Below are 144,179 nucleotides of genomic sequence, written 5' to 3'. Positions count from 1 at the left end.
CCCATGGTACTATTGCTCCAGCTTACATCCAAGCTAATTTTATAAGGCCAATATTAACCTGACATCAAGTGAAAGACAGATGTGAAAATAAAAACATTAGCCATCGGGGCCGGAGAGATAGCATGGAGGTAAGGCATTTGCCTTTCAATAAGAAGGTCATTGGTTCAAATCCCAGTGTCCCATATGGCCCCCAGTGCCTGTGAGGGGCTATTTCTGAGCAGATAGCCAGGAGTAACCCCTGAGCACTACCGGGTGTAGCCCAAAAACTAAAAACCAAAAAAAAAAAATATTAGCCATCATAACTGATGAACATAGATGCAAAAATCCTCAACAAAATACTATAAAGCAAATTCATATTCACTAAAAGGATCCTATACCATGACTAAGTAGAATTTATTACCAGGGACCAAATCAACCAATGTGATATACCTTGTTTAGTGAAGGTTAAAGATGTGGAAATATATAGGAGTTTGGACTCATATATGTACTTGATTCTAGCTCTATTCCAGGCACTACATGCTACCTGAGCATTTGTAGGTAACTCTGGAGGCACCCCAACAACTGCCAGGTATAGAATTGGTGACCCCGGGGCCGGGAAGGTGGCGCTAGAGGTAAGGTGTCTGCCTTGCAAGCGCTAGCGTAGGACGGACCGCTAGGACGGACCGCGGTACGATCCCCCGGCGTCCCATATGGTCCCCCCAAGCCAGGGGCGATTTCTGAGTGCATAGCCAGGAATAACCCCTGAGCGTCAAACGGGTATGGCCCAAAAACCAAAAACCAAAAAAAAAAAAAAAAAAAGAATTGGTGACCCCAACTACTACTGGGTTATCTCAATAGATACCCTAATGATCTCTAGCATTTCAAAGTCAAAGACCTTACATTGAGATACTGCCTAGTGGCTAGTGGCTGAGAATTGCTGTGAGTAGTATCCAGGACCACTGAGCACTGCTTGAGGGGCTCCTCTCCAAAACAAAACAAAACAAAAACAAAAACAGAAAAGAGAGATAAGTAAAGCCATTTGATTATATCATATGAAGAAAAACTAATTTAAAAAATCCAACCCATTTTCATGGCCTAAAAATATCTCCAGGGGCTAGAGAGATAGCACCAGGGTTAAGGCACTTGCATACATCAGACCCTGGTTCAATACCCTGCACTCCATATAGTTCCCCGAGCATCACCAGAGTCATGCTTGAGCACAGAACCTGCAGTATCCCCTGAGAACTATTGTATATATATATATATATATATATATATATACTACTGTATATATATATATATATATATATACCCCCTGAGCTGAGCTGAAGAATACAACAGAGGAGCTTAACATTAAACAAAAAGAAGTGACTGATACAAGTGGGAGTGTTTGGCAATAGAAAACACCAATAGAACAGCAAATAGAAAAATAAACTGGAACGATGAAAAATTGTAAGATAACAATGAGATTACATCCTGAAGAACAACGTTAGAGGCCAGAGTCATAGACTTTACCTTGCACAAAATATAGTCCCTGAACCCTGCTAGGAATGATCTCTGGGCACAGAGTTGATTAAACTCTGCTCACCACTAGATATGGCCCTAAAAGAGGAGGAGGAGCAAGAAGGAAGAGGAGGAAGAGGTGGAGGAAGAGGAGGAAGAGAAAGAAGAGGAGGGGTAGGAGCAATAGTATAGCAGGTAGGGCATTTGCTGACCTGGGTTTAATCCTGAGTGCAGAGTGAAGAATTATCCCATGTACAGCCAGGAGTGGCCCCAAATAAACAAATAAATAAATGAAGGAAAGGCAGAGGAGGAGAAAGAGACAATGATAATGATGTGAGAAGAAGAAATAATAAAAACTCACCATTTTAGTTGTTTCAGAAGAAAAAAAAAATGAAGGCAAAAGTGCTTCAAGAAATAGGGCCCAGAGAAATAGCACAAGCAGCATTTGCCTTGCAAGCAGCCAATCCAGGACCTAAGGTGGTTGGTTCAAATCCCGGTGTCCCATATGGTCCCCCGTGCCTGCCAGGAGCTATTTCTGAGCAGACAGCCAGGAGTAACCCCTGAGCACGTTGGGTATGGCCCAAAAACCAAAAAAAAGAAAAGAAAAGAAAAGAAAAGAAAAAAAAAGGAACTAGTAGCCAAGAACTTGAGTAGATTGTAAAAGAAATCAAACATCTAAAAACAAAAATCTCAAAAAGACCTAAACAATAACAACAACAAGAACAACAATAAAACCCCAGAAATTCTCCAAGACATTCTAATAAAGTACTAAATATGGAAATAAGAACAGTATACTATAAACTTCTAAGAAAAAATAAATTGTATATAAGGGAACTACTATAAGGTTACCTACAAACTTTTCAGCATAAACCATGAAGAAGAAAATGGCACAAGATACTCAATCTTTAAAAAAGAGATTTTTTTGGAGGGGCCACAACCGGTGACGCTCAGGGGTTACTCCTGGCTATGTGCTCAGAAGTCGCTCCTGGCTTGGGAGACCATATGGGACGCCAGGGGATGGAACCGTGATCCGTCCTAGGCTAGCGCAGGCAAGGCAGACACCTTACTTCTAGCGCCACCGCGCCGGCCCCTAAAAAAGAGATCTTTAACCAAGACTATGTTACCCTACCAGATTATAATTTAATGTCCAAGAACAGATAACAATTAAAGTTATTTCGGATAACTTTAGTATAGCTAGATAGTATAGCTGGCAGGGCACTTACCATGCATGCAACTGGACCTGGGTTTGATTTCTGGCACACTATACAGTCCCCCAAGCCCCTTCAGGAGTGATCTCTGAGCTCAGAATCAGAAGTATGACCTGAACACAGCCAAGGATAGCTTAAAAACAGAACAAAAATGGGCCAGAGAGATAGTATGGAGGTAAGGCGTTTGCCTTTCATGCAGAAGGGCAGCGGTTCGAATCCTGGCATCCCATATGATCCCCTGTGCCTGCCAGGAGCGATTTCTGAGCATAGAGCCAGGAGTAACACCTGAGCGTTGCTGGGTGTGACCCAAAAAACAAAACAAAACAAAACAAAAGATCAAAAATATTAAAGTAATTCTTGTTATCAATAAAATATTGCAAGAAATATTCATTTAAAGGGAGGGATTGGAAAGAATGCCAGGTAGGGCATTTGCCCTACACATGCTGGACTCAGGTTCAATCGCAGTGTCCCATGTGATTCCCCAGGCACAGCTTGGAGAAATTCCTGAGTGCAGAGCCAGGAGAAATTTCTGAGTATTGCCAGGTGTGCCCTCCAAACAAACAAACAAACAAACAAGAAATATTAAGGTGATATATAAAATGGAAAACAATGTAATTAGAAAGATACCAAAATTGGGCTGGAGAGATAGCATGGAGGTAAGGCGTTTACCTTGCATGCAGAAGATTGGTGGTTTGAATCCTGGCATCCCATATGGTCCCCTGAGCCTGCCAGGAGCAATTTCTGAGCGTAGAGCCAGGAGTAACCCCTGAGCACTGCTGGGTGTGACCCAAAAAATTAGAAAGAAAAATAGATATCAAAATTATATAATGCAAGCAGTGGAGAGAGGAGAAAAAAATTTGTTCACTAAAATGAATGTAAGATCAATCAATATTCAGTCAATCATAAGTATAGACCTTTACATTTACACTTCAGGATAGACTTAAAACAAATCTAGAAAATATAAGTAAAATAAATTGGAAAAAGGAAGTCAAACATCACACAAAAATATTAAAGTACTTAGAAAGAAACTAGTAAAATGGCAATTACTCCATAATTAAGTGATTACCTTAAACACTATTGGTCTGAACTCACCAATTTAAAAGGCATAGAGTAACAGAATGGATCAAAAACCAGTCTACCTCTTTGCTGTCTCAAGAAAAATTGGCTTCTGAGATAAATATAGGTACAGAAGAAAAAAGTTATGATCTTACAAAAATGGCATATTTTATTTTATTTATTTATTTTGGTTGTTTTTTTTTTGGGGGGGGAGCAACCGGTGGTGCTCGGGGGTCACTCCTGGCTCTGCACTCAGAAATCAGTCCTGAAGCTCAAAGAAAGCATAGATCGAGTTGAATGGAATACAAATAAGAATTAGGAGAATATAAAGATAGAGATCAGAAAGCTTCATACTGAAATAACAGGTTGAAAAACTTGATAGATGAAATGAAAACCTCAATGGAAAGCCTCTTCAATGGAGTAACAGCAGCTAAGGACGGGCCAGTGAGCCGGAGGATGAGATGCAGAACAACTCCATACAGAAGAAGAGATTGGAAAAGAACCTTAAAGTAAATGATCAGACAATGGATATACTACTCAAAGAATGTGAACGGATGAAAACAGAAGTCTTTGATAAACTCAGCAGAAACAACATAGGATTCATTGGAGTCCCAGAGACCCAGGAAGAGAATGATAATAATAAGAGTTGGAGCAAGAGGGGCCGGAGAGATAGCATGGAGGTAAGGTGTTTGCCTTGCATGCAGAAGGACAGTGGTTTGAATCCCGGCATTCCATATGGTCCTCAGAGCCTGTCAGGAGTGATTTCTGAGTTTAGATCCAGGAGTAACCCCTGAGCGTTACGAGGCATGACCCAAAAACAAAGAGTTGAAGGAAGAATGAGAAGGGGAAGAAGAGTAAGAAGAAAAGGGAAGTAGAAGAGTAAGAAGAAAAAGAAGAGGAGGAAGAAGAAGAAGAGGAAGAAGAAAAGGAGGAAGAGGAAAAACAGAAGAAGAGTAAAAAGAAGAAACAAGAGAAGAAAAAGATGAGAAAAGAGGAAGAAAAGAAGGGGAAGAGGAAGAAGATAAAGGGAATAAGAGGAAGAAGAAAAAGAAGAGAAGAAGGAAGAGGAAGAAGAGAAAGAGGAAGAAAAAGAAGACAAGAAAAGAAGGAGGAGGAGGAGGAGGAAAGGAGGCTAGGAATGTGGTTCAATTTGTATAGCAGATGACTTATAGATGTCAACTGCCTAAATGTGATCCCAGGTGATCTTGTGTTCACGCTCTAATATTCTCACAACTTGTATGAATTCATGTATATCTGTATGTATAAAAATAAAGTAACTGTAAAAAGTTTTAAAAAATCCATACACAAACAATAAAAGAAAGAAATTATGTGTATATAGTTCCCTTAGGGTCAGTTTTGATCACAGAGCCAGCAATACACATGAGCACCTTCCAATTATAATCAGCAATAAGGATGATCATTATGCAATAATTAAAGACATTCCAACAAGAAGACATTACCATTATGAATATAATAATACATGTAACAAATGAAGACACACCAAAGCATATTAAGCAACTATTAATAAAAAGAAAGAAGAATATAGAGAGTAATGCAATAATAGGAGGTAATTTTTAACACCCATTAACAATTATTAACATATTAACTGATCTGGAGCCGGAGCAATTTCACGGCAGTAAGGCATTTTTGCCTTGCATGCAGCTAACCCAGGATAGACCTGGGTTTGATTCCTGGCATCCCATAAGGTCCCCAGAGCCTGCTAGGAGTTTTTTTGAATGCATACCCAGGAGTAACCCCTGAGTACTGCCGGTTGTGGCTCAAAAACCAAACAAAACAATTTAATTGATCAGAAGAAATAAAGAAACAATAATAGCCTTACATGGTGAACTCTAGAAAAAATAGGCTGATAGAGATTTATAGAACATTTCACTCAAAATTAGTAAAATTTAAATGCTTCTAATTGCAGAGAATGTTTCAAAGATAGACCATATGCTTGGATGAAAAATAAATATTAGTAAACTTAAGATGGACATTAAATCAAGGGCTTTTTTGTTATGATAAGAATGCTATAAAATTATAGATCCTCTCTTGAGCTGGAGGCTAGCTCTAGCTGGCATGGGGTTTGGGGAGACCCCATGTGGAAGGCCTTCTCTCTAACTTGGGTGCGCTGGGAGCCTTGATAGGCCTCCAGCCTTCCCCTCTTCTGCCTCCGGCCTCCAGGCCTTCTGGGGTGGCAGCCCAAGAGGCCAGAAATGGTGGGTCCTTACTTGGGGTGTCCTGAGTTTTGCTCAGTTGCACTAAGTTTGTCACTGGCAATTTCTGACCAGTCTACATATGGAAAACCGCGCGGGGGCGCACTGCATGTATTAAGAGTATTCCTTATCCTTATGTTAAGTTTTGCATAAAATGGACACATATTTCTTTCGAATATTTTGTATTTTTTCTCTGACAGCTATAAGTCTTACTAAATATTCCCTTATACAGTGATGATTCTAACCACTTTTTATCTTCTCTTTATGAGCTATTCAACAAGGAATTTTGGTGAAAGAGTCCCCCAGTTTAATGCTTATGATTGAACCATGTCATGGGGATTGTTGGACTTGTTCTTACGGCCCCCATATGCGCCAATAATGCCACTTGGCATTGCTCCTTTTTTGCATAGGCACATTAAAATGGGAAAATACTATACATACAAATAAGATCCTATCTAATAGAGATTGGAACACACAAATCTTGTAGTGCAAAGGGACCTTACACCCTGAACATTGACATAACGACCTGGCACAGGCCTCAGAAGAAAGGGCATTTTCCATTCACCCCTGAACCAGGGAAGCCATCACGAAACATCCAGGTTTGTCTATAACATCACCTGGAAGCAATCCTCTACCACGGAAGACCCTACCACTGCTCAGACATCGACCTGCTCAAGAGACTTCCCTTAACACTGAGAAGACTTAACAACAACAACAGCGACCTGCTTACAGGAAAGAGCTTCCTGCATTACCCTTTAATTGTGAGGTGAAACGAGAGGACGCTCTATGCCCTGACTTCAATGTAGGATATGCAGATTCCAGGATCTTTAATACAGAAACATGATACTAACAACAGAGACTGTGTGAAAAATAAAAGTGTGATGGCACTACAGACAATATCTTGGGTTGGACGATCTAGTTTGCCTGGAGCCTAGAGTTGGTCTTATGCCAGGAAACTTCAGGGGTAGGGTCTCTTTGTATTTAGGCCAAGGTTATTCCTTTCCATGCCCCTCATATTTTGGTGGGCCTATGCAAACAACAATTGCCACTCTAACACCGTTTTTACTGAGCTCCTTTGACTCTAATCCTTAAAAAAAACACTTAAAATTTGAGGTTAACTTAAGCTAATATGCATGTACATGGAAATGTAAAAAATACTAAGCCTCTAATGTTTATGGAGTTATGTAAGTTTTATGGCTTTAGATTGCCTTGTGTGCTGTTAAGAAATATTATGATGTGTTACAATCTGGGGACTTGAGGGACAAAGTAATTGTACATGAATTCTGTTTTATTTATCTTAATGTTCTTTGGCTGAAAGTTCAAAGTTAAGATATCAGCAAGGGGACTTCTTCTGAGAATTATGTTATGGGTGATTGTCCTTTCACTGTAACTTTACCTTGTCCTCTTTCTTTGCATCTTTGTTCTCATAATTAAAAATTAAAAAAAGAATGCTATAAAATTATAGACCAACCATTTCAAATATTTTTTAAAAAATACAGTTGGGGAAATCTCAAATATGTGAAAACTAAACATCTTGCATTTTAGCAAATATTGAGTTGATGAGGAAATTAAAGTAGAAATTAATACCTGAAAAGTCAGGTGTTCCAAAGGTGAAGAAATAGCACAGGGGTTAAGGCATTTACTCTGCATGTGGCTGATCTCAGTTCAGACCCCATCATTAGTACCACATGGTCCAAGTACTGCTAAGAGGGGGCCCTTGGAGTACAGAACCATGAGTTCCCTCCCCAGAATGGGTATGTCCTGATCCCCAAAGACAGAAATACCTGGAAAGGGCCAGCTACTTTATACGTGCACTAAGTTCAAATTCCCAGCGACCGACATATGCCTAGAAGAGAATATCACACACACAGACACACACACACACACAAAAATTCTCGAAAAGAAAAGAAAAGAAAATAGGCAAACCAGAATCAATACAGTGAAAGGACCAGAGTAGAGTAGGTAGGGCACTTACCTTGAACATGGTCAACTGGGGTTCAAGCCCTGGCATTCCACATGGTTTCCTGAGCCTGCCAGGAGTAATTTCTGAGTGCAGAGCCTGCAGTAATAATATCTGAGCACTGCCAGGTTTGGCCCCAAAACAAAACAAAAACAGTGGAAAGATCATACATCACAACCAGAAGGGTTTTATTTTAGGGATGCAAGACTTGTTCGACATATGCAAATCCATTTACATAAGTACACTATTTAATGAAAGACAAAAATCATATAATAGTATTGATAAATGATGAAACATGCATCAATATTCAACATCAATATAGAAAACTTTTAATAAAATACGAATAGAAAGAAGTCCTTCAGTATAAAAAGTCTTATGAAGAAACCCAGATAGAGCTAGAGAGATTGCTCAACAGACTGAGAGCATGCTGTGAATGCAGGAGGCCCAGGTTTGATCTCTGATACCACATGGACACCCAATCACAGAGCCAGTAGTAGCTCCTGAGCAACCTGGATATGGTCTCAAACTGAAAGAAAATGAATATGCATAACTTTCCCCAACTTCCAGCTGTACTATAAAAATGTGGTTATTAAGACAACATGGATATTGGAATAAAGTCAGATCCTCAGTTCAATGGAATAGATCTGAATATCATGAGACTGACCCTCAGATATATGATCAGTTAATCTTTGAAAAAGGGACAAGAAGGGCCGAAGAGATAGCATGGAGATAGGATGGTGGTTCAAATCTCAGCATCCCATAGGGTCCCCTGAGCCTGCCAGGAGCAATTTCTGAGTGTAGAGCCAGGAGTAACCCCTGAGCTGCTGGTGTAACCCAAAAACCAAAAACCAAAAAAAAAAAAAAAAAAAAAAAAAAAAAAAAAGAAAAGAAAAAGGGGCAAGAAATACTAAGTGAAGCAAGGAAAGTGTTCTTCAATACTCTTTAACAAGTGGTGTTGGGAAAAACTGGTCAACAACACACAAAAAAGTGAACTCAGACTTAATGCTGTGCACAAAAGTAAAATCAAAATGGATTAAAGACCTTGATATCGGGGCCTGAGAGATAGCACAGCGGTGTTTGCCTTGCAAGCAGCCGATGCAGGACCTAAGATAATTGGTTCAAATCCTGGCATCCCATATGGTCACCCGTGCCTGCCAGGAGCTATTTCTGAGCAGATAGCCAGGAGTCACCCCTGAGCACTGCCGAGTGTGCTCCCCCCAAAAAAGACCTTGATATCAGACCTAAAACCATAGCTTACACAAGGAAAATGTAGGCAGAACACTCCATGACATTGAAGCTAAAGGCATCTTCAAGAATGAAACACTACTGACAAGCGAGTGGAAGCAAAGATAAACAAATGAACTACATTAAACAAAGAAGCTTCTGCACCTCAAAGGAAATGGTGACTAGGATACAAAGACTATACACTGAATGCAAGAAACCATTCACCCAATACCCATCTGATAAAGGGTTAATAACTTAGATATATACATTGGTAGAGCTTAACAAGAAAGAATAACTAACCCCATTCAGAAATGAGAAGAAGAGATGAGCAGACATTTCCTCAAAGAAGAAATACAAAAGCCCAAAAGGCACATTAAAAAAAATGCTGGAGGGATGAGGCTACAATGGCCTACCAATTTCACTCCTAGGAATATACCCTAGAAGCACAAAAGCACAGTGCAGAAAAACCCTCTGCATTCCTTTGTTCATTATAGCACTAGTCACATAGCCAGAATATGGAAATATGGAAACAGCCCAAGTGCCTAACAACGGATAACTAGATTAAAAAAACTATGGTACATATACACAATTGAATACTAAGCAGCTGTTAGGAAAAATGAAATCATGAAATTGCTTCTACATGGATGGATATGGAGATTATTATGATGAGTGAAATAAGTCAGAGGGAGAGGGGTAGACAGAATGATTGCACTCATTGGTGGAATATAAAAAAAACGATAGTATGGTAATAATATTCGAGACAATATTGGCAAGGACCAGAAGGACTAATCCATGGAAGGAAACTTGCCACAAAGAATGGGGGAGTGCAATTTGGGCAGAGAAGGGACCATTATGACAATGATAATTGGAAATGATCACTCTGCCAAGAACTAAGTACTGAAAGGAGATAAAGTGATATACATGATACCCCTTCATTAACACAATTACAACACATTGTCTAAAAAGGAAAAAATAAAGAAAGAGAAAGAAGGAAAATGTCTGCCACAGAGGTAGGCAGTGGGAGAGGGCAGGAGGGAAACTGAAGAAACGGTGTGATATGTGAACTGGTGAAGGGTGTTGTACACTATATGATTGAAAGTCAATCATGAACAATTTTGTAACTGTGGGGAAAACAAACCTCTATTATGAACACCCTTGTAAACCACTGTATTTAAATACATTTAAAAATGAAAAGAGAAGAAGAGGGGAGGGAAGAACGAGGAGGGGAAGGGAGAAACTGGAGAAACAAAGAGGGGAGGGGAAAGGAGGGAAAAAAAGAGAAGAAAAATCGAGGAAAGAAAGAAAGAAAGAATGAGAGAGAGGAAGAAAGAAAAAGGAGAAAGAGAAAAAGAGGAAACCACAGGTAATCTCATACTGAATAGTGAAAAACAAAGAACTTTTTTCACAATCATTATCAAACAAGGTACTCACTTATATCACTTCTGTTTAAAATAGTAATAAATTCTTAGAGCAATTAGACAATAACAAAAGACATTCATACAAGAAAAATTGAAGCTATCATTATTTCTATATGCTACACTTGTATTGCATATTCTCAAGACTATGATAAAGCTCTTTAGAAATGAACACACCAAGTGACTTCTTTTGTGCACATTTCGAGCAAATGTGACATTTCCTTTGTACAAAAACAATAAGAATACATTAAAAAATAATCTTAACTTTGTTCTCGAAAGAGATGTAAACCAAGCCATGAAAAATTATGGGTACACTGAACCTGCAGCTGAAAGCTGGCAATCTCAGAGAGGCAGGCTAAGTTCTTGCCCTACTGAAGCCATGCCAGCTGCACACATCACCCACAATCACTACGTTCCCAATGACCCTTCTTTACCACTCCTTAATAGCTTTCAGAAGAGACACAAATCTGACTGAAACTCTAAGTATTTGGGCTGACATCATCAGGACAATCATCAGGATTGAGTGCCCTCTCCCCACACCCACCTTTCATACTTCTGGAAGACCTGGCAGCTAATAATATGTCTCACATCAGCAACAGGGCTTGAAATTCCTAAAGTGTGAGGCTGCATTTGCTCACCAGGTGACAACCCCATTTTTATTTAATACACAAACACAATTTAAATGCCAATGTATATATGAAACCACCTAATGTTCAGAAAAAATAAAGTAACATAATGGTCAACTAGGAACAAGACTGGACTAAACCTTTGAACAATGACTTAATGACCTCATTGAAGACACAATAATTTTTATAAATTTACTGCTATACTTCTTTTTCTCTCCATCTCTCTTCCTTCTTTTCTTTCTTTCTTTCTTTCTCTCTCTCTTTCTTTCTTTCTTTCTTTCTTTCTTTCTTTCTTTCTCTCTCTCTCTCTTTCTTTCTTTCTTTCTTTCTTCTTTTTCCTTCCTTCCTTCCTTCCTTCCTTTCTGTCTTTCTTTCTTTCTTTCTTTCTTTCTTTCTTTCTCTTTCTTTCTTTCTTCTTTCTTTTTTTCTTTCTTTCTTTCTTTTTCTTCTTTCTTACTTTCTTTCTGTCGTTCGTTCTTTCTCTTCTTTCTTTCTTTTTCTTTCTTTCTTTCTTCTTTCTTTTTCTCTTTCTTCTTTCTTTCTTTTGTTCTTTCGTTCTTTCTTTCTTACTTTCTTTCTTTCTTTCTTTCTTTCTTTCTTTCTTTCTTTCTTTTCTTTCTTTCTTTCTTTTCTTTTCTTTAATTATTCGCTCCTACTTAGCTGAAAACAAATGTGTTATGACCAACTATGTTAACTATGTGACACATGCTCCTTAAATAAGGTAAATTAAAATCAAAAATAAATTTCATTTGGACTAGAGTGATAGTACAGTGGGTAGGGTGCTTGCCTTGCACTAAAGTAACCTGGGTTCAACACCCCCAGCAGCTCATATAGTCTCTAAGCACTTTTAGAAGAAATTCTTGAGTGCAGAGCCAGGAGAAACCTCTGAGCGTCACCAGCTGTGGCCCCAAAACTAAATTTATAATTTTGTCCAGAAGAATGAGATATTTATAGATATGAGGCCTGGAAAATGATTTAGTGGCTTAAAGCACTACACAATCACTGACAGCCCTGCTGCTAGGATCACCAGTGAGGAAGAGCCCAGTCTAAGACCCAATGACATAGGAAGCACTTGGGGCCAAGAGTGAGGTCCTGAGTCTAATCCCTAGTGTCTTGTATGTACCAAAGCAAACCAACCACACATGGCATGTGGTCCCTACTCAGGGATAAAATGCTTAAATACTTAGAGATAATTGGTTTTGTAGAGATAATTTTTTTTATTTTTTTGTTTGTTTGTTTGTTTTTGAATCACATCTGGTAAAGCTCAGTTGTTATTCCTGGCTCTACACTCAGGAATCACTACTGACAGGCACACACCCCTGACCAATGAGATATCTCCCCACCTCCAGGTAATATGACTTTTTATGTAAAACATCTAAAGATTATTTTATGTAAAACATACCTATTAGAATAACCTCAGCAAAGTTGTATCTTAATATAAAATCAGCTGCATTTCATTCTCTAGCAATGGTTTTCTTAGAAAAAGATGTTAAGAAGGGGCCGGAGAGATAGCATGGAGGTAAGGCATTTGCCTTTCATGCAGGAGGTCATCGGTTCGAATCCCGGCGCCCCATATGGTCCCCCGTGCCTGCCAGGAGCAATTTCTGAGCCTGGAGCCAGGAATAACCCCTGAGCACTGCCGGGTGTGACCCAAAAACCACAAAAAAAAAAAAAAAAAAGATGTTAAGAAAACAATCTCACTCACAGTATCATCAAAAATAATAAAAGACCCAGGACTACACAGTCTATTTAGTAAAACTTGTATGCTATATTCCCTATCAAAATACAAATGGCATTTAAATAGAAATAGAATAAATTATAGGGGATATATCTCACTTGAGGGGCACTTGCTCTGTGTATATGAGAATTTCTCACACAGGAGGATAATAAATATAAATATATAAAAAAAAGTCATGTGGAACCACAAAAAACCCAACAGCCAAAGAAATTTTGAGCAAGAAAAACAGAGCTAGTGGTATCATATGCCCTGATTTAATAATATATCACAAAGCAATAAAAACCCAAAGTATATGACTCTATCTTAGAAATAAACACTTAAGCCAAGGAAGCTTAATAATAAGTCCAGATACCAACACACATATACGGCAACAGCTCTTCAAGGGCAATGTCAAGAATTAACAATGAGAAGAGAAGCCACAGCTGCACAGAACCTGGTAGGACCAGTGTCAGGACCAAGGTCACTGGAGCCTTCTCAGATGGGACAGGCTGAGTCCCTGCCCTGCTGGAGGAAACAGCATTCCACCCACCCACACCAACCTCAACTCACATTTAAATGACACAGTCCCATGACCAATCTCAGAGAGAAGTTTAAGTCACACAGAACTTGATAGGTTAAAGATTCCATGCTGTTGAATCATCCTAATAACACAGCTGTGGAGTGCTTTGGACATGCCCAAAGTTCACAGAAATGACAACCTGGTAGAAATACAGAAAACTCATGGGAAAGTTGTGTGGAAGACTACTTGGCTCAGTAAGAAAAAAATAATAGCACTGAAGGAAGGATCAACTACCACCTAACACCAGAAAATTCTTGGACAATAACTTTAGTAACACTATTACGAGATAACATGGTTAGCTGGCAATACAAAATAAATTATTTTGTGTCTGCTAAGGGGGCAGGCTGGGAGTCGGTGGTTCACTTGGGACATTGATGGCGGGAAGGTCACTGGTGGTGGGACTGGTGTTGGAATATTGAATACTGGAAATGACTGTGTTATGAACCACTTTGTAAACCATGGTGTTTACATGAAATTTCAACCAGGAAACAAAATGTTTTGAACAGCAACTGAAAAAAATACACAACTGCAAGGTTTCTTCGCCGTTATCTTGGCTGGGTATTTGTGAATCCAAGAACAGTCCCCAGAATGAGAAATTACTTCCCATCCCCTTGTCCCCTTTTGGGGGAAGATCTTGGTAATATTTATCCGCAGCAAGTAATAATCCACACAGACAAGAACGATAGGGTTTAAAAGATCGGGCAAGGAGAGCCAGAGAATCCTCCTGCAGCCAGCAGCTTTTCACAGAAGGACCCCTCACTCCTGTCCCTCAAGCTATTTATTGCCAACTCCACAGCGCCCCACCTGGAAGGGTTAGGTGGGGCAAAAGTCACAGAACAATCCTAAGGAAACACTTTTATATACAATTCCAAGAATCATCTTATGGAAACTTTTTCATATGCTACACACAACGAGGGCCTAGGACAGAGGAATTTGTGCAGTGTTTTACGGTGTCTACCTTGCAAACATATGGTCATGTGTTCAGATTCCTTATGTCACCACCACATACACTGATAGTGAGCCTGAAAGCTTTGCTTCCTACAACCTTAACACCACAAGCAGTTCTAGGCATTTTTGAGCCAGGTGTGTTAGCATCCCAAAAACAGTGTAACTCTCAGCAAGTACTGCAACTAAAACATTGTGTGACATGTCCAGAAAATGCACTCCTGGACAGATGATGTAAACTTGCAGCAAGCCCTGGGAGCATCACAACCACCATAACTCATGTGCCTCAACCCAAGTGATGATCTGTGTATAAGGAATGCAAACTATGGTAAGTAACATGGCCAATACCATGGGCAGTAAATCTGGTGTACAATCTCTGGTGAGGATCACAGTTAAAAAGATGTGAGAAAGCCCAACTAATCAAAAGAACAAGGAAGTGAAGGGGGAAGGAGATATATTTTTTTAAAAGAATACAAAATGGGGGGGGGGCAGAGCAGTGGTGCAGTGATAGGGTGTTTGCCTTGCATGCTGCTGACCTAGGATGGACATGGTTTGATCCCCCAGCGTCCCCAGATGGTCCCCCCAAGCCAGGAGCAATTTCTGAGTGCATATCCAGGAGTAACCCTTAACCCTTGAGAGTCACCGAGTGTGGCCTAAAAACAAAACAAAAAAAAAAAAAAAAGAGGAAAATATAGTCTCACCAATAGGTGGTCTTGAAATAATTGAATATCCACATGCAAAAGACCCTTAATTCACACCATCTGTAAAAATTAAGTAAAATGAACTAAAGACATAAATGCTTTGTACATACATGACCCTAGTTTGATTCCCAGCAACACATATGTTTAAGAGTTGATCCCTGAACACAGCCATGGTAAGCCCTGAACACCACTGGTATGGCTCAGGATTAAAAATAAAAAGCAAATGTAAAGACTTCAAAAGATAAAATAGACAATGGGATTGCATCAAACAAACAAGCATACAAAACAAAACAAAGCACCTCCTCACAGAAACAGAAAAGGAAATAATTAATAAAATGAAAAGGCAACCTAAAGAATAGCTGAATATTTATAGAACTTACTATTCAAAATAGATAAGGCACTCTTAGCTCTCAACCAGGTGGGGTGAAATGCACCTAAAGAGATGTTTCCCAAAAGAAAAACATGCAAAAGTCCAACAGGTAGATGAAGTGGTATTTAGTAAACTCCCTGGAGACATACAGATCAAACTTACAATGATGTATCGCCTCACATCTGGTAGAACTGTTAACATTCAAGAAAAGGAAAAGATAACACGTGTTGGCAAGAGTAAAGAGAAAAAGGAACCTCTGTACAATGTTGATAGAAATGTAAATTGGTACAGCCACGATGGAGAACAGTATGGAGGTGCCTCAAATAATTAAATGTAGAATGATTTTGATCCAGAAATTCTTCTTTTGGGCATATATTCAAAGGAATTGAAGCCAGGAGCTCTAAGAGATATTTGGCCTTTCCTGTTCACTGCAGCATTATTCACAATAATTAACACATGGAAACAACCTAAATGACATTGATAGATGAATAAAGAAAAATGGGTGTGTATACATGAACACCTTAGGTGTATTTCATTTTATTTTATTTTTTTGGTTTTGGGGTCACATCTGGGAGGGCTCATGGTTTGCTCCTGTCTTTATGCTCAGAAATCTTAGGTGGTTTTAAAAAAGCATCGTAAGAAAATACTGGACCTGGGGCCGGAGAGATAGCGTGGAGGTAAGGCATTTGCCTTACATGCAGAAGAATGGTGGTTCGAATCCTAGCATCCCATATGGTCTCCTGTGCCTGCCAGGGGCGATTTCTGAGCATAGAGCCAGGAATAACCCCTGAGCACTGCCGGGTGTGACCCAAAAACCAAAGACTAGTGGACCGAAACAATAGCACAACCAGTAAGAATTTTGCCTAGCAATGCAGCTGTCCTGGATTCAATCTTCGGTAACCCATATGGTCCCCCAACCCATATGGTCCCCCAAGAATCACCAAGAATGACCCCTGAACAATGCCATGTATGTTCCCAAACGAAAACAAAAAAAAAAATACTATGAACAATAGTACTTCGGTCAAAGTGGATAACATAGGTGAAGTGAACAAGTTATTAGTAACAGAGAAGTTACCAAAATTCACACACTCCACTACTAGAAAAACCAGAAGCCCCACCCACAACCACCATCTTCCTGGCAAAAAAAAATAAAATAAAATTTGGGGGGCATTGGTGGTGGGAATGTTGCACTGATAAGGGGGGTGTTCTTTTTATGATTGAAACCCAACTACAATCATGTTTGTAATCAAGATGTTTAAATAAAGATATCATTAAAAGAAAACCATAAAAAATAACAGCTTGACTCTTTCACCAAGGTCCAAAAGAAAATAATGGCTGCCAATATTTTCTAGGTAGTACAGTCTGGGCTGATATTTCTGATATTTCTCAAATGGGGCAGGGAGGACGATTCCTCTTTCTGCATGAAATCACAATAGTCCAGTAACAGAAATGGCCCAGCTTCAATATTTAATATTATCAAAACTTCTAAGCCACCAAATTTGTTTTAGATCTATCAATCCTGGACCATATGGATGCATACAGCTACATGACAACTCAATATTTGGGATGAGGGAATGTTTGGGCCACACCTGGCAGCACTCAGGGGTTAATCTTGGCACTGCTCAGAAATTGCTCCTGGCAAGCTTGGGGGACCATATGGGATGCTGGGGATCAAACCTGAGTCATTTCCAGGTTGGCTGTGTGCAAGGTAAATGTCTTACCTGCTGTACTATTGCTCTGGTCTCTCAATATTTCATAGTAGTGTCAGCCATTGCAGAAAATTTGATGGGAAAGTTACATAGAAATCTATTAAGCTCAGTGAATCAAAAGAGTTACAAAGGAGGCTCAACCATAGCACCAACCATAGCCCAATAATCCTTAGACACTAACTTTAGTAACACCATGGATATAAGAATTATTTTAAATTGACCCTTGTTGATTTAATTTTGATAATTCCATTTGCCTTTGTGTTGTAACAAACAATATGAAGTAAATGTATGCCTTCAAGGAGGCAGACTATGTGGGTGGGAAATGGGAGACACTGGTTAAAAGGATACACTAGTGGTGGGATTGGTGTTTGAACACTTAATAGCTACCATTGCAATATTATGAACATTGGTAAATAACAATGTCATAATTAAAATTTTAATTATAATAATGAAAAATACAATAATGAGAAAAGTATAGTACTATCACAAGTATACACATATATACTAAATATATACTAAATATTCACATATGAAAAGGGATCTTAGTTTAAAATAGATAAAAGACCTAAATTCAATAAAATTTTCACAAATTTCAGAACAAGCAAAGATTGTTGTTTGGCAAGATCAGAAAGACATTAGCCATAAAATACTAAGTTTTACTTTCGCAAAATTAAATTCTTTGCTCAGTAAGTGAGTAAGATAGGGACTGGAGAGATAGTACAGTGGGTAGGATATTTGTCAGGTATATGCTCTACTGAGGTTTGATCTCTAGAACCACATACAGTCTCCTGACCACTGTTAAGAGTGATCCCTGAGTGCAGAGACAGGAGAAAGCCCTCAACACGAACAGAAATGACCCCCCCCCCAAAAAAAAAGTTGGACTTTTTTTTTTTATCTCTCCCGGGACTGGCGAGATAGCACAGCAGTAGGGTGTTTGCCTTGCATGCAGCCAATCCTGGACGGATGGTGGTTTGAATTCCGGCATCCCATATGGTCCCCCTATCCTTCCAGGAGTAATTACTTAGTCAGAATCAGGAGTAACACCTGAGTGCTGCCAGTGTGACCCCCTCCCCAAAAATCTGAATTCAATGTTTTGTTGCCTACAAGAAACACATCTAAATAGTCAGAACAAACATAGACTCAAAATCAAATGTTGGAGGACAATCATTTAAGCAATCAACTTCATAAAAAGGCTGGCGTGCCCATACTAATATCAGATGACACAGACTTTAAACTTAAAAAAAAAAAAGTTGTAGCTAGAGCAATAGCATAACGGTGGGGCATTTGGCCCAACCCCAGACAGACTCCGGTTCAATTCCTGGAATCCCGTCTGGTCCTCCGAGCCAGCCAGGAGTGACTTCTGAGCACAGAGCCAGGAGTAACCCCTGAGTACCACTGGGTGTGACCCAAAAACCAAAACAAAAAAAAAGTTAAAAGGAACAGAGATGGACATTTCTTAGTAATCAAGGAATATGTACATCAGGAAGAAATCACACTCCTGAACGCATATACACCCAATGAGGGACCAGCAAAATATTTAAAACAATTGCTGACAAAATTGAAGGAATACATCAATAGCAACACAATAAGAATGGGAAACTTCAACAACACCTTTCCACCTCTTGATAGGTCTACCAGGCTAAAATCTAACAAGAATATACTAGCTCTGAAAAAAAAAAAAAAAAAAAAAAAAAAGAATATACTAGCTCTGAAAGGAGAAATGGAAGAGAGTGGCTTAGTAGATATATATAGGGCTCTCCATCCCCAGAGACACATTCTTCTCCAATATACATGTGTCATTCTCCAAGATAGACCACATACTGGGACTGGCGCGGTGGCGCTAGAGGTAAGGTGTCTGCCTTGCCAGCGCTAGCCTAGGATGGACCGTGGTTCAATCCCCCAGCTTCCCATATAGTCCCCCAAGCCAGGAGGACTTCTGAGCGCATAGCCAGGAGTAACCCCTGAACATCACTGGGTGTGGTCCCAAAACAAAACAAAACAAAAATAGATAGACCACATGTTGACTCATAAAACATACCTCCATAAAATCAAGTAAAAAAAAAGTAAATTAGTAGTTTTGCAATTATAAAACAACCATTTCAATCGTATATGGGGCCGGATATGTAGAACATTGGGTTAGGCACTTGCCTTGCACGCAGTCAACCTCAGTTTAATACATGATATCACATGTGGTCTTTTGGGACATCTTCAGAATTGATTTCTGAACACAGAACCTGAAGTAAGCCCTGAGCACACCCAGGTGTGACCAAAACAAAACAAAACAAAAAATGTATTGTAAACTATAAGATCTTAATTAAAAATTAATTTTAAAGCGTAAAGAGAAATTTAACAAGAGGTAGGTGGGGATCGTTGCATATAGGAGAAGGCATAAAAAATAAACCAGTCACAAAACAACTAAAAGCTGTGATTAAAATCCAGTTTCTCAACAAGAAATCAATGTGGCCTACAAAAAAAAATAGGATTAATATATAAAATAACGAAATGCTGCCCCAAGAACATCAGGTGAGTTTTCGATTTTTTTTGTTTTTTTTTTTTTTTGTTTGTTTGTTTGTTTTGGGGCCACACCCGGCGGCGCTCAGGGGTTACTCCTGGCTGTCTGCTCAGAAATAGCTCCTGGCAGGCACAGGGACCATATGGGACACCGGGATTCGAACCAACCACCTTTGGTCCTGGATCGGCTGCTTGCAAGGCAAACACCGCTATACTATCTCTCTGGGCCCTGAGTTTTCGATTTTAAGAATGAAACAAGACGAAAGGCTATTCCAGCGCCAAGTTTATTTCCCCTTGAGGAAAGATTCAGAATGAGGAGCATTAGTCCTGGGAACCAGGTGCAGCTTCTCATGCCCCTGAAGGGTGAGAAGTGACCTGAAGGCACCTCACCAGACTTCTAAAATAACACCTAGGCCAACCGCCTCAACAAGGGCTCAGGTCAGGCCATCTACCTTTAATTCATCTTGCAAGAAGTTTGATCAGGATTCAAAGTGTCCTCAGATTCCCTGAGACAAAAGGAATGTTCATCTTTCAATGTCACTCTCTTTCCACAGATCCACAGAGGAAGTCATTTTTGGGGTTAGAAAAAAAATATACACGTGAAGCTCCAGAATTTCTTTCCTTTCACTTGAGATTCGTTTTCTTCAATTAGAATAAAGTAAAATTAAATCCCCACTAAAAAAATAGACATATGGCATGATCCCATTTTTATGAAAGTATTTCTATCTCTCCTCTCTGTAAAAATGCATAGGAATATGTCAAGGATGTTGTACCAGAAATGCTAATTATGTTATATTTGAATGAAGACACTGAGGTAATACTTTCATTTTCTTCTTGTTCTCCACCATGCTTAAGCTGTTGATAAGGAGCAGATATTGTTTACACAGAAATTATTTAAAAAAAAACTGACAAGTTGGGGAGCCCTTGGGGTTTCAAGCTTCTAAATTTTGCTTGTTTTCTCCTGTTCCTCCCACTTGCGTGCATCTCCTCCTGGTCCCCTTATTCATGCTTCTCCAGACTGAGATCACTTCACCTTTAGCTCAAACAGCCTCCACTGGACCCTGGAAGCAGGTTTTGAGTCTCCCTTTCCTTTTTTCCATAGGTTGGGGGCCAGAGTGATAGTACAGCTGGTAGGACTCTTGCCTTGTATATGGCAGACCCAGGTTGATTCCTATATCCCCTATGGTTCCCTGAACACCTTTAGGAGTGATTCTTGGGCTCTGTGTTGGCCACCCCCCAAATTTCCCATAGAAAATGTGAGACCCCTCGGTAACCCTCTTTTTCCGTTTCCTTTCCCATCAAACACACACACACACACACACACCACACACACACACACACAAACACAAGAAGGGGCCAGTCTGGCTGTAGTGGAATAGAGAGTTCTGGCAGGTTCTGACAGGATGCAGAATTGACTTTCCATGACATCTCCCCACCGCCATTTTTTCTCTTTAATTTCTCTTTGGATTGCAATATCCTGTTTTACTCTCTGAGGTCTGATAGGGCTCACTCACTGCTGCCTCATGCCAAGATGGGGAAGTGGGGAACAGTGAGCACCCAAGCCACCCTCCATTCTACCAAAAAAGATGACCACCAGAGACAGAGGTGGGGACAGGACAAGGGAAACTGTCTGAACAAAGCAGGGGACAGGACAAGGGAACAAAAGCCACAGGAGAAAACAAATGTGCCCAGGGCAAGATCTGCCATGTAAATTGAGCTGGTGACTGTGGTCAAGAAGAAAAAAGTCCTTGGGACTGGAAACAATAGCACAGTGGTAGGGCATTTGCCTTGCATGTGGCCGACCCAGGATGGATCCAGTTAGATCCCCAGAATCCCATATGGTCTTCTGAGCTTGCTAGGAGCAATTTCTGAGTGCAGAGATAGGAGTGACCCCTGAGCTCCACTGGTGTGGCCCCAAAACCAGGAGAAAAAAAATGAAGAGAAAGTCTACCTAATGGGCTGAGAATGACCCCCTCAAGGTTTAACATTCTCATTCTCCAGAAAAAATGGCCTCTCACTTCAAGAGTTTCTGTCCCACAAGGCAAGTGAATCCCATAGAGACACAGAACCCCCACCCACCCGCCTCCTTCCTAGCCAGAGGCTTGGGTCTTCATGGGATATAGATTTGGAATAAAGAAGAAACAGAGATCTAAGCCTGGGCCACTGGGGACTTGGAGGAGAAGGAGGGAATCTGCAGGGCAGCTGGAGGGGCTTAGTCTTAGTGAGATTATTGAGGGCTGAGGATCGAAGGCCAAGAAGATCTCTGCCCGCACCCTGTGGAAGAGGGGCCAGCAGTTCCTTCAGCTCCTTCCACTCTTCACCTGACTTCCAGCCCGCATCCTTTCCCTCTGTGGATGTCAGGAAGAGAAAGAGCCTTTTTGCTGATAGCCTTTGTACCTTTTTAGCTGTGAGCTACGGTAATTACTATCCTGGAAACTTCCTTGTAATCATGATCATTGTCTTTATTGTTGCTGTTACTATTATTACATTTTATGGAAAAAGACCCTGAGCCAGAAAAGGAGCATTTCTGGTACAAGAAGGGGGTGAGAGTCCCACCTCGGCCTGTGCAGAGGGTGGGAGGCTGCTGCCAGCTGTACCCTGGGTCCAGTTTGGAGGAGGATCCCAAAAAGATGACACTGGAAGCAGAATCTTCCACACTTGTGGGAGGCAGCATCTGGGGGCCTCCACCGGGGACACCCAAATCTAGAACATTCTAGAAAAGACCCATCAGGAGAAATGGAACATTTAGCAAATAGAAATAAGGTGTCTGGATAAATCTGAATGCCAGATAAATATGTTTAGTGTGTGTTTCCAATATTACTTGAGATATATATATATACATATATGTAAATTAAAATTTGCTTTACATGATATTTTTGTCTTTATGTTTAATAAAATAATTAAACTTAATGTTTAATCAACGCTTAATGTTTTGGGCATTCTGTCTTATTTAGCAGCGTTCAAACTCTAATATTGATAGGAGAGAAAGCCATCCTGAAATTTTTGTTATTCACTTTTCTGTTTTTAGGTTTTATTGTTTTGTTTTGGTTTTGGTTGGTTGGTGTTTTTATATTTATTTGGGGGGGGGGATGCTCAGTACTCAGGAAGTACTCCTCGCAGTGCTCAGGGGTAGGGAAGACCATATAAAATACCAGGAATTGAACCTAGGTCAGTTGCAAAAAAGGCAAGTGCCTTATCCACTGTACTGGTCCCCTCTGGTTATATTGTTAACCTCAATTTCCACATCCTCACCAACTTGTAGGGGGCAAATTATTCCATTTTGTCTTATTTCTTTCTTTCTTTTTTTCTTTCTTTCTTTTTTTTTATTTAAAAATCACAGATGTGGGGCCAAAGTGATAGCGCAGCAGTAGGGCATTTGCCTGGCATGCGGCTGATCCAGGACAGACTTCGATTCGATCTCGGCCATCTCATGGTCCCCCAAGCCAGGAGCACTTTCTGAGTGCAGAGCCAGGAGTAACCCCTGAGCATCACAGGGTGTGGTCAACCCCGCCCCCCAAATCACAGATGTTTGGGCTGGAGAATAGTACAGCGGGTAGGGTGGTGCTTTCCTCACATAAGGCTGACCTGGGCTCCTCGTCACCACATGTGGTCCCCCAAGCCTGGCCAGGAGTGATCCCTGAGCTCAGAACCAGGAATAAACCCTGAGCATAGGAACACCTAGGTTGTTCCTGGCCTGTCTCCTCTCTTATTCCAGGACCTTGTCTCTGAATCTCACCATATGGAGGCTCCTCCTGGGCTGTTAGGGTTCTGCCTCTTTGAGGCACTGGTGCCCACTGTCATGCAGGCCACAGGAGGGCAGAGGTGGCTGGCCCAGCCCAGGGGCCGGCTCAGAGCCTCAGCGCCCTCTGCTGGGGAGCCCCTGACAGCAAGTGAACCGGCTGCTTAGGAAAACAAGACTTCAGGACTAAAACTATTACTTACAGACATTGGGGAAAGGACCCGTATGTCCCACTCCCCACTAGGCTGACAGCAGGTGTCCCTCCCACCTGCCCCAGGTCTATCCTCTCTGCTCTGTTCTCCTCTCCTTTCCCTCCATACAGCACATGTGGCCTGGCTCTCCATTCCCTAAGTGCCATGCAGGCTACAATTCTTGGAGTCACAGTAAGTTGTCCCTCTGGCCTATTACTCACCCCATCACCAGGTACCTTTCCCCTACCTATGTCCATATAAATGTCAGCCCTATTCCCCCCCCCCCCCGTCTCCTCTCCCCCTACCCAGCTAAGGAGAGTGGCTTTATTCATTTTCTGTAGCCATCTGTTCTTACCACTGGGCACAGAGATAATAACGCCAGGCAAAATCTACAGCTACAGGTGGAAATGAAGAGTGAGAGACTGACAGGCAAAGAGGATCCCTGGGCCATAAGCAAAGGGCAAAGAATAATTTTTTTTTTTTTACTAAAGACACTTTATTTACAGAAAATACAAAATAAACCACAGGACAGACTACTCTGCAGGGGGAAGGTGACCCCATAGTTCCCCCCTCCCCAACCCAGAATAACATATAAAAAATTAAAAAGGTCCTAGGAGGAGGGAGGGGCAGGGTTGGAAGCTCTGTTCTGATTAGGAAGGGGTCTGCAGTCCTCAGCCACCCGCGCCTCATTCCAGGACAGCTCACCCTGGCTTGGCGGGGACCCGGCTTCAAGGACAGCTGGTGGCCTCGGCAGAGGCTCAGTGACAAGGATTCTTGACTTATGACTGAAGAGTTGGAGAAGGATGAGGGGAGTGGGAGGTCACAGGGTTGGCATTATTGCAGTGCTCCAGCCCTCCTCCTCCTCCGAGCCTCGATGCTCGCTGGCACAGGGTTCAGGGAGCAGCTGTGCAGTAAGTTGGGGCGTCCTCACAGCGACGACGTTGTTGAGTCCACCACCTCACGGCCGTTGCAGACTGTGGGGACAAACTGAGAGCCTGAACCTGCAGAAAGGACACTAAGAGTTGGTGCTGATCTCTATAGAGAGGGCAGCAGAGAAGAGCAGACGCTCACCCCCAAACCCAACCTTTGGCTACCCAGACTCATCTATAAGCTGTGGGGAGTGGGGTGGGGCAAGGACTTGTCTCCATCTGAGCAGTGATGCGAGGCGCTGGGCAGGGAAGGGCATGGGTGAGCAGGGGAATTTAGGGAGACTCTGACCTTGGGCTTGGCTGGAGCTGGCCCTGGTGCCGGCACTGCCAAAGCGGCTGGTGGGTGCACGGTGGGTCACCACGTTCTTCTGTGGCTGGAAAAGGATGATGTGCAGCTTGGGAGCGAAGAGGCAGCCGAGCACCACCGAGCCACTGAGGCTGACGGACACGCACATGGTGGTGGTCTGCACCTGGGGGTAGAGGGGTGTATGAGCCTAGCCCAAAGACCCCCCCTCTGTCTGGAGTATGGGGTAGGAAGTGAGCAGGGAGGACCAATGAGCTCCAGAGGGTTTCTAGGAAGATCACTCACAGTCCCTCCGTCAGCTCCAGTGACAAATTCCCTGGGAGACCAAGGCTTCTGGCTGCGGTGAACATGAAACCTGTATATAACTACATACATATACAGACACATGTGGAGCTCTGTATGACAGAGTGCAAGAGCATGTATGGGTGGGAAGACCTGTGTTCCAGAAGTGCCTGGGTATATATGTGTGTGTGCGCCCTGTGCTGGCATGCAAGCATCTGGAGCTTGTGCTCCCCATTCCAGCTTTCCACTGCACCCCATCTACTTTTCGTCCTGATGATGGTGGGGCGATGTGTCTGTCCTGGGCTAGTCCTTGGAGTCCTATGATTGATAGGCAGATGCAAATGATATGTAAATGAGGGCTGAATCAGAGCAGCTCTCTGGCTTCCATGCCTCATGCAGGTGGCCCAGGGTGCAGGAATAGCCCAGCCCAGCAGCCCCTAGCCCCCCTTACTTCTGGGGGAAACAACAGCCTCTCAGAGGGCTCCTATTTCCTTGGTCCTTTCATTGTCGGAATTTCATCAGACCCTGTGCTGTACTCCCAAATGAAATGCCCTTTGGTAAGGTATCGATTCTCTGACTTTATTTCTGGATCTGACACCAGAGGAAAGGTTGGTTTATTGGGATTTAAGCAATAGGATCCTTGCATTCATTCAGGGCTCGAAGCTGCCCCTGGGAAGGAACCTCCCTGATGATGTCAGCGGCACACAGAACCCGGGGATGCTGAGGAGACAACCCCACTGATGTGCTAGTTCAAACTTGGCCCAGAAGCCACCAGGGTAGCTTTCCCCTTCATCAGCCCTCCCCCAGAACCTGCTCTCCCTCTTGGCATCTGCTTCCCTCTGGCTTCCTGGTTTCTGCTCTCAAGCCCAGAGTTGCTTGGTTCCAGGACTCTAAGCCACAATGTCCAGTTCACAGAAGCATCTGGAGCTTGTGCTCCCCATTCCAGCTTTCCACTGCACCCCACCTACTTTTCGTCCTGATCAGCCTCCATATTGACTGTCCTACTTCCATCCACACCTCTCTATCCATACTTGCTGTCCAGGGACTCCTCTTCCAGGAATCCTCCCAGATTCCCTGTACAGACACACACCACCACACACATGTCCTCTCTCCTGGGTTCTCTCTTGGCTCTTGAATCATTCAGATGGCGGCATCTTTTTTTTTTTTCAGTTTGGCTCTACCATCAGTGCTCTGGTCACCCATTAACCCAGAGGTTTCTGAAGAGCAGAAACCTGTGGGCCTCTGAACAATAATAGAATTAATACAGCAGGTAGGGTGGTTGCCTTGCATGCAGCCAACCTGAGTTTGATCCTCGGCATCCCATATGGTTCCTTGAGTACCACTGGAAGTGTTCCCTGAATGCAGAGCCAGGAGTTACGAAGACCTGAGTCTCACCAGGTATAGCATAAAAAACAAGCAGATAAAAAAGAGACGAGACCAGGTCCACAATCACACGTGGCACAGATAGAACCAATCTTTATGGGAGTCTGTTCCTGTCTCCCCTCTCCTCATGTGTTCTAAAATCTCAAATTTTGGTAGCATCTCTATCTCCATGGCTATTTCCCAGGGGCCAATCAGCTCTCCTCCTACCCCAGGGGTTCTGGCCCAAGTGAGTGGCTTGTTTGTTTGTTTTTGTTTTGGGGACACACCCGGTGACGCTCAGGGGTTACTCCAGGCTCTGGGGTCAGAAATCGCTCCTGGCTCGAGGGACCATATGGGATGCTGGAGGATCAAACTGTGGTCCATCCTAGGTCAGCCGTGTGCAAGGCAAATGCCCTACCATTGTGCCACCACTCTGGCCCCATCAAGTGGGTGGCTTTTAACCTGTTGGAGCCTCAAAGTTCTGGCTTTGAGAGAAACAGGAAACTAACAGAAGCTCCCACATTCTTGTCCTCTGGATCTCTCCCAGGGAGCTCACCCGGTAATCACTGGACGTGACATAGAAGATGGGCAGGAAAGCCAGCCAGATGATACAGGTCGTGTACATGGTGAAGCCGATGAACTTGGCCTCGTTGAAGTTCTCGGGACACTTGCGGGTCTTGAAGGCATAGAGCGTGCACAGGGCGATGAGGAGCACGTTGTAGGCCAGCGAGCCCAGCATGCTGGCATCCCGATGGTTGCAGCGCAAGGTCACCACCTCCCGTCGCTCGGGGGCCGTCTCCTTGCCCGTGCCTGGGGCCTCCACCACCAGCCAGGCGGTGACAATGAGCAGTTGGCCCGAGATGAGTGCCAGGCAGATGGCCACCTGGGAGGCAGGACTGATAAAGCGAGGCCGCTGGGCTCCCTCCCGGGCCCCGCCGAAGATACGGGCGATGCGGTTGGTCTTGGTGAGGAGGGCTGAGTAGCAGACGGAGAAAGCGGTGCCCAAGCCCAGACGCCGTAAGGTGCACACCACTGTGGAAGGCTTGGCAATGAAGATGAAGGTCATGCAATAGCAGAGAAAGACGCCACCCAGCAAGATATAGCAGAGCTCTCGGCCCGAGGCCTTGACCACAGGAGTGGCATTGTGCCGGACGAACACGCCCAGCACAAAGAGGGTGGCCAGGGCGCCGAGGCAGGCAATGGTGACAGGTCCCACGGCCCAGGCATCGCCCCAGCGGATATATTCCTGGGGCAGCTCAAAGCAGCCGGTCAGGCTGGCATTGGGCCAGTAGCCCAGCCCACAGTCAGCACAGGTGAACTCGTCCAGCCGATACTCGTAGGGCTGGCAGGGCATACAAAGCCAGCAGCAGACTTCTCCCGGCTGCACGCTCTTCACCTCGTTCTGCAAGCAGGGCTCGCTGCAGCGAGAGGCAGGCAGTGGGCCGGCGGAGGGAGAGGCCCAAGGGATGAGGCTGGTGTCCAGGGTGAGGCCTTCTGCCCAGTAGCCCACCTTCTGGTAGCGGTAGCGCCCGTTGCCCGCCCGCAGGTAAGTGAAGATGTTGTAGCGACCGATGCCATCACCAAAGCTGTCGAAGCGAACCTCACTGTGGGTATCAGCTGGGCGGAAGGGGGCTAGGGGACAGAAGGGAAGGAAGAGAGGGGCTGTATTGTGCATCATCCTGATGGGCCTCAAACCTCTCCGGAATGTGGAACCCAATTTGAGAACTATTGTCACACATCCTGTCCTTCCCATCCTCACCCCGACTCCCAAGTCCATTGACTCCCATTCATTTTTCTAAATGGGTGATTCCCAAAATTCCCAATGATAACCCCCCAATAGACCTTAAGGCCTTGGCCATGTTCACAGTGTTAAAGCCCATACTGACTTCCAATCACCAAGCCCCAAGCCCCAGGCCCCAACCTGGGGCTCAGACACACCACAGCCCTCTTAACTTGGAGAGTCTTAACTTGTGCCCAGTCTTGTTTTGTTTTGTTTTGATTTTTAGGTCACACCCGGCAGCGCTCAGGTATTATTTCTGGCTCTGCACTCAGAAATTGCTCCTGGCAGGCATGGGGAACCATATGGGATGCCGGGATTCGAACACCATTCGTACTGGATCAGCTGCATGTAAGCCCTACCACTGTGCTAGCTCTCCAGCCCTGTGCCCAGTCTTTTTTTTTTTTTTTTTTGGTTTTTGGTTTTTGGGCCACACCCGGCTGTGCTCAGGGGTTACTCCTGGCTGTCTGCTCAAAAATAGCTCCTGGCAGGTACGGGGGACCATATGGGACACCGGGATTCGAACCAACCACCTTTGGTCCATGCTTGCAAGGCAAACGCCGCTGTGCTATCTCTCCGGGCCCACCTGTGCCCAGTCTTAACTTGGAGACATCATACATCAAACTCAGCCTCGATTCAGATTGATCCCTTTTTTTTTTGTTTGTTTTTGGGTCACACCCGGTGGTGCTCAGGGGTTACTCCTGGCTGTCTGCTCAGAAATAGCTCCTGGAAGGCACGGGGGACCATATGGGACACCAGGATTCGAACCAACTACCTTTGGTCCTGGATCGGCTGCTTGCAAGGCAAACACCGCTGTGCTATCTCTCCGGGCCCAGATTGATCCCATTTAATCCCACCCCTGGAAATCCCCAGGCCCAGACCTACAAGTCTTAACTAACCAATTGCCAGCTGATTCTACCTCAGTGATCCTTTGCTGGCAGACCACAAATCACTTCTATACCCAGACCCCTACCATGCTCTTCAATCCCAAGTCCCCAGCCTGGGTCAAGAAGAAGAACCAATGTGCTCTTGAGTCCCTAGGAGAAAGCAAGTTCCCAGCAAGTACATGATGTGCTTTGACCTCTGTGGTATTGGTCCAGCTCCCTACTGTCTATCTGTCCTCTTAGTCTCAAAACTCCACTTGAAGGGTCGGAGCAGTGGCACAGTGTAAGGCATCTGCCTTGTGCATGCTAGCCTAGGACAGACCTCAGTTCAATCCCCTGGTGTCCCATATGGTCCTCCAAGCCAGGGGCGATTTCTGAGTGCATAGCCAGGAATAACCCTTGAGTGTCACCGAGTGTGGCCCCAAAACAAAACAAAACAAAAACTCCACTTGAGCCCTACCATAAAAACCACCCAGCCCGAGGAGGCTGAAATGTGTTGCTATAAAGCAAACCCAGCCAGACTGCAGCTCTGACCCTACTCTAATTCTCCTAAGAACATCACCATGATGTTAATCTCACTGGACTCCTCCCTGTTTAGACCGTGGGCCAGTGATTTGAGCTTAGCCAGCCAGGTCCTCTCTCCCTTTCTCACGACTCCTCCTGAAGCTCAGTGTTGATTCTCAGGCTTCATTTTTCTTGATGCGGGGACTTTTTCTTATAAGTTCCTTTAAAAAACTTTGGGAGCGGGAACTGGGAGGTATGCCCAGTGGTTAGAGCACATACCTAGCATGTACTTGATCCAGGTTTGAATCCCTGAACCACATGGTTCCCTGAGCATTGCCAAAGGCAGACCTGGAGGGTCCCCCTCTAAGAAAGTCAGTGTGTGATCCTGGAGGTCCCCAGCACAGAGCACAAAGCCCAGGGCCCTGGAAACAAGCCCAGCAGGACCTGATCAGCTTCTCATCTTTGAATCCTTGCAGTTAACCGCTAACCCAGTTGGCTGAGAATTGCTGGGAGGGAGCCCCATCTTCTGAGCTCCATTTGGAGGTGCCCTAATAAATCAAATCACTGGGGTTAGAGAGGCTGTGACTACCTTGAATGGATGATCAAGGTTAGGAGTAGAAATTTCCCTACAGGGCCAGAGTGATAATGCAGTGGTAGGGCATTTGCCTTGCGCACAGTTGATCCAGGACGGACTGTGGTTCGACCCCCCATGTCCCATATGGTCCTCCAAGCCAGGAGTGATTTCTGAGTACATATCCAGAAGTAACCCCTTAGTGTCACCGGGTGTGACCCAAAAACAAACAAACAAACGAAAAAGAAATTTCTCTACAGAAGAGAATGTCATTCTGAAGCTTCCCACCCCTTATTTTCATACTCGCCAATCTTTTGCCACCTAGGAAGTGGGTTTGAGTCTCCTGGTTCATACACTTATAAGATAAAGTGGCAGGAGATAGAGGGGCGGGACCAACCAAGAGCCTGAGTCCCTCAAAGTGATGGATCTGATCAGAGATATATCCCAAAGGGTCTTGGGAAGTATAACCTCAGCCCAGGCTCAGCTTGGCATCCTCTCTGCCTCAGTATCCCTGCAAAAGTTCTGCCTTGGGTTCCCTAGGGATTCCCTGACTTGTTGGGGGCTATCCTGCACTTAACCAAATAATAGAGGCTGAGACTCTACCCCGTCACACAGACAAGGCCTGTAGCCTGGTGGACACTAGCCAGCCCCATTACCATCAAACTTGACGTTGAGGATGAAGTCCTTGTAGAGGCGACGCCCATTAACAGGCCTCATGGCATCACAGAGGCGGCTGGTGTTGGGGCAGAGGGCTCGGTGCATGTTGTGCAGTGCATGGGCCATGGCATACACGGCGTTGACCACGAACATGATCTTGGATTCCTGCTCAAAGGGCACGGCCCGCAGCGAGTGAGTGGCACAGTCACGCTGCCGAAAGCTGCAGCGGAACCTCTGCTCCCAGAACTCAGGGAACCAAGGGTTCCGGCTGTTGTTCCATGGGTCCAGGTTTTGGAAGTAGGAGGCAAAATCATCGATGGGGTAGGAGGCCAACTCGATGGTTATGGCACCCTCGGCAGCCCTCTCGCTGCCGGCTACCACACTCTCCAGGGCCCCCCAGCCATCGCTGGCCACCCAGATGAAGCTGGCATTGAGGCGCTGGGTGGCCGCCAGGAGCTCACGGGCATCCTCAGAGCGTGTGAACAGGACAGCGACGCGGGCACTCGGCTTCTGCAGCAGGGCTCGCACCACACCCTCGAAGGCTGCCCGGCTCATGGCACGGCCCACCTTCTCCGAGGTTGCCACGCAGATGTTGCGAGCACGGGCTTCTAGCTCAAAGGCTTCGATGCCCGTTTCACCATAGTCACCCTCGGATGCCACGGTGGACACGTAGGTCCAGTTGAAGAAGCGGAGAATCTCTGCCATGGCCTTGGCCTGGAAGAAGTCAGGGGGCACTGTCCGGGCAAAGTAGTCATAGCGGGATTTGTCACTCAGCTTGGCACTGGTGGAGGCATAGCTGATTTGTGGGATCTGAAAGAGCCGCAGGAGGTTGGCGACCTGGGTGATGGATGGGGAGCAAGATAGCAAAGAACAGAGAAGAAGAGAAAAAAAAAAAGAACAGAGAAGAGATCGAAGGTTAGATATGATACGTGTTCACCTCTCCCTGCCCCCGCAACCAGCTATAAGGTTCTTGGGGTCTTGTTCAGAAGGTCACTTTGAGGAGGCCACTTGTTCATAAGGTCGCCTCTCTCCTGTCTACTATCTTAATGTGTCTTTCACCTAGGGACTGGGTGTTTTCTACTTTCAGGGGTAGGAAGAGAGAAGCCAACGTCAATATGGGGTGGCCAGTTGGCCCCTTGAAGATGCATGGCAGTAGCTAAAATAGAGAACCGAGGGCAGGACAGAGTTCTACGGCCAAGAAAGATTGACTCATGGCTAGACAAGGCAGAAAGAGGCACTAGAGGCACCTGGAATGCTCTGGACTTTCATGCTCTCCACCTTTTGAAGTCAGTAACTCTTCCTGAATCAAGGCTGAAGGATGATGAACAAAGAAGAAAAAGACTCCCCCATAAAGAGACCCTGTGAGCTGCAGTGAGTCTCCACTTCATGTCTGGGCCTGAGTGAGATGGGCCTTCTGTGCCCCACGCTCATGCTGGCGGCTGGCACCGACCCTCAGGGACCTGGGATCTGCTTCCAAGTAGGGGACTAACCAAGGAACTAGGGGTTCAGTAAGTAGGTCAGAACAGGGCCTGGCCTGGGCTCACTGGAGGGAGCTCAATCCTGTATTTGTAGGTGAGACATTGCTTATGATGACAGCAATGCCTACTCCCAGACTTCTGACCTCTGTCTCCTGGAATAGGGGAACAGAGCTTCTCTCGTCGGCTTATTGGTTTCTGTTCAGATAAAAATGATAGTGCAGGGTGGAAGAGTTCTGCTTCAATTTGTGGTATTAGATGGTTTCTCTGAGCACTATGGATGCAACCCTGAGCTCCAAAAGATATGGCCCTGGTGGTCCCTAATACTTTAGGGTTGAGGTGTAGCACATCTTCAGATGGTTGTTCTGAACAGTTGGTCTTGTTGGCTGAGAACTGCCAGGAGTGACCCCCAACCCCCTGAAAAATGCTCAGGAGTGTCCCTCCTTGCAGTGATAATGCATGCAAAGCAACAGTCGCTGGCATATGGAAGATGACAGAGATTTAGGCAGAAGAGAAGGGGCAGGAACGAGGAGGAATCATTAACAGGCAGGTGCAGCTAAGAATGAGAGCTAGGCGTTGTTTTGACTCAAACATAGAGAAAGCAGACATGGCGAAGTGTGGGCTGCAGGGCCTGGGAGGCAGACGGCAGAGGGGAGAGGAATGTATGGGCCCTGAAGAGAATTTGTGGGGATGGAGCTGCTAGGACTCAGAGGATCTTGAAGACTTAAACAGGTGGGAGGCTGCCCAACCATTCCTGTGCCAGGAGGGTTATGGGGATGGGCACAGCCACACCTGTTCAAGTTGCTCTTGGCACCTCCCAAGTAGCACTGTAACTCATTGCCTACAGGAGAGAGATGAGGAGCCTCCCCTGACCCAGCCTCCCCTGCCTGAGGTTAGCAGTCCTCCAGGGTTCAGCATCCTGCTTGCTCTTTTCCAAACTGAGCAAGCCTTCCAGTTTAGGGAGCCTGGTCACACCAGATTCCAAAGGAAGCTGGGGAGCTAGAGTGATGGTACAGTGGATACGATACTTGTCCTGATGTGACCAACCTGGTTTTAATACCCAATGGCCCTATATGATCCCCCGTACCTGCCAGGAATGCCAGGAGTGATCTTTGAGCTCAGAGCTAGGAGTGTAGTAAGCCCTGAGCTTGAGGTATGGCCAAAAAACAAAGGCAAAAACATGAGCCAGAGAGATAGTACAGTGGTAGGGTGTTTGCCTTGCAAGTAGCCGATCCAGGACTGACAGTGTCCCATATGGTCCCCCATGCCTGCCTGGAGTGATTTCTGAGAGCAGAGTCAGAAGTAGCCCCTGAGCGCTGCTAGGTGTCACCCAAAAACTAAATAAATAAATAACTCCCCAAAAAACTATAAAAAAAAAGACTAAAGGAAGATGCTGGAGTGATAGCACTATGGTAAGGCATTTGCCTTGCACGCAGCCAACCAGGGACAGGCCCAGGTTTGATTCCTGGCATCCCATATGATCCCCAAGCCTGCCAGAAGTGGGTGTAGAGCCAGGAGTAACTCCTGAGAACTGCTGGGTGTGCCCCCCCCCAAATAAAACAAATAAACAAACAAACAAAAAAAAAAACTAAAGAAAACTAAGAGTATACACCACTTCCAAAGCTCTTCCAGCAGCCCCTACTTTGATCTGAGTTTTAATCTCATTTTCTAACTGACTATACAGGGCACTAAGAGAGCGTGGGATCACTCCTACCTGGTCAAGAACAACCAGAGCACCCCCTGGGCCAGTATCTTCCCTGTACAAGAGTGTAAGAAGGGAGGACCTTCTTACCTTAGCTTCCCCCTTCAAATCCTGAATCCTCTGAACTCAGGATAGCCTCCTGCACCCCTTGGATAACAGACCTTCTGATGCCTGTTTTTCTTACCCCTGACTCCTCTGGGAAACTTTTTTTCTTTATTGTTATTTTTCTTTTGTTTTGTTTGGGGGCCACACCTGGTGATGCTCAGGGGTTACTCCTGACGCTGCACTCAGGAATTACTCCTGGTAGTGCTCTGGGGACCATATGGAATGCTGGGGACTGCATAAAAGCAAATACTCAACCTACTTTCCAATATCTCCAGTGCCTCATCTGGGCCATTTTTGGGAAATTATCGGGGGGGGGGACTCAGGCTCTTGGCTGAGAACTCAAGTTTCCCCTTTTCAAGTCACCTGAGTCAATTTCTTCATCTATAAGATGGATTCATAATAGGATTATGCTCTTATGACATTCCAGGTTCCCAATACATACTTGTATGTATTACCTTACATTTAATATTTAATCATCATGAAAGCTCTAAGAGTGACAAGCATTTCAGTCCCATTTCAGGAAGCACAAAAGGGCTCAAATCATAGCGAGTTCGTAAACCCAGAGTCAGACCATATGGGATGTCAGTAATGACTCAATGACCCAAGACACCTGACTATTACGATTCTTGGTATTTTCTGTGGTGTTGTGTGTGTGTGTGTGTGTGTGTGTGTGTGTGTGTGCGCGCGTGTGTGTGTGTGTGTGTGTGTTGAAAGAGGAATATTTTCCTCTACAGTCTCTGAAAGCAACCCCTATTACGTGACAGAGGCCCTTCCTTAGTCTTCTATAAAAAGCTATTCAACAGAAGCTTATAGACTTTTCCATTATGGTACCCCAACTCCTGCCTCTCTCCCTGGTCCCCACCTCCATCCCCACTTCCCATTCAGTACCTGGATGGAGACGTCGCTGTAGGAGCCGCCGATGACTCCGGTGATGGCAGTAGGTGCGTCGCCATGGGTGGCATAAGACCCATCTGGGCAGATGTGGCGGGAGCCATCAGCGCCCCGACTGAGTGATGCGCGAACGAAGTCGAGCGCCTGCTCCAGCGCGTATGTGTCTTTGGAGCAGCTGTCTAGGATGTGAGCTCCCAGGCGCACCCCCGGCAACAGGCGTGGGTCACGGTTGATGCGATCCAGTGCAAAGAGCATGGCCTCCAGGCGCTGGATGCCTCGGTGCTCGTTGACGGGACCACATTCCTCCGTGGGACTGCCTTTCTGGTGTACTGGGAACAGCCCCCCCAGCACTAGGTCCCCCTCCAAGGTCAGCACCTTCTTGGTGGGTCCCTCAGCCACAGTGCCCCACAGCAGCAGCAGCACCAGGAGCCCCAGCAGCGATGCCATGGCCCCAAAGAGGGGGAATGGATGGTCCAGTACACCCGGGACGCCAGAGAGTTAGGGGAGAGGCAGCCAGGGCAGAGAGAAAAGAGGAACCAGGAAAGGATAGGCAGAAAGAGAAACGAGAAAGTATGCAGTTCCTGCAGAGAAGCAGACAGACAGACAAGACAGACAGAGAGAAGTGGGTGGTGAGAGAAGCTTCCCTCAACCTATGTCTCCCTAAACCAGAATTCCTAAACCAGGAGTCACAAAGAAATGGCAGCTACTTAGGCTAAGAAGCTCCTGGAATCCCCCATGATCCCTCTCACTGCCCTGGCCCTTTCTGGGTCTGGAGAGGCACCCTCAATTTTCCTTTTATTTCCCCCTCAGTTTCTCCTAATGAATACCGAGAGACTGAAAACAATAGACAAGAAACCAAATCAGTCCCATTTCCAGAATCAGAGAGACAGAACTTGCCTTGTAGCAGACAATCCCCATAAAATTCCTGGCAACACCTATGTCCCAAGTCCCACCAGAATTGATCCCTAAGCAAACAGCTAGAGGAAAGCCTTCAGTACCTCCAGATGTGGCCCCCAAACCAAAACCAAAACAACCCTTTCCTACTAGACAAGACCCCAGACAAATCCTCCAGGGCCCCATGGTCAATCCCTTTGCAGCAGAGGGAGATCACAGACACCTATTTTGTGAGCCAGACATGAGCTGGGAGATTCCAGGAAAGGGCCATTGCTACTCACCCACAGGGAACAGAGAAGGGAGAATCTCTAAAGGGAAGTCTCCACCCCAGGGGAGTGCGGCTGAGCACTCAAGGATGCCAGCCTCTGATTCTTAAAAAGCTATCCTGAGGTGGGGAGGGCTATCCCTGTCATCTTCTGACTGAGACTTTAGGCTCTTAGAGCTAACAGGCTAAAAGAGGCTGGCTCCAGCAAGGGACACTAGTGTGACCACAAGTCCTGGATTGACAGGGAAGGGTAGACTTGAGTGCATGTGTGTGACAGGGAAGGAGGGCAGATCCTCCGGACAAAATTCCAAAACAGAGGCTCAAGACATAATGCCTGTGATAAGGCATTTGCCTTGTCAGTAGCTGATCTGAGTTCAATCCCCAGAATCATGTAGGATGACTCCAAGCTCTGTGAGGAGTAAAACCTGAGCACAGTAAGGAGTAAATCCTGAACACCATTGGGTGTGGCCTCAAATCAAACCAAACCAAACCAAACCAAGAAAAATCTCAATTCAAGACTCAGGAATAGACTTTGGGAATGTGGAAATCAGTGTAAGACTTTCCCTGTTTTCTCCAGTTCTGAACCAAGCAGAGAATTAATTCTGCATCTTCCGTCTGCCCTTCCTCACCCTCAGGTTTCTTCTGTCCTATCTCTGCCCCCCCAGACTCCTTTTATCTTTTATTTTGCACCCCATCATTTGTGCCCCACCTGCCCTTTCCGACACCAGCTCCAACGAGGAGAGGGAAACAGGCTAACGAAGATCAGCGACCTGTTACGGTGACCTGTGTCCTGGCCCACTCTAGGTCCTCAGAGTTAATCTCACATGGGAGTCAGGACAGTGGTCTGAGATCCTTTGGGTCTCCAGAAAGGCGCAGCACAACCAGGTAAACAGTAGACAGAGGAAACCCTGAAGAAGGGGGAAAAAAAGAAGAAAGAGATGGGTACAGAAACCCAAATGGGGCTCAAGACCACCAGCCTTCCACCAGCACCTCTTGGGACCCATTTTTCATGTGGGACAGAACTCCTGGGGGAAACAAAACCCAAGAGGGTCCAGTTCAGAGCCCTGGGCCATAAATTCTGGCAGGGAACAATCCAGTCTAAGAGGCTAAGACAAAGACAGAGGCACAGACAGAAGGACGGACCGAAGGACGCAGAAAGAACAGGGGAGCACTAGGTTGGGCGTACATTCCCGGAGAGCCTAGGACTGTGGTCCTGCTTCCCCGGGGCTCCCAGAAGAGCGCTGCCCGGACGGACGGAGGGACAGACAGACGGACATCCTGGTTGTCCCAGCCCCGGGAAGCCCCAGCATTGGAGGATGCTCAGGACTCAGGAGAGATGTCGGCGGCAGCCCGGGTACCACCTGCTTTTCTACCTACCTGGCGCGGGATGGAGGGAAGCGGAGGAGCTGGGCGCTGGGTTCCAGCTCCCGCTCGCCGGCTCCGCGGCTCTGCGCGCCCGGTTCGCCCGCGCCGCCGCTTCCCAACGCGTTGCGGCCCGCCCCGCCCCCGGCCCCTCCCCGGCTCCCGCAAGCGGCCCGGCCTCGCCCCCTCGGCCTCCCCGGAGCGCCTCCGGCCGGGGACCCGCGGCTCGGTGCTCGGAGCTGTCCGCCGCGTGGTGCTGAAACCTCCAGCTGGGTCCTGTCCCGCCTGCTCCGAGCACCTAGTCCCAGAGAGGGGGGCCAGCCACGCACAACGGGCTGGGGCAGACACAGAGCTGGGAAGGTCGCAGGGTCCTGGGAGAGGAGCCCAGGAGGTGCAATGGGTCCCCCCCAATCTGCGAAGGCATTAAGTGATGCCTCCAGGGTTGCGGGTGCCAGTGGACAGGTAAGGGTAAAGGGTTTGGTGGGATAAGACTGGTGGGGCGCTGAGCCCTGACTGCTGCTGCTGCTGCTGCTGTTGCTGCTGCTGGAAGTCTGTCCCCTGGCCATCCATCTGTTGTCCCCACCCAGACAGACTGCAGTTCACTTCGCATTCCAGACCTGGGGTGTGGAAGTCTGTATCTTTAGCCCTGCCTGAGAGCGTAGGGGCCTGAGTCACTAGGAGGAAAAGATTAGGTGGAAGGGCAGAAGAAAATGGGTCCTCTTCTTCCTCTGGTGACCTTTAAAATTATCACTCACACACACACACAATCCCGATCTACTCACCACCATGACTTACTCACACACACACACACACACACACACACACACACACACACACACACACACACACACACTCACTCATACACACCATCTATCCAAAAGGTGGTATGGATAGCAGGCGCTAACCTGAGGTGGAGGGTGGGAAGGCAGGTACCAGGGTCAGCACTGAGGGACAGGCTGGTCTGGAAAGGGGTTGGGAGGAAGGGGAGGTGAAGAGGCTCCTGACACTGGCTGCTGCATAGGAGGGAGCAGGAGTTGGAGCCTGAGCAAAGGGAGGACAGCTCTGAGAACATGCTCTTGACTGTTTCCTCCTGCAGCAAGCTAGAGGATATCCCTGGGTCGGGATGCTGGGAGAGCTTGTAGCACCGGTTTATGAAGGATTTGAGGGGGGTCTGCACTCCAGACCTAAGATTCAAGTCCGTGCTATACACATGTGCTAAGAAAAAGGCACTTTATTTCTTGGGGGGGGGGGAACTTGGCTATGCACAAGGATAACTCAGGAAACACTCTTCGATGGGATTCATGAACCTCCTCTGTCTGTCTGTATCTCTCTCTCATACACACACCACTATTTCTCTTCTTCTACAGGTGTCAGCAGAGGCAAGGGTACTTCAGACAAGCTAATGAACACATGCCAAGCCACAGGCCTCCCTGGCACACACACCTACACGTGTGTATGAGCAGCTGGAGATGGGCTTGGGAGGACAGGCTTTCTCTCCAGACACAGAAACCCGATGCCCCACTGCTCTGGGAAGCACAGCTGTGAAACAAACACATCAAACCCAAACAAACACGAACTCCGTCAGTGACAGGAGGCGAGGTGGCAGCAGGATGCGGGTTCAGAGCTGTCAGACAAGGCTGGAGGGACAGAAATGCTGTCTTCCTGTCTCTGAGTCTTCCACTCTTGCTCTCGCTCTCCCTGACTATAGCTCAGAGACTGCTTGTGGGAAGGTGGGGGCTGGGACCCAGGGACAAGGGGCTTTAGAGAGCAGTAGGGTGCTGAGGTGAGAAGTGGGATCCCAGTCACAATACAGCGACCTCCTAAACACAGGCTTTTTTTTTTTCCTTCACTTTTTTTTGAGGGGTCCCTTACCCAGTGATGCTCATGGGTTACTTCTGGTTGGCTCATGGGGCCATAGGTATGCCAGGAATTGAACCCGGGTCAGCAGCATACAAGGCTACTATCATAGGTATTACACACTATGATAACAGGAGGGCTGTTCCATGGCCCACAACCACTGGGCTGTTCAGTTTGTTTGTTTGTTTTTTTGATGCTCAGGGGTTACTCCTAGCTAAGCACTCAGAAATCGCCCCTGGCTTGGGGGGACCATATGGGGCGCCAGAGGATAGAACTGCGGTCCTTCCTTGGCTAGCGCTTGCAAGGCAGACACCTTACCTCTAGTGCCACCTCACTGCCCCCTGTTCAGTTCTACTATAGCACATGAACATTCTGCTCCTCAGCCATCACTCCCCCACTACTGCATGCAGACCTGGAGTCACAGCCAGAGCTGTGCATGCAAACATGGTCTCAGACATAGCAATGTATGTAAATAACTATACAACTACATATAACTCTAACAGTTTTGCATGTGGGCACATACTAGTTGTACACATAAACACAGAACCACATATGTCATGAACAGCTGCACACACATATCTGTAGTGAGACATACAGCTACACAGACCTATATAGATCTATTTGTGGACGCAAAAACACATGGCATATGAACATACAACCAGAGAAACACACACAATTTTAAAAAGAGCTATATACGGATCATTCTCTCGTAACAGCACACCCTGCTAGCCAGACTCACTTACCTGTAATACAACACAGACACACAAAGCACAGTCCCAATCGGTGACATTCATATCCTGAGGCCACTAGCTTCTTCCTCCCTGTCCTACCACCACCCACGACTCCATAGGCGAACCTGAGGCCCATGTGTAGACGGGCACCATGCTGAGGCAAGCAGGGCTGTCCTTACCTGCTGGGCAGACACCAGTGTGAGCACAAGCACAGCAGAGTCACAGACACAAAGGCCTCCCTTGGGAGCCCACAAAGGCAGGCTGGGAGCTCCCACTCCTGAATCCCAGAGGGGCCCCATGCTCAGCTCAGCTCAGCTCACAGCCTTTTGTCCTGCTGTGCCCACTCCCCACCAGCCTAAAGGCTGGTGCAATGAAGGGACAGATCAATTGGGGCCACAAAGCAGGGAGGAGAGGGCCTCCCATCTCTCTTTCTCTCTTCCTAGCATCCATGACTAGATGTCTTCCTTTCCTCAGCCTGGAGGTACTTGTGCCCCTCCGAACCTATATGCAGAGTGCCCCCCATGGCAGAACGAACACACACAGGAAAAATCCAGGTGAAACAAGAAAATCATTTGCTTTATTCTGGTTTCTGGAAGCTCCAATGTGAATCTGAAAAAGATGTAACAGGGTGGCAGCCTCGGGGGCTGAGTGCGGAAGACAGTTTCTGGCTCCTCTGACCCAGGGATCCAAGAGGGCAGTGAGGAGAAGGCTTAGCTAGAGGTCCAGGACAGCGGAAGTCACGACCCCCTGGAAGACCCTGCCCGATAGGGACCAGGGAGGTGGAGGAGGAAGACGGTTGGAGAGTCAGCTTAGTTCCACAGCAACGGCACCACAGAAAGGAGCGGGCCAAGGGTTACTCCTCACCCTTCTCAGGGGTGCTGGGCTCCCGGGACCACTTGACGGCTCCCTGGGGCTCAGCCTCAGGGTTCAGTCTTGGGTCCCCCAGAGGTCCCTCGCCCTCCAGGTCCAGCTCCTCGAAAGATGAGCCACTTGAGCCAGACTCGCTGTAGCTGTGCTCACTGCGGGTGTCACCATCGTCCCAGCCGCGGCCGCTCACCCCAGGGGACAGCGTAGCTGCCGAGGTCTCCCGGCTGCCAGGACCCACCTCCAGGCTCACAGAACTCGTGTCACTCATGGTGTCAGCTCCTGGGCCAGAAGAAAACAGGTTAGCCAGGGCCTCTGCACCCCCTTCTCCTCTGGGGCTAGGACAGAGGCTGCCTGCCAGCCTGCCATGTCAGCTCATGAATAATGAAACCGACCCTAGCTCAGGAGGCCCATTCCAGCTGCCCTCTGCCCTCTGCCCTGACTGGGCCGCAATGACAGGGCAGAGAAGAAGAGACCCAGGAGACGAGAGGGCAGCCTACCCATGCTCCTCTCCGTGATCTGAATTAGCCTCCGCCATCCCCCCCACTCCCACAAAGCCTTCTGTCTCCAACCCCCTGCCCCCCACTTCCCTCCAACAGTCCATTAAGGACCACTCAGCCAGAGGTAAGGAGCTGAGGGCAGAACAAAGAGACCCAACCATGTCCCCTCCTCCACCCCCTACTTTGCCTGGAGAGGCTTGTCCGAGACCAGCCAATCTCACCCAGAGGCAGATGACAGGACTAGAGCCAAGAGGCCTCCCCATTCCTCCCTTACAGGACTCCTTTGCCTCTGGTCCCTGTTGAACTCCAATGTGAGAGAGAGCTGGTGCACAAGTAGGATGGGGAAGTTCTAAGATGTGTCCAGCTAGGTGCACACAACGTGGGTGCTGGGATAGCAGTTTGAGGCTTTCTGCCCTCTTCCTGGGTCACTCCAGAAGACCTGTAGTCACCTTACCCACTCCCGAACCACTGAAAGCTTTTAAGTCACAGCCAAGGGACCACAGGAGCACACGTTGGTGAATGGGGCTGAGGGTCCAGATTGCTCCCAGTCTGCTCCTCCTACCCCCAAGATATCCTCTGCACTGCAGCCCCTTTACCCTCCCTGTTTGGGAACAATTCCTTAATTCATCCCTGCACATCAGAGGAACTGACAGCTGCTGGGGGCAAGGCAGTGCTCCGGCAGCAGAGGGAAGGAATCTGGGGTACAGGAAGGCTAGTACTCCTTCCCAATGTGAGATGGAGGGAGGTAACAGCCAAACCTCATGGAAGGGAAAGGTGGGCTATCAGCCATAGTGATTGTGCTGTGTCAAGCTGGGGTCTGTTTGGCATTTGGACCAGGTCTGGAACTTTCATTAGGCCTCAGTTTAGGACTATGAAAGGGGTGATGTAGCAGGTTTTGTTCCCTCAATCTCCTCCGTCCCAGTAACATGCTACCATGGCAGGAGATGAGCTTTGGAAGTACCAGACTGCTGGCCCAAGGCTCCCTTTCCTGGCTCAGGTCCTAGTCCTGGTTCTGAGGGTGAAGACATTCAGGGATGAACCTGGGAGTAGGGGAATGCGGAGAGACAGTATTTCAAATAAGGTGCTTTCCTTGCACGTGGCAGACCTGGTCTTGATCCCCAGCATCCCATATTAGCCTGCAAGGAGTGATCCCAGAGCGCAGAGCCAGGAGAAATCCCTGAGCATTGCTGGGTGTGGCCCCAAAACAAAACCAAAAGAATGAGCCCAGGCTGCACCCTATCATGTGACAAGGGCCATGTGTCATGGGTCAAGGGCCAGACTCTGGTCCCTCATTGCTTCTTTCCCTCAATGATCAGTGCTCCAGGGGCTCCAGGCATGAAAGGAGCAAAGGCAGGCAACAGTTCTTCCCAAGCCCCATTAAACTGTCACCTTCTCCTGCCTACCCATATGTGGCTCTCTTGGTACCCTGCCTGCCTGCCTGCCTGCTAGCTGCCTCCTCTGTCCCAGCAAGGAGGAAGGCACCAGTGTGTCCCTCAGGTCAGGCCCAGCATGCTGGAATGAGAACAGTCCCTGGAGACATATGGAGACTGCTGGCAAGAGGGTCTGAGGCGGGGCCGGAGAGATAGCATGGAGGTAAGGCATTTGCCTTTCATGCAGGAGTTCATCAGTTCGAATCCCGGTGCCCCATATGGTCCCCCGTGCCTGCCAGGAGCAATTTCTGAGCCTGGAGCCAGGAATAACCCCTGAGCACTGCCGGGTGTGATCCAAAAAACTAAAAAAAAAAAAAAAAAAAAAAAAAGAGGGTCTGAGGCAGGGAAGTGGCATCCCACAAGCCTCCAAGTCTTCCTGCACAGGAGAAAGTTCCAGAGTTCTGTGTTCTAGAGCAGAAGCCAGACAAGTACCCAAACCCCTAGGGGTTGCTGAGCCAGGGGATGAAGCTGCCACCTTCACCCCAATCCCAGTCCCTCCCTTCTCCACTGCCCACAGCCAGCAAAGGAGATCAAATATTCATCGCCTTTCTGGAGCTAAATAATACATCAATGTAATAACAGGCACCAGGCAGCTAATCACCCCCTTTCACCTCTCAGCCCAAGCTGGGGCCCAGCAGGGAGGCGGGCAGGGCCAGGCCAAACTTGGGGTGGCCAGGCACCCACCATTCGCTGCTGCACAAGGGCATGCACCTGGCAGACAGACAACCAGAGCCCGCCCCAGAGTCAGGGCAACCCTGCGAAGGGCGGACAGACCCCGCGGCCCCCCACAGCAGGGGAAGGGCGGGCAGCCTGGTAGGGAGGACAGGCCAAGGAGCTGGGGGCGTGGGAGCGAAGGCTGCAGCCAGCTGTGGCGGGTGTTGAACAGTCCTTCACCACCCCCGGCAGGCAGTGCTTGGAGGAAAGCTGGGTGGGAGGGTGGATGGGCAAAGAAGGGGGGCACAGGCTGTGGAGAGGTCACAAGAGGTCAGCGCACTGTCCAGGGAGCTGCCTGCTGACTGTAGGCCACACAAGTGCACCCACAGCAGGAACAGTGACAACTGACGGCCAGGCACGAGCAAGCGGGTGGGAACGGTGCCCCATGGAGGTAATTAAGTGGCAGATGAAGTTAACAGTGTTGGACATGGCCCCCAGGGAATAGAAGCTGCCTCCTCTCCTCGCATGCCCCCCCCACGTCCCTCTAGGGTGACCTTGGCTGTAAAGACTGAATAGAGCGACTCTACTAAGGAGATATGCGACAGCCATCCCACTTCCCAGAGCTTCGGTCACAAAACACACCATCAGGGCCTATATTATCAGGAGTGATAATATAGCATTAGGGTCTTGCCTTGCACATGGCCAACCCGGGTTCCTCTATGGCATCCTCTATGGATCCCTGAGCAGAGAGCCAGGAATGATCTCTGAGCACCAACAGGTGTGGCCCAAACCCCCCAAAACAGAAAACAAAATCCCACAAAAACAAAACAAAACAAAACAAAACTGGGGGCCTCAGCAAGCACAGATCCTTAGACCCACTTGAATGTTTTCAGCAGCCCACCTTGGCCCAAGGACAGCTTTGGGACACTTGAGGTGCTGGCAGGGCTAACCTTAGGATCTGTAGACTGAGTCTGAGAAGTTAGGCACTCCTCTCCTGGCCCAGGCACTCTAGGCTCTCTGGGGAACCTTTGGCAGGAAGGGTCTCAGATGGAGGTGGGGGGGTGGAAGGGGATATGAGAACACGTCTTCCTCTCCTTACCTTTTTACCTTTCAAATCTAATGCCAACCTTATGCCAACCACCAAATGTGGCCTTTCCTGAATGGCCTTAGCCCCCTCCCTCAAGCATCCAGCTATCTGGGATCTGGTTTTCCAAGGCTACTCATGCTACATCGGAAGGAAATCCAGACAGGGTCTCTAGATCTGTTGCCGGGAGTAATGTGTAGAATTCACATCTAGGTGACATGTGCCTGTGACAGGGAACTCTATGTGTGGGGGTCCTGGGGTAAGTGGCTCTCCTTCCTCCACCAAATACAACTCAGGCACCTCTAGAGCCAACCCCACAAGGGAGGCACCTCCTCCACCATGATCTTGCACATACAAGACAAGGGTTGAAGCAGGGCCCTGCCCGCAACTCCTACCCTCATACCTGTGCCATCCACCTGGGCATCACTGGCCTCCACGGGCCCCCGGTTTTTCCGCTCCATTTCCTTCACCTCAGGCACATAGAAGTCCCCCTGTCGTGCCAGAGGACACATGAAGTAGATCTGGTCTTGCTGATAGATCTCCAGCCGAGGATGGGCACACAGTTTCCGATCCTATTTAGAGAGTGATAAAATGCAGGGGCTGGAGCAACAGTACAGCCAGTACTTGCATGTGGCTGACCCAAGTTCAATCCATGGTATCCCAGATGGCCCACTGAATTCATCAGGAGTAATATCCAAGTGCAGAGCCAGGAGCAACCCCTGAGCATTGCTGGTGTGCCTGAAAAACTAAAGACCCCACTGAGGCTTCAAGTTGCTTGTCCCTGAGTGAACCCTACAACAGTCTATTTCTTATTTCCTCCATTGTGGTTGGCTCTGCCTCCTGGTCTAATCTGCTCCAGGTTCCCAGCCCCTGCCAAGTTGGGCATACAGTACTCTAAAAGCATGCCTGCCTCCCATTCTTCCCCCATACACATACACATACATTTCAGAGACCAATGACTGAAGACACAGGGGAAGATCCCAGGACCCCAGCACTGTTGATCTCATGTGTCTGGGTGTTCCAAAAAGCTCTAGTCTCACTAAGTCGTGAAATAAACGTGGTATGCCAGACCAGCCATGACTAGGGCTCTACCAACTACAGTCTGCATGACTCATGCGAAGTCAAGCTAAGGTCTGACCTGCCAGATTCCCCATTCCTGGATCTTCTGACCCATCAACCTGTATGATACTGTTCAGAAAGGCCACTATCCCTGGCTTAAACTTTAGCCTTCAGGTTCTGCCCTGGTAAAGCACATTAATAACAAAACCTAGACAGAGGACCCAGATGGTTAAACCTTGTCCGGGTCCTCTGCTGCTTTAAGGCAGTACCAACTTCCCAAAGCTAGGCATGCGGTTGGTTTCCTCCCCTTCACCCACTGCGACCCAGGGTTCCAGCTAACAGAGAGGAAGCAGACCCTGAGCAGAACAGCAAAGTAGGTCTTGTACCACCAGACACAACTCCCGGCAGACTGAATCAGCGACTTATAGGACCCCCCACCCCAGTCTTCTTAGCCTGAACACAGAACGGGGGCACAGCCAGCTACCCTGAGGCTTCATGGAACAATCAGAACCGGGGTCAAAAGCATCTCAATGTGGAACCCAGGCCCCTTCCCTGTGATGTGGCGCAATTACCCACTAAAGATGACTGCGAGGCCCCTGCCCTGTCACTGCTCACCCGCCAACCTTCACAACACGGCTATTTATAGCCTCCGCCTGGCTCTCACCACGGGCTCTGAAATGAGCCTTCCACTTAGCTGTAATGAGAGACTTAGCGCCTAGTGGGGAAAAGCCACTCCAGGACTCCGCTTGTCTGCCTGCCTGGCCAACCCTGGGGTTGAGGAACCCCTCCAATTAAAGTGAATGAAGAAGGGTAAGAACACTTTTCCCTGGGGGGAAAAGAGGGTAAGGATGACCCTGAGAAGTTAGCAGAGACAGAGTGCATCTGGGATCTGGGAGCTGGGGGTTAGGGGAGTAGGGGGGAGGCGGGAGGACCAGGCCCAAGATCTAGCTTTAGCTCAGCTTCTAATTCCATGGCATGAGTCAGGGCTCCAGGCAGAGACTTTCAACCGAAGCCTCTGTGTGCACAAGAGCAGAGTGGGCCTTCTTAGCCTCGACACCCCCAGAGTCTGCAATGGGAAGTCATTATTTTTAATAGTTTGAGTCCAATCTTTTTGCCACCTGGGTGCTTTGCTGGGCCATGGCATGAGTTCATGTCCCCGTTTCCCCCCATCTCTGGCCCTCCGGAGGCTGAAGATGACAACACTAGGAATCAGGAATCACTGGCTCTAGGCCCCTTCACAGGCAGCAATTGTATCTGCCACACCTGAGCCTCGCTTGGTGGCCAGACCATCCTCCCTCTCTGCCTGGGACCACTGCCTAACAAGTGGTTCAGGTCTGCGTAGGCTGATTTCAGGCGCCCACCCAGGTGGGAAGAGTCTGAGCTGAGGAGAGCAAGTGTGACGTGTTCCAGGGAACCGAGGCAGCACACTACTACGGAGGACGCAGGGTGGTGGTACTGCTGCTGCTTCTTTCTCAGCAGAGTGAGTGGTGGGTGAGCTGTGTCAGTACTGGTAACAGCTCATGGACTTCTCTATTTAGAGGGAGTCCTAAATTCCCATCTTGTTTGCTCTGGAGTGGGCTGGGGAGGACAGTTTGAAGTGTATCTGAGGGGTTGAACTCCTGAAGTCAGTGCCTACTGGCAGCATTAGCTGACTTCTTCCAGTTAGATGGGGACTATGATTCTCTCTGCCTTGGAGTCTGTGTGGGAGTGTCTCTGGCTTCTGACCTTACCAGATGGCCAATGGCTTCAGTGGTCAGAGCAGATGCCCCCATCCCAGTGATTTTCTTTAAACCTCTGACCATCTGAGCTGTGGGAGTGGGTGGGCTCCCGGTCCATTCAGGCTGCATTCCTGAGCTGTACCTGCCCAGTGTGCCATTGACTGAGTGCCCTTGGCAGTCTGTTCTCCAAGGACTCCCTGGGGGTGGCTGAAGAGGAGGCAGCTGGCCTTGCCTTCCCCCAATGATTTTCAATATTTACCAGCTCACTGGCATGTGCTGGTGCCACCATCCCTGCTGTGCCATGAGGGCCTGAGAGATGAGCCCCCAGTTACCCTCTGGTCCCTTGGAGGCTACAACTGACTGGGGAGCGAAATAGACATGTCTGTCCTGCCTGTTTAACTTCAACATTTCCCTTCCAGTCCCTATCAGCCTCATTGTTTTTCAATGGGCAAAGAACGAAGAAGGGGCTCCCAGGAGAGGCAGCAGGAGCAATTGGAAGCCCCTTCCCTTGTGAGGGCCTGGGTGGCAAGTTTGTTTCTTTGCCTCTTTCCTACCCTTCTCTGCCCAGTCTGGATTTTGATAGGACCCAGCAGGTGTTAAAATGATTTGGGGCTGAGCCATTTTAATTAGCTCCATACCTCCCTCCACCAGGGCCCCCAGGTGTCAGGGTAGGACAGGGCTGAAGTTGGGTAGAGGTTGCCACTCCAGGGGGCGGGGGACAGGCTTGGGCAGCTGGCGCTCCCTGTGCGGGATGCCGTGAGGAGAGAGGATTGGGCAGGGCAGGGAAGGCGGTGTAGCCAGGACACAGTTTTCTCTCCCTCCTCTGACTCCCTTGTTCCTCTGTTCTCCCTGATGGCTTTGAGATGAAGGCAATGGCAAGGATGGAGGAAGCAGTTTCCATGGTAACGGGCTGTCCACAGCCAGGCAACTTCAGAGCTGGGCTCTCCGGAGAAGGCAGATGCGCAGAGCAGCCGCAGAGCTCCCTCCCGCCTGCCAATGAGGGGGCTGCAGAGCAGGTGGCACAGGGTGGCTGCCTGGTGCTGCCCACCCTAGTGCCCTGCCTACAGGGCAGAGGGAGGGTGGAGAGAGCATGCTGCAACTGCCCACCCATTACTGCCACCTGAGGGTGAGGGGTCTTGAATGTTAGCCAGAGTTGGGGTAGGACCAGTCTGCCCCTGGAATTTCTGAGGTGGAATGACAGGTAGCTGATGGACTCTCACAGGTTTCCCTGTGAGAACGGGTCCCTTTGTGTGCCTAGAATACAGGGATGCTAGTGAAGACCATTCCTGGACTGGGCTAGGACTTCTTGCCACCCCGTGGCCTCAGGTTCCCCAAAGGACAAGGCCACAATGCAGTCAAAGCTGGGTCCCACATTTCCCCCAGGAGTTCTAGGCCCAGAGAGGGATGAAATCAATTCCCGTGCCACCCATAACAGCCCTCTACCTGCTGGGGTAACCCTCTGCTCCCTTTAGTGGCCCAGTTCTACTCATCTCTCCATAACAGGCTGGACAGCCCGGCAGCCACCCAGTCAGCAAACAGCTGTTGCATCCCACCCGAGGTGGCAGCATCTTCTCACTGGGTGAAGTGAGGCATGCTTATTTTTAATTACACAGATACAACATGCACCCGCCTGCACACAGCAGTGGGGGCTCAGGCCCTGGAGGCCCCTCAGGCAGCCGGTCGGCATGGTATGTGCTAAGTGATGGGGGAAACACAGCAGGGGCTATGGCTGGGAGATGGCATGTTGTTATTATTCTGCCAAAGAACTTCCGTCAACTTCCCTCTCCCCAGCTCACTTTCACCCTCGCTGGGCTTCCCAACACCCTCTGGCCCAGAACCTGAATCTGTGTGTGGGGCGGGAGGTGACAGTGGGAGACAACTCTGGGGGCCTTATAAGTGCCAGCAAGGGTGGGTCCCCCACTTAAGAGCAGGAGAACCAAGATTCTGAAAATTACAAAGGAGCCAAGAAGTAAGATGGGGCTGTCAGGGAGAGGCGAAAAGGGGCACAGAGTATTGCACACTCGAGCCAGCACCTTGGTCTGATTTCTGACAAACCGGAGGCTTCTCTCTGGGTTCCAGAGACTTGGTCCAGGGGTTAAGGTGCATGTCTTAACACATGGGAGATCTCAGTTCAATTCGAATTCAGCATGTTCTCCTAGACACTGCTAGGTAATCCCTGGGACTTAGGACCAGAGCAACAGCACATCCTTAGCCCCAGCATTAAATCCCCAGCATAGTCGGTTAAGAATCCCTGGGAGAGGCCCACTGGACCTTTAAGTAGCACCTAGGAAACCCCCCAAAAGAAAGAGACAGAAAAAGGTGATCTCAAAAAAAAAAATTAAGAACTGAAAAATATACAAATACTACTATTCAGGGCCAGAGCAGTCTCACAAGCAGTAGGGTGTCTGCCGTGCACGCACTAACCTAGGACAGACCGTGGTTTGATCCCCCAGCGTCCCATATGGTCCCCCAAGCCAGGAACAATTTCTGAGTGAATAGCCAGGAGTAACCCCTGAGTTTACCGGGTGTGCCCCCCGCCAAAAAAAAGAATACTGCTATTCAAAAACATTTGTATACTTGAAAAATATTAAATAAAAAAAAACTCAACTCCAAAACAATAGAGAAACTACTACTGCCAGTTAGATCAGAAATTAACAAAAGCACGAACCATTCCGTGCACCAGCCAGCTAGTGAGGAAAGAAATGAAAGCAAGATGAGGCTCTTTTTGGGTTGGGCCTAGCCCAGTGCTGGTGTGGGTGGCCCACCTGGAAGGCAGAGGGGCTAAGCCTGGGAGGGAGCATGGGGAAGACTGCGGAAAGGGGAAGTGTGAGAGAGTAGAGCAGGGAGGCGGGTGCTTTGCCTGGCACCCTAGCCTGCAGTGCCTGCTGCTGTCGCTGCCTGAAGACTTTTCATTTTCACCTCGGAGCCGGCGGCTTGCCACACAATTTACACCTCTGCTCATATTCCTGCACACCTAGGGCCTGGCTTCCTGGGAGGGCCATACAGGGAGGCCAGGGCAGTGGCCAAGACCAGGATGGACCTGGCATGGAGGGCCAGTGAGGGCGATTCCCTCCAGGAGCCACAGGCCATCAAATGCCCTGGTAGTGGGTGGTCATGGAAGCTCTGGCCTTATAGCTTTGCTCAGTCTTTTCTTTCCACAGGGCCCAGATGGCAGGACTAGAGGCTCAGGAGACTTGGGGGGGGGGAGACGACATCCCTGGGGAGCTCAGGGGCTTAGACCTCAGATCCCCCCACCCACGCTCCATACCTTCCCCAAATCCAGTCACTCTTTGCAGCAGTCAAGGACTTTGAGTCACATCCGGCTCGAAAGCTGATGAAAATATTGCTGATTGATTATCCAGCAGCAGGAAGACTGCTCAGTGCAGATGGAGCCACAAAGCCAAGCACCTGGGAGTCAGAGGAATTAAGATGTGCCAGAAAGGGAGGACAGGAAGGTAAGTGGGGGCAGAGAAGTGAGGAGGGGGAAGCAGGGACGGAGGGCTAAGAGGAGACCTCAAATTTCTCATCTCCTCTTCAGGGAGTGCCTGACTTTTTCGCTCACCCTGAGGGAAGGGTTTCCCAGTAGGTGGTGAAGCTCCAGCATCCTGTCTCGGGCACAGCCAGCCTTTCCTCTGGTAAGGACTTGGCTACGGGGCAGCTGTTTTCTTCTGAAGGACAAGCCCCCGCCTCACAATCTTTCTCTTCCACATTCCCAGAACCCCAAGGTTTCTGCAGAAGAGCAACAGAATTCTTCCTTGGCAAGTTCCATCTGCCTAGGGGAGAGGCTCCCTCTGGATTGGTGACGGCCCAGCCTCACAGCACTATCCAGACAGGCCTCAGCCCCCAGGGTCCTGCAGGGCTGCCAAGCTACCACATCCAAGCTGGTATTTTGAGAGTGGCGACTCCCACGCCCGCCCCAGCAAAGGCTGGCTTTGTGCTTCAGTCCTGGGGTAGCAGAGTGGGGAAGGGTTGAAGCCGGAGACACAGAGGAGTAGTACGTTCCAGGGCTGAGGCCAGCAGAGGGAGAAGTGTGCCTGTTCTAGTGTGTTGTCCCCTTACCTTAGATGGGAAGCCAAGGCCCTGGCCTGGAGGTGTCTCCTCTTAGTTTGGCGGTATTTGGCAGGGGAGAGTCCATGCTAATCTCAGCTAACTTCTGCCACCTTCATTCAGAGTTGGCCTGGAGCCTCCTGATATTCCACCCCATTGTCATCTGCTCCAATCCTATTCCAAAGCTGAGCCAGAAAGCTGTGCCTCACCCTCTCACACACTATTAGTGGATCCCTGAAATCTACAAGAAACAGTCTCATTTTGGGGTTCATACGTTTGCGTCCCCACACACCCTAGCTACAATGTCTATCCAAGCCATGCCCAAGTCAGTGCTTCTGTCTGATGTGCCTTGCCACCTAGGGAACATTACCCATGCTTCCAGAGCCCTAAAGCTCCCCTCACACAAAGACCCATGGTGCCTTTCCCAGTCAATCTATTCCTCTCCTCCTTCCCTCAAACTTCAACATGGAAATGGGGGAAGAGAGGTGGGGAAGAATTTTAAAACTTTTCTCTCAGCTCCAGGTCCTGACACCACTGAGAATGCCCTCCTCCAGTTGGCAGGTGGCAAGCTGACAGGGAATCTGGCACTGGAACCCCAAGTGAGGGAAGCCTGGGAATGGAGCTGCTGCTTCCAACTCCTGGTGAGTGAGAACAAGTTTCAATAAGGCACTTATGGCAGCAGCTGCTTTCTAAAGCCAGCCCTAAGGGGTAGCTACCCAAATGGGTAGCCAGGCTCTTCCTACCAGTCTCTCAGATCAAGGCCTCAGCCTCCAAGACTGAAAATGGCCGGACAGTATTGGACCACAGTGCTTACACACACACCCCAAGTGGACCCCAAATTCATGACAAGTCCATAGCTTCCCAGACCCAATCCCACTCATGGGTTGGGCAGAGTGGCAGTTATTAGCCCATGGGACCCAGTCTGGATTCAGTCACAACCTCATCCCTTGAACTTGAGTAACCTTCCTCTGCTGGCCTCAGGCTCCCAGTCTGAAAAGAATGGGGATACTGGCTTTGACTAAGACCCTTGACTTCTTCCTAGCTGGTTACCCCTTACCTTGAACAGTAAATAGTGAACCACCAGGGGTCACTCTGGAGCATAAAGTCAAATCAGCCTCTGAGCACTCCTGGGCTCAGCCCAAACCCACCCTTCTCTCCAGTCCTCACCCCTAAATAGATCTAAAACCATCTACATTCCCTCCAGCAAAGTTGATAGGCATGAAGACTCAAAAGTACTCCAAATTTCACACATTGAATTTTCATTCTCAATGACACAGCTTGTTGTGTAGTTAGTTCTAACTCCAGGGTTGAACCAAGTCACACACCCCGGCCCCCCCCCCCCCCATTTCACTCTAAATTACCTAGGAGGTATAAGGCAAAGCAACAAAATATCCACAGACAGTCCTCAAGTCCTGCTCATCTTCTGGAAACTGACTCCCAGGCCACACAGCTCAGTAGCCTGACTCATTCCGGCAGGTTCCCTGTTGCTGAGAACCCAGCAGGTGGATACCTGTGCCACTGCCCCACATCACCCACCACTCAAAAGTTTAGTCCCCACCACCCTAGGAGGATCTCTACCCTGAGTCTGCCAGGGTCTCCACCACATCCAGCTTCTAGTCAATCATGCTCCTCAGAAACACTCAGGGACCACTCCTGGAAAACCTGTCTGCTTAAAGCCCTGGGGCTTCCCACTCTACTCACACAGCAACACTCCAGGTCCAAAGTACACAGCACAAAAATGTGGCTGACCCAGGCTGAAATGTGGGAATGACCAGCTACTGAGTGCTACCTCGTAGCAGTGAAGTTTTCAAACTAGGTAAGCCTCAGACATCCTCCTCCAATGAATTCACCTGGTTTGGAAAAGCCAGAAGCAGAGCTATTCCAGTAGAAGCAGTCAAGGGTACAGTCCCCACCCTGGCTGCCAGCACCTGCCAGGTTGGAGGCACCTCAAAATAGTTCAAGGCTCCTGCCCCAGCGCAGTCTGGAATACCAGCCCACTTTAAGCTCTAAAAGGACAACTCCATCAGCCCAGCTGTCTCAGAACTCTACCTTCCAAGTCCTTCACTCAACTGGCTCACCGGAGCCACCTGGCATCCTCAGCTCCTCTCTAATTCTATGGGAAAAAGCAACTGTCTGACCACCAGGGCCTGCTGGACCTGCCAATCAGGCTGCTTGCAGACAATGTCTGTCACTCACTAAAAGATGTCTAAAATCAAGCGTGAGAGATAGTACAGCAGGAAGGGCATTTGCCTTGCATGCAGATGACCCAGGTTCAGTTGCCTAGCACCCCATATGGTCCCCTGAGCACCACCAGAAGTAATTCCTGAGTGCAGAAGCAGGAGTGTCTCTGACCATTGCCAGGCATGACACGCTACCCCTCAAAAAAAGGGTACAGTGGGTAGTGCACTTGCCTTGGATGCAGTCGACCTGGGTTCAAACCCTGGCTTCCCATATGGTCCCCTGAGCAATGCCAGGAGTAATTCTTAGTGCAAAGCTAGGAGTATCCCCTGAGTATCAACAGGTGTGGCTCTTCACCCAGTGTCTATCACTTGGCAGAAGAGATCGAACAGCAGGCAGAGCACTTGCCTTATACATGGTCAACCTAGGATTGATCTCCAGCAGCACACATGGTCCCCCCAGGCCTACCAAGAGTGATTCCTGAGCAAAAAGCTCAGGTAATACCTGAGTATCACAGATGTGGATAAAAAAAAAAAAAATCAAACAAAAGAGTCTAACACTCTCAATAATTGTCCCTTTCTGTCCACCTCACCAACTACCATAGATATTCAGATCATTATTTGCCTCAACTCTGACAAAAATCCCCAGGTGAGGGACTCAGTCCAGGTCTACCAAGCATGCCCAACCTTCCCTGGACTTTCATAAAGACTGGGTCTACCCTGTGGTGAACTCTGGGGCCTTTGTCTATTATATCTGGGTCCCATCTCCTGAGGCTTTGCAGGAAACTCATTTCCATCCTGGAGCTATATAAGGGCTCAATGGTCTTCTGTCCTGGAGGTCCTACCTCCTTGGACTCTGGTGGACCAGCCTGACAGACCAAGACCAAGAGACAACTGTCTTGGGATCCCCTCCAGATACACACTGTCCCGGTGTACTCGTCTAGGTCGCCTAAGGGCTTATGTGCAGGAAGGCAGACTTTCTGACCCAGTGGCTCCATCTGCCAAGATGGTTGGGCAACGCTGATAGGAAAGCCAAAAGCTGTCACAAAGAACACAGCCATTCTTATAGAACCATTCTCCCAGCTTTCCCATGATTCTTCCCAGTGATCCCTGCGGTCCCATGAGTAACGAATTTTGCCCCAGGATCAGGCCTGTGTGAAACTGCCAGGACAGCAGCTTTGCTCCTCCCTTACCTACAGCTTCCAGAAATCATCACCCTATTCCTCACCTCAGCCTCTGGGGAGGCAGATGAGCTTGCCAAACCTCCCTCCCCTCCTCCTGCAGCAGGTTACTGGCCTTGCTCACCCTCTCCTGAAACAGAGCATTAGTTGCTGTTATTCAATCTGAAACACTGCAAAGCTAGCTTCAGATCCAAACAGACAGCAGGAAAGACAGGCAGGCAGACAGGCAGACAGACAGAGACAGACAGACACACACACACACACAACACACACAAGCAGGCAGAGACAGACACACACATATGCAGGCAGACAGACACAGACACACACACACGCAGGCAGACAGACACAGACAGACAGACAGACAGACACACACACACACACACACACATGCAAGCAGGCAAGAGAGACACACACACACACAGGCAGACAGACACAGACAGACAAACAGACACACACACACACACACACATATTAAAAGCAGCTGTCAGCTCTGGGAAAGTAGGAAGAGCCCAGAGACTCATTAGCAGTCTCCTTCTCTTGTTCTGAGCAGTGGGGAAGAAGACAGATGTGGGAGGAAACCTCAAGTATTTTCTTCTCTGTTTCCTGCACTGCGAGAAGTAAAGGGCTACTTCCTTGGCCAATGCAGACAGACAAACAAAGAGTCCCTTCTTCCTCTTTACTTAATTCTGTTTCCCAGGACTAAAAGACGGGGCTAAACGCAGGGGTAGAGGTGACCCCTTGCTCCAGTACCCAGCAGATCATGGGTTGGCCATGCCAACACTGAGAAGCATCTTTCCTTATGTCTCAGCAGGGAGCCAAGCCCACAGTAAGCCCAGCCCCAAGGACAATCTTAGAGAAAGCCCCCTGCCCTTCCTGGTACCCCCCCCCCCCCCCGTTTGTTCATCCCAGGCAGGAAAAACCACAGGACTCCCCTTGCTCCAGCCTCCACCTCAAGAGAATCAAGCCTGGAGCACAGCTGACAGGCTCCCATGGGAGGAGGAGGAGGAGAGAGGAAGGGCTTTCATCAAAGATGTGACGTCAAAACCAGGCAACTTGTGAAGCTGTCAGGGGCCGGGAAATTTGGACAAAGGTGTCTAAAAATAAACCCCTGAAGCCAGGAAAAGGCTTTAGTGGCTGAGTTGCTCGCCACCACACCACATGCCACGCGATCTGTTCTGAGGACTAGCACTTAAAAAGTCTCTTCCCAGAGGGTGCTCCACCAGATGGGCCCTCAGGCTGAGGATGGCAGGGACAGGAGTAGGAATACCACATGCCAGTCCCTCCTTGGGTGAAAGAGATGAGGCCCCACAAGGGTTGCACTGGGCAAAGTCATTCCTTGCTCCTTTTTTGGGAGGACGGGGAATTGGGTCAGAGGGGAGGCCACACCAGGCTGTGCTCAGGGCTTATTCCTGGCTCAGTGCTTACTTAGGGATCACTCATGGCAGGGCTCAGAGATCATATGAAGTACAAGATCAGATCTAGGTCAGGGGTCAGTTGCAGGTAACAGAAGTGTTCTACCCACCATGTGATCTTTTTGGCCCGTTTGTTTTAGGGAATTCATTGGTTGACACCCCACTCTGGCCTCCAGTCTCCAACCCCCTCTCTAGAGAAGAAAATCCTCCACAGCACACAACTGACAAAGGAAATCCCCCTTCATCCTTTCTGTGCATTGCCCTATGCAAAAATGATCCTAGTTTCTTCTTTTCTGGCCTACCAAGACCACAGCAGATGATCCAAATCTCCTGTTCATCCTCAGTCCTGCAGCAGTCTGACACCTCCTCGAGCAGGATTTACCCGAGTGCCTTCCATCACTAAGACCTTTCCTTTCTCAAGATACTCTTGAGCCACAAAGTTCCCTCCAATCTGTCAAGTTCCCCTTCCTGTTTTTTATTTTTCTGACAGTAGTCACAATGATCATGCTGCTGTTTGTCCTTACCTGCCAGAGGACAATACTGTTTCCCAGGACAAAGACTGACACTAGGGTCATGTCCCAGACAAGTCTGAACTCTGGTTTGCATGTCACTGCTGACACCCCCACTTAGCTGCCTCTCAGTAATTCCTGACAGGAAGTACCATGTCAAAACTAGGCCTTCCCTCAGCTCTCCACATAAGACCACTGAAAAATACCTCTATACAACTGTAGACCAGAGACCAGAGCCCAACCCCATCACACAATTCTTCCTATTCTCTCACCTCCTCACATCCATCAGTCCTACCTCCAAATAAAATCGCAAAATTCCTTTCTCTGCCTCTCTTGACTCGCCCAACCCTCTCATTCCCATTCACAGTGGCATCACCATCCATCAGGTCCCTTTGATCTCCACCCCACCCCAATGAGGGGGCAGCTCCTAGATGCAGACACTACTGAGATGTTTGCTTTCCTGGCTGGAATACATCAGTGATTTGCCAGTGCCTTTGGATCAGACTCATGCTCTGACCTTTCTGTCCCTTCACCAAGACCTTCTAGAATGCTGCCTGACCAATCAGGCTGTCCCTGACTATACTGACCAGTTGGTCCCCTGCCTTGATCTTTTCTAGCACATATCCCATTTTCATCTGATAATTATGACCTGTCTTCAGCACTTCATGGTCAATGCGTATTTCATGCACCAATATCTCACGTCATACTTAGCATTATACCTATACTTAGCATATAAACATTCAACACATACAAGCTAGACAGATGAATAAATCATTTCCTGGGATCTAAATGATAGCACGGCAGGTAGCACATTTGCCTTGCACGTGGTCAACCTGGGTTGGATTCCCAGTATCTCATATGGTTCCCTGAGCCTGCCTGGAACAATTTCTTTTTTTGTTCTGTTTGTTCTGTTTTGTTTTGTTTTTTCTTTTGGAACAATTTCTGAACACAGAGCCAGCAGTAACCCCTGAGCACTATCAGTTGTGGCCCATAAGCAAACAAATAAACAAAAAACAACAATACCAGAAAACAATCATTTCCCTAGTACCTACATTTAAGTGTTTTAGAAAAGATATTCAATAGGACATGTTTGAAAAAATTTCAGTGGTCATAGAGATGTCTCCTGATAACTGGCTCTCTTCTTCTAGGCTGACTTCTGCGTCAGTAGCACCAATGGCCAGGTTAGAAATAAAAGGGAGGGGCCGGAGAGACAGCATAGAGGTAAGGCATTTGCCTTGCAAGCAGAAGGACAGTGGTTCAAATTCCATATGGTCCCCCGAGCCTACCAGGAGCGATTTCTGAGCAGAGAGCCAGGAGTAACCCCTGAGTGCTGCCGAAAACCAAAAACCAAAAAAAAAAAAAAAAAAAAAAAAAAAAAAAAGGAAAGAAAGAACAGGACCTATTCTTGCTGCCCAGAACTGGGATTAAGGATCAGTTCATATATCTATCAGGGGCAACATAAGGATCCCTGGAGCCTCTCTAGCCACTAACAGCCTCCGGTTCTTACTAAGCCGACTTCTAGTAGAATGAGGGGTGGGCCTGTTCTATCCCTTCTGCAAAGGATACTGAGCACTAAGGATGTCTGAGGCCCAATCCAGAGCTAAACTGACAGGGAAAAATCTCTGAAAAAGCTCCTCTTGCTCCTTTCCTGGGAAACATCCTAGTACCCACAAAGCCCTAGGCACCTAGAAGAGATGATAGCATCCTCTGCCCATCATCCTAGTTCCACAGGAAGGCTCTCAGAGTGCCTGGCTGTTGCCCAAACATCTGACTACCTCCCAACCCACACATACTGGGTCTGTGTCTCACCTTGATATAGGTGTTGAGGGCAGGATGGACCCGGCGGGCCGCCAACCAGATGGACAAGGTGGTGGTGTAGGGGAATGTCGCCGTTACCACATGGCTGGGTGCCGGGAAGGAGAACACCTTGAAGCCATATTTCTGGTAGAGTTGGATGAGCTCTGGGGAGGGTGACTCCTCACCTTCACTCAGGATGCTGCCTACTGCACAGCGGCACTTCTCAGAGGGCACCTGGGGAGGCAGAACCAGGAAATCATTTCAGTTGTGCTGTTCTTGTCTCTCTCCTCCTATTCTGGACCTTCTCAAGCTATGCCCATAATCCGAGAGGGACCTCCGCTTAAACTCTCACTTTGCCTAGGACATGGATTTCATCTCCAGCCTCTTACCTCTGTACAGTCACAGAGGGTCACCCCCAACTCTCTTCCACTCTGGTCTCCTTGCTACCTCCAGGCTTTAGTGGACATTTGCCACTCCTGCGGTTAGGAGTGCGACTTTTGGTATGATACAAGCCTCTGGGTATGAACTGAGTCATGTGAGTCTGAACAAGACTCTTGGCTTCTTCGGAAACCCATTGTCATATTTGGGGCTGGAGCAACAGTACAGCGGGTAGGATGTTTGCTTGCATGCAACAGACCCAGGTTCAATTACTGGTCCCCCATATGGTCATTTCTCTGCCCCCCACCACCCCAGGCCACCAGGAGTAAGCCTTGAAAACCACCAGTATGTTTTCCCCATACTTCCGAATAAGCCATCTTAAAAAAGATACTTTGGGGCCAGATATATGGTTCAGTGATAGAGCACATGCCTTTTTCTGTGAAACACACACACACACACACACACACACACACACACACACACACACACACACACGTACTGCACATGCCCTGGAAGTGCTAGGTATAGTCCTGTTGGTCCTCAGGAAACGCCCAACCAACTGCAGGAAGAAATGCACCCTTCCCTAGTTAATAAATTGAGATGCTTTGATGAGGGTTTAGCTTGGTCCATCATTCAGCAAATGTCCTATAAGAGTTGTCAGTTATTAGTAGCTATGACACAGGCCAAACGAATAGCCTAGAAAGTCTAGAGACCAAACCTTCTTTTCCCTGACCAACCTACTGGTTTAAATACCCTCTTGGTGAGCCTTTAGGCAGCTCACAGCATTCCATACAGACCCCAACATTTTGCACTAAACCAGGGAGGGCTGTTTGTGGTCCTGCCCTAGAGGAATCTTTTTTTGTTTTGTTTTGTTTTAGCTGTTTGGGTCACACACCCCCAATGTTCAAGGCTTACTACTGACTTTGCACTCGAGGATCACCCCGACTTTGCCTCCTGTGGCCCCCAGGTAAACTGAGTTTGAGACCCCTGCTGACTAAACCTTTCCCGACCTTAAGTAACTTAAGTAACTTCCTCTAAGCAGTCATTAAACCCTGCCCGAGACTCCACCCCTCTAGGGAGACACGTAGGGCATCCTGCAGTACCACCTCTTGTCAATAGATGGTGCAAGTGCCCCACGCACAACTCAAGAAAGGCCAGAAAGGCAGAGGTTTCTGCCAGACCCAGCCCACGCATACAGATCAATAAACAGGGCCTGCTTCAAAGTGTGTCATCAATAAACAGGGCCTGCTTCAAAGTGTGTCTTCCTGACCAGAACTTAACCACCTATGGTAGCTATAGAAGTGACAACCCTGGGACCAGACAGATAGCACAGCGGAAAGGCATTTGTTTGCCTTGCACCACGCAGCCAGACCAGGAAGGATGGTGGTTCAAATCCGGCATCTTATATGGTCCCGTGCCTGCCAGCAGTGATTTCTGATCGCAGAGCCAGGAGTAACCCCTGAGCACTGCCAGGTATGAGCCAAAAACAAAACAAACAAAAAAGACAACCCGGTGGGTTAGGTAAACAAATGGGTGGAAAGATACAATCTCTCTAACTAATGAATTCTTCTCTCTGTTGATCACTTTCAGCAATCCTAATGGGGATCCCAGCTCAACACTCTCCCCAGTTGACAAAAGGCAACAAAACGCTTATCATGTTTCGATGTCTTGCTGGCCTCCAATTCATCTCTGGTTAAAACTCCTGAGCCTGACGAACAGATCAATTGAATGAGTGTATGCCTGCAATATAACACATACACACACACACACACACACACACACACACACACACACACACACACACACACACACACACACACACACACACACACACACCCCATGCAATGTGGTGCCCTGTGCACTGCTGGGAGCAACCACCAAGTACAATCAAGGCTAGCATCCCCTGAACACTTCTAGGGTGTGGCCCCAAAAACAAATAAAACAACAACAAAATCATTCCAAAGCCCAGCATGCCGTGATGTCTGTAAGTACACATACTGCTCATTTCCCCATCCCATCTCTGTGCTCCTTTCCTATCTTCCTAAACCCCAGAAGGGGCCAGAACTCAGGTGGGCAGACGCCCACTGAGCCTCTGAGTGGCAGAGGGAGGGACAAACCCAGGTTCTGGCCCAGCCTGCTTTGCCAGCCTCTTCTCCCACCACACCCCCACACACGCCTACATGCAACTATTTGCAGCTCCCCAAACATGCCACGTCCTCCCAGGCTTCCTGCCTTTGCGTAAGCTACTTCCTCTGCCTGTGACAGAGGAATGTCCTCCTTCACTCTACTCCAGAGTCTTTTCTGCCTGGGAAACTCCAGCCCATCCAAACCTCCTCCTCCAAGCCTTCTGTTGGATCGCCAAGAAGTCCTCCTCTCAGGATTCCAAATGCCCACCAGGAGGGAGAGGTCTCTGCTGCACTGTAACTGACAGCTTTCCTAACCCTGGGCCAGTAGGCAGAAGGGCCCAGGTCCCGTGCACACACACCAGTGGGCACTGGATACAGATCCTCTTCTTGCACCTCGGGAACGAGGGAACTCTTGTCACAGGGAAGGAAACAACTCATCTCCTGAGGTCCGGGAGATGTGCTGGAGGAACACACACAGGTGCTTTCCTGTAGCTTGACTTGATTTCTCAATTTCATATGTGAAGATACTTCCTGTCCCCTTCCTGCCTGGCCAGGAGCTACAGGATAACTGAAGTTATTCAGTAAGCAAACCATCTGCCTAATAGCTCTATACCAAGCTGGAGCTGGGAGGCAGTTGAATCAGGTATCAAGACATGAAACAGGCATGAGACAAGCTTAGGAGATACAATGATAATCTAGAATCATGGGGTGGTTTACAGGACTTCTGGAAGACCCCAAAACTTTCCTGCAATGTTACTAAGGGTCGAGAAGGTTAAATGTTTTGATACCAAGAAAGTCCATCTACCTTGCTTTGATAAAAGAAATTTATTCAGTTTAGATTTTTTTTTTTTGGCCATGCCCGGTGGTGCTCAGAGCTTACTCCTGGCTCTGCCCTCAGAAATCACTCCTGTTGAGTTACTGGGATTATATGTGATGCCTGGGATTAAAACTGCATCAGCCACGTGCAAGGCAAACACCCAACCCCTGTACTATTGCTCCAGCCCCTGAAAGGTCTTTATTTACCCTGGGCTAATCTGGCTTTCTAGCGACATCTCTGTTCTTTTTCGTCCCATTATCAGTAGTTTCTCTTGGCACCTATGCACAGAATAAGAGCTGGTTCAGAACAAACACCAGAAGAAACTGTATGACGGAGGCAGGGTGGTGGCATGGACTACCACTCTGGGTTAAAGGCAGGCCCAACCATGCCCACAAAGGCGGCAACATCTGCCCAAAACCTCAGCATCTGCAACTATACAACATCATTATAGTGTTTGTGTGTATCATGGGGGAGGGAGTCTATAGCAGGAGCGTGAGGAGAAACCAGAATAGCTCCTGTGAGCAGTGAGGGCTATCGAGCACCAGCACTCTAAGAAGAAATGAAAGCTTCCCAAGATGAGCTGGTCTCACAGCTCCTTGCTGACCCTGCTGAGTGGCCACATGAAAACCGCCATGCAACATCATTTTCTTTCAGGGGCCAGGAAGGAAAAGGGGTGACAACTTGGATCCAGTAGGCATGGCAATCTCCAGCCCATGGATGTATAACCTGGTAGGGACAAACTGCAAGCCCACCCACACCCTGCTCTCATACCAGCATGCCCAGTGCAGAGTTTGCCCAGGCAGGGGCAGAAGTGTGGCAGTGGTCTCCCCTAACAATGACACCAGTAGGAGAGAACGAACAGCAGCTGCATTGTCATCTACGTGGAGGGTCAACACTGGGCTTGTTGTCATCACAGGCTGACAAGGAGGGATGGTTTGGGATCTGAAGGAGCATCCCAGCTCACATTTCTAGTGCCCGTGCTAAGGTGCCAGTCCTAGATCATACAATTTCCTTGGCCCTTTCCAGGCACAATGTGATGTTGCAACTCTTAGAAAAGGCTGCAACATGTCACCAGAATTGTGCACATAAGGACAAAGTACAGACCCACACTGAAGGCAAAGTGAGACGACAGGGGAGAGTTAGCAGCATGCCAAACTCCAAAGGGGGTTCTGCAAATTCCTGGGAGTTCCCATGTAGTGCTGTAGCATCTCCATTTTTCATGCCTAATCTGACAGGACAATTACTGCTTGTCCCAGTGGCTGCAGTGTACTTATCAGCTCATGAAATCCAAACAGCACTATGCAACATGCTCCTGAGGCCCAGAGAACAAAGCCAGTCACAGCAAAGACCACATAGCAAGACACTGTGGAAGTTAGGATTCGAACTCAGAGGCTGACTTGACTGGATCCATTAGGGGAATCTGGCACTGGCGAGGAAGGGGTCGCACAATGGCTTTTCAAATAGCTCAGGTCACCTGAAAAAGGGTGGACCAGCAAAGCCCTCAGGGGCGTGGGCAGTTGCCAGTGTGTCCAGGACTGATGAAAGGCCAGGTTTTATCCGATTACTTAGCTTCCCCTCAAATGAAAACCCTGAAGTTAAAAATTCTTGGGGCCTGGCTCACTCAGTCACGGGCTGGTAAACAGCGAAGCCTTACGCTGGAATGCACCTGGCAGAAAAATCACAGGCTGAGAGGGAGGGATGGTTTGGGCTCTGAGGGAGCATCCCAGCTCACGTTTCTAGTGCCTGTGCTAAAGGTGCCAGCCCTAGATCATACAATTTCCGTGGCCCTTTCCAGGCACTGTGTGATGTTGCAGCTCCTAGGAAAGGAAGCAGCCCTGGCACACACTGAAAGTGTGGCCTCGTGTTCGCTTCGGCAGCACATATACTACAATTGGAAAGATACAGAGAAGATTAGCATGGCCCCTGAGCAAGGATGAAAATGTGGCCTAAGACAAAAAGAGCTCAGAGCTTACTCCTTTACTCCTCGCTCTGTACTTGGGAACTATTCCTGGAGGTGCCCGGGGTATCATATGGGATGTCAGGCTTCAAAGCTGGGTTAGCTGCATATAAGGCAAATGTGTTACTCATTGTACTATCACTCTGGCCCTAAGACAGAGCTCATAATGGCCTCAATTCCTACAGATTGAGGGCTCTTAGTAGACTGGGGGATTGTTACAGTCTATCTTGTAAAAGACAGAACCCAAGTGCCCCCAAGCCCCTTAGCCTATCTGCCAACTGATACCATGACTGGTGCAAAAACCTCTTGACTGGCTTCAGGTAGGTACACTGAACTGGCTGCCATGCCCCATTTGCTTCTGTCAGGCTTCTCTGCCTGCAAGGGCTGGTAGGCAGGTTGCTTAAGCCTCAAACACAGTAGAGGTGGCATGCAGGGTAGGGCATGACCTAGAGTTAGCAGAGAAGATAGAACCAACGGCATGGTTCTGGGGTTAAACTCCAGAACTCCAGGTTAAAAGGGGGTGTGCCCCTTTAAGGGGGGGGGGAGAAATCTGTTAAATAGAAACCCCAGGCGACTCATTTGGTTTATGTAGTTTTTTTTTTCTTTTTGTGTTTTGGGCCACACCCTGTGGTGCTTAGGGATTATTCCTACCTCTACATTACATTCAGAAATCATTTCTGGCAGGCTGAGTGGGGGGAGGGAGATCACATGGGATGCCTGGGATCGAACTGGATCAAAGCCAACCGGGGTTGGCTGTGCACAAGGCAAACACCCTACAAGCTGTGCTATCGATGACCAGGTAACTCATTTGGAAGCAGCTGGTGGAAGGGGTATAAGAACCCCCAGCTGGAGTGATGCAGAGCTTGGTTTCTGTGGTGGTGGCTGTTTTTCTCAGTGTTTTCTCCTGGATTTACTGATCACCAGCTGGATTTCCTGAACACTGGAAGGGCTGTTGTCTGGATGAGCAGTTTCTGCTGTAAGGTCCTTGGCTTCCCTGACCTGCCTGTTCTCTATTAAACCCGGTCTTGAGAAAAACCCTGCCCAGCCAGAGTCCTTCCAGTCCGGCTTGGCCTCAGGCAGAAGGCAGCTCATGATACACACTAACAGAAGCATAGCCACTAAAGCTTATTCACAGGACATTGTACAGGTATACATGTACATGTGTACATATGTACAAACATGGGCTTGTGAACACAAGCTCACACGAAGGGGATAACTGACCAAATCTAGAAGCCCCTTCGGCAGTACCTGGGAAAGGAAATGGCCTGCACTCTATAAATGTAAACCACTCTACTTCCTGTCACGTGCTCCCTTCCTCTTTCTGTATCTACCAAGGCCTTCTTCAGAGACAGAAAATAAAATCCTTCACATTTGGCAGCTCCCTCCCACACAGAACCCTAGGCTGATATAAATGCATACACACAGTACACACATGACCATGTGTGTATCGCCAGGATGGATATATGTGCTCAACCAGCACCTGAGTCCATAGCAATCACTTCGATCCTGCTGTTTTCGTGCCTTCTGTCATTTCCTGGACCCACTGTCAGAACAGGTTAGTTTTCAGTAGGCCTTTCTCATTAGCCTCTTTTGCCTAGCTGAGGTCAGGAGTGGCCTGTGGTAGGACTTTATACCAAATGTTACTGGGGAAGTACTTGTGTTGTTCACTTCTGCAGAACAGGATGGGGCCTATCCTCCAGGTTAAGAGGTCCTGACATCCATGGTGTCCCGGTGCCAAGGACTTAGTGGCACATGAGTGAACTCTTGAGATCAGAACCTCCATTCCTGTCATCTAGTCTCCTCTTTGTATCTGCATTATAGACCCAAAAGCCACATATAGTTGCCCACAGATCGCCAAGCCTACAATGGTCCTGAACACCTCTAGGTTAAGGTTCATAATTCCCTGAACCACAGATAACCTCTGCCAGAGAATTATACTACGGAACTTCCACAAAGAATAGGTGGGTACTAAGCATCCTTGAGAAATCCCAGGTGTCAGGGTAGGATCCAGCTCCAAATGGAGCCAGGCATCTTCCAGATTGACCGGGGTCAGGATGGACGGGATCAGGGCTCGTCCTCTGGGTTGGCAAAGAGGTCTATAGCCAAGCAAAGGATATGGGCGGAGGCCATGACCCAACCTAACCCTAGCACAATTAATCAGTATGTGTGTCTGTTCCCTCCCTTTCTTGGCATTGTTAGACATCTACTGAGGGTCAGGTACTGGGTGAATGCCTCATAAATCACTAACTTTATCCTTGTCTGCCTACCTAGGAAACAGGTTTTTGAGGGGGATATGGGGAGAAAACACATACAGTGTGTTCAAGGTTACTCCTGGCTCTGTGCTCAGGGATTATTTCTGGCAGGCTTGAGGAACCTTAGGGATGAGTTGCCAAACATCTAACCCAGGTTGGCACATGCAAGGCAAGTTCTTGGCCAGCACTCTGGCCCTTGAAACAAGATTATTTTTGTTTCTTCTGTTTTCATTGCTTAGGTTTTTGGGCCAAACCCAGCAGAGCTCAGGGGTGCTTTGGTGGTACTTGAGGGGAATCATGCAATGCCAGGAACTGAAACCAGGTCTCATGGTGCAAAGAATGTACTCCAGTCTCTGGTCCCTGAAAGATATTTTATCACTATTAAGTGGATGAAGAAATAGAGGCTCAGAGAGGTAATGTGATTGATTATTCAAGATCACACAGCAGGACAAAGATGAGACAATCAGAACCTAGGCTTACTTGCTGGCCTTGAGGATGTAGTCTTTTTTTTTTTTTTTTTTGGTTTTTGGGCCACACCTGGCGACGTTCAGGGGTTACTCCTGGCTGTCTGCTCAGAAATAGCTCCTGGCAGGCATGGGGGACCATATAGGACACCGGGATTCGAACCAACCACCTTTGGTCCTGGATCAGCTTGCAAGGCAAACGCCGCTGTGCTATCGCTCCGGGCCCAAGGATGTATTCTTAAAGCCATGATCCCATTGACTGAAAGATGCCAGGCTAGACCCAGTTAACCCAATATGTCCTAGAGAGTCTAGTAAAGAATCAAAGGGCAATGGAGAGAGAGTGCCCTATGCCACAGTATTTAGTTGGTTTTTTTTGGGGGGTGGGGGTAGGAAAGAGGTTTGAGGGGTATATCTAGTAGTGCTGCCAGTAGCATCAGTTTTCTCTTTCACTTTTGTCTGGATCAGTCTCTAGCACTGACCCAAAAGTAAACTGTCTTGGCCCTTTCTCATCCTGAGATCGGTACCTCCAGGGGACAATATGCTTACTGCTAGAACAGGCATAGATGCTAATGGGGAAGAAGCATGCAATCTCCTTTCTCCCCCACTAAGGTCCTGCACAGGGCTCTAGTGGAGCTAGGTGTGGACGAAGGGACAGAAGCCAGGAAAGAGTTCATGTAAGAGGGGAAGAGACTGACAAAATAGGATAAGCAAACAAGTCATGTGTGTGATGTAGAAGTTTCTCAGTTTAGTGTCTAACCCAACCCACCAGGGTCTCCGTGCTTTTGACCCCTCTGATAAGCATTTCCTAGTCACATGACCTCAAAGCCTGTCTACTCATCCCTTAGCCAGGTCACGTCACCTATCACTTGGGCCCAGCCCAACCTTCTCAATGTCTGTACCTGTCTCCTTCCCTCCCCTACCTGGCATCCTGCAGTGACCTGAAATTGCAGGCAGCACGTTATGTGGCTCTGCTTCTCCCAATCTGCTTGGCTTCCCATCATCTGGTCCAGCAAATCTTTTTATCTTCTTCTTCAGCACTGACATCACACTAGCCACATAGTCACCCTGGTGACGCCAGGTCGCTGCACTTGCTTTTTAGGCCCTAACCAGCAGAGAAAATTTTACTCATGGAAGAAGGTATAGCTATAATCTAGCTCCTGGGCCTGGAGTGAAAGCACAGTAGTAGGGCGTTTGCCTTGCACGTGACTGACCTGGGATGGACCCGGGTTCGATTCCTGGCATCCACATGGTCCCCTGAGCCTGTCAGGAGCAATTTCTGAGCACAGAGCCAGAAGTATTTCTTGAGCGCCGCCAGGTGTGGCCAAAAATAATAAATATATATATATAGTAAATATATATATAATATATAATCTAAATAATAGATTATAATTTATATATAGATATAATAAACAAACATATATATATATATATATATATATATATATATATATATATATATATATATATATATATATAATCTAGCTCCTCTTTGCAACTTCACATCAGACAGGAGGCACCCTCTCTGAACCAACAGCTCAAAAGCTCTATGAGCACAAAACATGGCACCTTATCTAATCTGAGATGCATTTGTGTAAGGCTGCTGACCTCCCGCCAAACACAAAATTTCCTGTGCACAGGGCCAGGATCATTCGTTTCTGGAGAATAGGATCAGGAAGAAGCTGGCACAGAGATGGAGTCCAACCAGTCTATTTCAACCGAGTCTTGTCAGGCTTGGCCAGCACCTACTGGGTAGAATGTAGACCTTGTTCATTTAAGCTCTACAGGCAAGAAAAGCAATGCTGGGATTCCAAATGCTGGGGTTGCCAAGAGTAAGTGCTGAAGGCTGAAGAACTTCTGGCAGAACTTCCGGCCCATGCAGCTGTGGGCAGCACCACTCCATGGTATGGCATGAGGCTACATTGGTTAGACTCCATGGTATGGCATGAAGCTACATTGGTTAGCCCTGACTCATTGCAAGTTGTGAGTACAGCCAGACGCCTACGAAGTGCCATGATGCACTGGACTACTCTCTGATTCTGGCATCTTGGACATTTGGACAGCTCACCCAACTCTACTTAACTCCCAAGTAGGGAGCTAGACATCCAATGAAAAACCCTGTGACCAGTGATCACCAAATGGCCAGAAGTAGGATTCCTAGTTTCACCCAAGGTTTGTGTGGAGGACCTGGAGCCCTAGCAGAAGAGCTGAAAGTGGGAAGGCACAGCAACAAAACAATGACCTCAAAGAGAAGGCAGGCTCTGAAGAACTGGCCTTAAACTTCTGGCCCCAATTGGAGATGGCGGAGAGAAGGCCAGCAAGAGGAGGGGGCAGAAGACCAAAGCCCAGGAGGGCTAGACACTCACAGTCACACAGCTCCAGCACTCAGGAATCTATGGAGGGGCTAGAGAGAAAGTACAGTGGACAGGGTATTTGCTCAACTGATGCAGGTTTGATTCCCTAACACCCCATATAGTCTCCCAAACCCCATAAGGTATGATTCCTGAGCACAGAACCAGGAATAAGGCCTGAGCGCTTCTGGGTTTGGCTCCAAAACCCAAACAAACACACACATAGACACACACAAAAACAAATCCACAGAGATAGTGGAATGGGCAAATAGAAAACCAGTATTTGAATGCCTGGACCAAAAAGGAAGTGGTCTGTAAGGTTGGCTCAAGAGTTTCCCACCCTTCCTTAGACACTGAAGTGCCCCTTCCATGTCCCATACAGAGAGAGGTTGCTTACCATGTGGGGGTTGTCATAGTAGACGGCGATGGAGCGGAGTTTCGGGGCGATGCTGCAGCTCTCCGTAAAAAGTGGCCCTGTCTCGCCATAGGATCCCTTGTGGTACTTGTAGGCCACAGTAACATTGTGGATGGGGGGTGAGCCAGCACTCACTCTGACCTCCGCCAGCAACCCTGAGTACCCCATAAAGGCCAGCAGTGTCAGCAACAGCAGAAGCAACAGGCCTCCAGTCAGGCCCAGGAGTAGCAGGTCCGACATGATTCTGTACTCCCCAAGCAGCACCCCAAGGCAGCTGCAAAGGAGACAGAAAAGAGAAGGCTGAGAGCCTGCTCTGACCAATGTGCCCACCTGCCTGCAAGCCTAGTCTGGCCCAACCTCAACCCTGACTGGGGAGCTCTGGCCCAGGAGGGGAGGGGCCAGAAGTGTTTACACTTCTAGTGACCTAGAAGGGAGCTACAAAGGATGACTGAAGCCACAAGCCTCTTTATTTCTTAATCACAATTGTTGAGGCTCTCGGAGCTGCTCTGCCTATCGGCTGGAAGTCTTGGATACACCTGGGGAAACTGAGTCATAGAGGGTCACAGGAATGAATCACAACCAAGGACATACTCACACCCCGGACTAGACTCCCCAGTGATGGGTTATTCTGTCTTTCCCCCACAAAGCCTCCTCCTTCTTCCCAGAGCTGAGCTAAGGTGCCAGCCCAGTCTCCTCAAGCATTGTGGCACATTGCCAGTTGTAGGAGGGGCAAACAGCAGGGTCCAAACACTTATTAACAAACAGGGAAACTAGGAGGAACAAAATCCCAGGGGGAAGTTGTGCAGCAGGAAGACTTTATAAGAAAAATCTTCTTGGTGGGAGGCTGCAGCAAGAGTATAGTGGGTAAGGTGTTTGCCTTGCACCAGACTGATCTGAGTTCAATCCCCAAGTATCCTGTATGGTCCCACTAGCACCAAAAGGAGTAATTGTTATGTTCAGAGTCAGGAGTAACTCCTAAGCATTACCAGATATGGTCCCAAAACAAAACCAAAGAAAGGGGGAAAAATCTCCTTTGCTAAGGATACCTGTTTCTCAGAATCTTATTTCCCAGCAAAGTCACCCACCTAGAAACAGAGGAACCCAGAGCAAATACAGCACTGTCCTTCCCAGACTAGAGCACCAGAGCTAAGTTTCACCCCACTTTTTAACTAAAGACTAATAAACTAAAAGACAGCAGGGAGGAGGAAAAAAGGCTGTGTAGATGTAAAAACACACAACAGGGAGGAGTAACAGCTCATTCGTCCTTGGCTTGAGTATTTCATTCTGTGGGGGAGAGATGCTGATGGAAGGAACCATGCAGGGATCCACTGGCTACCCAGTTCCTCCTCCCACCCGCTCTCCAACACTGAACAACATTTGAGGTGCTTATTCTACTCACTTCAGGTAGAGAGATAAAGGTAGACTAGGGAGTTCAAATAAAGACAATGCTAGATAATGATGATCCTGGAGGAAAATGAGAGTTTGTTTTTCTTTACATGCATATACAGTCTATCTGACAATTCTCCCTCTTCCCCTTGAGCCTTTCCTCATGCCTGGTATGTCTGATGGTTCAAGCAATAAATACAGTTGCTTAAGAAAAATAAAACTATAGAAAGAGCAGAGAGGCTAGAGAGAGAGCACAAAGGTAGGGCATTTGCCTTGCAAGTAGCCGATCCAGGATGGCTGGCGGTTAGATTCCTGGCATCCCATAAGGTCCCCTGAGCCTGCCAAGGGCGATTTCTTCGTGCAGAGCCAGGAGTAATCCGAGCACTGCTGGGTATGACCCAAAAGCCAAAAGCCAAAAAAAAAAAAAAAAAAAAAAGTAGAGAAGGAATCCAAGATTAGCCTAGGAACATAAATGTACTATGTGTCTCTTTCCACAAAATGTGGGGACATAGTCTAACCCTCTTAGAGGACTTGATTCTAGTTACCTAATTTTTTTTTTTAAAAAGTCAGTTTAGTGGGGCCGGAGAGATAGCATGGAGGTAAGGCGTTTGCCTCTCATGCAGGAGGTCATCGGTTCGAATCCCGGCGTCCCATATATGGTCCTCCCGTGCCTGCCAGGAGCAATTTCTGAGCCTGGAGCCAGGAATAACCCCTGAGCACTGCCGGGTGTGACCCAAAAACCACAAAAAAAAAAGTCAGTTTAGGGCCAGTTTAGAACGATGATAGCATGGCAGTAGGGCACTTGCCTTGCACTAAATGTAGAGGTTCAATCCCTGACATCCTATATGGTCCTCTGAGACCACCACAGGAGTGATTCCTGAGTGCAGAGCCAGAAGTAACACCTAGGCACCACCAGGTATGGCCCAAAAAACAAGCAAACAAACAAAAGAAAAAAGTCAGTAAAAAGATAAAGAAAAGCATGAGTCCCGCTGAAAGAAGTGTTCAACAATTCAGTTCCATGAAAAACAGCCCTGTAAAATAATTTGTTCCCTCTGGGTTCTGAGAATCAGCATTTCTGCTAAAAAAAAAAAAATGTCTTTGGAGTTGACCTGCATGTTTGCCTCACAAAGAGGCAACCTGAACCTTTAAAAATTCTATGTTAGAAAAAAAAAAAAAATTCTATGTTAGGGGCTGGAGTGGTGGCGCTAGAGGTAAGGCATCTGCCTGCAAGCGCTAGCCTAGGAGGAACCACGGTTCGATCCCAGCATCCCATATGGTCCCCCCAAGCCAGGAGCGATTTCTGAACGCATAGCCAGGAGTAACCCCTGTGCGTCAACGGGTGTGGCCCAAAAACAAACAAACAAAAAAGTTCTATGTTGGGCCCGGACAGATAGCACAGCGGCATTTGCCTTGCAAGCAGCCGAACCAGGATCTAAGGTGGTTGGTTCGAATCCCGGTGTCCCATGGCCCCCCCGTGCCTGCCAGGAGCTATTTCTGAGCAGACAGCCAGGAGTAACCCCTGAGTACCGCCGGGTGTGCCCCCCCCCAAAAAAAAAAGTTCTATGTTAATTTTACGGTCCATCCCATGAATTTTCTCACCCATCCGTGTTCCTCTGTTTCACTGTGTTTGGCCGCATCCCCTTTCCTATTCATCTTCCCTCCAAGTAGTTTCATTCTTATTTTTCTTTGATGATTAAGTTTTCCTTTGATGACTTACTCTGTGCTAAGCACTGTCTAAATTAATTTTCCATCTCCACTGCAAAGAAGGGAGTGGAGAATAAGGGCTGGTAGTAGTTTCTGGTGTAAGTGGGGACACTGAATGTGATCTTAAGGAAGATGGAGTTTCAGGGTGACTTTTTCTGAATGGGGCAGTAAGCCCAATAAATGAGGCCTACATGTTTGTTTTTAGTTCTGTTTTGGTTTTTTGTTTGTGTGTTTGTTTATTTTGGGGCCACATCCAATGGCACCGACTGAGGTGTCAGGGATTATATATACTCTTGGGTCTGTATTCAGAAATTGATCCTGGCAGGCTTGGGGGACCATATGGGATGCCTGGGGCCAAACCGGGCCCACATGCAAGGCAAACATCTAACCATTGTGCCATCACTCCGGCTTTTGGTCTACATGTTAAAACACAGCTACTTCGTGGTACTTAAAGCAAAGGTGAGTCAGAACAGAAAAACAAGTGATTCGAAGTGGAGACTTACCCAGAATCACAAAGACCAATGAAAGTTTCCTGAGCCAAAATGAGATGGCCCCGACCCCACTTTCTCCTACGGGACAATGGGACTTCGTTAACCCATTTAGCCCAAAGATTTCATCCACATTGGGTCATCTTTGACAGGAGGCTCCTGGCCTCTAATCTAAATCTCCCACTAACCCTGGGGTGTGTGGAAGGGTGACCCCTCAACTCCTCCATCCCATCTCGCCTCCACCATCCTGTCCCTCACTTCTTTTTTTTTTTTTTCCAGAACTGCTCAGAGAAATGGGGTGAACTGTGCCGAGGCCTCCCGGGGCAGGTGGAGGAAGAAGAAGGGAGCCCCGAAGCAGCTCACCTGAAAAAGCCAGGCGAGGCTCGCTTGGAGCAAAATCACGGCAGGCAGGCAGGCAGGCAGGCAGGCAGCGATCTGGGGCTCCAATGCTGGGAGATGGGGGGGGGGGGTCCAGAAAGAAAATAAGCAACGAGCCCGGTCCCCACAGTCCCCCCTCTTTCCAGGGGAGCGCCCTAGCAAGTCCTGCTAAAGGAAAGGGGGTGTCCGAGGTGTCCCCGGAAGACGGGCGTCGATGTCAGTGACAGCTGGCCAGCAGATCCCTGGCTGGCTCGAACCCCGTCTCTCCTGGGGGGCCTACCTCCCCTCCCCGCTGACCTTGGGGTGCAGCCTGCGCCCCTGGGAGCCGCCCCTGATCGCAGGCCCGGGTGCGCCCCGGGAGAGGCGTCAGGGACGGAGGGCGCCCCGCACCCCGAAAGGCCCAGCCAGGCCCGTGGAACGTGGGCGCCGGGCCCCCCACTCGCGGCCTCCTGCCGCCGGCACCCGGGCCTGCAGCCGGGCTGTGGGTTAGGGGGGCTGAGCGAGAGAGAGAGGCCCAGATCGGGGTGACGGAAGGAAGGAGGCTGGAAAACTGGGGTGTCCCGGAGGTGGCGTCGGGGCGCCCAGCGGGGACCGTCCGCGTCTCCTCGGGCCGGGCGCTCGCTCGCTCACCTCAGCGGCCGCCCGCCAGCCCGCCGCCGCGGACGCCGATCCGCGCAGGCGCGGCTCCCGGGTCAGCGGCGGTGGCGGCGGCGCCTGCGCACTCCCGCTGCGCGCCGTCGCCACGCCCCCTTTCCGCTTCGCCCCGCCCTCTTTTGCCTAGCGTCTCGTTCCGCCACGCCCCCTTTCATAGCTCCGTCCGTAGCCACGCCCCCTCTCACATCGCTCCGCCTCTCGCCACGCCTCCTTTCGCGTCGCCCCGCCCCCTTCTCGCCTACCTTCGCGCCTCGCCGCGCCCCCTCGCGTTCCGCGGCGGGCGTGACGCGGGCGTGGGCGTATGCGCGAGCGTGATCGCGCTCGGAGGGCGGAGGCCAGCCCCGCCCGTCTCCATGGCCACGCGTGCGCGCTGGGGCCGACCCGCCACCTACCTGGCTCCCAGGACCGTGAGGCTTGCAAGGCTGCAGAGGGTGACTTGGCTGGCAACAGCGCACCTGCCCGCCCCGGGAGCCATGGGGAATAAGCCTGGTGGTCCCTGGCTGGCTCGGGGGATCCTGCGGGATGCCAGGGATAGAACCCAGGTCCATCCTGGGTCAGCAGCGTGCAAGGCAAACGCCCTACCGCTGCGCCACCACTCCAGCCCGTCTGTCTTCTTATTAGAGAACTTTGTTTTTTACTTATTTTATTGTGCAAGACTCAGGGCTTACTCCTGGCTCTGTGCTCAGAAATCACTCCTGGTGGTACAGGGGACCATTGGGTACTTGTTAGCCGCATGCAAGACAAGTGCTCTGTTATTCCTTCACCCCCATTTTAGAGAACTTTTAATGGAATTAAGATTCTTCTAAAATAGACCACTAAAAGATGCTACAGATTGATGTTATAGGTTTTTTTGTTTTGGGGTCGCTCAGGGGTTATTCCTGGCTTTGCACTCAGAAATCACTCCCAGCAGGCATGGGATGCTGGCATTCGAACCATCGTCCTGGATCAGCTGCGTGCAAGGCCAATGCCCTACTGCTGTTCTATCTTTCCAGCCTCCAGCTTCTTTCTTGGCGGAGGTTTCTCAGCAAACCTGGGAGACTAAGCAAGCAAGGCAGGGCCACTTGCCCCTGACTGTTCAGGATCTGAGAAGCTGGTGGATTTGAACTCTCTACAGCACAGTATAGGCTTCCTGCCACCAACCCTCTGTCCTCCTGCTATGTGCCCACCAATCAGTCAAGGAATGATTGCTAATCCTCCTGGCACTGTTAAGTACTACCACTCTCAGTCAAGACAGATGTAGGGTTCGGGAATACTGAGTGAACAAAGCCAGGGCCCCACCCTCCTACAGCTTATCAGGGTTCAGCTTTCAAGGGTTCAAGATCTACAAATTCTTGTACGTGGCTGGGGACGGCTGGCTGGCCCGCATTTAAAGCTTAGTATGCAGGTAACTGCAGGTCAGATATAAAACGCCTTCGAGGCATGTTCAGTCATCAGTTCTTTTCCTTTCCCCTTTTCTCTTTGGTACAGCTGGGAATTGAACCCAGGGCTTCAGAGACACAAGGCAAGTGCTACACTGCTGACCTACATCCCCAGTTCCAGCCTTCAGCTCTTATCCTGACAATCTTCCAGCTACAAAGCATCCTTTGAGGGCTCCAAAGATAAAGTCTTACTTTCCAGTCTCTGTCTTACAGTTGAGGATCTGGAGGAGGGACAACTATGTACACAGATGGGACTAAAAACAGATAGACAAAGAGCTGCCATGGCATTTTTGACAAGAGTTGGTGTTTGAAATGGAAATCGTCTCATGGGACCCACAGCTGCATTTAGTAAGAGCAGACTGGGTGGAGGCACTCAAACAGTTTCCGTCCTGTTTCATATTGTTCCATCTACAGAATTGGAAGATTAAACTTCCAGAGTCTAGGATGTCCTTCCCTGTGGGCAGACTAGCAGGATGGGAAGCTAACTCTACAAAGGCATCAGTGCCTTTGGGTTAGGCTGGCAGGATTGTAGTGGTAGTTTGCTTATGACCACCTGATGCAGGCACACTCTGCAAGTGCTCTGGCAAGTTGACTATACACTTGCAACGTTTCTTCCCTATGCAAGCACACAGGAAGGCCAGTATGCTGGTTTACAGACAGCTCTGCCTGCAAGGTGTTCACGGTTCAGTTGTGCTTCTCAAAGCTGATGAACTCGCAGGAAAACCTATCTGGGGTTGTGCTTTGTTCATCTAGTTCTCTTTACTCACTTTCCTTTAACTTAGATGGGAACTCCAGAGACCCATATCAGTGTCAAGGGTATGCAAGAGCTTCAGCATCTGATTTGGATGTCTACCAGCATATTGGGGACGGAGCTGCCACAGGGGTAACACTTGCATACATCTGCTCGCGATTTAATGCCAGGCACTGCCAGGTGTGGCCCCCAACCACCACACCCATCAGCGAGTAAGTCAGCCTGTACTGGAACTGCAGGCCATCAACCTGACAGAATTTGTCTTTAGGCTGTTTCCAAGAGTTTTGTGGGGGAGGGAGCACATCCAGCTATGCTCAGGGCTAGCTCAAGGACAGGGGCAATGCAAGGTAAGTGCCCTGCACTCTGTACTCACTCGAGCCTCACCTTTGGAGGCTTTTGCTTTACATCAGAATGCAGAAGCCAAGGGAATTTGTTCCCCTTATAGCAAGTCTGACCACTCAGACTCCATACCCAGTTCTCTCTCCCAGTAACATGATATATACAGATATGTGTATACATGTATACACACATATATAAATATATATAAAGTATTTCCCACAGATCCTATATTTAGCTCTAGGGTATTAAACCCTGGTCCTGACACATTCTGGGCAAGTGCTTTCAGACTTCCCAGATCCTAGGAATTCACATAGATGTCCTTTAATTTCTCCTTAGTAAATTACTGGAAATTTCCTCAAAGTTCCTCCCCTTAAGAATGTAAGGGGTATGGGCCAGAGCAGTGGCAGTAGAGGTTAAGGCGTCTGCTTTGTGCGTGCTAGCCTAGGATGGACCGCAGTTGGATCCTCCAGCATAGCCAGGAGTAACCCCTGAGTGTCAACAGGTGTGGCCCCAAAACAAAACGAAACAAAAAAGAATATAAGGTGTAGCTGCCGAAGTGATAGCACGGCGGTATGGCATTTACATTGCACACAGCAGATCCTGGACAGATGGTGGTTCGAATCCCAGCATCCGATATGGTCCGTCCTTGTCCCCCTCCCCCCAGCCTGCCAGGAGAGATTTCTGAGCACAGAGCCAGGATTAAACCCTGAGTACCGCTGTAGCCCAAACACCGCCCCCAATTTTTTTTGGATTTCTGGGGCCACACCTGGTGACACTAAGGGGTTACTCCTGGTTCTGCGCTCAGAAATCGCTCCTGGCTTTGGAGACCATATGGGACGCTGGGGGATCGAACTGCCGTCTGTCCTGGGTCAGCCGTGCAAGGCAAATGCCCTCGCACTGAGCCATCGCTCTAGCCCTCAAAAAAATTTTTTTAATTAAAAAAAAAAGATAAGGGGAGTTTTTGGCAGACAGCTGGCAGTGCTCAAAAGATACTCCTGGCCCAGTGGCTCTGAGGTCAACTGTGGTGTTGCCCAGGTGTTCATATGATGTTGGGGGCTCAAGTTCAGGCCTTCTGCGTGTAAAGCATGTGCTGTAACATGTTGAGCTCTCACTCTAGGACGCCCCCCTTTTAAGGGATTAAACGTGAGAAGCCAAAGAGTGACTTGTCCCCTTCACCACCTCAAATGTGAAAGCCCTCGTTTGCTTTCTGTGAGATTTTCTAACTCTGATAACAGAAAATGTACACACATAATAGGATGCTCTATAAACTAGGCAGTGAACAGGTCTCCTGCCCTCTGATAGCAATATACAGCTCTGGTCACTCATAGCTAGAAAGGGCCTACCATGACGCAGGAGGACTAGCCTCGATTCATTGGGGGAGGGGGCAGGAGAGTAATAACTGGCAATATTCAGGGATAACTCCTGGCTCTGCACCTAGGAACTATTCTGGAACCACATATGAAATGTCAGGGATCAAATCTCGGTTGGTTGCATTCAAGGTAAGTGCCTTAACCCACTGAATTATGGCTGTGGTCCCCAATCTCAATCCTTTGAGTCAATTTCAGTTTCTTCTCAAGCAGAGGTTACTGACAAATTGACTCCTTGAGCCTTTTCAGAAAAAAAAATTACTTCGTGCCTCTCTGGAAACGTACCTTAAGTGAACAAATAGAACACACCTCTGAAGTTGTACCCAAGACTATTGCCACTCCCTGGATCATTCCATGACTCCTGGGGGCAGTCACCCCCTTTGGGACACACTATTCTAGAGACTGGAAAAGGGGGCTCTCTATATAAGTCAAGGCAGGAAAAGCCTATTATCACAGAGACTGCCATTAGCAGCCCGCTCTCTCTTCCAGGTTCCTCTTCTCCCAGTCCCCTCCATAACCTTCCAGTGCCAAGACGCTAAGTTATATATCCCTTTTACCACCCAGCCAAGCTGTTTAGACAATTCCTTGATCAAATAACACTGCCTTGAGTTTAAATTTTATTTTACAAAAAGAAATAAAGAAAACCGATAGGCAGTTATACTGACTTACAATTGTTCTGTTTGCTTTTTTAAAAAAGTGACATGAAACACAAGTAAAAATAAATACGTCATAGAAACAGCCAGTTGCCCAGTCTCTGGGGCAGGAGCACCTGCCCTGCTGAGAGAGGAGGGAAGCCCATAATCACACCAGCAGCTGGAGCACCAGCCACAGATGCTCCTCAAAAGTCAGGTGCAGGTCCCAGGCCTCAGGGGGCGTCCTGAGGAAAGAAGACAGAAAACCAAACCAGGTGCCAGGTCTCTGGGGCCACCCCATCTTCCCCCACTACTCCTGGCAGCAGTGTGGACTTAGTGGTTATCCATTGCAACCCCCTCAACTCACCTGGACTCTTCTCCTGAAGCCCTCTAGAGAGGGTATAGGGAAAAAACAGTCTCGGGTGGGCAGAGGGGATTCTGGTGAGTCCCCAGCCTACCCTGAGTAACGCAACCAGATAACAGTTTACACACATGTGCTCACTCGCTCACGCTCACACACACACACACAACACACACACACAGGCTGAGCTCTCTTCTAAGGGTGGGTTTGGGGGTCAGGTCACAGTATGAGGTCCCCTCTCTTTTGAGTAGCTCCCAGTGGTGATAACAGAGTACCCAAATCTTTCCCAACTCATGGCACCACTTCTGTATCCTGCCTAGCTACAGCTCCAAATGCAGTAGATTACTATATCAAATAGACCTACGAGAGAAGAAAAGGCAAACTCAGGTCCCTGAAAAGCAAAGAAATTGGACACTGCCTACTCAGAAGTCCATTGTAAGATTCAGATATTCATTAAAGGCTTAGGCCAAGCTAGCGGCACAGAATAGACATAAGGGGTCCAACAAATACACAGAACAGAAGAGTCACCAGGACGGTCATGGAATCTGAAGTGATGGATATGGCAGCATTCTCACAGACTAGTACGGATTTAGTGGTAGTGCTATGGAATCTCCCAGGGGTGACTTATGGGGGAAATGTTCTTAAGAACTTTGGTGAGGAAAGAGCCGGTTAGCTGGGTGTACAGAAGGCCATGGCTTAGAAAGAAGACCTATCTTCTGAGAAATCACAAGGAACTGAGAAGCAGAAGGGAGGAAACATGACTTTTAACCCCCTAGTAAGGTCTTCCCTAAAGGATGAGACTCAAATCTAGATCATCCCATGCCTGAAGAAATTGATGCAGAGAGCTTTGTTCTGTCAAGTGACTGTCTCATTCACATTGCTGAAGCTTGGTTATGTGTCAATCTGTTAGCCAATATTTATCTCAATATTTGCTTCGCATCCCAAAATGGGAAATTTCGTATTTCATTGTGAAGAACAAGTATTCACACTAATTCACTCCTACAGAAGAGAATTCCAACAACCAGATAGATAGTCATCCTAAAACTGGAGATGCCAAGAAAAATACTTTAAATACAACTCATAGCTGGGGAGATAGTTCAAAGGGCGAGAAAGCAAACTAAGAATGTGGGAGGTCTAGGCTTGATGGAGGCCTAGACTTGATGCTCAGTTGCCCAAAAACTACCGTGAGTGACTCCTGAGGAACTCACTGGCAGTAGCCCTGCTTCCCAATCCTTCACAAAAAAGGAACTCGAGGAAAATAGCAGTAAGGACTGCGGAAAAAAACTGAAGAAAGGAACAGAACCGATACAGGCTGGTTCATTTACTTTCTTACTTAAATAGCTAGTCTCTGTTTATTTTTTTTCCCTAAATTTAAAAAGACAATAAGGTAGTTACGCACTACAAACGGTAATAATAAATTACTGAGTAGTAGTATATTCTCTGAGAATTTAGGCAAAACCAGATGTATGGGGCTCTCGAAGCCCTTGAAAACATTCTGTGGAAGACTACAGTGAGGAAATGCATAGGCCTAATTTTCTGTCCTCTGTTATATCATCATCCTTCCCTCATTCAAGTCTTGATTGCAGGTGGAATTCACAACCAAGTGCTTTTGATGAAATAAGCTGTAAAACATATGAGACATTTCCCAATTCCTTCATACATATGTTCATGTTTGGTGTGCTTGTACACTTGCCTTCCAGCACATATAGAGAGAGAGCAGAAAAGAGAAGTTTTTTTCAGAATCATTAAAAACAAAAAACCATGGTAGTACTCCATAATTTCCCATGAGCCTACCCCCACAAACCGATACAATATAAACTGAACATATCGAAGAAAACCTTAGCCAGGCCAGCCTCCCAAAATTATGGACTCTGTATAGCTGAAACAAGACCCAATCCCTGGAACCACAAGTAAAGAAAGTAAAGATTTGCTGCCTTTCAGTCAATATTCCTTGCTGGGACAGTTTGGATGATCACAGCCCACTGCTATGACTTACTGTAAGTGAACACAGAAGTACCATCTTTCACCAACAAAGATTTGTACATGTGTGGGCATGTGTCTGTGCACAAGCACTCACTCTCACTCCTTCGGATCTCAAATACTCCAGGCTTCTAATAGTGAACTGGATCTACAAAATCAGAGATCTAGCTCGTTCCATCTTACTACACAACTCTCAGTCTAAGAAGTCATTCCAAATGAGTCCCTTCACCACTCATATTCTTGGGATGCCTCTGAAAAAGAAAGCACTGGCTGGAACTGCGACTTTTAACCTTAAAAAGAATTTGCATAGCTAACTTGTAGGTCTAAGGCTTCTATGAGTAGGAGAATTAAGTGTCAGACAGGGTGCTCATGAAAAACAATGAAAAAAAAAAAGAAAGAAAGAAGCTCCTTATATTCCAGTTTTGGAGTAATTGTGCAACAAATAAACACACATGCACACATACCCATTAGTCACGTCACCTTTCTTCTTCGTGGACAGTACTCCTAGAGTGTACTAAGGCTGTCTAATGATAGAAAGGGGATGAGTTGTAGAAGCAGTTAATACAAGGGGTGATCTGGCTAAGCTTACTCCAGGGCCGGGGGAGGCTGGTGCAGTAGCTGTACGGGGTGAAACTTGGTTAAGTGAGAAAATTCGAAAGCCAGGTTTAGTTATCATAAACCACTACTAGCAAAATCTCATCCGGGAATGAGAAGTGAAGAGAAAGACAACCAATATTCGTGCCTGCTTAGATTAGACGCCTCCTCTCCGGGCACTCTAGCTGGAATGGAGAGACCCAGAATGACTGAGGTTTATTTTTCATACAAAAGCCAGACTTAAGGCTCTTGCGGAGGAAAGGCGTCTTCATGTTCCTTCCAAGAGGATTAAAATAGTACATAGGATGGCATGGTACTTGAAGACATTTCCCAATAGAAAATGTAGGCTTAAGTCAATAAGTCTATTCCTTGAAGCCAGCAGTCACCTATCTTATTTACAACCTCACTGTTCAGTACAGAGAGCCAGCTTTTAAGTTTATCACAGGAGAACCCAGCTCCAAATTTGGGATCACTTCCCTCTCAATAGCAAAGTCAATGATCCCAAGATTCAAACTCTTTAGAATGTCTCTAATTCACATTTAGTCACTGAATCATATGGAGAGAAAATCTCTTGGAAAAAAAGCTATGTAGTGTAACTCCTGGTCAGGCCTAACTTTGTTTCCTTGGTCAGTTCTATATGTATCTAGGGTTTATTTTCATCAGCGCTGAGGAAGCCGTGATATTTAAGATTTTCCCTTCCTAGTGCTTACTCTCCTTACCCCTAACTTCCTTTCCACCCACCCACCCAAATAAGACACATGTAAAGTCCAAACAATAAATAATTGCCCGAAGGAAATAAATTAACACGGAGCACTCTAATGGGAAGGAAATACCACCAGGACAGGCAGCTAGGGGCTCAATCTGTCCTTGTGGAGAATGTCTTTTTCTGGCCATGATTCCATGACCTCTCACTCACACATCACGCTGCTTCTCTCTCCCAGCCTCCACACATAGACAATCTCAGACTCTGGAATGAGAGATCTTGGAGACAGTTACTGGGTAAAGAGGCAGAGATTGCCCATTTCTCTCATAATTTCTCTCCAAATCTAAAACAAACGAATGAGATTTTGAAAACCTGGGACTAGAGTTAGTTGGGCAGTCTCTTCAACCAACTAGAAGGAAACTTGTGATGTTCATGGCTCTTCTGGGCTCAACCTGATGTTGGTATTATAGTTGCCAGGAACCATCACTCTCTATTTGTTTTTAAAAACATAAATTCATCTTTCAGTTTCCCCATTAGTTCCTCCCTCCCTGTCCCTCCCTTCACCCTAGCTCTGTCACATACATGTATTACATAAACACACATGCGCGCGCACATGCACGCACGCACACACACACACGCACACATACACACACACACACACACACACACACACACACACACACATACCTGGTCTGCTCTTTCTCACCCCTTAAAAGATTCCACTTAACATGAAGTCTCAATCTGTTTTTCCTGCCTACGATCTTTCTTTCACCCGCCCTCCCCACCCCTCCAGGTCAAGCTAAGTCACCCAGTAAGGCAGCTCTTGGGAGAGAATGTTCCCAATGACAGAAGTGGGATGTGAGCTTCTATACTCCAATGGGCAAGCAAGCAAGCAGACAGCATAAGCAAGGCAGGCAGGAAGAGAGGTAGGCGGCCCTGTCCCTCCATTCCTGTTTTGGGTCCCTGATTTTCCACTATTGCTCCTCTGTTGGATAATTTTGCCTCTTGTTAAACAGTAAGCAACAGAGCCTTACCACTCTGGTTAAGCATCTTTCTTTGTTCTCTTCCTTTTCCATCCTGCCAAGCGCCCTTTCCTCAGAAAGCCCAGACCACTGCCTTCTAGATTAATGGGCAACCTGCTGGGAGCCCCAGAATGAGGCAGAAAGGGGTCCCCAGCTATTTCCCAGTGACCTCTATCACATCGTCATCCTTATCCTCGTCGTCATTGGAGCTGAACCCCACCTCAGCCACATCATGAGTGTCAAATGGAGGCACCTGGGACCGAAGTAGGCCGCCAGCTGGGTAGCCTGCGTGTGGAGACATGTAGCCTGGGTAGACAGACATGCCTCGTGAAAGGTTGCTGGGTAAGACAGGGGAAGGAAAAGGCGCAAACATCCTCGGCTCGGACAGGAGTGGCTGTGAGAATGGGAGTGAATAGCTGGGTAGTATCCCTGGTACAGAAGGGTTGAGCATGAAGGAAGGGTTGCTGGCAGTGACTGAGGTAGCCGTGGAAGAAGAACTGACGGGGCCTGCTGGCACCAGAGGGTCAGTAGTCACTGGAAACACCAGGCGGGCATCTGCCAGCAAATTGGACAGCTGGTAATAGGAGGGGGTACCGCCCATAAATAAGTTCTCCCCAGCCTGGGAGGTAAAGGGAGGGGTGAGGTTATGATTTAAGGAGACGGGTGGCATGGCAAACCCGCCAGAAACTGGATACCCGTGTTCATACGGCTGCACGGGGGCTGAGAGATGGCCTTTTCTGGACCGCCGGCGGACTGACTCCTGGGCAGCAGGTGGTGTGGCCAATTTCCGTTTGTGGCCCCTTAAGTCCATCAATGGTTGCCTGTCTCCACAGGGCTGGCCGGTCACCAAGAGGGAACTATTGAGGCAATGACCCCCATGTCGAGATTCAGTCCCGAGAGTTGTGCCAGGAACAGCACTGCTGTCTGTAAGTTGGGCCGTGGGGCCAGGCAGGGAAGCATTGGCGCTTGGGGAACTCTGATGGGATTCCCGGGCAGCAGCCACATCTGCATACTGCTGCAGCTCACTGATGATTTCTGGGCTGTCCGGAGAGACGGGCCTGGCCAGTCCCTCAGGGTCGGGGGCTTTAGGTGATGAGGCACTGTGTCTGCCGTTGCTCGTGGACTCGAGAGAAGGCCCCTGTGAACCTGGATGCAAAATATATGTAAGTAAGAACCAGAATGGCTAGACAGAAGAGGACACAGAGAAAATGTAATTTAAAAAATAGAAACCCTAAAAAAAAAAAAAAAAAAAAATAGAAACCCTGTCTTGCAGTTCCAAAATGCTAGCAGTTTGATATACAAACAATAATGCCCGGTCAACTTTTCCCAGTCCCAAAGAAAAAAATACTTGGTCTAGGAAACAGATCTATCTATGACAAGACATATATATATATATATTATTATTATTTAGCTGCCTCTCCTCTAATCAGAACCCACTCCCCCATTTTCCATGTAGAATTCCATCAAGGTGAATCTTATAATTCTTAGAGAGGAAAAACTCAAAGACCATTAGTCAAAATCTTTCTGTGAACAAGAAAAAAATTTAGGGCCAAAGCAATAGCACAGCAGGTAGGGTATTTGCGTTGCATGTGGTGGCCAACCCAGGTTTGATTCCCAGCATCTATGGTATCTCATACAGTTCCCCCGAGCCTGCCAGGAGTAATTTCTAAGAGCAGAGCTAGTAGTAACCTCCGAGCATTACTGAATGTGGGTCCCCAATTTCATTAGTCAGGTGGGAGAAAAGAGAAAAATAAAGTGCCTGTCACTTGGGGGGCTTGTCGGAGGGGAGAGATATTAGAAGTGGGGAAGGCACTTGACTGACACGGCTGACCCAGGTTCCATTTCTGGCATTCCATATGGTTTCCTGAGCACTGCCAGGTATAATTCTGAGTGCAGAGCCAAAAATAACCTCTAAGCATCACCAGGTGTGTCCTAAATACCAGTAATAAGTAAATTAAATTGAGAAAAATAATAGAAAAAATACCAGAGCTGGAGTGATAGCATAGGGAGGGGGTAGGGCATTTGCCTTGCATACAGTCAACCCATGTTCAACTCCCAGCATGCCATATGTCTCCAGATCCCACCAGGAGTGATTACTAAACTTAGAGGCAGGAATAAGCCCTGAGCACTGCCCAGTGTGGCCCAAAACAAACAAACAAACAAACAAAAATATCAAACCAGAGGACTAGTAAGATAGTACAATGAGAAGGTACAAGCAGTCAACCCAGGTTCAATACCTGGTATCCCATATGGTCCCCATAATTCCTGACCCCAGTAACCCTTGAAAATCACTCACACACACACACTCTTCCTTCCTTCCTTCCTTCCTTCCTTCCTTCCTTCCTTCCTTCCTTCCTTCCTTCCTTCCTTCCTTCCTCCCTCCCTCCCTCCCTCCCTCCCTTCTTTCTTTCTTTCTTTCTTTCTTTCTTTCTTTCTTTCTTTCTTTCTTTCTTTCTTTCTTTCTTTCTTTCTTTCTTTCTTTCTTTCTTTCTTTCTTTCTTTCTTTCTTTCTTTCTTTTTCTTTCTTTCTTCTCCTTCTCTCTCTCTCTCTCCTCTCTCTCTCTCTCTCTCTCTCTTTCTCTCTCTCTCTTTCTCTCTCTCTCTCCACATGCTCACTTAAAAACGTTACAGAATCCATGGTACAGGAGAGATACTCTCTCTCCACATGCTCACTTAAAAACGTTACAGAATCCATGGTACAGGAGAGATAACATGGAGGTAAGGTGTTTGCCTTTCATGCAGAAGGTCGGTGGTTCAAATCCCGGCTTCCCATATGGTCCCCCGAGCCTGCCAGGAGTGATTTCTGAGCATAGAGCCAGGAGTAACCCGAGCGCTGCCGGGTGTGACCCAAATCCCCCCACCAAAAAAATTACAGAATCCAGTCATAAAAAACAATTGGCACAGAAACTGGCACATATAAAGACCATAGCCAGGGTTGGCAGAGATAAAGAGACTCATCACTGGGAATATCAACTAGTCCAGCCTTTTTGAAAAAGAATATGGGCATTCCTAAAAACACTAGGAGCGGGAGTGATAGTACAGCAGTAGGGCATTTGCCAGGCACGTGGCCAACCCGGGACGGATCCGGGTTCAATTTTCAGCATCCCACATGGTCTCCCGAGCCTGCCAGGAGAGACTTCTGAGCACAGAGCCAGGAGTAACCCCTGAGTACCACCAGGTATGGCCCAAAAACCTAAATACATAAGTACATAATGTTAAAAATAAAACATTAGACATCAAGCTTCTATTTAACACAGAAATACTGGTCCTGGAGATATATACCCTAGGGGTCCAAAAACAAATGTAGAAAATGCACCTGCACTCCTGTGTTCACTGCAGTACTATTCACAATAGCCTAAATCTGGAAACAACCCAAGTACTCAAGAACCGATGAGCGGATAATGAAACTGTGGTACCTCTTCACAAAGGAAAATTACGCAGCTGTTAGGAAAAATAAAGTCATGAAATTTGCTATACATGGACAAACATGAGGAATATCATGCTGAGGGAAATGAGTCAGAGGGAGAAGGACAGACAAGGAATGATCACACTCATCTGGGGATATAAAGACAAAACAAAACGAACAACACAGAAATGGCAGGGGTACAGGTAAGACAGAGAAGGGACCACTATGACAATAATAGTTGGAAATGTCATTCTGGACAAGAACTTGGTGCTGAAAGGAAGTAAACTGATATGCATGATGCCCCTTCAGTAACAGTGTTGCAAACCACAACAGAATGGAGAAGGAGGAAAGGACAGAAGTGGGAGGGGAGAGTGTGCAATTGAGACAGGTATGGGGAATAGAGAGAGGGAGAGATAATGGGTGTGTAACTGAGTAAATTGATGGTGGGAAATAAACACTGCTGTAGACCACTGTATGACCAGAACTCAACTATCAACAACTTTTCAACTCTGTAAAAAAAAGTAATAAAATAGGGGCCGGAGCAATAGCACAGAGGGTAGGGCGTTTGGCTTGCACAAGGCCGACCAGGTATCCCATATATCCCCCAAGCCTGCCAAGAGCGATTTCTGAGCGCAAAGTCAGGAGTAACCGCACAGCGCTGTTAGGAATGGCCCAAAAACAAAAACAAAAACAAAAAAAATTCAGAAAATAATGAAATCTGAACATGACCTAAATCTAGAAAATATTATGAAATTATTTGTTTTTACTATGATAATGGAGTTGAGAGAGAAGAGAATGTTCTGAATGTTTAAGGATAGACAAGCTGAAATATCAAGAGGCAAAATGATACATCTTCAATTTCAAGGTAGTTCAAACAGAAAACACGTTCATGAGAACAAGAACAGTTAATGGATATACATATGATCTATGGATGCTCACAATGCTGTTCTTTATCTATATTTATGAACATGTCCATAATAAAACCTGAGAACAAGAGCAGTCTGGTTCACACACTTGGTGCTGGAGAGATAAATGAGAACTATTATAGAATGGAATAGAAATTGGCAGGAGTTCTTTATGTATTAATGTGTCACACACTCTTTGACCTGGCAAATTTACTTCCTGGAATTAATCCTATACATGCACCCTCATGCCTATGAACCAGTACTATGACGTTGAAGTAAAAAAATCTAAACATTCATGAACAGGGAACCTGATAACATATAAAGTATGATCATATCAGGAATATCTAGAAAAAAATGGTGAGAAACAAACACAGAAATATCAGTAGTGAGTGAAAAAAGGTAGTAAATAGCGTCAGGTATTTGGTACAAAATAAAATAAGGGCAGAAAACTAATTATATTCCTAGCATTTGTCATTAAAAAACACAAAAAAAATTATATTTTTTATTTGTTTGTGAGCCATACTCAGTGATTCTCAAGGCTTACTCCTGAATCTGAGCTCCGGAGTCAAGGGACTACATGCAGTGCTGCGTATTGAACCTCAGCATGTGCAAGGCATGTGCTGTACTATCTCTACAGTTCCTGTACATACATATTTTTGGTGCAGGGGGAGGGCCATACCAGGCAATGTTCAAGTATTATAATTACTGAGTACTGTACATAGGAATTACTCCTAGCGGTGTTCTGACCCTATCAGATCAAACCCAGGTTTGATCTGCTATACACCCTTCCTGCTGTACTATCACTCCAGCCCCTACATATATATTTTAATACATATATAATATATATGTGTGTATATATATATATATATATATTGGGGGGGTGGATCACACCCAGCAGCGCTCAGGGGTTCCTCCTGGCTCTATGCTCAGAAATCGCTCCTGGCAGGCTTGGGAACCATATGGGATGCCGGGATTCGAACCACTGACTTTCAGCATGAAAGGCAAAAGTCTTACCTCCATGCTATCTCTCCCACCCCACATATATATTTTTAACACACACACACATTTCTTTACAGTGACTATATAAAGAAATATAAATGAATACAGAACCTCTCCAGGAAAAAAACAATGGATGATAGGGTCTGAGGGAATAAATATTTTCTACTTAATTCCTACCTTATACCTTTTGACTTATAAAGCATGCATGCATGCTCTAAAATAAAGCAGATCAAAACACTGTATAGATCAATGGACAGTGGAAGTCACTGTACCTGAGGCAGCCATACGACCATCATCAGGAGCCTTTGGCTTGCCCGTCGCCCGAACAGCAAAGATCCGCCCATCACTGGTACGAATATATGTCCCTAAGAAGAAGCATGAGAAAGAACGTTAGGCACATATATGTAATACAGCTGCCTGAGAGAACTCTAGGCCTAAACAACATGGGTTGGGAAATTATCAAATTAAGTCTCACATTCTTTCTCAAGACCTCTGAAATGAGGAGTACAGCAATTGAGATGTGGAGCTAATATGACTCATTTGTTTCACAAAATCTTGATCACATGACCACCCTATAGCAGGCACTGTTCTAGACACTAACATTTACAAGAGAAAAAAAAAAAAAAGGTCAGCGGGGCCGGGCAGTGGCGCTAGAGGTAAGGTGCCTGCCTTGCCTGCGCTATCCTTGGACGGACCACGGTTCAATCCCCCGGCGTCCCATATGGTCCCCCAAGCCAGGAGCGACTTCTGAGCGCATAGCCAGGAGTAACACCTGAGCGTCACCGGGTGTGGCCCAAAAACCAAAAAAAAAAAAAAAAAAAAAAAGGTCAAATTCATAGAGCTTAACCTCTACATGGGCTACAGTTGATTCAAGAAGTATCACCAGAAAAAGTTACATTGAGTGAATAGAAAAGACAGAAACATAGAACCAGAAAAGATAACTGGTTCTCACTGTTCTCTGGTATTCTGAGCCAAGCTCTTGTCTTAAACTGGGAGGAACAAGGCCCCTCTCTTGATAGAAATAATTCAAGGCAAGTGCTCTCTTTCCGTAGGGTTATTCTACATTCCCTGGACCTGGGTGGTATCAAGCTCCTGAAACATCAAAACTGATTATAAGCTAGAGGCCAGAAAGTAAATATTCTGGACTTACTGAGCTATTAAGGAGTTTGTTATCACAGCATAAAAACAGTTGGGTAAGTTTCAATACATTTTTACTTAATGCAGCTTTGTTATCACAATTCAACAATAGTATTCTTTGGAAAGTGTCTGCCATAGAGGCAGTCTGGTGTGGGGGTAAGGAGTAGTTAACTGGAGAAATTGGTGGTGGGAAATGAACACTGAATAAAAGCATCAGAGAGATGCTGCCTGCTTTCTATCTATTCCTTTCTCTTTCTTCCTTGAACCCAGGCTTCCCACCCACCCCCTTACTTTTTCTCTCCTCCCTCTCTCAGTCCCAGGCAGGCAGTTTTGACACGTTGGTATCCCTGGGTGGGCATGAGGTCCCACTGACCCCTGAAGCCTTGTAATACTGCCCTGGCAGCCTTGAACTTGTATAGCCTTGCAGCAGCCAAACAGCAAGCAGACTTGCAGCTTTCTGCAATAACTACAGGGATGGATTATTCTACATATTTCTCCAGTGAAGGGATGGGTGTTGGAACATAGTATGACTGAAATTCAACTTTTTAAAAACTTTTAACTGTGTATCTCAGTGATTTAATAAAAAAAAATCACTCAGAAAAGATTATATATATATTATACTTCTAATAACCAATATCTGAAAATAACCCAAAAGTCCAAAACAAGTGACAGGATAAAGAAACCGTAGTACGGGGCCGGAGAGATAGCATGGAGGTTGGGTGTTTGCCTTGCATGCAGAAGGACAGTGGTTTGAATCCCAGCATCCCATATAGTCCCCCATGCCTGCCAGGAGTGATTTCTGAGTGTAGAGCCAGGAGTAATCCCTGAGAGCTGCTGACCCAAAAGCCAAAAAAACAAACAACAAAAAAAACAAAAACAAACACACACACACACACACACACACACACACACACACACACTGTTGGGCCAGAGCAACAGCACAGCAGTAAAACGTTAGCCTTGCACGCAGCCAACACAGCACAGATCCAAGTTCAAATCCCAGTATCCCATGTGGTCCACCAACTCTGCCAGGAGTATCCCTGAGTGCCACTGGTATGACCCAAAAACAAACAAACAAAAAACACTGTTATTGTATGCATTATATATAGTATAGCATATACTACATATATAGCTTTCCATTCTATTTTCAGGTCTCCTTGTGTGTAGGTTAAGTGCCTGAAAATAAATTTCAGATTGCCAAGCCATTTATCTAAAAGATATAAAATGCCAAGACAAAGATGATAGTTCAAAGGGCTAAAGACATGCTTTATATGTAAAAGCCCGGAATTTGATCATAATACAGCAGAATCCCTCAAATACTGCTAGGAACTACCAAGCCATGAGTCCCAAACTAGGAGTAACTAACTCCCAGCACTACTAGATATGAACCAGAAAAAAACAAATGAACAAAAGAACCTATAAGACAGTTCCTAGCTAAACACCTAGATAAGGAACTAGGCCACCCTCCCATGAAGTTAACCTTTCAGAAAGCACTAGGTGATCTACAAAAAACTGAAAACTTGGGTGGGTCACCCTGCTTTCCTTTTTCATGTCCAAATTCCTGTTAAGTTTTATTTTATTTATTTTTAATGTACTCTGCAGTGCAGGGGAGTCTCCCACATGCATGTTATGCACTTTAGCACTGAGCCATATCAATTTAAAGTTCACCAACAAAAATGAAAACTTTTGTTGTTTTTATGGGTCACATCTAGCTGTATTCCTATGGACCTCAAACCTACCAGGGTTGATGACCCCTGTTGCAGAGCCAGCAATAGCCCCTGAGCAGTGCCAGGTATGGCCCAAATGACAAAAATAAAACAAAAATACAAGCAAACAAACAAAAACTCTCAAAATCTTACCCACTTCACACTTGGGTCTAATATAGGCAGACATAATACACTCTCTCTCTTTTATATTTTTTGGGGGGGATCACACCCCATGGTGCTCAGGGGTTACTCCTGGCTCTGTGCTCAGATATCGATCCTGGCAGGGATGGGGGACCATATGGGATGCTGGGATTTGAACCACCATCAGTCCTGGATCGGCTGCGTGCAAGGCAAGCATCCTACCGCTGTGCTATCTCTTCAGCCCCTATACTCTCTCTTGCTCTTTTTCTCCCTACACCTTGTGTCATCTAGCTTATCATGTACCCATAATAAGTAATGCTATAAGTAACTTACAGCTATAAGTTACAAGTAACTTACAAGATCTGCAAGTATTAACTTTGGTTTTCAAGGCTCTCTAATGGCTGCTGGAAAGCAGTATCTTGAAATTATGAGAATCAGAGCTCATAATAAGGGCCAATTCAGTAAGAACATTGATTATGATTCTGTTCTATAGGAAGGTCACAAACGGGACTCAGAAGAATGCCTCAGGCACTCCTTTCCTAGCTGACATCGTGACTAAAACATAGACTGAAGTCGTCACAAATATTTTTTTCTGCTCATTCCTAACACAGGTTCTCCATTTAAAAATGAGGTGTTGGGGCCAAAGCGATAACACAACAATAGGGCGTTTGCCTTGCACGCAACTGACCCAGGGGACAGACCTCGGTTCGTTCCTCAGCGTACCATATAGTCCACCAAGCCAGGAGCTATTTCTGAGCACATGGCCAGGAGTAACCCCTAAATATCACCAGGTGTGGCCCAACAACAACAAAAAAAAAAAACAACACCAAAAAACAAACAAAAAGAGGTGTTGGGGCCAGAGCTATCTCAGCCAACCCAGATTCAATTCCCCCTACCCGCCAGGAGTAATTTCTGAGTGCAGAGCCAAAGTAACCTGACCTGCGCTGGGTGTGACCACAAAACAAACAAACACACAAAGAAGAAATTAGGTGTGGGCCAGAGCAACAGCACGGCAGGTATCATGTTTGCCTTGCATGCAGCTGACTCAGGTTTGTTCCCCAGCATTCCATATGCCGAGACTTCCAGGAGAGATTTCTGAACACAGAGCAAGGAATAACCCAAGTGCCACTGGGTGTGGCCATAAATAATAATATTTTTAGAAAGGTGCTTACCTTTTGTCCCACGAATAATGTGAATACTCTCACCAGCATTTATTCGTGCCTGTACATCTGTGGAGCTGTTGAGTCCAGGAATAACAATATCTAGTAAAGAGACAGACCTCAAAGTTAGATTTCATGGGAACTGATTCAAGAAGAGAAAGAAAGGGCCTGGAGAGATAGCACAGCGGCGTTTGCCTTGCAAGCAGCCGATCCAGGACCAAACGTGGTTGGTTCAAATCCCGGTGTCCCATATGGTCCCCCGTGCCTGCCAGGAGCTATTTCTGAGCAGACAGCCAGGAGTAACCCCTGAGCACCGCTGGGTGTGGCCCAAAAACCAAAAAAAAAAAAAAAAAAAAGAAGAAGAAGAGAAAGAAAATGCAGAATAGGTTATCAACCCCAGTTCTTCAGTAATTTCCCCCCAAGATTCTCTCAGTGGAATGGGAATCAGAACCAAAAATGATGAAGCGAGTATTACACTATTGTTACACTATGTGTAACAAGGAATACTATAAAAAAAATAAACTTTGTTTTGTGGCCATATGTGGCAGTACTACTCCTGATTACATGCGGTGCCAGGGTTGAACCAGGGTTAGCTACATACAAGGCAAATGCCTTACTATCTCTATTCTCCCAAAAGAATCCATCCATCCATCCATCCATCCATCCATCCATCCATCCATCCATCCATCCATCCATCCATCCATCCTTCCTTCCTCCCCCCTCCCTCCTTCCTTCCTTCCTCCCCCCTCCCTCCTTCCTTCCTCCCTCCCTCCCTCCTTCCCCCCTCCCTCCTTCCTTCCTCCCTTCCTCCCTCCCTCCTTCCTTCCCTCCCTTTCCTTCCTCCCTCCCTCCTTCCTTCCTTTCTCTTCCTTCCTTCCTTCCTTCCTTCCTTCCTTCCTTCCTTCCTTCCTTCCTTCCTTCCTTCCTTTCTTTCTTTCTCTTTCTCTCTCTCTCTTTTTAAGGTTAACTGTGGACTTTGGGGAGATGATGATGTGTTCATGAAAATTCAGGGTTAGGGAGAAAAAGTAGGCTGGAGCAAGTGGTGTGCATTAGGAAAAAACGGAGGGAACGGAGAGAGGGAGGGCGGGAGGGAGGGAAGGGTAGGGCAGGGAAAGAAAGAAAAGGGAGGGAGGGAGGGAGGGAGGGAGGGAGGGAGGGGGGAGGGAGGGAGGGAGGGAGGGAAGGAAGGAAGGAAGGAAGGAAGGAAGGAAGGAAGGAAGGAAGGAAGGAAGGAAGGAAGGAAGGAAGGAAGGAAGGAAGGAAGGAAGGAAGGAAGGAAGGAAAAGGCCCAAAAGAAACTTTTTTAAAAAATATGAGAGCCTCTCTGATGAATTTCTCTTTATTAAGTAAAATTTCCCAATTTCTTAATTTGGAAAAAGGCTTCATTTAATAGTTTTTTCCCTGTGGCTGTTTTTCCTCCTCCCTAAGTTTAATGTTTTGTATAACATTAGGCACCAAAAAGTGACATTCTCCTCCTCTTGTTCACATTATACCACAACTAAGTAAAGAATGAAGTATATTCAAAAATCAATAAAGAGGGTTACAAGAGGTTCGCTCTCTCATTGTTTTTATTAGGCTGAATAAAATAAAAAATAAACAAAACATTTTATTTGGGACATAAAATTCAGAGACTGAATGACAGTATCACTGGTAGGCACTTGTGCACAAGGCTGATCTGTTCAATTCCAGCATATGATACATATGGTACCCTGAGCCCAGCCAGGAGTAATCCCTAAATGCAGAGCCAGGAGTAACCCCTGAGCATTGCTGGTTGTGGCCCCCAAAACATAAAACACAACAACAAATAAAAGGAGGCCGGAAAGATTGTGCAGGGTAGGGTTTTTGTCTTGCATAAATCCAACCCAGGTTCAATCTCTGCACTTTGCCAAAATTCGAAGGGCCCTCGACCTACCAGAGACCAAGTAGGCAAGACTCTGACAAGATGCTTTTATTTAAGAAACAAGATCTGCTCTTACTTAAGAAAAGCATCTGACAATGGTAGGTATAGATACTCTGCTTACCTCTTTCCACTACACATAGGTCCACCAACCCGATCCATATTCACAAAGAAACAAGTGCTATTCAAGTCTATTTATGTGGAATTAATGACAATTGTTCTTTATGCCCAGTTGACCTACAGACCAAGCCTGTGTGTCAGTAACGTTTCCACAATCTATAAAGTGCCCACTACAATCAAGAAAACCGTTCAGTTCTATTCCTCTTTTTTAAATCTAGGGGCCATAATTAGCAATGCGGGATGGGGGTGAGGGCCTGAAGTATTTCTAGTACTTTTAGGGACAGGTGGAGTATGAAAGGGTAGGGGACAAGGAGGGTTTGTTTTTTTGTTTTTGTTTTTCGGGCCACACACATTTGACACTCAGGGGTTACTCCTGGCTAAGCGCTCAGAAATCGCCCCTGGCTTGGGGGGACCATATGGGACGCCGGGGGATCGAACCTCGGTCCTTCCTTGGCTAGACAAGGAGGGTTTGATGAGGCCTAACACTGCTTGGGGCCCACTAGGACACAGCATGATTAGGGGTCATTAGTTCCAGAAATGAGGAACTCACTTCCTCAGTTATGCAAAGCATGTGCTCTACCACTTGAGCCACACTCCCAGTCCCAATTCTTGAGATATTTCATTCCAATGCAAATTCCTCAAGATCACTGACTGCTCGCTTCTCTATTTTTAACTTCAGTACCAATGTATGAGGGGCCCAGAACACAAAAGACGTTTAATAACTATGTCCTGAATATAAAAAGTTATTTTAAACAGGGGACATCCCTAGAACAGAACCCAGAAATTTCCAACCTGTTGTGGTGACTACTTTCTGCACAAGGACTCCCGCACGCTGAAGGTAGTTGATCGGGAAGTTCATAGCAGGATTTGTACCAGAGGCAGAGCTCACACTGCCTCCCAGCGGGACATGCCGTGGCATCATGGGAATGGGAGTAGACTGTACAGGACGAACACTGGCCACAGGCTTCTCATCACTCTTCATTGTTGGTTGCCTGGGAGAAAAACAAATGTACCAAGAGAGTTTGGTAGAGAAGCCCTTACCTTTCTGCAAAGGCTAGTCTCTCCATTCCCCATTATGAACCCTTTGTTGCTACTGAAAAAGGGGTCAAAAGAAAATGCAGGATATGGCTAATTCAACAGGAGACTAGAGACAGGTCTGAGACAAGAATGGTAGACAGAGAGGTAGTGAAGAATAAAGCCTCTGCAAAGTACAAATTCAGATGTCAGCAGACTCGCACCTTTTAGAAGATGTAAAACCATCACCTGTTCCTTCAAAAAAAATTTTTTTTTAGTTTTTGGGTCACACCCGGCGGCACTCAGGGGTTACTCTTGGCTGTATGCTCAGAAATCACACCTGGCAGGCGTGATTATGGGATATGGGATTCAAACCCCTGTCCTGCTGCATGCCTTACCTCCATGCTATCTCTCCGGCCCCTCCTTCAGAATTTTTTGTTTGTTTGTTTTTGGGTCACACCCGGCAGTGCTCAAGGGTTACTCCTGGCTCTGTGCTCAGAAATTGCTCCTGGCGGGCTCGGGGGACCATACAGGATGCCGGGATTCGAGCCACCATCCATCTGCGTGCAAGGCAAATGCCCTACTGCTGTGCTATCTCTCCAGCCCCAGAATTTCAACTCTGTCTACTTTAGAAATTAGTCCCTGCAGTATAGTCAGAAAGAGGCAAAAAAGCAACAAGGAAGAAAAAGCTCTTCAGTCACCAATGTGTGCTAAGTTGAAGACTCGTGGGTGGAATTGTCCCATCGTCCAAGAAAAAAAAAGGTCATATAATGTAACGTAATCATGGGAACCCATTATTTCAATTTAACCATGACCTTTATTCTGTGAGATTGCAATTCTCAATACGTAATGTAGATGCCTCCTCTTTCTCCCTCTCTCTGCTTTTCAGTGGGATCTTCCTGGGATCAATTTTGAACACACCCTTCAATAATCACTTCAAAAGTAGCAGCAGCCAGGCTGGGCACAAAAGCCAAGCTTCAAAGTGGAACATGACTCTGACCAGCCTGAGGACCAGCTGTGTACCTATTTCTACTAACATGCTAAAGTGTTACTTGATGACCAAGAATGCACTCATTTCTCACTCTTCACCTGCCTTTAAAATGGATGCTGGCACTTTGTGAAAGTTACTCCTTATTTAAGATATTTTCTTTTTGTTTTGGGGCCACACCCAGCGGCGCTCAGGGGTTACTCCTGGCTCTGTGCTCGGAAATTACTTGTGGCAGACTCAGGGGATATTTGGGGCGCCAGGAATTGAACCTAGGTCAACCACATGCAAGGCAAACAGCCTAACTGTTGTGCCATTACTCCAACCACTATCTAATAATTCTTCTAAATTGAAGACTCTGTTTCAAAGCTTTGTGAAATCTGTATCTTTGGTCCTTAGACTAATAAATGAGACTTCCTCAAATTGCTAGATTATTCCTATTAAAGAATAGTAAATAGGAGTGACAGGCAGACAGGTAGGCGCACACACACACACACACACACATACAACTTTCATATTAGGTACAGGCTTCATCAATTACACAGACACACACACATACTCTCTCTCCTGCTCCCCCCCCCTCTTATTCTCTCTCTCTCTCTCTCTCTCTCTCTCTCTCTCTCTCTCTCTCTCTCTCTCTCTCTCTCTCTCTCTCTCTCTCCTTCTCCCTCCCTCCCTCCCTCCCTCCCTCCCTCCCTCCCTCCCTCCCTCCCTCCCTACCGCTGGGTACAGGCTTACTCAATTCCTATATCTGTACAAAGAAGCCCAGAAAAGAGATAAAAAGAAAAAAAATAATGATAACCGCCCAGCCAAGAGTACCTTAGGAAATGATATGGAAGACTGAAAAATATGAAAGAATTACTTTCAATATAAATGCATCTTGTACATAAAAAGTAACAAATTCACTCACCAAAAATGTCTTTTCTTTTTTTTCTTTTGATATATGGGGATCAAACCCAAGGTCTTTATTTTTTTAATTACTTTATTTAAACACTGTGGTTTACAAGGTTGTTTATGTTGTGTCTTTTTCCAGTTACTCATGATTGAGTTGTTCATGATTGAGTTTCAGTCATATAATGTACAACATCCTTCACTAGTGCATAATTTCTATCACCAAGGTCCCCAGTTTCCGTCCTGCGCCTGCCCTCTGCCCTCTCCCCTACCTGCCTCTATGGCAGGCATTTTCTTCTTTCTCCTTTCTTTTTTCCTTTTTGACACTGTGGTTTGCAATATTATTAATGAAGGAGGGTCATTGTGCATATCACTTTAATTCCTTCAACAGCCAGTTTTTGTGTGGAGAGACCATTTCCAATTATCAATTATCATTTCCAATTATCAATTATCACAGTAGCCCCCTCTCTGCCCTAACCACACTACCCCACTATTTGTGGCAAGATTCCTACCATAGATGGTTCTCCTGGCCCTCATTTCTATTGTCTCTGGATAGATACCATGCTATCTTTTTTTTTGGGGGGGGGGGGGGCAACTGATGGTACTCAAGGGTTACTCCTGGTCTGTGCTCAGAAATCACTCTTGGTAGGCTCAGGGGACCATATGGGATGTCGGGGATCGAACCCGGGTTGGCCGTGTGCAAGGCAAATGCTCTATCCGCTATGCTATTGCTCTGACCCCATAGTAAAAGAAATAAAATCTCAGTAAGAGCAACAGAATTCCTTAAATGCAATCCGAGACGCAAAGATTTGCCCCACAGCCTTGAACTTCATGGCAAAGACAGCCCTAGAACTAAAGTGTTACAGGTGAGGGGCAGTGACTGAGAAGACTGGGCCTCTGAGTTTGAGGAAGCTACATCTTTCCAAAAGTCCAGAAGAACTAAAGCACAAGACCAGCAACTCCTTCTTCTAGTCAGGATGCTTAAAATAGCAAAATTGCTGAGCTACTCTGACTCTTTATTTAAAAACAAAACCTGCCAGTTTATAGCACCCAAAGAGTCCAGTCAAAATGTATGGGCCTGAATAAAACAAAACAAAACAAAACAAAAGAAGAATATTATCTGGTCTCATTTTGGGGCCGGAGACATAGCACAGCAGTAGGGCATTTGCCATGCACGCAGCCAACCCAAGTAGGATCTGGGTTCGAACCCCGGCATCCCATATGGTCCCCCGATCTTGCCAGGAGCAATTTCTGAGCACAAAGCCAGAAATAACCCCTGAGAGAAGCCAGGTATGGCCCCAAAACCAAAATCCAAAAAAAGGGGCGGGGGGAGGATGGGTCTGGCCTAGCATCAGATCTTCTCTTCTTTCCCTTTCAGGGACTTACCAGTTTCTTTGACTGAAGGCAGGGATGCTAGTCAGGCTCTGGTCACTGGCAGGATAATACTGAGCATATGATGGGCGGGTGTAGGGGATTGATGTGCGTTTGTCTTCCTCATAGCTTTTCTTTGCTGCCTTTTTCTCTGCCTTGGTCAGCTTGTGATCCTTTCGGTTAAGGAGCAATGACTCATGCTCAAAAGGCTCCTGGCAACACACAAGAGAATACTGATTTAATTACCAATCTTTGTGCCAACATGCTGGATGATACAATGAGTCTCTCTTTGAAACATAAAAGGGATGGCTGTCTCTAGCACTAGCAAAGAGATTGCTCAAAGGTCAACAAAAAGGTTCACTATCTTTCTGTCAAGAATATGATCCACAACTTTAACCTAGTATCAATGCTGTACTTAAGAAAGTAGGAAGTTCAGAAAATTAACAAACCATATTCTCAAAATTTACTGCCTCTGATAGGAAACTCACATTGGACAAATTACCCCATATGGCTAAATCCAGCAAGTTAGAAAAGCAGCAGCTGAGAGGCTGGGAATGTGACTCAAGTGCCTGTATTTACATGGTCCCTTGGATCAATTCCAAGCATCAGCTGCCCCTAATAACTGCCAGGTGTGGAGTCCAGCCCAAAACCACTCTACAGAATCAGCTATGGTCAAATTAGTCAAATGAAATAGACCGTTCTTAATCTTCCAAAGGAGATTGAGTATTGGTGAATGTCACTTATTTTTATCTAGTTTTTGTTTTGGGGCTACACTCAGTGATGCTCGGGGGTTAATCTTGGCTCTGTACTCAGGAATTACTCTTGGTAGTGCCCAGGGAACCACGGGATGCTGAGGATCAAATCTATCAGCCACATGCAAGGCAAGCACCTTCCCCTCTATATTGTCATTCTGGCCCTCAGAATGCCACTTGCTTACCTTGGTGATGAGGTGAGGGTATTTCAGACAGGCAAGTTGTAAAACTGGTTCCTTGATTCCCTTTATGTTCAAGGATGCTTGGGGAGCTGGCTCCTTCTCAACAAAATGCAGCAGGTTCTCCACTTCCTTCCTAGTAAAGTTCAGCATTGGATTGAGATCATCTACCACTCTATCTAGAAGGGAGAAGACATGATAAGAGTCAGTACATGGCAAAGAAAACTTTATTTAAAAACCTTTTTAAAATAAGATTAATTATGGGCCCGGAGAGATAGCACAGCGGCGTTTGCCTTGCAAGCAGCCAATCCAGGACCAAAGGTGGTTGGTTCGAATCCCGGTGTCCCATATGGTCCCCCCTGCCTGCCAGGAGCTATTTCTGAGCAACAACCAGGAGTAACCCCTGAGCACCGCTGGGTGTGCCCCCCCAAAAAAAAGATTAATTACTAAATTAATTAATTAAAATAAGTAATCAGGGGCCAGCGAGAGAGCATAGTGGCAGAGCATTTGCCTGGTACGTGGCCAACATAGCTGACCCTGGTTCAATTCCCAGCATCCCATATGTTCCCCACCCAAGTCTGCCAAGAGTGATTTCTGAGTGCACAGCCAGGAATTACCCCTTGGGTGAAGCCGGGTGTGGCCCAAAAACAAAGAAAAATAAGAAAAAAGTAATCAAAATAAGTAAAATAGGGGCTGGAGAGATAGCATGGCAAAAGGATGGTGGTTCAAATCCCAGGATCCCATATGGTCCCCGGAGCCTGCCAGGAGTGATTTCTGAGCACAGAGCCAGGAGTAACCCCTGAGCGCTGCCGGGTGTGACCCAAAAACAAAAAACAAAAAAAAAACAAAAAACAAAAACAAAAAAAAAGTAAAATAAGCTAATTTTCTTAAAATAAACAAGTAAAATGTACCACTACAAAGGTTGATAGAGAGAAGTAAGGTTCTTAGTGGCATAACTGTTTTCTGATATCTATATCACCTAATGCCATCTCATAAAGTCAAAAACCAGGTCTAAACGAAAGAGAAATATCATTAAGAAAAACCTACATAACTGCCCTGGCTCCTACTAAACCTACATTCAACATTGATGCCAATCCCCTCTACAGCAATTGTTTTAATTAATGAAATGAGAAGACCTTCTAGATGGCTGTGACTGAAAGCCGACCTGTGTCCCATTTCTAGTCCCTCCCTTCTGATCCTTATATTATCAGGTGACAGCCCCTCCTAATCTAAGACATAGCCCACCTGACATGCCCTGCTTGGAAATCTGGCGGTCATAGATCTTCTTTTCCAGCGTGTAATCAGCCACCAGGCGATAGATGTGACATGGTTTTTTCTGGCCATAACGGTATACACGGCATACTGCCTGGGCATCATGGCAAGGGTTCCAGGAAGCATCAAACACCACTACTCGGTTGGCACCAATCAAATTCACACCTAAACATCCAGCCCTAGAGAACAAAAACCAACAATCCAAGAAAGAGCTTTTACTATAAAAAGTGGTTTTCGGGGCCGGCGAGGTGGCGTTAGAGGTAAGGTGTGTCTGCATTGCAAGCACTAGCCAAGGAAGGACCGAGATTCAACCCCCACCCCCACCCCCACCCCCACCCCACCCCCCGGCGTCCCATATGGTCCCCCCAAGCCAGGGGCAATTTCTGAACGCTTAGCCAAGAGTAACCCCTGAGCATCAAACGGGTGTGGCCCGAAAAACAAAAAAAAAAAAAACAAAAAAAAAAGTGGTTTTCAAATTGGTTTTACCAAATTCTTTTACTTGTGAGTCCTACTGTAATCCTCTTATTGTTGTATACAACACACTCAAGGATTCTGCAGTTCTCTAATGAGGAATATATTATTTAAGCACTGAAACATATGCACTGAATATCATATAGAAGTGACTACCAGCTGAGAATCATGATAGTATCTTCACCCCTCTATAATGTGTGGCCTCCCACAACGTGCCTTAAAGTCATGGGCCTTGGAGAAGGGAAACATCTGCACACGGCTGTTTCTGATGTTCTCGGTATAACAGCTGAAGAAACAAGGATTCATGGTCTAACAAGAATGTTCTAATGATAAAGGGCAACACAAGACCCGAAGTGATAGCACAGCAGTAAAGGGCTTGCCTCGTTGTGGCCAACCTGGGACGGACCTGGGTTCAATTCCAGGTATCCCATATGGTCCCCTGTGCCTTCCAGGAGCGATTTCTGAGCGCAGAGCTAGTAATAACCCCTGAGTGCCACCAGGTGTGGCCCAAACCCCCTCCCCCCAAAAGGCAGCACAGCTCTTTTAGGCTGCTTGGCATGAAATAAACAATGTCATCAGTCCTTTTTACTTTCAACTACATGGCACCTTTAATATATTTTTCTTCTTGTTTTTGGATCATACCCTTTAGGGCTCAGGGCTTACTCCTGGCTCTGTGCTCAGAGATAACCCCGAGTGATGTTTATGGGAACACATGTGACACTGGGAATTGAACCCAGGTCAGCAACTTACAAGGCAAGCCACTTTACCCATTGTATTCTCTAGTCCCGAAACTTTCTACATTTTTTTTCCGCCCACTCCCTACTTTCTACTTTTTTTCCCTCGGTTTTTGGGCCACACCCGGTGAAGCTCAAGGGTTACTCCTGGCTATACGCTCAGAAATTGATCCTGAGGGACCATATGGGACACCGGGGGATCGAACCGAGGTCCATCCTATTAGCTGTGCCACTGCTCTGGCCCCAAAACTTTCTACTTTTAAAAGCACTTTCAGGGGCCAAATAGATATCATGGAGGTAGGGCATTTGCCTTATATGCACAAAGACGATGGTTCAAATCCCGGCATCCCATATGGTCCCCTGAACCTGCCAGGAGTTATTTCTGAGCATGGAGCCAGGAGTGACCCCTGAGCGCAGCTGAGTGTGACACCCCTCTCAAAAAAGCACTTTCACATTCACCTTTTCTCTAAGCCTCAGAAGACTCCTTTTCTCCTGAGAGAAAAAATAATCAATGGCCACTGTTAGTGAAACTTTCAAAGACATTGTCATAATTGCACTTCTAACAAAACTTCTTTTGGGATCAACTCTCTCATCTCAAAAACCAAGACAATCCTGAGAATATTTCCTCTGACAGAATTCAGATAAGCGTTTGGTCAAATGCCCCGATCTCTCCTGTCAGGATCCACTCACCTTGTGGAAAGAAGGAATAGCCAGGTGGTGAGGTTGCTGGGGTCATTGAACTGATTGATGAGTCGCTCCCTCTCAAAGGCTGGGGTACTCCCATCGAGCCCTAAGAAAGAAGAAAACCACAACAGCCGAATCACTGTATGCGTATATATGTGCTCTGCTTTGGTTGGTGTGATCCCCAGCAGTACTAAGAGACTATTCCTGGTTCTGTACTCAGGAGTGACCTCTGGCAGTGCTTGGGGAATCAGACACAGTGCCAAGGATCAACCAAGGTCAGCTCCATGCAAGGCAGTTGACTTCCTATCTCTGGCCCCTGGGCAAATGTGTTTTAAAAAAATGAAACAAAACAAAGAAAAAATTGTGTTGCTCAGATTGTCTAGAACAAACTAGGGATTTACAATTTTAAAATAATTCCGTCGATTCACATTTACAACAAAGTTTATTGATGACTTTTTCCCCTCTGTGTTTTTGGCCAATTCGAAGGACAAGATTCCTAAAACTCACTGTGCATAGGAAGAATCATCCTATATGATTACTTGGTAAACATTTGTTCAATGTGACCCCTCTGCCTCAGTTGTGTGAATAATGTTAAGTACTGAAGAACCAAGGATTTTTTTTTTTTTTTTTTGGGTTTTGGGTTTTTGGGCCACACCCGGCAGTGCTCAGGGGTTACTCCTGGCTATCTGCTCAGAAATAGCTCCTGGCAGGCACGGGGGACCATATGGGACACCGGGATTCGAACCAACTACCTTAGGTCCTGGATCGGCTGCTTGCGGGCAAACACCACTGTGCTATCTCTCCGGGCCCCCAAGGACTTTTTTTTTTTTTAATAAAAAGATACTCTACCACCAAGAAACTATTTTAATATCTCTAAGGCTAAAATCCTGCAACAAACATAAAAGGGATAAACTTGGAGAAATTGGAAAATATGAATGAAAATACAGCTCAAACAAGGGAGAAAAATGAACTTCAGCTAAGAAGTCTGAATAATAAGAGGACCAAAACTGTTATATTTAGTAAAATGAAAGGCAAACTCCAAACCATAACACAGGAGAAATACCACAGGAGAAATAAATTGCTAACAGTTGTAAGAAGCATTAGTTTAGTTGTTTGGTACTGGAGGTCATTTAACTGATTAATCAGCACTCCAAACTGACATTCCAATTTGAGTTCCCACAATTTCCAAGCACAACTCACTACTAACTCATGTAACACAAGTCTCCAGAATAGAACCTATTTGGGGTCTTCATACCAGCTCTCTTGTGGGCTCCATTTCTAGCTTTTCTAAGTCTCTTTGCTTTATGGCCAGTGGAGATTTCCCCACCCTCTCACTCTACAGGGAAAATTTGAAAACAATAGGAAATATTTTTGATTTTACAACTAGATAGATATTACTGCCATCTAGTGAGATGCTAAATATCCCACAGGAAAATTCTCTATAACAGGGGTCTCAAACTCATGGCCCTGCCCTAGAGGAATCTTTTTTTGTTTTGTTTTGTTTTAGTTGTTTGGGTCACACCCCCCAATGTTCAAGGCTTACTACTGACTTTGCACTCAAGAATCACCCCAAATTGGTGGTGGGAATCCTGCACTGGTGAAGGGGGGTGTTCTTTACATGACTGTAATCATACAACTACAATTATATTTGTTTTTTTTTTTTTTTTTTTTTTTTTTGGTTTTTGGGTCTCACCCGGCTGTGCTCAGGGGTTACTCCTGGCTCCATGCTCAGAAATTGCTCCTGGCAAGCACGGGGGACCATATGGGACGCCGGGATTCGAACCGATGACCTTCTGCATGAAAGGCAAATGACTTACCTCCATGCTATCTCTCCGGCCCCACAACTACAATTATATTTGTAATCACGGTGTTTAAATAAAAATAATTTATTAATAAAAAAAAAATCTCCCTGACTTTGCCTCCTGCGGCCCCCAGGTAAATTGAGTTTGAGACCCCTGCATAAGAATGAAGTCAAAACTGAAATTCTTCTTAAAAATGTACTAAAGTCTCTTGATAATAAACTTTGTTATTTATATAAAAAAATAAGAATGAAGTCAATATTTGGCCAATAAAATGCCTGAGGTGAATACTTCTTTATGGGATGCCGGGATTCGAACCAATGACCTTCTTCTGCATGAAAGGCAAACGCCTTACTTCTATGCTATCTCTCTGGCCCCTCTCAGCTTTTTTTTTCATTACCAGTAAGGGGTCTTTTTCATACATCTCCTACCCTCCCAAGCACCATGCCACTCCATACTATCTTAATACCACATATTTTATTTGTTTCTATTCTACATATTTGTGAAATATACTTGTGAAAAAATAACACTTTTCATTTCCCAAGAACTAATTTCACTCCATTAGGAATAACATCTCTCCCTTAGAAAATGCATCATGTAGGGGCCGGAGCAATAGCACAACGGTAGAGCGTTTGCCTTGCATGCAGCCGACCCAGGATGGACCCTGGTTCAATCTCCCAGCATTTCATACGTTCTCCTGAGCCTAGCAGGAGTGATTTCTGAGGACAGAGCCAGGAGGAACCCCTAAGCACCAGGTATGGCCCAAAAACCAAAAAATAAAATAAATAAATAAATAAATATTAAATATTAAAAAAAAAGAGAGAGAGGAAAGAAAATGCATCATGTAGGCCAGTGCTCACTCTGCTCCTTCCACCTAGTACAGTGATGGCTAACCTTTTGGAGCCCGAGTGGCCAAACTGCCACACAAAACCAAAGAATTTCCTCAAAGTGCCAGCACGTCAATTCAACCTTAACAACAAGATTTTAGTATCTAAAAACTCTTTATAAGTTTTATAAATTTATTAATTGTAGACCTTCCCGAGTGCCAGTGACAAGCCTTTGCGTGCCACTGCTGGCATGCGTGCCATAGGTTGGCCATCGCGGACCTAGTAGAATGGTCATATTGTGTTTTAGCTCAAGTTCTCCCCTTCCATAACTCACTAATCATCTCACCACAATGTTTATAGTATCCTTAGTATCCAAACTAAAGCACACTTGTTCTTGGAGTTGCCTGCGTCTCAGCTCAAGGTGCATCACTTTTCTTCCTTTACTTCAAAATACTCCATGCTGGGATTGGGATTGTGCATGCCTAATTTTCTTCATACTTACTGACTCTTCTCTAATTCTCAACCTAACTCCTCAAAAATAATATCCTCTCTCAATCAAACGATATTAATTAAAGTAAAAATCAGCCACTATCAGGGCCAGAAATACAGTACAGAGGGTACTTGCCTTACACATGGGTTTGATTACCAGCATACCATATTGTCCCCCCAAGAACCACCAAAGATAATTCCTGAAAGTAAAAAACCAGGAGTAACCCAAGCATTGGCAAATCTGGCCCAAAAGAAACAAAGAAACAAACAAAAAACAACCAATCACCACCACCATCTAATTAGGGTACTCAATCAGTTGTTATTTTCTGTTTTCATGCTGTCATATCTTAGATAAAATAAAAAAAGGCCTGGGCCGGAGAGATAGCATGGAGGTAAGGCATTTGCCTTGCATGCAGAAGGACGGTGGTTCGAATCTTGGCATCCTATGTGGTGCCCCATGCCTGCCGGGGATGATTTCTGAGTATAGATCCTGGAGTAACTCCCGAGTGCTGCTGGGTATGACCACCAAAAAAAACAAAAAAACAAAAACAAAAATAAAAATAAAAAAGGCCTATATCAATCGTCTAGCTCTTTATTCTCCTCTCACTCAAGATCCCTGGCATTGGGTATAGGGTTTCATTTTTTTTTTCTTTTTTTGTAGAGGGAGAGAAAGAGGGCGAGGGAGAGAAGGAAAGGAGAAAGGAGTGAGAGGGAGAGGGAGGGGAGGGAAGACGGGAGAGAAAGGGAGAAGAGAAGAAAGGGAGAGAGAGTAAGAGGAAGAGAGAGGAGGGTAAGGGAGGGGGATAGAGGGGGAGGGAGAGGGAGAGAGGGAGAGAGGGAGAGAAAGGGAGAGAGAGAGAGGGAGAGAAAGAGAGAGGAGGGAGGGGGGAGAAAGGGAGGGGGGAGAAAGGGAGAGGGAGAGAGGGAGAGGAAGAAAGGCAGGGAGAGAGGGAGACAGAGAGAAAGAGTTTACCAGGCCTGTATCTCTCCACTGTTCTGGGTATAGGGTTTCAAACATAGTAGTTGATGCTCTGTATTTCCCTGTTCCTTTGATAACCAGTTATTCCTATACATTTGATGGAGGGCAGAGATAGGGGAATGGGGTGAGGAAAGGAAAGAGCAGAGTGGAGGGGAGGGGAGGGCAAGGAAAGGAGAAGGGCAAGGCAAAAGCAAGTAAACCCTTTAGCGGACCTTAGTGAAGTTTCAGGAACAAATAAGCCATAAACTCACGAAAGTAAGTGACGTTTCGAACCCATTTCTGTACTCCTTGCCCCTCGGTACAAGATATACAGGGTACTTCACGTTTCCCTAGGAATTCCTCGATGAGAGCCAAGGTGGAAAGGCTCTGGCTGAAAGAGACAACATTTAGTTAAGAAGTTTTCCAGACACAAGAAATCTGGTTCCTCAACAAGTCCATACTCCTGTGGATTCTTCTGAAGTAGGAATTGCCACAAACTATTTATTCCAACTTCATTTCTAGCACCACTCCCCTAAAGAGAAAATGTCACAAAGAAAGACCAAGGGTTTGTTAGTTTATAAGAAAAACAAATGTTTATTAAAAAACCCATTTAAGGGACTGGAGAAATAGCACAGGGGCGTTTGCCTTGCAAGCAGCTATCCCAGGACCAAGGGTGGTTAGTTCAAATCCTGGCGTCCCATATGGTCCCCCGTGCCTGCCAGGAACTATTTCTGAGCAGACAGCCAGGAGTAACCCCTGAGCACTGCCAGGTGTGGCCCAAAAACAAAACAAAACAAAAAAATTAAAAATATTTATATTCATGGGGCTGGAGGATAGCACAGCGGTAGGGCATTTGCCTTGCAAGCAGCTGATCCAGGACGGACAGTGATTTGAATCCCAGCATCCCACATGGTCCCCGTGCCTGCCAGGAGCAATTTCTGAGCGCAGAGTAACCTCTGAGAGCAGCCAGGTGTGACCCAAAAACCAAAAATAAAAATAAAAATATTTTGTTTCCTTTTTGTTTTTGATTTTTTTGGGGGGCCACCCCCATTAACGCTCAGGGGTTACTCCTAGCTAAGTGCTCAGAAATCGCTCCTGGCTTGGGAGGACCACATGAGATGCCGCCGGGGAATCAAACCGCAGTCCGCCCTTGGCTAGCGCTTGCAAGGTAGATGCCTTACCTTTAGTGCCACCGCTCTAGCCCCTAAAAATAAAAAAATTTTAAAAAGTTTATAAAGTTTATATACTCAAACTTTAACACTGAAAATGCCTAGGGATCAGGGAACAGAAAGAGCAAGAGAGAGTACAGCAGACAGGGTACTTGCCTTGCATGCACCCTATATAGTCCCCAGTCTGTCAGGAGTCGTCTCTAAGCACAGAGTCTGGAGTAAGCCTGGAGCACCACTAGGTGTGGCCCCAAAACAAAAACAAAAACAAACAAAACAAAAGGGGCTGGAGTGATAGTACAGTAGTAGGGCATTTGCCTTGGTATAGTATTTGCACACAGCTAACCTGGGACATACTCGAGTTAAGATTCCTGGCATTCCATACAGTCCCCCGAGCCTGCCAGGAGTGATTTCTGAGCACAGAGCCAAGAGTAACCCGAGTGCCACCAGGTGTGGCCCAAAACCAAAAAAAGAAAAATGAAAAACAAAACAAACAATTTGATGTTCAACATAATGCTTAGTACCAAATAGAATTCAGCACTAAAAGCCAGCACTGTATGAATATACACTAGGCTTAATCATATGCCACAGGCAATATCATGGGTCAAACTAAGGAGACAAAATCACTGAAAGATTCAAAAATTGTACAGGAAGTCAATCTCCTCAAAAGTGATCCAGAAAAACAGGTGAACATTAGTCTCACCCTCGAGAGTCCTATCCCCTCAGAGTATCATATGTGAAAATCCCTAAAGCTCTGAATCCAGGCTCTTGTCACGGAGCTCTCACTAAGCATACTCTGGTAAGAAAAAAGGGTAGAGATAGTACAGTAGGTAGGCACCTGCCTTGCACATGATTGACCAAAAACTGATCCTCAACACCACATATGATCCCCCCCAAGCCTACCAGAAGTGAAGAGAAAGGAATAAACCTTGAGAACCTGTAACTGTGGCCAAAAGGAAAAAAGAAAAGAAAACATGGGAGCCGGAGAGACAGCATGGAGGTAAGGCATTTGCCTGGCATGCAGAAGGACGATGGTTCGAATCCCGGCATCCCAGGAGTGATTTCTGAGCGCAGACCCAGGAGTAACCTGAGCACTGCCAGGTGTGACTCAAAAACCAAAAAAAAAAAAAAAAAAAAAAAAGAAAGAAAGAAAGAAAAGAAAACATAACTCTGGAACAAACCATACTGCTCATTTGATCTTATATATGGCTATATTTTAAAAAAAATGCACATCAGAAAATATTTTTAATACTGGTCAGACAGAAAATATTTTAGATTTTGTATATTACATATAATCTTTATGTAAGTGTGTATAGGTGTGCATATAAAATATTTTTGTTCATTTTAGGGCCACATCTAGTACTCCTGGAAGAGTCAAGGGTAGAGGTATAGGTACAATGTGATGCCAAGGATAGAATCAGGGATCTAGCAGCTATGCAAAGTATGTGCTCCAGCACTTTGTGCTCTCTCATCCCTTCATGTGTAATACACGTGTGGCTATTTCCCAATCTAGTGATTCTCAGGCATGCAACTGCGTGCGTGCGTGCGTTGGATAGACACACAGAGGCAAAGACAGACAGAGATGGAGATAGAGGCAGGGACAGAGACAGACATTTCAGTCAACGGAGCAGGTGGTTCAATGTGAAGGCCTGAGGTTGTGCTACTGTTTATATCATGTGGTGCTGGGATTTACCTAAGCCACCCCAGCAGTGTTGTGGGCATTCTCTAGGACTGCATTTGGTAATGTTAGGAGACTATTTGGTGCTGGGGATAGAACTGCAGCTATGTTTCACTACAAGAAGGCACAGCCATGGGGCCAGAGCGTTTGCACTAGAGGTAAGGCATCTGCCTTGCAAGCACTAGCCTAAAACGAACTGCGGTTCAATCTCCTGGCATCCCATATGCCGCCGCCCCACCCCCATGCCAGAAGTGATTTCTGAGAATATAGTCAGAAGTAATCCCTGAGCATCAACAGGTGTGGCCCAAAAACAAACAAAAAAATGAAGGCATAGTCTTTTTTTTTTTATCCCGCCCCCGAAGGCATAGTCTTAAGTCCTAAACTATCTCTTCAGTCCTCTATTTTTACTAAAAATAAAAAAGCAAAACTTAAAATGATAAAAATTAGCTTTCAGGGGGCTGGAGAGATAGCTTGGAGGCAAGGCGTTTGCCTTTCATGAAGAAAGTCATTAGTTCAAATCCCGGCATCCCATATGGTCCCCTGAGCCTGCCAAGAGCGATTTCTGAGCGTGGAGCCAGGAGTAACCCCTTAGTGATGCTGGGTGTGACCCAAAAACAAAAATAAAAACAAAAAATTAGCTTTCAGGTTATTTATCCTAAAAAGGCCACAGGCCATACTTAGAATAGACTATAGTGGAAGATTAGTCTAATATCTCCATCTAGGCTTTGAAACTGTTCTTCACAAGAAAATCATGTTGGGTTAAAAAACTGAACAGCAAGATGCAAGAAGATGTTCACAAGAAGTATGAGTAACACACATAGAGGGAAGAGGGTTAGTAGGACCCAGATGGTCTACTCTAAAGGGACTGCCACTGTCATAGATGTCTGAACAGCATCACCAGGATGTCTCTTCATACCTGAATACAAGGATCTTGTCTCCAAGCTTCACACTCTCCTCAATCAAATGGAAAAGCAGTACCATCTTCGGAGAGTTTTCTAAGACTCCAGTCTGATAATTAGTCAAAAGATTCTTGGCCTGCAAGAGAGAAATAAGGCAGCATGGAGTGGGTCTCTAGCCAAATCTCTACAAATCATAGTCTCCCTTCCTATGCAGTGGCACACTGCAACCTTTGTAGTTTCCTTTAGCAGATCATGACAACTGTGGTCCACTGTGTACTCCCCATACCCTCATCCCACACAGATCTCCACCATCCCTTCCTAAAAGTGGTGTCCTTCTCAACCACAAAAGAATCTGCTCAACTCACCCATTCATATGTGACAATATTATTGCCACGCTCTTGGAAAGGATTGAAGCCAACCCCTTGCAGGAACTTGCTATTGGTTGCCTCTCCCATTGAGGAGGCCAAGGCATTGTCCTCCACCTTGCCTTTTGTTCCCTGTGATGAGCAGCGTGCACTGGTCCCTGCTGAACCAAGCTCTTCCACATCGAGGTCTTGTTCATTGGCCAGGTTCTCTTTCTGAAGGGCTTCATACAGCACATCTGGGTGATTCCAGATCTGAAGTTCAGATTAAAGGAGAAACAATATAGGGTAGAAAACATACTAAGATTATTCTGGAGAGTCTGGAAATAGGCACTTGCTTAAGCAGATGACTTTGCCAGCATATACAGTCACAACAGAAATTAAAGTAACTGCAAATTTGTTTTCACTAGCCAACTCTAGTCACCATGACACATGAATTGGAGAGTTCATACAGGAATGATGACATTATGTTTGGTACATGATTAAAAAGGTTGTGGGCTGAAGAAAGCACAACAGGGATGGTTTCTCTTGTATGTACTCCATCCATGTCTGATTCTTAGCACCACATATGCTCCACCAAACCTGCCAGGATTGATCTGAGTGCAGAACCCGGAAAAAGTCCTAATAAGCATTGATGAATGTGCACTCCCCCCCCCCCCACTCACACACACACACACACAAATGAAGAAGAAAATAGCCAGCTAAAAGCTGTCAAAGAAATAGATCCCTTACAGAGCATCAGGAAACACTTACTTGACCAGATCCAAGAGCACTCAGGCTCTAACAACCCGTCGCCTGTATTCATGAGGATTTATATTTAAAAAACATGTGGGCTCTACTAACCCCAAACTAACTATCTCAAGTTGTTTTAAGATGAAAGAGACCTCAATTTAATTAAAAATAGAATCAAGGGACCATAGAGAGCCTAGGCATGTGCCTAGGTGAACCTGTTGAATTCCAGGCCCTACCTATGATCCTTTGAACACTGTTAAGATTAACACCTATGCACTGTCAAAATGTGGCACACACACACACACCCCCCCCCCCGCAAAAGACAAAAAAAAAGGAAAGAAAAGAAAAGAAAAAAATTGAAAGTACAGGCTGGAGAAAGAACACAGGGGTCAAAACACAAACCTGGCCAGTAGCCAGATCTGATTTGATCTCTAGCTCCACAAGGTTCCCTGAATATTGTCAGATGTAGTCTTAGGCAATCTCTGAATATTCCCAGGGTGGCCTGGTTAACCCCCAGCACAAGCCTTTGCAGCATAACATCCTCAGGCATCGAATCCTCAGCCCTGTTGACCCAGAATTTCCAAGAGGGATCCTCAGACCTTCTGAGCACTATTTGGGAGATGGGGGGAGGAGAGAAATAACTGAATGCAAAAGTAAACTACTCTTAAAAACTTATATATGTATTCTGTTCTATTTTTTTGTTGTTAAGTTTGGGTCACACTCAGAGGTACTCAGGGCTTAATATGTCTTAGCTCTATACTCAAAATTGTTCCTGGTGGGGTTTGGGGGATGAAATGAGATGCCAAGAATCAAATCTGAGTCAGCTGTGTGTAAAGCACACATTTCACCTACTCTACCCTCTCTATCCAACTCCCATGAAAATCTGTTCTACAACATTATTCCATCACTTCTCTTTTCCAAGCGAACATGTGAGTAAGAAAGAAAGTGATTTCTCAAGTTTGGGATAATAAGTCATGCAACTGAGTTGCACATCCTAGGTATGATTTGACATTATAATCTATATAAGTGGTACATCCAGAAATTGTATAGTATATAGCTAGCACATCTTTTTATATCCCCAAATTTCCCTAATGCAGTGAATTCAAGTGGTTCCCCTTCTACTTTGTTTTGCCTTCATCAATAACTCCCAGAAGGAATAACATATATATCTTTAGTTTCTATCTCAACCGTCTCTTAGCCATCAACGCACCTTGCAGCACACACAGAAAGCCTTGAGGGGGTTCAGGCCCAGCCAACCGCTACTACCACAATCCCGGAAGCGATCCATGAACTGTGTATATAAATCTCGCTGTATCTTAGAGAGCCGTACCAGGATCACATTTTCTTCCTTAGCTGGGAGATGAATCTTCAGCACAGTGTGGCCTCTCCTACAAAGAAGATCAGAAATGAAGAACTGACAAGCACTAAAGGAATAGTAGGGCACTTGCCTTGCATGCAGCCAATCTAGGAGGGACAGTGGCTCGAATCCCAGCATCCCATATGGTCCCTTGAGCCTGCCAGGAGCACTTGAGCGTAGAGCCAAGAGTAACTCCTGAGCGTCGCTGGGTATGAGCCACCCCCCCCAATATATATATATATATATATATAAAATGTCAAAGGCTAGACTGATAAAATAGCAAGTAGGACTTACTTTCATGTGGTCAATCTGGGTCTGAACCTTGGATTCCCATATGTTCCCCTAAATAAGCCCTAAACACACTCTCCCCACAACAGAGATAAAGAACAAAAATATAAAAATGTAGGCACTAGTTCAGAGTGATATGCTTTGCATCAAGAGAAACCCAAGTTCAATCCCCAATATCTCAGGTCCGTCAAACACCACTATGTCCAACTCCAAGCAATGTGCTGAGAATAGTCCTCATTAAGCATCACCAGATATGGCCCTAAACCAAAATAAATAGCAAAGGACCAGAGTGCTCAAAAGGTTGAAGGCCTGGATTCAACCCTCAGCATCACATATTCCACCTCCTTCCCCCTATTCAGGACATCACTGGAAATAATCCAAGCCAGGAATAGCGCCAGAGGTCTCAAAACAGGGGTCTCAAAACCAAATAAATAAAAATAATTAAAATTAAGAGTCAGGGATGTAGCTCAGTGGTAGAGTACTTGCCTTGTAATATGAGACCCTGGCACCACAACAAATTATTAAACAAAAATGGGAGTTCTGGGGACAGAGAGATAATACAGCATGTAAGGGGCTTGCCTTATACACAGCTGACCTGGGCTCGATTGCAACATCCTATACTGTCCCCCTGAGCACCAACAGGAGTGATTCCTGAGCAAAGAGCCATGAGTAAGCACTGCGCACCAGCAGGTATGCCCTTTACCCCTCAAAAAAGATGACTGAGAAAATATCTTCTAGGAGTAGAACACACACTTAGCATATGCAAATCTCTAAATTTGATCCCCAGCACCACATGAACCCCAGTACTTCCACACCCAAGCATTAAACCATCATCATCAACTGGGTTAAACTATGGAAGTATATTCTTTTTCCCCACCCCCAGCCTCACTGCTGGGATATTGTTTATTTAAAAAAAAAAAAAAAAGACAATACCACAGTGATAGCACAGGGCGTTTGTCTCGCAAGCAGCCGATCGGAATTGAATACCAGGTTTCCCATAAGGTCCCCCAAGCACAGTCAGGAATGACCCATGAGTGCAGTACCAGGAGTAACCCTGAGAACCACCAGTGTGGCAAAAAAAAAAAAATAATAATAATAAGGTTAAAAAATAATTAAAGGGGCCAGAGTAATAACACAGCGCAATAGGGCATTTGCCTTACACGCATTTCCCTGCATCCCATATGGTCCCCTCCAAGCCAAGAGTGATTTCTGAGCGCATAGCAAGAAGTGACCCCTGAGCATCACCAAGTGTGGCCCAAAAAATCAAAAATAAATAAATAAGGGGCCGGAGAGATAGCATGGAGGTAAGACATTTGCCTTTCATGCAGGAGATCATCGGTTCGAATCCCGGCATCCCATAAGGTCCCCCGTGCCTGCCAGGAGCAATTTCTGAGCCTAGAGCCAGGAATAACCCCTGAGCACTGCCGGGTGTGACCCAAAAACCACACCAAAAAAAAAACAAAAACAAAAACAAAACAAACAAATAAATAAATAAATAAAAATTAAAAAAAGAAAATTTCATGTGATACAATAATACTATTCCAGACATATATAAGAAGGAAAAATGCTACTTATTTTCCTTTTAGGAGATGGGGCAACAAGGGGAGGGATTAAACCATACCCAGCAAGGCTCTGGAATTCACAAGGTGCCAAGAATTGAACTAGGAGCAGCTACATGCAAGGCAAGCACCTTAACCACTGTACTACATTTCCAGCCACAAATTGTTTTAATTCTAAAGTATATTTTCGGGGGTGGGGGGAGCAATAGTATAGCAGGTAAATGGCTTGGCTTGCATGTGGCCAACAAGTTAAATCCCCAACATCCCATATGGTACTCTAAGCCATACCAGGAGTGATTCCTGAATGCAGAGCCAGGAGTAAGCCCTAAGCATTGTCAGATATGCCCCCCAAAATCAAAAATAAAGTATATTGAAAATTTTGTTCTCCCAGCAACCTTGTTCACAATAGACAAATTATGAGAGTCCCAGAAACAGGTATAAAGAAGCTGGAGTATATGCATTTGTCATTAAAAATTATGAACAATACTGGGGCCGGAGAGATAGCATGGAGGTAAGGTGTTTGCCTTGCATGCAGAAGGTTGGAGGTTCAAATCCCGGCATCCCATATGTTTCCCGAGCCTGCCAGAAGCAATTTCTAAGCATAGAGCCAGGAATAACCCCTGGGCGCTGCCGGGTATGACCCAAAAACAAAAACAAACAAACAAAAAATTATGAACAATACTGGGGCCAAAGAGATAGCATGAAGGTAGGGTGTTTGCCTTGCATGCAGAAGGATGGTGGTTTGAATCCCGGCATCCCATATGGTCCCCGAGTCTGCCAGGAGCAATTTCCGAGTGTAGAGCCAGGAGTAACCCCTGAGTGCTGTAAGGTGTGACCCAAAAACAACAACAACAAAAAATTATGAACAATACTATCTGGGACAAAATGAATGTATCTATGCTAAATGTTTATGCTAAATGAAGTAAATTAGAGCTTGCTCTTCAAGCCCATGTTCTCCCTTGAATAGGTCTTGCTTGCTTCTCCCTTTGCTTATTTCCACTCTGAAAAAAATCTGTGTTCTCTGGAACATGTACTTCGACCTTTCTCTCCTTTTACATCTTTCAAAATAAGTTTCAATAAAAACTTTCCAGCTTAAAAATATTATATATTGGTGGCCAGAGCTGTGGCACAAGTGGTAGGGCATTTGCCATACCTCAGACGTGGCTAACCTAGGACAGATGAAGGTTCGATTCCCAGGCCAGGGGTGATTTCTGAGCACATAGTCAGGAGTAACCCCTGAGCGTCACTGGGTGTGGCCCGAAAACCAAGAAAAAAAAAATATATATATATATTGGGCCTGAGAGACAACACAGAGGTAGGATGTTTGCCTTGCATGTGGCCGACCCAGGATGGACGTGGATTCCATTCCTGGTATCCCATATGGTCCCCTAAGCGTGCCAGGAGCGAGCGCAGAGACAGGAGTAATCCAAGCGTTGCCAGGTGTGGCCCAAAAACCAAAACAAACAAACAAACAATATATATATATATATATATATATAATATAAAATAAGTTAGGATGTGAAAGACAACTGCCAAATGTTTTTAAGTATATGTGAAATATAAATAAAAGCAAAGAGAAAATAACAATAAAACTACATCCTAAACTCATGAAAATTATGGTGGTTCCAAGAGAGAAAAGGAATTATTTCCCTTAAAAATGGGAGGAATAGGGCCCGGAGAGATAGCACAGCGGTGTTTGCCTTGCAAGCAGCCCATCCAGGACCAAAGATGGTTGGTTCGAATCCCGGTGTCCCATATGGTCCCCCGTGAATGCCAGGAGCAATTTCTGAGCAGACAGCCAGGAGTAACCCCTGAGCAACACCGGGTGTGGCCCAAAAACCAAAAACCAAAAAAAAAAAGGGAAGAACAGGGCCAGATAGCATGGAGGTAGTGCATTTGCCTTGCATGCAGAAGGGCAATGGTTCGAATCCCAGCATCCCATATGGTCTCCCTGAGCCTGCCAGGAGCGATTTCTGAGCATAGAGCCAGGACTAACCCGAGCACTGCCAGGTGTGACCAAAAAAACAAAAAAAAAAAAAAAGGGAGGAATATTTCTGATGAAAACTTTCTAGTAGTAGAATAACACTGGAATTTTGATGGTGATAGTGATAGACACATTTAACAATTTGAAACAACCCTTGAAATTTCATAATATTATAAGCCAGTAATAGATCAATCTTTTTTTTTTTTAAAAAAAAGGATAAATTCATTTTAAATATGAAAACTAAAGCAGAGATGAGTAGAGTGATCTTTCTCAGTTCAATGACTGGTGACAGACTCTGATTCAGGGCTGCTTCTATGAGCTTTCTCCATACAGTAACATGGTAAAACAAGGCAACTTGCTTTAGGCTAGGCTGAGCTCTATGCACCGACATGCTGAAAGTGATGGAGTCATAAATGACCCCTTGTATTTGTTCTCCTAAGTCACCAGATGCTAACTCTCACTTCGCTCAGTGAATCAGGCAGGGCATCCTTGTAATTTCAAGAATCAAATTTGATGGGGAGCCAGAGCAAAAACACAACAGACAGAAAGCTTGCCTAGCACAGTGCCAACTCGAGTTCAATCTCAGGCACCCTGTATGGCTCCCTGAGTTCATCAGCAGTGATTCCTTATCTAGAGGCACGAGTAAGCTTTGAGAACAGCTAGGTGTGGCCCCAAAACAAACAAAAAAATTAACTTTTGAGAGAAGCACTCCTTGGCCAAATGGGAAAAAAAAAATTCAACATCCACTATTCACACAAAATAAAGTTCTCACTACTTCCCCACTGTGCAAGATTTCTCCCTCATAATAGCACTAGCATTCCTATTTCAACAGTGCTCAGAAAATCTGGTCCCGGGGATGGCTCACCTCTGCACAAAGCCCTCCAGAAGGCTATGTAAGACGTGGCTTCGGTACCTCATGAGGCGGACATCCTGAGGTGTGCTGTCGATACACTGTCCATTTAGGATGGGGCGTTCAAACATGTTGCTGAACTCCTGTCGGGTGCCAAGGAAGTCTGGGCGCACAAAGTCCACCATGCACCAGTACTCAATGAGGTTGTTCTGCAAAGGGTACCCAGTCAGCACCACCCGGCGGCGAGAGCGAATGTTCTTCAGGGCCTGCGAGGTACTGGCCTGGCAGTTTTTGATGCGGTGTCCCTCGTCACATATCACCACATCAGGGCCCGGGCGGCATAAGGCCTTCTCAAACTCTAGGGAGGGAAGAGGATCCCGAGTCAGAGGGTGACTGCTCTTAGTCAACAATGTGAGAAGTGGGGGCGCACCCTGGAGGAGACAGAAGAAATGAAGGAAGCAGGAAAGGAAGAGTCAGCCCCCACTGCTGAAAGGGAGCCAGCCAGTCAAGCTCCTGGATCTGGTGTGACTTACTAACCTGCTCTATGAACTCTTTCTGTAAACATCTCTTCCTTCCCTTTCTCATTTTTCGTTTTCTATAGACGAAAATTAAAACTGGCTTGTATTCCTAGGGCTCACGCTAATTTTGGGAAGCAAAGAGCACAGCTTTACAGAGTATTAGTCTAGGATTAAAAATGTGTCTGGATGAAGTTTAGAAGAATAAAACATGCCGTGTGGTTTGCACCATTGTTAGCACATCGGCACTATCTGAGTGCTGGCTTGTGGGAGCCAGCTGAATGACAAGGTCTTCCTAGAATTACTGGCCAATCATTGCTGAATAACAAATTCATCTCAGTTCTACCACAGGAACGAATTTAGAACAAACATAAGCTCATAGGTGGAAAAATACCTATAAAATGCAACAGCCTTTAAACCTTTAAAATCTTTCTTTCCAAGAACTGGGGATACACTTCAGTGGTAGAGCACTTGCCTTGCCTCTGTTGAAACACTGGGCTCAAGGCCCAGCATCAAAAAAATTTTAACTAAAAGAAAATGACAACAGAACACTGGTCCACAAAAGACCCTCAGAAGGAACTTTAGAACTAAAACTCTCTGAGGAATGGTTTTTCCTTAAGGGAAAAAAAAAAAGGCAAATTCTCCTATGAATTCACAAACAATATAACTACCTTGAAGATTACTATTCTACCCTGTAAGTTAAATAATTTGCTTTCTGAGTGCTTTTTCAGAACATCTTTAGGAAGTGGTAAAGAAAAAGTTATTTTCCTGACTGGCCCCTGACAATGGAGACAAACAGGGAGTCTGCTGTGAGCCAATTAGTGACATGATCTAACCACAATCTCACAGTCCACAGGGAAAGCAGCACCTTCTGAGAGCCAGTAGAGGGACATCTTTCTTATTATAGGATCATAACTTCTGACTTACAAAAACACAATTCACATTACCCAATTTGACTAAGTGCTATTGCAGACAATAATTCCTTCATGTTGGGGTTTTCGGGGATTACTCTTAGCTCTGTGCTCAAGAATAAGTCTTAAGTGTTCAGGGGACTATAAGCAATGCTGGGGATCAAATGGGTGTTGGCTGCATATAAAGGTGGCATCCTACCCCCTATACTACCTCTCTGGCCCCACACAATAAATTTTTTTTTTCCTGAAATCCCCAAAGTATTCCCTAGACGGGCTGCCCACCTCTCCGAAACTCCTGCTGTCGATCCTCCTCATCCAGATCAATGATAACCGGGTGGGAGCGTTTCTTGGTTTTCTTCGGTCTACCTGTGGCAAAGGATTTCTTCAGGGTGAGGAGTCTGTACATTTCGTACCCCATCAAAAGCACCCCACCCTCTGACAACCAATCAGTCATCACTTTAGCACGAGCTGCCATTGTCCTGCAAGAGTAAACAGGAAAAAAGCATTAATGCTCTCTTGGCTTCAACAGAAGAATAAAACATCAAAACATTAATAACATTCAATATTATTATATTATAATAATAAGTACTAAAAATAAAAGCTACAATTTATTATTCAATTTGTTATTTATTTTGGGGGCCTCATAATACAAGTCACTTTTGAATTCAGAATTCCTTATTGTCAAACACTTCATGTAACTACAAGCACAGAATAGATCAGCTGCTTAAGGATTTCCCTAACATTCTAGAGAAATGAATTTACACTGAGGATTGACTGGGTCACTGATGATGGTTAAACAGTAAAATACAGAAAGTCAGTGGTATAATACAACAAAATCCCACATTGGACACATATGTTCATAAGTATAATTCTGTACACTGAAGGTAGAATTCCAATGTGTTTCCATAATAAATATAAATAAATGTAGTAAAAACAAAGACGATATTTTATGTCTCAACTGCCTAGGCTTCTGTGACTAAAAAGCAAAGGACAGCAGTAAAGGAGAAAGAGCAACAGATATTAGAAAGCCTCAAATATCCAACAACTGAGCCATATGTCACTACCTACAGGCAAATAGTATCTAATAGAGCAGGAGACCAACCAACTGTGGGGGATACTCATAGTCTCAATTTGTCCAATATCACAAGAGACAGCTTCTATTGAAAAGAAAGTTGACCTCAGATAGAGTAGAGATGACATAGGGAGAGCAGCATGGAGGTCTTGAGGAACTTCGAAGGTGGTGGGATGCACTAACTTTGGAAAAAGGGAGGGAAGAAGGGAGAGAGGGAGGGAGGGAGGGAGGGAGGGAGGAAGGGAGGAAGGGAGGGAGGGAGGGAGGGAGGGAGGGAGGAAGGGAGGGAGGGAGGGAGGGAGGGAGGGAGGAAGGGAGGAAGGAAGGAAGGAAGGAAGGAAGGAAGGAAGGAAGGAAGGAAGGAAGGAAGGAAGGAAGGAAGGAAGGAAGGAAGGAAGGAAGGAAGGAAGGAAGGAAGGAAGGAAGGAAGGAAGGAAGGAAGGGTGGAAGGAAGGGTGGAAGGAAGGAAGGAAGGAAGGAAGGAAGGAAGGAAGGAAGGAAGGAAGGAAGGAAGGAAGGAAGGAAGGAAGGAAGGAAGGAAGGAAGGAAGGAAGGAAGGAAGGAAGGAAGGAAGGAAGGAAGGAAGGAAGGGTGGAAGGAAGGAAGGGTGGAAGGACGGAAGGGTGGAAGAAAGGAAGGGTGGAAGGACGGAAGGGTGGGTGGAAGGAAGAGTGGAAGGAAGGGTGGAAGGGTGGATTAGGGCTAAAGTGATAGCACAGTGAGTAGGGCACTTGCCTTGGACACCACAAAGCCATATTTAATCCCTTGCACCCCACCTGATCACCTGAGTCTTGTAAGGAGTGGTCCCTGAGTGCAGAGCCAGAGTAAATATTGAGCACTACTGAGTATGGCCCTCAAAATGTTTTAATTTAAAAAACAAAAGAATAAAGAAAGTCTAACTTCTCAAGTATAGCTGGCTTGTTCCAAGATTTAACCATCTGGAAATCAAGTTTAATTTTCGAATCTTTCAAATCTCAGAAGCTGCAGCATCAAAGCTATGTTTAGAAAAGGAGATAGGCTGAGAGTTCATGCTTAGCAAATGGAAGGCTAAGGTTTCATCTCTAACGCCATAGAGTCCCATAGCACTACATAAGTAGTTCTCTTAAACATACCAAGCTTGGCATGCCCCCCCCAAAAGAGACTGATTATGTTTCTAAAAGAGTAATAGTCACTATGTCTGCATTTAGCCAGCTTCAGAGACTCACTTGTTCTCAAAAGAGATGTATACCAATCCGTGAAAAATCTTGGGTACATACACCAGCCATACACCTGAAAGCTGGAAATCTTGTGAAGAGAGAACAAACTAAGTCCCCAGCCTGCCAAATCCATGCTTCCTCTATCCATCACCTATAATCACTGTTTTGCCAATGGCACTACCTCACTACTCATCTATGGTTCTCTACAGTAACACCAATCTGACGAAAACTCCAGGTATGCCAATATTTGAGCTAACTTCACCAGGACTTTTTTGGAGTGGGTGAGGGGCACATGACACACCATGCCCACCCCCACTCCAGGCAACCCTCTTATACTTTCTGGAAGCCCTAGCAGCTGAAACCATGCCCACAAATGTCGTTATGTCTGAACTTGGTCATCTCCAGAGACTCACTTTGTTTTTGAAAGAGATATAAACAAAATAGTGAAAAGGAATGGGTACACCAGCAACACAGCTAAAAACTGGCAATTTTGGGAAAAAGGACAGGCCAAATCCCAGCCTAGCAAAGTCAGGACATCTGCACCCATCACCCACAATGACCGCTTCACTTATGGCACCGCTTCATCATTCATTTAAAATTCTCCTCAGTTACCAATCTAACCAGAACTTCAGGCATGCTGGTGGTATTTAAGCTGACATCAGCAAACCTTTTTTGGAGTAAGTGTGTGCAATCTCCCCCAACCTCATCTTCTTATACTTCCAGAAGCCCTGGCAGCTGAAAATATGCCCCATAATAATTGCATTATTAGCAAAATGCTTGGAATCCCAGAATCCCACAGCCATGACAATTCCAATTTATTTAATATTGTCATACGTGGAGGAACACACCAATTTTGATACCAATGTTATCAGAAACCACATAATGTTCAGGAACAAAGTAAGAAAAAGATAAACTAGCAACACGAATTTACTAAACCTGACTGCTGTAATGACCACACTACAAGATAAAATTTTCACAAATTTTCTTGTTGCTGTACTTTTTTCTTTAATAGTTTTGCTCCCACTTACCTAGAAACAAATGTATTTGGTGAATCATGTCAACTATGTGATACATGATTTATAAATAATTTATATATTTTTGGGGGGGGTCACACCCAGGAGTGCTCAGGGGTTACTCCTGGATCTACGCTTAGAAATCGCTCCTAACAAATTTATATTTAAAAGAAAAGATTAATATATGGCTAGAATGATAGTATAGAGCGGAGTTTGCCTTGCTTCAATTCCCAGCACCACATATGGTCCTCAAGGTCTGCCAGATGCCAGAGGTGATCCTCTAAACACTGTTGGGTATGGTCCAAAAAAAAAAAAAGACTTTAAAATCTCCTTCTATCACCCCAAATTTTATGACATGGGGAAATGTGGTCATGCATTAAGATTTTTGAGAATAAAAAGGCATCCTTAACGATCGAAGCTATAGCATAGTGGGTAGGGCTTTTGCTTTACACACAACTGACCAAGGTTCACTTCCAGGAATCCCATATGGTCCCCACGCCTTCCAGGAGTGATTTCTGAGTGCAGAGCCAGGTGTAATCCCCTGAGTGCTGCTGGGTGTGCCCCTCCCAAAAAACAAACAAACAAAGCATCCTCAAACAGAACACAAAAGATTTCTCAAGATATTCACCCCAACTTTACTAAAAAGAAAGTATAAAAAATGGTTGTTGGGTCAGAGCAATAGTACAGCAGATAGGGTGCTTGCCTTGCATATGGCTAACCCAAGTTCAATCCCCAGAATCCTATATGCTATCCCCAAGCACCGTCAGGAGTAATTTCTCAATGCAGAACCAAGAGTAACCCCTAAGCACTACCAGATGTGGCTAAAAAAGCCCCCTTCACAAAAAAAAAAAAAAAAAAAAAAAAGAGTAGTGCATGGGGCAAAACAATGGTGCAGTGGTAGGGCATTTGCCTTGCATGCAGCTGACCCAGGATGAACCATGGTTCCATCCCCTGGTCTCATATGGTCCCCCAAGCCAAGAGTGATTTCAGAGTGCTTAGTCAGGAGTAACCGAGAGTCACAGTGTATGGCCCACCTCCCCCGCCTCCAAAAAAATAAGTCAAAAGGGTTTTCTTATATATTGCTTTTTTTCTTGAGCCACACCTGCTATTCTCAGGGTTTACTACTGGTTCAGTGTTCTGGAGACACTGATGGCAGGGATCAGGGAAATGATATAGGGTTCCTCAGAACAAAGTGAGGTAAGCTACCTGTAAGATAAGAGTCTTACCTGCTACATTAACTCTCTGGTCCCCAACAAATTGAAAGGATTTGAAAGTACAGGACACATAATTCAAAAAGGTTGTCTTATAAGGACCAGAGAGTTGTACACTGGGCAGGGTGCTTTGCCTTGCACGCAGCATACCTGTGTTTAATCCCCCAGTTCCCTATATATAGTCCCTGGAGCGCACCAAGGGCGATCCCTGAGTATAGTCACGAGTAAACCCTGAGCACCACCAGATGTGGAGGAAAAAAAAAAAAAAGTCTGCCTTATTATCTGAATTCCGGGAAGAAAAGAAAATCTGGAAGGAGGGGCCGGAGATATAGCACAGTGGTGAGGCATTTGCCTTGCATGCAGTCGACCCAGGATGGACTGGTTCGATTCCTGGGATCTCATATGGTCCCCTGAGCCTGCCAGGAGCGATTTCTGAGCGCAGAGCCAGCAGTAACCCCTGAGGGCCTGCCAGGCCTGGCCCAAAAACCAATAAATTAATTAACTGATTGGTTGATTCATTAAAAAAAGAAAAAAATATCAAAGGAAAAGGAAAACCACCTACTTGTGTTCATCATTCAAGATGTGAACTTTAAAGAAACGAGGCTGAACTTCTTCAGGCTTGTTGTCAGCTGGAAGGGCTTCAGGAGCTGGAATCCACATATTGAACTCTGCCAGCCAATTCTGAAGAGTATTAACCTATAAGAAAACCAGTTCAAAAAGGAAGGTTAAGGAGCCAACTGAAAATTGAGCTCTTCAATGTTTTCTGTGTCTGGTGAAGTATAACCCCGAGTTCCTTCGAGTGCCTTTCCAAACACTTACCGGCACAATGGCAAGAACAGTTTTGGCTGGTGTGTGGCGGAAGAGGACGTCAACGAAGGAGATGACCTGCAAAGTTTTCCCCAGACCCATGCTATGGGCCAGGATGCAGCCAAAACCACTACTGGTCTTAAATCTCTCCAGGGACTCAACCAAGTTGTCATACAGGAACCGGATCCCACCAATCTGACAAAGGACAAAGACAAATATTAGGAGGACTGGAGATGACCTGCAAAGTTTTCCCCAGACCCATGCTATGGGCCAGGATGCAGCCAAAACCACTACTGGTCTTAAATCTCTCCAGGGACTCAACCAAGTTGTCATACAGGAACCGGATCCCACCAATCTGACAAAGGACAAAGACAAATATTAGGAGGACTGGCAAAAGGTTAGATAGAGTTCAGTTTTACTCCTTTTGAAATTAGACAGAATTAAATGAACTGACATGATACCAGACAACTGATGTAAACAGCTACAAACATTTCCGTGTATCCTGATCATTCTGTATGAATGATGGTAGTCTTCTGAAGAAAATACAGAAAAAGTCGTCCCCTGGTACAACGGATCCTCTGATAAAACAATCTGTAGAAGTAGGGCTGGGGAGATAACTCAAATGGTAGCTAACATGTCAAGCATGCACAAAGCCTTGAGTTCCATCCTCATAGCCATGAGAACTCACAAAATATGCTGGGGTCAGCCAAATAATATTCACATTTTGGACCAGAGAGAGATAATACAAAAAGTGTCTCATGTTGCATGCCGCCGGCACCACAAATGGTCCCCCTTGCATGACCAAGAGTAAGCTTTCAGTACTGTTTGTTGGGTGTGCCTTCTGCCCCAAACACACAAACATTTTAAATCAAAAATAAAAAAGGGGGCCGGAGCAATAGCACAGAAGGAAGGCATTTGCCTTGCATGTGGCCAACATAGGACAGACCCCAGTTCGAATCCTGGCATCCTATATGGTCCCCCTAGCCTGGCAGGAACGATTTCTAAGTGCAGAGCCAGGAGTAGCCCCTGAACACCGTCAGGTGTGACCCAAAAACCAAAACCAAAACCAAAATAAAAATAAATGAAATAAAAAAGAAGAAGAAAAAGAATGTACAGTGGCAATTCCTAACAATATTCTTCATCATAGCAAGGCCTAGTTTTCTTCTAAGTAGGCTCATTTCATGAAGAATGATTTTTATTTCAGAGATCTTATGTTAGTTATCTGTTACAGAAGAGCCTTACTGTTAGAAATCTCTGCCTTCACTGAACTTTCACTATTTGCTCCTGGCTCTAAGTGATGGTCAATACAAACTGGTCTACTTCCTTCCATCATAAATTCCCTCAAACTTCTAGCTCTGCCACCTCTTCTGGGCCAAAACTCCCTAAGCAAAGCACTTTTCTTCAAAGATCTTAATTTATTTAGCAGATATCACAATAAGAGATTTAAGATTAGGGGGCTGGAGAGATAGCATGGAGGTAAAGCGTTTGCCTTTCATGCAAGAGGTCATCGGTTCGAATCCCAGCGTCCCATATGGTCCCCTGTGCCTGCCAGGAGCAATTTCTGAGCATGGAGCCAGGAGTAACCCCTGAGCACTGCCGGGTGTGACCCAAAAACCACAAAAAAAAAAAAAAAAAAAAAAAAAAAAGAGATTTAAGATTAGTAAGCCAAGAAATTCAGTGCCTTCTACTGGGTAAGAGTAAAACCGAAGACTACTTCCCTTCCTATTCAACAGGAATCCTGAAGCAAACTACCAAAGGTGCCAATTATTTCACAGGCTGCTAACAACTACCAAGAATCTATGTCTTATAATAAAGAGGCTGAAAAGAAAGCAAGAGAAGAGACAGATTTGCCTACCTGATGAGGTTTCACTGCCCGGGCTAACTGTGGGGCTAGGAAGACATTCTCTTCCTCTGGAGGGTGGTTCAGATTGACAAGGACTCGCCCCAGAGCATCACGCTGATTTAGGACGTCATTCACATGGGTACCACCTTTCTCCTCTTCTTCATCCTCCTCACTGACAGACTCACTGCTATCTACAATGTGCAGAGTGTCCTCTTCTCCAGAGCTAAGTTCGATCACCTCTGAGACACATAACAAAAATAAAAAAACAAAAAGAAAGCTTCAGAGAGTGTATTTGTCAACAATTAAATTTAAAAAGAATGAAAACAGAGGACTGGAGAGATAGCATAGCAGTAGGATGTTTGCCTTGCATGCAGGACAAATGGTAGTTTGAATCCCAGCATCCCATATGGTCCCCGTGCCTGCCAGGAACACTGAGCACAGAGCCAGAAGTAACCCCTGAGTGTCGCTGTGTGTGACCCAAAAATAAAATCAATAAATAAATAAAAATAAATACTTTTAAAGTATGGAAACCAATAACTTATCATCATTTACAAATTTATTTTTTATCCTCTCTTTTAGCTTTAAATTAAAGATACTGCAAAACTTACATTTAACATGGTACTCAGGAAAATTTGTCACTGTCAGATCTCAAACTGAAAGAGGAACTTTTTCTTGAACTCTTCTCTATTCAAAGATACAACCAATCTCTCAAGGTGAACACTGAGTCAAGAAGGAAAGATTTGCTCTTACCGTCTCGACTGCTTTTTTCATCCTCACTGCCACTGCTGCTGTCCAAACAAATGATTTCCTGGGTTAACACCCGAGGAGGCAGTTGGGGACCATCACTTGCTCTTAAGACAATTTCCTCTAGGAAAAAATGAGTTAAACTATATTTAATTCAAATATATTTCTCAAAATGACTCACCGTTCATCCTCTTTTGTTGCTTTTATGGAGATTATTCCTTAAAAAATAAATAGAGGCATCTCATAAACTTCAGTCTCCTTTACAAATTTCCTCTTCCACACTGGTTCTTACTTCTTGGTATCCACCTAACTACTAGAAAAGTTCCTAATGCAATGGTCTATTAAAATCCAGAACGTAGGGGAAGGTGAGGACTCTAAGTAAGAGCACTGTGGAGTACATTTTTATTACCTTTATTTTCCTTTTTTAAATGAGACTGTTCGCTTCTCAAGACTTCCCAAGAGGCCAAAATCTTGAGAGAACCCAGATCAGTCTGTAACCAGTGTTACCGAGGAACCCTTCTCCCTCCAGCACAGGGCATTTCCCCACCAACTCCACTTCTTACCAGGAAGGAACTCCAAAGGAACAGTGGGAATAGGAGCTGCATAATCCTTTCTCTGTTGCTCCAAGCGTTTCCTTCTTTCCAATTCTTCTTGTTGTGCTGCTTTGGTAACTGGCTCCAATTGATCCTCACGGAGCAGCTTTCTAAACATTAAAACAAGGACCAGATAAATAGTTCAATGGGCTAGAACACGTTTTGTATGTGGGAGGCCCACGCTGTTCCATGAGATCCACCAAGAATGACCCCCCAAACACCAACAACTCCACAAGAAGCAAGTAGTCCTTTGAATCTGCAATGGCCTGAAAACCACAAATAAATGAATGAATAATAGTGTGGTTCACTTGATATATGGGTAACAGAATGCCAAAATAAAAAGGGAAAGACCACTGAAGATTTCTAAGTGCTGAGATAGGAAGAAGCCCACATTAATCTCACTACACTCATTCAAAGACAACAGGCAATGGAGGTAAAAAGACCTACAAGGTTCCGGCAACTTAATGCTAACATGATTTTTTTTTTTTTTGGTATTTTGGTTTTGGGTCACACCCAATAATGCTCAGGGGTTTCTCCTGGCTATGCACTCAGAAATTGGTCCTGGCTTGGGGACCATATGGGACGCCAGGGATCGAAACAAGGTCCGTCCTGGATCAGCCACACAAAAGGCAAATGCCCTACCACTGCCTATCACTCCAACCCCCAGTATAATTTTGATTTTACTTAATGTCTTGACATTACTTACTTGTCAGCTCATCTCTACATATCACAGATAAAGAGTCAATAAGCTAAAAAGCAGGGGCCAGAGCAGAGGCACAGAGCAGTAAAGCATCTGCCTTGCTGGCGCTATCCTAGGACGGACGCGGTTCAATCCCCTGGCATCCCATAGGGTTCCCCACACCAGGAGCGATTTCTGAGCGCACAGCCAGGAGTAACCCAGATGTCGCTGGGTGTGGTCCCCCCAAAAATAAACTGAAAAGCAGAATTAAAAATATTTATCTTTGGGCTGGTGAGATAGCATGGAGGTAAGGCATTTGCCTTTCATGCAGAAGGTTGGTGGTTCGAATCCCAGCATCCCATATGGTCCCCTGTGCCTGCCAGGGGCGATTTCTGAGCACACAGCCAGGAGTAACCCAGATGTCGCTGGGTGTGGTCCCCCCAAAAATAAACTGAAAAGCAGAATTAAAAATATTTATCTTTGGGCTGGTGAGATAGCATGGAGGTAAGGCGTTTGCCTTTCATGCAGAAGGTTGGTGGTTCGAATCCCAGCATCCCATATGGTCCCCTGTGCCTGCCAGGGGCGATTTCTGAGCGCACAGCCAGGAGTAACCCAGATGTCGCTGGGTGTGGTCCCCCCAAAAATAAACTGAAAAGCAGAATTAAAAATATTTATCTTTGGGCTGGTGAGATAGCATGGAGGTAAGGCGTTTGCCTTTCATGCAGAAGGTTGGTGGTTCGAATCCCAGCATCCCATATGGTCCCCTGTGCCTGCCAGGGGCGATTTCTGAGCGCACAGCCAGGAGTAACCCAGATGTCGCTGGGTGTGGTCCCCCCAAAAATAAACTGAAAAGCAGAATTAAAAATATTTATCTTTGGGCTGGTGAGATAGCATGGAGGTAAGGCGTTTGCCTTTCATGCAGAAGGTTGGTGGTTCGAATCCCAGCATCCCATATGGTCCCCTGTGCCTGCCAGGGGCGATTTCTGAGCGCATAGCCAGGAGTAACCCAGATGTCGCTGGGTGTGGTCCCCCCAAAAATAAACTGAAAAGCAGAATTAAAAATATTTATCTTTGGGCTGGTGAGATAGCATGGAGGTAAGGCGTTTGCCTTTCATGCAGAAGGTTGGTGGTTCGAATCCCAGCATCCCATATGGTCCCCTGTACCTGCCAGGGGCGATTTCTGAGCGTAGAGCCAGGAGTAACCCCTGAGCGCTGCCAGGTGTGACCCAAAAAACAAAAAACAAAAAAAAAAAATGTATCTTTACATGAAAAAGAAAGTACAGATATTCCAATCTGAAAATATTTTCAATTAGTCATTATGTTTTTAGAAAAAAAATAATTTGGGGGGTTCACACCCAGCAGTGCTTAGGGGTTACTTCTTTTTTTGGGGGGCCCACACCCAATGGTGCTCAGGGTTTACTCCTGGCTGTCTGCTCAGAAATAGCTCCTGGCAGGCAGGGGGACCATATGGGACACCAGGATTCGAACCAACCACCTTAGGTCCTGGATCGGCTGCTTGCAAGGCAAACGCCACTGTGCTATTTCTCTGGGCCCTAGGGGTTACTTCTGATTCTGCACTCAGAAGTCGCTCCTGGCAGGCTCAGAGGGCCATATAAGATGCCAGGGTCTATCCTGGGTTGGTTGTGTACAAGGCAAACACTACTGCTGTGCTATCACTCTGGCCCCTAGAGAAAAATTTTAAACTGAGGGTAGGAGAGGAAAAATGTTATCCCGTCAATAGCAAAACTGTTAATTGGTCGAAGGAAACATTGTATGAGACCTGGTTAAGGACATTCACATCTGCTGGATAAAGCCATGCTTAAGACAACAGTTCCCTACAAGGTGAAACTGTGTTCCAAGAAAATAAAATTTCAGCTTCTTTTATCATTAAAAGGAGAAACAAAGAAAGAAAACAGTTTCACAAGGACATCCTAGCAACCTTCAGCTAATTCTCAGGATTTCATTGAGTGGAATACTGCCAGGCAAGTGTCATCCCCAATCTCTCTGCATCACCTGCCAATCCAGGAATCTTTTTATTGTTTGTTTTTGGGGTTTTTTTTTGGGGGGGCACACCCAATGACACTCAGGGGTTACTCCTGGCTATGCACTCAGAAATCACTCCTGGCTTGGGGGACCATATGAGACGCCAGGGGATCGAACCAAGGTCTGTCCTAGGTTAGCACGTACAAGGCAAACAAGCACTTGTATCACTGAGCCCCAATCCAGGAAACTTTAGCTGTATTTTCACTCTTAGAGGCAGCACACAGCTTACACTTTGCCCTTTTGGAGAAAGGATTCTCTTGCTTAAAAAGGTATCCTTATAAAAAATATTAAAATGAAGATATTCCTCTACTTACTCTTCTTAAGTAGAGCATAACTCACCGTATATTTCTCCTCATATGGGAAGGCTTCTGAGCTCTCTTCTTTTTGGAATCCTCGGAGGCTAGATTCTTGGCTTGGGGGTGCCTAAGCTGCTCTGAAGGCTCAGACTGAGATGAGGTAGTTGAAGTGCACCGTGGTGGCCTCTGCCCATCTTCCCCCAGCTGGGAACACTCAGTGCCACACATGTCTTCCAGGGATTGATCTGAAAAAGACAAAGGGAAGAAGGTGCGAGGAACTGATCTTTACTAGAAGGAAAATGAGTTACCATGCCAGACACACTTCAATTTAAATCTCAATTAGTAACATATTAGCTTACCTCTCTCTCTGACTCTCAATGAATTTATCTACAAATGAGAATACCGATGTCTATATTTTGAAGCTGTTTTGAAGACTAAATGTGTGCATGTTTAGAACCAAACCAGGGCCTAAAGGAGGCTCATTACAAAATATATGTTGCAACTATTATTAGAATGAGGATATTTCATGGTCTCAGCTTCCTCAGAAAGGAAAGGACAGGTTATCAAAGCAATTCCAAACAGCATCAACACTGGGGGAAAAGACACCTAATTCAGCCCTTCCTAGAGCTGGGCACTTCCCCAGAAAAGGTCAGACCTAGGTTCAATCGAAAGAGAATGAGCAGGGGCAGGCGAGGTGGTGCTAGAGGTAAGGTGTCTGCCTGGCAAGCGTTAGCTAAGGAAGGACCGCAGTTCGATCCCCCAGCGTCCCGTATGGTCCCCCCAAGCCAGGGGCAATTTCTGAGTGCTTAGCCAGGAGTAACCCCTGAGCATCAAACGGGTGTGGCCTGAAAAACCAAAAAAAAAAAGAAAAAGAAAGAAAAGAAAAAATAATGAGAATGAATAGACATTAACTAATAAAGGAGGAAAGAAAGAACATCTTAAATAAGATATAACACATACAGAAAAGGAATAGGGAATTAAATAAGGTCTCAACTTGAAAAAGTAACACAATTCAATAGTGACTAAAATTAAGTAAAGCAGCAGCAATGGAAGCAAATCAAATGACTTGCATATCTTTTTCCCAGGAAACTTGAAAATGTGTATTTGGGAGTATAGACCCAAATCTTTCATGGATGCTGGCCAGAAGCCAATCTCTATTCCAGGAAGGGCAACTTCCAAGACCTTTCTATCTCCTACTCTACATTCTACTGTCTAGAGTTTGGGTGGGAATAAAAAGCTAATGAGGCCACTATAAAAAGTGGAGTCAAAGTGGTCAGCTGAGTGTAAACAGATGTAAATGTTTCACTCAATTCACATGCGAAGGCCCAGGTGATTCACTCCCCTGCAGTAGCACCAGAATCTCTTGGCTCTCATATTGAAAAAAAGCACTAAGGTTTCAGGTAGATAATCTTTGCCTTTAAAAGGGCAAAGGGAAAAACAAACAAACAACAACGAACAAAAAGTGAAGCAGTAAGGTTTCAGGTAGATAATCTTTGCTTTTAAAAGGGCAAAGAGAAAAACAAACAAACAACAACAAACAAAAAGTGAAGCACCAGACACCAGATATAGAATGTTCATAAAGGGACACTGCTTTACAATGAATAAAACACAAGGCTAAATTATCAGAACCCCCCCCCCCCCCTCAACTACTAGATTCACAAAGAAGCCATTTTATAGAAAGCTTCCCAAAGACACCAAGAATGGAATGCTACATATCCCCAGCGTTCAACTTGGTGTTTTATTAGATTCTTTGGCTTGATACTAACAATGACCTTTGAAGCTCTCCTGGCTTAAAGCCTATTGTTTTGTTTCTATTTCACAAGCAAATTTATTGAGTAACTATTTGGAAAAACAATTGGATGCAAGGTGAGAGTGTAGACAAGTAGGACAGGAGTATAGAGAAAGGTCCTGTATGTCAGGCCAATGAATTTATTAGGTACTGAAAACTTGTTTGCCAACTGTTAAACTTTACTTCTGTCAGCAGAGAGAGCTGATCCTGGGATAAAGGAAGAAAAATACCTGCCCTGCCTCGCTCTGCCCAGTCCTAACCCCCCTTTTGCTCCTCCTTGCACATACTAATATTTTTCTATCATAACAACAAAATTTTTTTTTTGTTTTTGGGCTACAGCTGGCGGTGCTCAGGGGTTACTCCTGGCAGGATCAGGGGACTATGTGATGCCGGGGATGGAACCCAGGTCTATCCCAGGTCTGTCGCATGCAAGGCAAACGCCCTATGGCTGTGCTATCACAATAAATTTACCATCAAGATTTCTTACTTAAAAGATGGGAAAAATCGGGGCTGGAGAGAAAGCATGGAGGTAAGGCGTTCTGCCTTGCATGCAGAAGGACGGTGGTTTGAATCCCGGCACTCAAGCCTGCCAGGAGCAATTTCTGAGCATAGAGCCAGGAGTAACCCCTGAGCACAGAAAAGTGTGGCCCCAAATCCAAATCAAGCAAAAACAAAACAACGACAACAAAAAAAAAATGTGTTTGTTGGACATTGTATGAATGAAAACTCAATCATAAACTTTGTAACTATCACACAGTGATTGAATTAAAAATTTTATTTTATAAAAACCCATGCTGCCTAAATAATACAGATCTAGTTATCTGCTCAAAGAGGAAAAAGCAGCTATGTTAATGTTTTATTTTTTACTGATTGCTTATTTCTTTTTTTTTTTTTTTTTTTTTTTTTTTTGGTTTTTGGGCCACACCCGGCGGTGCTCAGGGGTTACTCCTGGCTGTCTGCTCAGAAATAGCTCCTGGCAGGCATGGGGGACCATATGGGACACCAGGATTCGAACCAAACACCTTTGGTCCTGGACCGGCTGCTTGCAAGGCAAACACCGCTGTGCTATCTCTCCGGGCCCTGATTGCTTATTTCTGATTTCTATAAATTATAATATGTTGAGGCCGGAGAGATAGCACAGTGGTAGGGTGTTTGCCCTGCACGCAGCCAACCCAGGATGGACAGTGGTTCAAATCCCGGCGTCCCATAAGGTCCCCCGAGCTTACCAGGAGCAATTTCTGAGCACAGAGCTAGGAGTAACCCCTGAGCACCACCAGGTGTGACCCCACCCCCAAAACAAAAACAAAAACAAAAATTATAATATGTACCACATCTTAAACTATAATTAATAAAACATATTTCAAAATGATTTAGGTTTCCCCTAACAAATACAATTTTTTATTATCAACTCTTTTGTGTCTTCTGAATATTAAGCCACAGGCATAAGAAAACTTTCAACTTAGAAGGCAAAGTGACAGACATGTGCTTTAACAAAGGAAAATTAGAGTTTGTGTGAACTGAAAAAAAAAAATCAATAATTATTACCATCCCAAGTTTAGAATAACAGGACCAGATCTAGTCATAAATACTTCTGAACTTTCTCCTCCACATGAGCCAGCCATGAGCAGTAATCACTAGAGTTATATAAACATCAATGAACACTTACATAAGCTTCTCAGGGATGAGTTATGAACATCACCACAACAAAAATGACTAAGCAAATGGGCTTTAAATAAAAAAAAAAAAAAAGGTCTGCATTTCATTTAGTGGAATACAAACTTCCAAGACTTATTCCTCAGATATTCCATCTCTTCTTCCTCCTCATTCCCATCTGGATTCCAAGTTTTGTGTATCTCTTAAAGTGATGTGATAGAATATGTATCACAACCTTTGAGATATTTGGGATCAAATGATGTCACTGAATCTGACCACAGCCTGATATCTCACTTTCAGTTTGCAAAAATACATGTTACGAGGGACCACTCCTGATCACTGGAGCCCTGAGCCTTGGTTTGTATCTTTAATTTGTATCTGCCCTACCTAATAAACAAAGTATTGAAATAATCAAGTAAAATACTAGAAAATGCTTATGAGGGTTCCAGAATATAGTTCAACATATGCATCACATGCTCTTGTGCTCTTGGTTCAAACCTCAATAATCCATCACCTCAAAAAAAAAAAAAATCTGAGGTGGAGGTCCAAAGATAGCTCAAAGGACAGCTAAGTGCATATGAGAGTACAGGTTTCCTTAGCAAGGACCACCAGGAGTCATACCTGAGCACTATCATATATAATCTAAACCCTCCCTTGCCCTCTCAAAACAAGTTTGTGGAGCTAGAGATATAAAAGTCAATGGGGCTTGAGTACACTGTCTAATTGCCCAGGATCTCCAGGGGCACCTCCAAATATAGAGCAAAAACATAAAAATTGGGCCAGAGCGATGGCACAGAGGGTAGCACATTTGCAACCAAACAATGTCTAACCTCCAGCATCCCATATGGTCCCCCAAGCCAGCCGGGAGTAACCCCCGAACACTGACGGGTATGGCTCCAAAACTACTACTAATAATAATAATTAAGTAAATAAAAATTCACTTGGACTTTGATAGCTTTGGATTAGAAAGGCTTATTGGGCTGAACACAAAGTTTGCATGTAGGTTCAATCCCTCACATGTACAGTTTCCTAAGCACTGACAGGAGTAACCCCCAAGCACTGATTTACGAGTAACTCCTGAAGCAGCAAGGCAAATGCACTACCGGCTATACTATCACTCTTGCCCCTCCTCTGGCCTTCTCCAGTCCCCACTAAGCACATTCTTAAAAAGTTTGAGGCCCGGGGCCGGGCGGTGGCACTGGAGGTAAGGTGCCTGCCTTGCCTGCGCTAGCCTAGGACGGACCGCGGTTCAATCCCCCGGCGTCCCATATGGTCCCCCAAGAAGCCAGGAGCAACTTCTGAGCACATAGCCAGGAGTAACCCCTGAGCGTCACAGGGTGTGGCCCAAAAAAAAAAAAAAAAAAAAGTTTGAGGCCCGAGGGCCAGAGTGATAGCACAGTAGTAGGGCATTTGCCTTGCACGCGGCCGATTCAGGACGGACCTTGGTTCGATCCCCAGCATCGCATATGGTCCCCTGAGCCAGGAGTGATTTCTGAGCGCATAGCCAGAAGTAAGCCCTGAGTATCACAGGGTGTGTCCCAAAAAGTAAAAAAAGAAGAAAAAGAATAAGTTTGAGGCCCAGAAGATGGTTCAATGACTTAAAGCAAGTTCAAGATCATAAATTCAATATGTATACACTGAAGTGATTAGTATGAATATGAAAGTACTATGAATGTGAGCTATTGTTATCTAACAGGAATAAAACTTTGAATTAAAAGAACTGAAAGTAGGGGCCGGAGAGATAGCATGGAGGTAAGGCATTTGCCTTTCATGCAGAAGGTCATTGGTTCGAATCCCGGCATCCCATATGATCCCCCCGAGCCTGCCAGGAGCGATTTCTGAGCGTGGAGCCAGGAGGAACCCCTGAGCACTGCCGGTGTGACCCAAAAAACAAACAAACAAAAAAAAAGTGACTAAAAGAACTGAAAGTAACAGTGGGTAAGATGTTTGCCCTGCAAAGGACTGACCCAGTATTCTGCCTGAATAAAAAGTCAAGAGTAACCCCTGAGCAACGCTGGGCGTTAACCCCCTCAAAAAAAAATGTATGAAAATTCCAAACTAAACCTGTGAAAATATAAGTGCTATCTAATCTGAGAACTTACGTGATTAAAAAAGAAAAAAAAAGGGGGGGGTTGCACTAAAGGAGATTTAATGGTTAAAAGAACTTGACCAGTAAGCAAAGGTCATCAAGTTCAACCACATGCTACCACATGTGCTAAAGTGATCAAAATAGTCCATTTGTGACCTGTGTTGAGAAAGAGCCCTAAAGATGAGTTAGAGACTTAAAGGCCAAGTCTACAAGTTCAAACCCCAGTGACATCTGCAAGCCAGTGGTAACCTTAATGAGTACTGCTATTAGGAATACTCAGAAAAATGTTTGCCTGAAAGAGTCAAGGGCAAGCTTGAGAGGTTCCTGACAGAAGCACAGTATGAGACACCTTGCAAGGAGAAAAATGATAGGTACCCTAAGTCCATAAAGCCATCTGAGGAACCATGAGAAACAATCAAGAAAGTCTGTCACTATAACTTAGTATGTCTTCCTTTTGTTACTTCTTCTCCTACTACTACTACTACTACTACTACTACTACTTAAAAGAGCTACAAAACTAGTTGGCAGGAGATTCAAACTAAGACAGCAATGTATAGCATATAACACTGTCAGGGAGAAAAAAGTGAAGTGACAATTTGCTCATCAGAAATTAGCAGGATTTAGGGACTGGAGCGACAACACAGCTAGTAGGTTTGTCTTCTACATAGTCAATCCCATATGGTCTCCAAGCACCTCTAAGCACCCCTGAGTGTAGAGTCAGAGTTAAGGCCTGAGTATACCACTCAAGTGTATCACCAAAAAAGGAGAAAGAAAATAAAAATAATGAAAAAAAGAAATGGGGGCCCGGAGAGATAGCACAGCAGCATTTGCCTTGCAAGCAGCCGATCCAGGACCAAAGGTGGTTGGTTCGAATCCCGGTGTCCCATATGGTCCCCCGTGCCTGCCAGGAGCTATTTCTGAGCAGACAGCCAGGAGTAACCCTTGAGCACCGCCGGGTGTGACCCAAAAACCAAAAAAAAAAAAAAAAAAAAAAAAAGAAATGGAACAGTCTAGAGCTTCTAAATAGTAGAAATAAGGAAATATTGATTTCTGAAACACTAAAATAATAAAAACAGAAGATAGTAACATTAGCAAGAAAGGACTGATGTTTATTCTCCACAGAAGTACATTTTCCTAGGATCCTTCACATAGAAGCAATGAAGGCATGTTCAGTTCTACTAAGCTGGTCTGGTCAGAAACAGATAATAAACAATTCCTGGGAAGATAAGTAATTGTACAGTTACTTGTACAAGAGAGCACTTGTCTTTGTACACCACTGACCAGGGTTTGATTCTGGCACTCTATATGGTCCCCCAATCCCCACAAGAAGTGATCCCTGAGCACAGAGCTAGGAATAAGCCCTGAGCACAGGTGGGTGTGGCCCAAAAACAAAAATAAAGAAAACTTCTTAATTCGACTGAAACCTGGTAAATTTCTGAATCCTGTATCACGGAGGACTGGAATTTACTGGCAAACCCTGTAGCTAGCAGGTGACCTACCATGATAAACATCTAATGACACTTTAACAAGCTGGGGGCAGAGGAGGGGGCAAACCAAATGTGCGGGGGTATGTGGATGGGGGGTGTGGATGGGGGTTTATACTGTAAGCTATAGAGGTATAGTTCCCTACCATTGGAAGTAGTCTGCAAATGTCCTCAAGACAGAATGGAATATGCTTTCAGTCTAAGAAGCTCTCCACGAACAATTTCTTTATGTCCTCAGAAGCAGGATGTAGTGTCATTTCAGAAAACTCATAAGCCACTCATGGCTATACTCAAGCTAACCTATAACTACCTGATGGATCCATGTCCCCCAAATACTTGGACAAATATACCGTCCTCTCAAACCTTTGAACCTGCATTAAATCTTTAAGTCTGCATGCCTATCAAAGATGAAATACAAGCTTTAAGTCTTTCAGCTCTAAAGTGAGACATATAGAACAATAATTTATATATCAGTCTACACCTCTTACAATGTATGACATGAAAACTCCAACTAGAAACACACACACGCCAAGAAAAAAAATGTCATTAGAAGGAAGACAGACAAGCTTTTGAGGCCAGAGCAATAGTACAGCAGGGAAGGTGCTTGCTTTGAACATGGCTGACCCAGGTTTCAATGCTCAGCAATATGGTGTCCTGAGCACCGCCAGGATTGATTCCTGAGTGCAGAGCCAGAAGTGAGCCCTGAGCACTCCTTGGGGTGGCCCCAAAACAAACAAATGAAAAAAAACGAGGGGGGGGGGACAAGTTTTCGATTTCTAGAGTCACTCACCATCCAGCAGGTCATCCTCATCATCCCTATCCTGTTCTTCCACTGGCCCCTCCTCCTCCTCCTCCTCCTCTTCCTCTTCTTCCGCATCCTCCAACTCCAAGTCTGGGTCCAGGTCTGGATCGCTCCCTGAGGCAGATTCGTCTGACATGGTTCCCAGAGGTCTTCAGTGGGCATTACCGACTCATGATCCACTGCAGGGGTCCTAGGAGGAAAAGAGGCATCAAAATTACTAAGGGGTGAAGCCCAAGAGATAGCACAGCAGTAGGGCATTTGCCTTGCATGCAGCCAACACGGAGGGAACCGGTTCAATTCCCGGCATCTCATATGGTCCTCCAGCCTGCCAGAGGTAATTTCTGAGTGCAGAGCCAAGAGTAACCCTGAGCGCCAGTGGGTGTGGCCCAACAACCAATCAGTCAACCAATAAATAAAGTTTAAAAAAGGAAATTACTAAGGGTGTGCTTAGGACCAGGAATATTTTTTTGTGTTTTGGGCCACATCTGTAGTGCTCAGGGCTTATTCTTGGCTCTAGAATTACTTCTGGTGACCCAGGAGTTAAACATTTTGATCCCCAGCACCACATAGGTATCCTAAGCCCCGCCAGGAGCTAAATAACTCAAAAACAAACAAACCAAAAATTCACCCATTCTCCAATAATCCACTCTTTCAATCACCTAAAAGAAGGGCAACTATTTATTACATTGTAATTCCACTCACCCATGTAAGAAGTCTGAGGTGCCACATGGCTCACTACTGCACTTGCACCCAACACTGTTATAAGGTTTTACCCTACCACTGGTCTAGTTCCAAATCCTTTTCTTAAAAGAAGCCTTTGTCACCTGCCCCAACTTTCTTGAATTATGTTCCCATTTCTGAAATCTGGTATGTTGTTGGCCACATTGTCAATTAAGACTTCAGGGGCTTGCGGACAGTGTATAGAGCACTTGCCTTACACATCACTGAACTGAACTTAATACCCAGCATTCCATAAGGTGTCCTGAGTGGTCACTGAGCACAGAACCAGGAATAAGCTGTGAGCAAAGTGGGGCACAACCAGGAAGGAAAAAAAGAGACCAAATGGGATATGGGCTAGGCAAAGTGGTTTGCTGACTCTTTTCTTTTTCAATCTCTTTCTTGAACAAGCAAGGGACCAACTGATTCATATTAAATCCCCTGAACATAACCGGGTGTGGCAACACCACCAACACCCCCCCCAAAAAAAAATATATATATATTCTGACTGTACATCCTGACTTTAACAGCCTCTTGAGACAACAAAAGCAGAATGTGAAATTAGTAATTTTTTTTTAATTCTGGAAACCAGAGTGATAGAACAGCAGGTATGGCATTTGTATCGTACTTTGCTGACCCAGGTTCAATCCCTGGCACCCCATATGGTCCCCTGAGAACTGAATGCACAGCCAGGGCTGATCACTAAGCACTGCTGATACAGCCCCAAAATATTTTTTTATTCTGTACTAAAAAACATACTCAAAAAGTATCTACAAAGGACATAAAGCAAAGGCACAGTAATTCATAAATACAGTAATATAACTATTGCTGAGCTTCTATTCACTGAGAAAAAATATGTGGATTTCAAATCTCAGAAAATTACTCTATCTTTAATTCATTCATTTTCAGAAAGAAAAGTATTAAGAGTTGGGTACTAGTAGCTTTTGAAAATGTATGTGTGCTGGTAATTTGTAGAGCTACTATGGGTTTGGGAGTCAATGGTTAGAAACATTTAACTTCTCTGTTTTGCTCTCTAGGCTGCTTATATTTTACTTTCAGTGTATCTGGCTGACTAGGGAGTATCGTTTAGAGAACACTTTTTAATAAGCAAGTACAGTTGCATTATTTGAATGCCTATCATTTTAAGAAATTGTGTAATAGTAGGAGAATAACAATAACTTGGAGGCAAAAAATAAAGAAGAGCCTCCAGTACACTTCAATTAGCAAACGTCTTCCAAATAACCTCATCCCAGGCTCCTCATAGAAGCAAATATCAATTAAATACCTAACAATCACTCATACTGTTAGAATTTGTGAGCAGCCCAAACTCTATACTAAAATATATTTTAAAATAGAAGACACTCTAAATAATATCCAAACTATCAAAGACCCATAATAGAAAATGAAAATGATTAAGTTATTAAGAATGCTTTTATTTTTTTCTCCCTTTCAAACAACTAAGTTATTTTCATAGAAATAACACTATAAAATACTTTCAGAGCTCTTTTGAATCAAGCCAACTATGTAAGTGACAGGATCTGCTGCTTCTGATCTTCAAAAATGCAAAAGCTGGGCCGGAGCGATAGCGTAGCAGTAGGGTGTTTGCCTTGCAACACGGCTGACACAAGACAAGCCTGGGTTTGAACCCTGGCGTCCCATATGATCCTGAGCCAGGAGCAATTTCTGAGCACAGAGCCAGGAGTAACCCCTGAGCGTCACAGGGTGTGGCCCAAAAATTTAAAAAAAAAAGGAGGGGGGGGGGGCGGAGAGATAGCATGGAGGTAAGGCTCTTGCCTTTCATGCAGAAGGTCATTAGTTTGAATACCGGCATCCCATATGGTCCCCTGAACCTGCCAGGAGCGATTTCTGAGCGTAGAGCCAGCAGTAACCTCTGAGCGTTGCCGGGTGTGACCCAAAAACCACCAAAAAAGAAAAGAGAAGGAAAGAAATTAACTTTTAATAGAACTATTAGGCACAAGGAAAGAAGTTAGTATGGCATCTTTCTATTTTGCTCCTCATTTCATGTGAAACATTGGTTCAATTCCAAAGAAGGGTCAGAGAGGTAGTTTAATAGGCTGGAACATAATAAGCACTGCATGCAGGAGATCCAGGTTTGATCTCTAGCATCATTTGGTTGCCCAACTATAGCCAGGATTGACCCCCCCAAATACTGCTGAATGTGACCCCATTCCCAATAAACAGAAAGTATGTTTCTAGGTAAGCTGTGAAAGGTTATGGCTACACCAGCCCACACAGCACAAAGCTAGCCGACCATCTCAGGAGGAGGGTGCAAGTCAAATGCCCACCCTGCCAAAGCCACGCCTGCTAACTCCTTCACACAGAATCACCAGTTCCTCAATGGCCTACCTCATCACTGACCCTCTACAATTCTTTGTGGGGAAACCAATCTGACCACACTTCAGGTGTGAAGTGAGTGCAGGCACCCTCCCCAATATCTTCCTTCTTTGGGAAAAGCCTGGCAGCTGTAACCACGCCCACAAATGGAGGCCTTCTTCCAGGAGGTCCTGCAGCTGAGCATATGCCCTTAAATTCCATAGTATCACAGCTTTGCATTTCTGGACCACTTCATTTGTTTGACGCTGCTATCCCTAAAGAAACAACCCAATTTAACAGATTGGACAAGAACTTACTAAGCCTTCTGCCATTGTGTTAATGGCTTCATTGGTGATACAATAATGTTCGCAAATGACCTTGCTACTGTACTTTTTTTTCCCCCTTTTTTTGGTTTTTGGGTCACACCGGCAGCACTCAGGGGTTACTCCTGGCTCTACGCTCAGAAATTGTTCCTGGCAGGCTCGAGGGACCATATGGGATGCCGGGATTCGAACCACCATCCTTCTGCATGAAAGGCCTTACCTCCATGCTACCTCTCCGGCCCCTTTTTTTCCCTTTTTATCTCTTCCCTCTTATTATTTTTTCTTTTGATTTTTTTCAATAACTTTGCTGTCACTGAAAACAAATGTATTATGATAAACTATGTCACGTATGTGATGCATTTTCTTTAAATAAATTTTTTTTTTTTTTTTTTTTTTTTTTTTTTTTTTTGTGGTTTTTGGGTCACACCCGGCAGTGCTCAGGGGTTTTTCCTGGCTCTGTGCTCAGAAATCGCTCCTGGCAGGCACGGGGAACCATATGGGACGCCGGGATTCGAACCGATGACCTTCTGCATGAAAGGTAAACGCCTTACCTCCATGCTATCTCTCCGGCCCCTTCTTTAAATAAATTTTTAAAATAAAGAAGTACATTTCTAATAGAAAGATATAAAGGAGAGTGATTTTGGAAACAGTGCCTATTTATGAGAACCTGTATTCCTATAAAGCAAATTCTAGAAATCAAATTCCATTTTCATGAAACTGGTGAACTAGCTATCTAAAGAAACTGAAGAGATCCATTTTGAAAAACAAATATTCGGGGCTGGAGAGATAGCATGGAGGTAGAGCATTTGTCTTGCATGCAGAAGGATGGTGGTTCAAATCCCAGCATCCCATATGGTCCCCCGAGCCTGCCAGGAGTGATTTCTGAGTGTAGGGCCAGGAGTAACCCCTGAGCGCTGCTGGGTGTGACCCAAAAAAAAAAAAACAAAAACAAAAACAAAATTCTGGGCCACAGCGATAGCCCAGTGGGTAGGGTGTTTGCATTGCACAATGCCTACCCAGGTTCAATCCCTGGCATCCTATATGATCCTCAAGCCTGCCAACAGTGATTTCTGAGTGCAGAGCCTGGATTGGTGCCTGAGTGCTGCCACTGTGGCCCAAATAAAACAAATAAAAAAAAAGAAAGAGCCCATGTATAGAGTCAATGAGGTAATACGCAAAAGTTACGGCACTTGCCTTGTATGCCGCCATTCCCAGTTTGATTCCCAGAACTACATATTGTTCCCTGAGCACCACCAAGACGAATCCCTAAGCACAAAACCAGGACTAAGCCCTGGGTACTGGCAGATGTGTACACACGTGCACAAGCACACACACATTTAAAGTTTAATTTACTGAGCTTGCTTAATGGAGGCTAAAATTGTCAAGAACCTCAAAGCAAAACCCATCTATCTATCCTCTCCCAGCAAAACTGAGAATGAAAGTGATAGCTCTGCCCTGATAAGTAACACAATAACACTTAGCTATAGAGTAGTGCTGTCCAAGAACTAACAAATTATTAATTCAGGGAACAGTCCTGAGATATATATCCCTAGGGAGAGAAGAAACAGAAGGAAACAGTGGGAATGTGGTTTCAATGAGATAGTGCTTGCCTTGCTTGTGTGAGATCCTGGTTTTGATCCTCCATATAAATAAACAAGCAAGGTGTGTACCGTGGTGTATACAAAAGCCTCTCTCTATTCACAAAGCAGACCACACTCAGTAACACACAAAGTGAAATCACAAAATTTGTTGACATATACACTGTCCCATCACTATGGAGCAATCTGCTTGATGTAAAAATTGTCTCTGTGGTCCCCATTAGCATCTGAACTCTGCATCTGATATAAGGAATTCCTTTACAATTTGTAAATTCAGGGCCCGAGAGATAGCACGGAGGTAGGGCGTTTGCCTTGCATGCAGAAGGACGGCGGTTCAAATCCAGTCATCCCATATGGTCCTCCGAGCCTGCCAGGAGGAATCGCTGAGCATAGAGCCAGAAGTAAACCCCTGAGCACTGCCAGGTGTGACCCCAAAACAAAGCAAAACAAAAACAATTTGTAAATTCATTTGAATTTGTAAATCATCAAGATTTTGGTGATCTTAAATAGTATTAAATTTCTAATTATCT

At 46.0% G+C, this 144,179-nt stretch overlaps 3 protein-coding genes and 1 non-coding gene across 4 annotated transcripts; 1 reads left to right on the top strand and 3 right to left on the bottom strand.

The window, feature by feature from the left end:
- Positions 1-24,118: 24,118 nt before the first annotated feature.
- Positions 24,119-35,925, bottom strand: GRM2 (glutamate metabotropic receptor 2). The gene is made up of 5 exons (XM_049776685.1): positions 35,088-35,925; positions 30,917-31,754; positions 27,081-28,156; positions 24,866-25,046; positions 24,119-24,648 (listed from the first exon to the last, which is right to left on the bottom strand). Exons 1-5 carry the CDS (start codon positions 35,535-35,537, stop codon positions 24,575-24,577), a joined length of 2,619 nt encoding a protein of 872 aa, XP_049632642.1. The 5' UTR covers positions 35,538-35,925; the 3' UTR covers positions 24,119-24,574.
- Positions 35,926-40,754: 4,829 nt separating this feature from the next.
- Positions 40,755-73,999, bottom strand: TEX264 (testis expressed 264, ER-phagy receptor). Its single transcript, XM_049776704.1, has 6 exons — positions 73,975-73,999; positions 73,330-73,415; positions 69,371-69,662; positions 58,644-58,865; positions 45,135-45,303; positions 40,755-41,345 (listed from the first exon to the last, which is right to left on the bottom strand). Exons 3-6 carry the CDS (start codon positions 69,626-69,628, stop codon positions 41,053-41,055), a joined length of 942 nt encoding a protein of 313 aa, XP_049632661.1. The 5' UTR covers positions 69,629-69,662; positions 73,330-73,415; positions 73,975-73,999; the 3' UTR covers positions 40,755-41,052.
- Positions 63,814-63,920, top strand: LOC126015359 (U6 spliceosomal RNA). The gene has a single exon (XR_007498227.1). It is a non-coding gene; the product is annotated as a U6 spliceosomal RNA (small nuclear RNA).
- Positions 74,000-82,936: 8,937 nt separating the features above from the next.
- RAD54L2 (RAD54 like 2) lies at positions 82,937-138,813 on the bottom strand. The gene is made up of 21 exons (XM_049776710.1): positions 138,666-138,813; positions 130,904-131,105; positions 127,813-127,952; positions 127,256-127,372; positions 126,518-126,744; positions 124,675-124,857; positions 124,418-124,551; positions 119,646-119,842; positions 117,953-118,295; positions 113,110-113,287; positions 111,171-111,422; positions 110,823-110,941; positions 107,335-107,453; positions 102,996-103,095; positions 101,074-101,279; positions 99,835-100,007; positions 98,913-99,109; positions 95,429-95,628; positions 92,632-92,721; positions 88,748-88,840; positions 82,937-84,311 (listed from the first exon to the last, which is right to left on the bottom strand). The coding sequence occupies exons 1-21, from the start codon at positions 138,811-138,813 to the stop codon at positions 83,320-83,322; spliced, it is 4,410 nt and encodes a 1,469-aa protein (XP_049632667.1). The 3' UTR covers positions 82,937-83,319.
- Between the last annotated feature and the right edge of the window lie 5,366 nt (positions 138,814-144,179).

The sequence above is a fragment of the Suncus etruscus genome, chromosome 7 (genome assembly GCF_024139225.1).
Source record: "Suncus etruscus isolate mSunEtr1 chromosome 7, mSunEtr1.pri.cur, whole genome shotgun sequence".
NCBI lineage: Eukaryota > Metazoa > Chordata > Mammalia > Eulipotyphla > Soricidae > Suncus > Suncus etruscus.
Note: the sequence above shows the minus strand (reverse complement) of the source record. Positions and strands in the feature narration are given on the sequence as shown.

What these genes read in the sequence shown, in the direction of transcription:
- GRM2 (XM_049776685.1), bottom strand. Translation starts at nt 35,537, where the DNA reads ATGGCATCGCTGCTGGGGCTCCTGGTGCTGCTGCTGCTGTGGGGCACT. An exon ending in ACAGCGACGTCTCCATCCAG is followed by an intron (nt 31,755 to 35,087) that starts GTACTGAATGGG and finishes TCCATCACCCAG; the next exon opens with GTCGCCAACCTCCTGCGGCT. An exon ending in CCTCAACGTCAAGTTTGATG is followed by an intron (nt 28,157 to 30,916) that starts GTAATGGGGCTG and finishes TCTGTCCCCTAG; the next exon opens with CCCCCTTCCGCCCAGCTGAT.
- TEX264 (XM_049776704.1), bottom strand. Translation starts at nt 69,628, where the DNA reads ATGTCGGACCTGCTACTCCTGGGCCTGACTGGAGGCCTGTTGCTTCTG. An exon ending in ACTATGACAACCCCCACATG is followed by an intron (nt 58,866 to 69,370) that starts GTAAGCAACCTC and finishes CTGCCTCCCCAG; the next exon opens with GTGCCCTCTGAGAAGTGCCG. An exon ending in CCCTCAACACCTATATCAAG is followed by an intron (nt 45,304 to 58,643) that starts GTGAGACACAGA and finishes CTCTCTAAATAG; the next exon opens with GATCGGAAACTGTGTGCCCA.
- RAD54L2 (XM_049776710.1), bottom strand. Translation starts at nt 138,813, where the DNA reads ATGTCAGACGAATCTGCCTCAGGGAGCGATCCAGACCTGGACCCAGAC. An exon ending in TGAGGATGACCTGCTGGATG is followed by an intron (nt 131,106 to 138,665) that starts GTGAGTGACTCT and finishes TGTCTTTTTCAG; the next exon opens with ATCAATCCCTGGAAGACATG. An exon ending in CTGTTCTTGCCATTGTGCCG is followed by an intron (nt 124,552 to 124,674) that starts GTAAGTGTTTGG and finishes GTTTTCTTATAG; the next exon opens with GTTAATACTCTTCAGAATTG.